Here is a 142617-nt window from a genome sequence, read left to right on the forward strand (position 1 = left end):
GCCAGCACGGAAATGGGGACTTCGGAGCTACAGTCACAGGGAACTGAAGTCTACCAACAACCTGAATGCTCAGGAAAATAGATTTTCCCTTGAGCCTCCAGAAAGGAGAGCAGCCTTGCTGACACCTTGATTTTAGCCCAGTGAGATCCATGCCCATGTCCCAACACATTTAAAATAATACATTTGTGTTGTTTTAAGCCATTAAGTTTGTGGTTATTTGTTATAGCAGCAAGAAGAAACTCACACAGTAGTCATCAGTGGTGATCACCTTGAACTTGCTGCTTTCAGACACCTACAAGGAGACAATAGTGGGATCCATGTTCCTACTTAATCTTTAGTTTATTCATGACCCAGTTGTGTTTGAAGAGTCTCTTTACAGAGCAGTGGACCACCCACAAGTTCTCTTGCTGACTCCACTCCATCTGAAATCAGGCAGCCAGGAGAAATTGACATGCCTCAATCTGTCTAACAATTTGGTTACTGATGTGAGTTCTTTTGGCCTTGGGTTTAGTTTTAGTGGTGATCTTCACACTTTTATTGTGATAAAAAGCAACACCGTTCTTTTGAACTTGTATTTCTGCTATTATATTTTTAATTTTCAAGAGCTCTTTCTTTCTTGTTCTCCAAAGGTTTTTTAATAGCATACTCATCTTGTTTCATGAATACAAAACCCTATCTCATCTCTTGATGATATGCACTACAGTTTTCTTTTCTTCTGGCATTGTCTCTGGTTTCCTTCAATGTTCTCTTGTTTCCTTCAATGTTCCTGTTTTAAACAGTTTTGGTTCTTGCCTCTCATGGTAAAACCTCTCCTGAGGTGTCTGGTGGCATCCTCTGTCTGCTAGAAGTGAGGCGCTAAAAATCAGATAGAACCTGGCATCTGATGGACTCTACCATACACGATGGTGGGCTGTCTTGCCCCATTGTTTCCTCAGGAAATCCTCACATGTTCTTACCTCTACATCTTTCTCTTGTGTGGCACCCCCTTAGAAGGCAGGATTTCACTTATTCTCCCTCTTTTTAGTAGGGTGCCTCATCCCTATCTTTGCTTGCATCACTAAGTCCCAAGTTTAAACTCTCCTTCTCTGCAGAATAAACTGCAGAATAAACTCTCCTTCTCCCAGCTGTGTGTTATTGGAGGAGGAAGACTAGGGAGTGGAGAGGGACGCACCCAGTTGCTCAGTGGACACATTTCAGCCAGGTCCTGGGGGTCTCCGGCCCCCCTGGGGCCCTGCAGCAGTATCGCCTTGCCTCTTGTGTGCGTTCTTTCTGTCCTGTTGCTCAGTTACCAATCGCTGACCCACTCTCATCTGCCCAAACTTTGCTGATGCCCCCTGTCTTCCAGACTCAGCACTACTTCTTTCCTTGTCCTCATGGGTTTATCCCATTCACTCATTCACTCATTCACTGTCATTTTTTGGGGTTTGGAAGGGAGCATGGGTTCAAGCCTCTATGTGTAACTGGAAGTCTTAGAGAAGTTTGAGTCAAAAACATAGAACATTCAAGTGGAAGTGACCTAGTTCAATCCCTTCATTGGAAGGCACTGCAAATAAAAAAGAAAGACCTTCCCACCTTAACCTGCCCTTTTATTTTGGAGGCTGCTGAGAGTCAGTCCCCAGAGCAGATATGCTGAGATGTCCTTGTTTGGTGCTGGCCAGCTCTGAGTAGAGGAGAAAACGATGACAGGCCTACAATGCCTGTGCTGGTGAGAAGAAGGCTCACCCGCACACAGACAGTCAGAGGAGACCCTCATTGGCAGGTTATGATAGAAGAGGTGACGGGCTTCTCCCAAAGAGAAAGACACGGTCACTCAGCCCTGGAGAGGAAACAACCTCCTGGATGACCTGCCCTCTCCGATCTCCTTCCCCACACACGCGGACACTTCCAGCTGTGACAGCGCCCAAGTGCAGGGGTGGGAAGAGAGACAAAGGCCATTGCCACCTGCAGAGCAGACTCACAGCCAGGGTCCAGCTGGCTTTGAAACTGCGTTTCACGTCTCAGTTTTCTTCTTACGCATCGAAGTGTGGGACCTGCATGCCTTCTGCTTCTCCTCTGTATCATAGTGTCAGGAGGGCTCCCCGCCTTCCTCCCATCCACCGTGCTTCCACTGGCACATTCCCAACTGATGAGCCCACCAGTGAGGGGACCAGGGGAGGGAACATGCTGGACCCCCTCAGAGGATGGAGGGCCAGGCCCTCCTTCAAGAGAGTGGTCCTGCAAGGCCCAAATCACCCCTAGGGCAAGGGCCCAACACCCTTCCTTCATAGGAAGTAATGACATAATTTATGTGAATCCTCTCTCTCTCTCGGTGGGAAGTTATTTCCTTTTATTGACTTTTTAAATTTAATTTTTATTTTATATTGGAGTATAATTGATTTGTAGTGTTGTGTCAGTTTCAGGTGTCCAGCAAAGTGACTCAGTTATACATATATCCGTTCTTTTTAAAATTTTTTTCCCACATAGGTGCCTTTTATTGATTTTTTTTAATTGAAACGCAGCCTATTTACAAAAACGTACACAACCTGCAATGACCTAATTCAGAGTGAATAGAGTCACGTGACCAGGATCAGAAGCAGAGCATGACCTGCCCCCCAGGTGCCTCCTTCATGCCCCACCCCCATCACAACCCCAGTGATAACCACTCTGGTCTCCTAACACCACAGATTATTTTTGCCTCCTTTTATATAAGTAATCGTTATGTGAACAGAATCCTACAGGATAGAATTTCTGGATGTGGCTTCTTTCGCTCAACATAACATTTGTGAGACCCACCCACACTGTGTGTATCGTTGTCACTCTGAATGTTTTTAAACTGTAAAGCAATAGATGGACTTAGGTTTTAGCTGTACAATTCAAATGCCATTTAGTATAATCATTTCTTCTACTTATCTTAAAAGCTACCAGCAGGAGCAAAGCATTATTTGTATTTTAAACATATTCATATAATGGATCTAAAATCCTTTCTTTTATGAAAAAGAAATGCCAAGGGAACCACGATTTGCCTGTGTCATCAGAGCCTGTCAAGTTCTCCAGGTGCCCAGTGGTATTTGTCTGAGTGTCTTCTCACCTGTCCCATTCCCACAAGGCCCCAGGGGGCCCCCCTTCTGGAGGCAGACCCTCCCCACGAAGAAGCAGCCTTTGATTAACCAGAGAACAATGACAGCATCCGATTTTCGATGCTGCTTTGCAACCCATATTTAAGCAGTTATGTAAATCGTCAGGACCACACTGCCCATCTCGAGGGGAAATCCAGAAGATGAAACTGCATGAGGACAGTGTTACTATCTGCTCACACCAGAGTCTACCATCTGCTGTAATTATGAGATCACTAAAATTAATGAAACTTTTATGCAGCTAACGAAGTAGCCTGTGGTCAGATCAAATACCAATAAAATTCATTAACTTCTAATCGAGGAAGGAGGAAAGTCAAATTGAATTTTATATACTAATGTTTCCTGAAACAAAGAAAAATCAAACCAGGGCGAAAAGAAACAGGAGATTTGGAAACTTAACAGCAAGCGGCCAGCATCCTTTCTCTCCACCTGGGTATGACGCATCGTGCTGACTGCTGTACGCAGTCCTGCTCTCCGTTAGAGAAGGGACCCCACAGACACCGTAAAAATCTCTGTGAAGGAGTCAAGTGCCCAGGACAGCAATGAAATTATCAACTAAACAGCAGATCTTGAAATAAGCAGGCAGTTTTTCAGCAGAGCAGAGGCAGCCTGCTGAACACACTTTCCAGGCACCGCGAGGATGCAGCGGGAAGAAGGCTCAGGGCACCCCCCGCCCCCACCCCCAAGCCTGCTCACTGCACCCCAGCTCCACTCTCCTTTCATAGCAGCTGCTCTAGAAGTCGATGCACACTCATGGTAAAGACACCAACTCAATTACTTTCTTTCATGAGACAGAAGTCTCAATCAGTGGCAGCCTTCGAGGAAATGAGAACATAATGACCCTGATTAGAGAAGGGACAGTAGAAAACACAAGACACTCTCCCGAGGGCACGGCCAGAGCCAGTGTGGCCACCGGCCCACCAACCGTGACGGAGGCCGGCAGATGCAACAAGGCCATTTGTAAACACGAAATTGCACGAACTTGGCTCCCAGCCCAGAGGCTGATTCATCGGAGGCAGCAGTGACCCTGTGAGCCACTCAAAGACGCAGGTTACTTTGAGAGGAGCAGAAGTGGAAACAAGGGCTAGAGAGGGCTACAGAAAAATCAGATGACAAAGAGAGAAAAGAGCTCTCCTGGAGCAGTTTGGTACAAACAAGTCATCTCCGTGTGAGCCTCTGGGAAATGGCTTTTTCGCAAATGCCAAGAGCAGACAGTATAGAATACACACAAACATTTTGGAGCTAAAACAGACAACTTCCATCTCGCTTACACCTTTGAACTTCTTTTTATTGTTTTCTGTTCCAGAACGCTCCTGGTAATTTGAATGAAAGATGCGTAGCCTCTCTGCGATTACGGTTTCTGACGGAACGTCTGCCACCATCTTTTCTGGGCACTATCCTCAGACTCATCTCCCAGAACGACCTCCGCCCCACTCTCCTTCTGTGGTTCTCTCTACCCAGAAGGGCAAGCCCCGCACCACCGCCCTGCCACTGTACCCCACTCCCCGCAGCAGAGCCTGCCGGCACAACCCGCCCGGGCCGCCACCTGGTCCTGGGTGTGGTCACGTCTGCTCTCCCTCCCACTCGATTCTGTGGAATTCAGATGCCCTTTCACCCTGCAACCCAGATATCGTTACCTCTGCTCAGTGCACTGCTGGGGCAGGGCCGGCTCGGCAGGAACATTCTGCACAAGGAGAGAGTTTATGTTGTGGGAACCGGCTGGGAGCAAGGGAGGTGTCCATCCAGGGTGGGCAGGGAAAAACCCCAAATCCTTGCTACCCGGGAGCCCGGAGCCACAGGAGCCCTGGAAGTAGCACTAAGCTTCAGCTTCAAAGGGTAGAAGGAGGTAAATACCCCAGACACGCTGTGGGTTAGGTGTGGCCAGCAGACCAGCATCGGCCAATGAAATATGAGTGAAGCGACGATTCTGAACACTGTATTTCCCTTTGCTGTTTTGCTTTGTTTTACAGAACATGAGCAAATGCCACTTGACTTGATTTCCTCTCCCCCACTGACTGCAGCTGCAGATAAATTTATTTGGTATTTGGTCACTCCTGGACACAAGCCATTTACCAGGGAAATGCAGACTTTATTTATTTTCATAATCTTATAATGACATTGAGTGACAGGATCGGAGAGGCAGAGTCCAGTGTGAGCAGGTAGCTCTGAGTTCTTGGGCCAGTTTTGTGGTTGGAAATGGCATGTGCCTCTTTTTGTTTAATAGAAATAAAATTTTTACTTTAGAATACTTTTTTTTTTTTTTTTTTTTGCAGTACACGGGCCTCTCACTGTTGTGGCCTCTCCCATTGTGGAGCACAGGCTCAGCGGCCATGGCTCACGGGCCCAGCCGCTCTGCGGCATGTGGGATCTTCCCGGACAGGGGCATGAACCCGTGTCCCCTGCATCGGCAGGCGGACTCTCAACCACTGCGCCACCAGGGAAGCCCTAGAATATTTTTTGATTTATGGAAAAGGTGCAGAGATGATACACAGATTTTCCACATAAATCTGCCCTGCTTCCTTCTATCATTAACATCTCACATGAAGATACCACATCTGCCGTAACTAAGGAGCCAACCTTGTGCATTGCTATTAACTAAATCCACACATTCTTGGGATTTCACTAGTTTTCCCCTAATATCCTTTTTCTGTTCCAGGGTCCCATCCAAAATACCATATCACAGACTTTCCTGGTGGCGCAGTGGTTAAGAATCTGCCTGTCAATGCAGGAGACACAGGTTTGAGCCCTGGTCCAGGAAGATCCCACATGCCGAGGAGCAACTAAGCCCATGCGCCACAACTACTGAGCTGGCGTGCCTAGAACCTGTGCTGCGCAACAAGGGAAGTCACAGCAATGAGAAGCCCATACATCACAACAAAGAGTAGCCCCCGCTTGCCGCAACTAGAGAAAGCCCGCGTGGAGCCATGAAGACCCAACGCAGCCAAAAATTAATTAATGATCAATTAATTAATTAAAATTTAAAAAAATACCACATCACATCTGGTTGTCACGTCTCGTTTGCCTCTTCCGGGCTGTGACGGTTTCGCAGACTTTCCTTGTTTTGGCGACCTTGACAGTATTGAGGAGTCCAGTCAGGGATTTTGTAGAATGTGCTTCAATTTGGGTTTGTCTGGTGCTTTTCTCATGATTAGCCTGGAATTGTAGGTTTTCAGGAGGGAGACCCAGAGCCTAGTGCCTTCTCATGACATTGTATCAAGGCCATGGGCTACCAGTGTGACTTCTCCCTGATCATCTGGCCAGCGGGGTGTTTGCCAGGCCCCTCCACCGTCAAGTTACTTTTTCCCCCTATTCCGTGCCCTTGGGAAGGAGCACGGAGCCCAGCACACACTGGGGGCTGGGGAGGAGCATTTATGTACATTATTTGGAATTCTTCCCCAGGAGGCAAGAGGTTGGTCCCTTGTCCATTTGCAGCTGTCATGGAAGTTTTAGGAGCCGGTGCAGGTTTTGTCATGTTCTCTCTTCCCACTGCCATGAGGACTATTCAACGGTGGTTCCATCAGCCTGGACCCAGAGGGAGGACAGTGATGACACGGAGCCAGGAGCCCAGCTGACCTGCAGCAACATGTAATGTGAACAGGAGATGAGCCTTTATTGCTGTGAGGCGTTGAGGTTTGGGGGGGTGTGTTACGGCACCACCACCAAGCCGATCCTTCTTCAGGGAAGGGTAAAGCGAGGTCGTATTCAACAGGGCAGGAGTCAGGAAGCTTGGGCTGTGCAGAGGCTGCACCCTTAGCGGTGTAAGTCTGAGGTGCAAACAGGCCAGGACACTGGGGGTCGGCTCTGACATCATGTGGATGACGCTGCTTGGGGCAGATGGTGCTAAAACCCTGCTGGCCAGCAGGTGCAGCCTTCCCTTCCGGATCTCTCCTAATCCTGCAACGTAATCAAATCATTATCTGCCCCCAACCCATCACCGACTCCTCCTCCTGACTTGGTATTTCTGTGTGTGGTGTAGTCATCTTCCCTTCAAGACTTCCGTTTTGAAACCTTACTGTTGTTGAATGCAGCTTCTTCCACGGTCAATCATTTCTAGAGGTTATACCCCACAGTGTTACACTGACCCTCAGCCTTCTCTGACTCAGACCCTCATCACCTCCTCTCTGGACCACTGTGAAGGGCCCCCATTAATTGCCTGGTCTCTCTTTACTCCTCCCTCCTTCCGGTCCAGGTATGTCTCTACATCAAAGACCAGATCAATTATTTCTACCATGTGAACTGCTTCTTGGTCTCACCATCGGCAGTCACCTCATCTCTCCTTAGTTCTCCCCTACCAGCCTACACGTCCAACACGCCTGATGGATCCAATTTCCAAGGACTTATGTTTCTTTATAGATGTGTCACTCCGCCTGTTATGACTTACACTTTTGTTCCCTCTCCACGGGGCAAATTCTGGTGCCCTTTAAGTCTTGGCTCAAACGTCTTCTCTTCTACAAAATGTTTTCTGACTCTTCCTATTCCAGGCAGAACTAATCGTTTCCTCTTCCTTTTCCAATTTAGAAAAATCATACTCATCCTTTGATGTTTGATTCAAGAATCCCCTCTTGGGCTTCCCTGGTGGGACAGTGGTTGAGAGTCCACCTGCTGATGCAGGGAACATGGGTTCGTGCCCTGGTCCGGGAAGATCCCACATGCTGTGGAGCGGCTGGGCCCGTGAGCCATGGCCGCTGAGCCTGCGCATCCAGAGCCTGTGCTCCACAACGGGAGAGGCCACAGCAGTGAGAGGCCTGCGTACCGCAAAAAAAAAAAAAAAAAAGAATCCCCTCTTTTATTAACACTTCTCTCTCCTTTTCTAACTTCTTCCCTACTTTCCTCCATCCCTTCCTCACTTTTCTTTATATTTTTCTTTAAAAAAATAAGCTGAGCCCTGAACTTTTGGTAGGGATAGAGCAGAAAGAAGACATCCTCCTTGTCCTCCAGCAGTAGCTGGCCTACAAGAGGGGACAGACACACTACCCAGGAAGGAACTGCCAGCCTTGGGCACCCCATCGGGGTCCATCTACAGAACTACTCACAGTGTGCTAGCTTCCTGTCCCAGGAATAAATTGTGAGCTTCTTAAGGACACAGCACCTTCATCAACTCTGAATTTACAATGCCTGGAATAGTGTCTACAATATGATGATTGATCAAAAAACACTCACTGAATTGAGCTCAAATAACTTGATATTGTATGTCCCCTCTTGCAGAGGTTCTTGCTGCTGGTGACCTTTCATCAGACTTCAATAAGGAACAGTTTCCTTGTTAAAGTCAGCTCATGGGTGAGCAATTACATTTTATTTTGCTGTTAAACCAATAAAAATACAGATTCATATCTAAAAAGAGGCAATGTTTGTACAGTGTTGGAAGAAATGGCTGCTTCTGAGTTTTATTCTATTAAGACGTTTCATGGGTCTTCTCCATTGCAATGAGTTGTGTATTTAAAAATTCTAACTGCAAGGATGAATTAATACTAGTTACCTTTTTACGGGAACCAGAAATAAAACTAAGCCTCATACTCTGTGAAAATGGCAAGTTAACTAGAATCTTACGAAGACTTGAACTATTTTGAGGACATAAAAAGTGCAAAAGAGAAGGGTTCCATTTAATTATTGCATAATTAAGTTTAAATAGCTAATCTATAGCATGAACATCCAGGACTAGTTTCTGGTAATTGGTGACTATTTGTAACTGGCTGTTGGGCGAGTGCAAGCATAGACTACAATTGCAAAGAGTCACACTTTTTAATGTAGAAACTATGTTCATTTTCCCTCAGTCTCATTTCCATCTCCTGTCCTGGAGTCTATGGGAAGACAGTGTGTGACCACCCTGTGGCTGCTGGTGTTATATCATGGCCAGGGTGGTGGAGCCTGCTGGAAACCAGTGGGCGAGCCCAGTTTGTGAGAAGGAAGCAAGCCCAGGAGCACCTCCTGGGCTGCAGCCTGCACAGCAAGGCCCTGGTCTTCCTCTTCAACCCCTGTGGGGCATGTGCACAAGCAGAGACCCGGTGTAACTTCCCACGGGTGTGCAGGTGGCAGGGGGGCCAGCTGCGGGGAGGGGGTGGTTATGCAGGTGGGACATGAAGCAGCGCCCGCTGTTGGAGCAGAGTTCTGCAGGACCTGGAAGCACGGCGTGAAAAGACGTTGCCAAAGTCAAATATTAACGGTGATGTTGGTGGGCCCTCATCCAGCACTTACTATGAGCCCGGCAACGTTCTAACCGCTTAGCATGTATTAACACATGGTGAGGTTTTTTTTCTCTGATATCACACACTCCAAAATGCAAACGACTACTAACTCCTAATTATTTCTGGCAAGAATCCATTTTTCCTTAAGGCTCTTTAAAATTCAAAGCCAGGGCTGTTGTATACTACTGTTGACTGCACGCTACGGAATTAGGAGACAAAGTGTTGGTGTCTGTATGTCTGCAGAAGGGAGTGGAGAATAGAGAGAAGAAAGCCTGATAAACTGCAAATGGTCAAGTACCTGTAATAGACCAAAGGTACTGGAAAGGGCACTCTGGCAATGGATAATCATAGAATTCTACCAAACAGCCTGGATGAAACCAAGACACTAGGATGGTTGGAGATGCCAGTAACGGGCAGAGAAGAGCAAGACTGGTAGGTAAGATTGGCTGTGAGAGAAATGGTAAGAAAAGGGATGTTTTTATTCAACAACATTTACCAAGAGCCCACAAACCACTTAATCTGGTGGAGAAGTTCCTTAGAACAAAGGAGGGCCAGGTGTCATTGTGATGGTCTGGGACTACAGTGGGGTTAAACTGCAGACCTTGAAAAGGGACCAGAAAGAGAGACATGACATTAGCAAGGGATTTTGATGTTAAAGGGATGCACAGGGATATAGGAAAATAATAATGGATATTGGCTTGATTGTTTTTGTCTTCTGCATTCCTCAAAGCTCAACGAGAGATGTGGTCATATTGTCAACTGTATTCAAATCGTATCTGTATTACCGGCAAAAAAAAAAAAAAGAAAGAAAGAAAAAAAGAAAATTTAGCTCCTTGCATACAAGGAGAAAAAAAAGAAAGAGCAAGCCCTACGTTAAGAGAGGCTACCAGGCACGGCCTAGTAACCCTTTTTTTTTTTTAATCTGTTTATGTCATTGAACTCATGAGATTTTCTTTTAAGGGCCAAAATAGGTTACATGACCAAAAACCAAAGCCAAGTGAGTCTTACAAACTATAAAGAGCTAAACGGTACATTCTTTTTGGATCTTACACTGTTACAAAGTTTTCCCTCATACAGAAGTAAGATTTTCTTCCCTGGAACAACCTCCTTGGTTTTTTCTGATATGTCTTAGGGCAGCTCAAAATATGTTTAAGGAAAGGTAGCAGTCGTTTGCCCTGGGTGGTTTCCTTTCTTCCTTGTAAAATCTAATCAATTATGTAAGGGCTTCTTTAGATGAGACGTATATATGTATATTATATAAAATCTATGTTTACGGAAGTTTGTCACTGCGTAGTTTGGGATGGATATTCTGCCTGTGGCTGTCCAAGTACACGATACTGACATGGATGATATGTACATGACAAGTTCTTTTACAGTGGACCTTGGTTGGTCGGTACCAGGCAAACAACACACCAGCCTCCCTAGGCCCTCTGCACCCCCGGGGCATCATCAGCATGCCGGCCACTGTAGTATTACTTTCTCCCAGTGTATTCCTTCCCTTCAACGTTTTTGTCTTGGGTTCGCATTTTTTTCATCAGATGTTATGGACAACCTGAAAAGCAGTCATCTCAGGAGAGATTATGAAGCTTGTGTCAATCAGTGTCCCAGCAGGACAGAGATGACACCTTCAAAAGGTGGAGGAGACCTCAGTGGCAGGCTGTCTAGAAAAAGCAGAACAGGATGAAGGAGACCAACCAGCCACGGTAAAGCCCAGAGATCAGTGACCAGCAGAGCCCTAACCCAAATCCTAACCCCAACCCTGACCCTAGCACTAACACTCCCGGAGAGTCCAGCGGGGAGCCCTGGTCAGAACTCAGCATGTCTGTGGGGACGGTCTCCTGGGGAGGGAGCCAGGCAGGAAACCCTCAACCTCTCCCACTCCCACCCACCCAGTGCCCACCATCAGCCGAAGGTGAGGGGACGAAGAGATCCAGGTGACAATGGTCCAGATGTGTGGTCGGGAGAAAACTCAGCCCCTCGCGGAAGGCAGTAAGGGAAGCTAGGCCCCCGAGGGCAGGGACGCGCTCGCTCATCTTTTCAGACCGTGTCTCAGGTGGAGCTTGACACACCATCCTACTTACTGAATCCTTGAATAGGTTAGAAGTGAGGTGTTCCGGAAATGTTCTGGTTGTAACTCCCAGGAAAATACTCGCGATCTTGGTTTTTTTAAAAACAAGCAATGCATCACATATTAACGTTATTTCAAACTCTTAAAACAATGTCTTTCTTTTATTAATCAGTGAGTATTAAAGAGGATCGGATAAGCAATTTTCCCTCCACTAACCCGTCCCTAACCCACTCAGAGAAGAGTTGTCTTCAGGGGGGAGTTTCTGATGTCTTCAAGCACCTCTTTTTATAAATAAATGACAGAGCAAAGCTCTCTCAACAGAGTACCAAGGTGTGTAAGGCGTGGCCTCAGGAGACAGACTCCTTTGGTTCCAGTCCCAATGCCATCACTTGTTTCCCAGGGAAGGTCACCTGTACTCCAGGACCCTCGGTTTCCTCGGCTGTAACTCAAGGGCAATGATAGGACCTGCCCCTTAGACATGCCTTTGTAGCGACTGCCCTGGCTTCATCAAATACTGTGACCTCCCACTTGGCATTTTCCATCAGCCAATAACTTCTATTGATTCCAACAACTCACAAGCTCTTGCTTCGAGCTGCAACCTCTAATTGACCCCACTGCCCGGTTACCAGAATCCACCTTCCTGTCCATCCCTTTGGGCCGACACTTTGGGTCTGTTCCTCAGTTTCACAGATTGTGATTAGAGTTGGGCTGCCAGATAAAACACAGGACTTTAAAACACATAAATACAGATAATATTCAGATAAAATACCAAAAAAAAAAGTCAAAAATTTTGAATTTCAGGGAATTGCTTGGCCGTCCGGGGGTTAAGACTCCGAGCTTTCACTGCCGAGGGCGCAGATTCAATCCCTGGTCAGGAAACTAAGATCCTGCAAGCCATAAAGCATGACCAAAAAAAGAAAAACAATTGAATTTCAGACAGACAACAAAGAATTTTTAGTAGAAGTATGTCCCGACTATTGCATGGCAACCCTTGTTTGGAGGCCACGTCTCGAGTTAGCGTCACATCCAGGCCGGCCCATCTGCCACCACGGCCTCCCCTTCCCCGGTGCAGGCCCCGGACCTGAGCCCAGGTACAGCAGCTCTGCTCCCCCAGAAGGGATGTTTGGACAGATCCCCGCACTGGGAGTAAAGCAGCCATTTTGCCTTCACTAGAACCCTCAGCATAGGAATCCTGGTGTCTATCCTCAGTGTTGGACATGTGGGAAGAGGAGGGTGAGCTGTGTGAAACAGAGGGAAGGGATTCACATGCTCACGGCCCCCATTTGCTCTCTGAGGGTCCATCACAATTCCTCCTTGGATGTCAGGAGAGGGAGGCTTCCTCTCCCATTGCTTGTCAGCGGAATTTGGATGAAATTCAATGGGCTCCATTTGCTCTGTGAATGGATGAATGAAGCCAGTTCCTGGTTTGATAAGGACAGTCGGGCCTCGGAAAGGCCTCGTCCAGGTTAGTGAGATGGAATTCGGAAGATGCTCCCTGGAATGTTATCAGACTCAAAGTAGATGATAAATTTCTTATCGTTTTCTGAAAGCCCGAGTACAACGACACCTCAGAGGCAGAATGGGGCTTGTCCACCAGGACGGAGAACGGAGGCAGGTGTTCCGATGACCTGCGGGGACTCAGTGCTTCCCTCTTCGTCATCCGTGGAGATCTGCCCCAACAAACAGGGTAGAAGTCACTGAGTGTATCAGCAAATCCAAATTACATAAGGCACCTAGGGAAGCTAGTTTCTGCCACCCAATATTGTTCAAAGTTTGGGCTCTAATTCTGAGCAATGTATTTATCACTGTTGACTCTACAGGTGCAACTAATTTTGCCAGTTTTCTTTCTAAATGTGGTCCATTTTTCTAAAAGGCAATCCTCTACTCCCTCCCCCACCTCCTCCCAATTACATGCTGTTCCTCTGTGCTCACTTTCCGAATGCTGAGTTCCTGGGTTTTTCAGCCCAGTATTCTGGAGGCAGGAGGCAGTCCTTCTATGACCTGGACGAAATCCCTATACTCTCCAGATGAGCTGAAGGCACATCTTCTATATTTGTAAGAACATAAGCCAGGTTTCTACCCTGCACTGATAATATCATTTTTTGCACTCAGATCCCTTGGCTCTGGTATTTTCTAGCTATTGACCTTGGACAAGTTGCTTAAGCTTTCTGAGATCAATTCTCAACTTTCAAATGCAGAAAATACAAATGAACTCATGGTTGTTTTGAAGTTTACATACAATCATTTAAAACGCTGTCAAGCACGTACTAGAGGCCAACACGGTCACTGTCAGCACCACCAAGCTACGAGCACACGGACCGCTGAGGTCTGAGTCCACTCGGTCGGGGCGGCAGCCACAGGCCATGGCTCCTGTCCCCACCGGAAGGAGCCTGCAGCCCAGGAAGACCCAGGCAGCCCCAGCTGACCAAGCAGGGAGGGTCCCAGGGCCCGGCTACGCCTGCCCAAGGTGGGGCTACTGTGAAGGGCACCAGGGGCCCAGGGCTTCCCCTTGGATTGACTAACTGTCCCACCTACATCTCTGTCTGTGGGCACCCAGTCCAGCCTGCTTCCTCTCCTCCATCTGCCACAGACGTCACTCCCCCGATAAACTTCTCACACCCTCAACCCCATCTCATGGTCTGCTTCCCGGAGGACCTGAACGACACGCAGGAGCCTGCTCTTCGTTGAGGTGCACGGGCTTCTCATTGTGGTGGTTTCTCTTGCTGCGGAGCACGGGCTCTAGGTGCATGGGCTTCGGTAGTTGTGGCTCACGGGCTTAGTTGCTCCGCGGCATGTGGGATCTTCCTGGCCCAGGGCTCGAACCCGTGTCCCCCGCAGTGGCAGGCGGATTCTTAACCACTGCGCTACCAGGGAAGTCCAGAGGACATTTTTTCTTAACTGAAGAAACTAAGGCAGAGAAAGGTAGCACTTACAGTTCTGCAGTTACGGAGGGCAGAGCCCCGGACTTCAGAGCTGGTCTGTCCAACCTCTAAGCCCGCTACACTGTGGCTCTTCAGACGCTTAATCAAGTCTCAGAACAGTGGGAACAAGGCCTTCTCCTTCAGTTAAACCAAAACCAATTTTTGTTTGTTGTTTGTTTGTTTTTTAAATTGTTGTTTTATATCGGAGTATCGTTGAGTTACAATGTTGTGTTAGTTTCAGGTGTACAGCAAAGTGATTCAGTTTTATATATATATATATATATATATCTTTTCTTTTTCAGATTCTTTTCCCATACAGGTTATTACAGAGTATTGACTAGAGCTCCCCGTGCTGTACAGCAGGCCCTTGTTGCTTATCTATTTTATATATAGTCATGTGTGTATATTAATCCCAAACTCTTAATTTATCCCTCTCCCTACCACCTTCTCAAAACCAATTTGGAAGTGAGCAATTTCCGTACAAGACTATTGTACATTGATCGAGTCACAGACTTGAACCTGTCACTTCAAAGACTGCACGTCCCTAGCGGGGCCGCCATGGGCTGCGTCACGTGTGGCCTCTGTGGGCATCACACGGCCGTATCGCCTTCTGATCTTGTAAACCTGCAGAGACACCCACCTCCCGACTGGCACATCCCTCTTCAACGGATCTGCAGAAAAAGTTGGGCCCGAATCATCCCACGACTTGACAGACCAATGGAGATGCTCTTTGCCGATGTCTGTGCTGCCACCGCTGCCCGGCGGACTGTGGTGTGCCCGCCAGCTGTCCACCCTCAGCTGTTACAGGACGTTCTGCATCCAGCCATCCAGATCTCCAGGACTGGAGCACTGACTGCTGCTGCCCCCAGGCAGCCAGGCCCCGTGGCAGTCACAAAATTTTCTTGGTTCTTGGAAAATCTGTACTTCCTGAATATCCTGCCAGGTCCACACAGAATCAAGGCTGTGTTTTGTTCTCAGCAGGACCACATCTAAGAAGTCACAGAGCCTTGGGGGTGGGGCAGGGGAGGGTAACAACAGCTCTTCCCAAATGTGTGTTCTGTCTGCATCTGGGGGGGCCCTCTTGTCCTCTCTGTGACGGGCGCCCAGAGGAAGCTTAGCCTGGAGAGGAGTCTCCGGAAAGCCAGCCACCCTCGGGGCAATGTAGGCTCCCAGCTTCTGTGCTGAGCCAGCCTGGACGTGAACTTCCTTGTCATGGTGCCTGAGAATGGAGATAAAACATCGGATGCTTGCCAATGGTTTGTACAGTACGATCGACACCTGTCATGAACAAGGGAGCGGGGGTTCAGGCAGGTGTGGAGAACCCCTCCTATCAGGGGGCGCAGCTTAGGTGAGAAATCCCGGGGCCCCAGCACGGATGGGCTTGGCAGCCGCCAGGATGTTCACATACAGAGGAAACTGAGGGGGCTGTGTGTGTCCCTCGCCTGGATCAAACTAGTGTGAAAGATTAAAGAACATTCACAAGACAAAACTCAAAACTGACATTTCAGCAGAAGTGAGCCATCTGAGGCAGAGGCCCCGAGGAGTTTTCCCACCTCCTATCAATGTAGGAATGGAGTTTAAGCTGGTCGGTTCAAAGCCATAAGCGCAGGCCGACCGGCTGTCTCTGGTAAGACGGACAGAAACGCCTGATGATGCGTCGGGGACGAGGACACACAGTGAGGAGAAAGTGCAGTGCCTGAGAGAAAAGGCTGGAACGAAAGTGCCAAAATACTGGGGGGTGGAACTGTGACTGTGCTTCTCCTTTCTAGTTTTTCCAATATTCTTACAATAAGAATCTTTTTTAATTTTTTTTTATTTGAAGTATAGTTGATTTACTATGTTGTGTTAATTTCTGCTGTACAGCAAAAGTGACTCAGTTATGTGTATATATATATATATATATATATATATATATATATATTCTTTTTGCTATATTCTTTTCCATTATGGTTGGAGATTGCAAAGGGGCTGAGGTGGGGGAGGGATGGAGTGGGAGGTTAGGGTTGGCAGACGTAAGCTATTATACAGAGAATAGATAAACAACAAGGTCCTACTGTAGAGCACAGAGAATATTTTAATTTTATGATTCAAAAAGTATTAAAATAAACATTTGTTAACAGTAGTTTCCAAAGGTAAGTTCTCCCTCAGCACACAGTTCCCGTCACCTGTTCCCTACCCCCTGGGGCACAGTGGTCACAGCCACAGTGCAGGACGACTGACCGCCAGCCCTCGTTATGCATTAAATCCTGACACTCTTGGAGGCCTGGCAGACCTACGCTCAACGCGGCCTTTGGGGATAAAGGTCCACGATTAATAAGTCCTTAAGGACTTTCCCATCTTTGTCCGTTAAGGACATGATGATATTGTTTAAATTATAGCATATTTGTGGTTGAAAGCCATGGTTAACTGTTAAAAGTTAATTGTTATTGAGTCAATAAGAGATAACTCCGTCTTCCCAAAAGAGACTAATTAACTTGGGAAATCTCAGCGAGAACAGATCAAAGAGGGAGCATATTTCTCTCTACATGACTTTCCGAGTCCAGCAGAGTGAGTTCTTAAAGGGCAAGGATTTTGTGCACTCGACATCACGTGGGTGGCACAGACGGGTGCCTGAGAAATTCTTTTCTTGCTGGAGAGAACAACCAACAAACCCCCATGGCATAAGCTCACTTTAGTTAACTTCATCATTTTCTCTATTTTGTACTATTTGAATCTTCTCCCTTTTCCTCTTTTTTTTTTCCTTCTTTTCCTTTAACTTTTCACAAGTTTTGATTAGTGAAGATTAACTCACTGATCAGTTCATGCATCAGAAAGTGAGAGATTTTCTGTCTTCCTGGGAAAACTTGTATTTCCCCAGGACTCAGCCTGCTGTGCTCGTAAGAAGCACAGCTGCCTCTTCCCTCCAAGTCTCTGTGCAGAAGGCCTCTGCCCACCAGCACCTGGCCTGCTGACCCCAACAGTCTTAAGACATCATTTTCTGTACTTGGAGTTTGGTGACAATCAATGATTTCTTGACACTGATTTTGCTTAAGATGGCAACTCTTAAGCCTATGGAGATCAAGGCTGAAAAGGAGTGTGATTATCTTAAAATTATACAGAAAAGGGACAATGGAGATTCCGTAGCTTCAGTTCCCGGTGAAGTTGAAGAAATTAAAGCTCAGAGAAATTAAACATCAAGAGCTGGTCAGCAGCCAAGGCAGGACGAGGCCCCAGGAAGCCTGGTCACACTGGGCATTGCTCCAACCCCCGGCCCCGGCCCTGGCTCTGTGCCCTGCAGCCCCTCCGATGGCACTGCCACAGCCCCTCCCCCAGGGCTTTGCTCTCCTTTTAACCCCAAATGGGGGCATATTATGAACTGCTTACGAGGGAAAAGCAAACTAATGTCTCAGAAGTGTGGACAGGGCATGGCAGGAGAATAACAATAGACAGATCAGAGAGTCCCACACAGGACCACAGGCACGACCACCAATGACGGCACTGTGGGAAGGGAGGTAGCGGAGCAGCTCACCCAGAACCCGGCCCTGCTGCCCTGGGACAGGGGACAGGGTGGTCTCAGTTCTGTCTGGAATCTACTACTGTCAATCATGCTCATCATGGTGATAGGTTCTTCTTGTTGTTGTTATTGCCCGGGGTCTTAGTTGCGGCAGGCAGGCTCCTTAGTTGTGGCAGGTGAACTCTTACTTGCGGCGTGCATGTGGGATCTAGTTCCCTGACCAGGGATCGAACCTGGGTCCCCTGCATTGGGAGCGGAGAATCTTATCCACTGTGCCACCAGGGAAGTCCCCCCATGGAGATAGTCTTAATATAAGGTTTTTTAAAGGGCTTCATTTACCCTGTGCTCTACATTATTCTACTTGTCCCAATGCAGCTGAAATCTGTCACTTTGGCTGCAAAAGGGGGCAGATGGAAACAGTGGAAACATCCACACTTTCTCTCATCCAGCTGTCCACACACTGGGCCAGGGGCCAATTTTCACCCATTTTAAGCAGGTGTTCTCCCCTCAGAGGAAGAAGATTCAGTATAGAGTTAAGGCAACATACTGTGTCACCCATTTGAATTGACCCCAATGAAAACAACATGGGTGACAAGTACACCTTTTATCAGCAGAAGTCCTAGCTGCCGGACCAGCTGGATTCTCCACCACACTTCACCCAGGATAGACGTGAGCGATGGGCTGCACCAGGCCTGGCAGCCTCAGAGCCTCCTTTTCCCACATCAGTCCACTTGTTGGGCCCCAAGGAAACCCCCTCCCAGTGGTCCTGTACTTGTGCAACCCCTGCCCCTCCCACCCGCATTGCCTCTGGACTTGGCCTTGGGACTTGCTTGGACCCATGGACGTTAACAAGCACAGTGCAAACAGGCTTGATAAACCCTTGCACACTCATTTGTGGAAGTCAGTCTCCACACTGCAAAGTAACTCGGGATGGAAGATGGGAGGGCACAGAGAGACCGTCTCCCCGGGGGAGCTCACAACTGCACGTGACCCCAGCAGAACTGCCCAGCTGTGCCCAGTCAACCCACTGGATCCCAAGAACAAATAAGCAGCTATTGTTTGAAGCCCCTAAGCCAAGTGAGGGGGCAGCTTGTTATACAGAAATAGATCCTTGAATCAGTACATCCCTACGGGGGTTTTTAAAGGCCCCTCTGTATCTTCTATACAAGGGCAGAAAGGGAAAAAGGAAACTCAGGCTTAAAATACCCTTGCTGAGTAAGTGTTCTACCACTAACTCATGCAGTCCCTTCCTTAGAAAATTAGCCTTTTTGTTTCTTTCTCTAAAAATAGTAGCAACCAGAACACTCTACTGTTGGTGGGAGTATAAACTGGTGCAGCCACTATGGAGAACAGTATGGAGGTTCCTTAAAAAACTAAAAATAGAGCTCCCATATGATCCAGCAATCCCACTCCTGGGCATATATCCAGAGAAAACCATAATTTGAAAAAATACATGCACCCCAATGTTCATTGCAGCACTATTTACAATAATAGCCAGGACATGGACGCAACCTAAATGTCCATCAACAGAGGAATGGGTAAAGAAGATGTGGTGCATATATACAGTGGAATATTACTCAGCCATAAAAAAGAATGAAATAATGCCATTTGCAGCAACATGGATGGACCTAGAGATTGTCATACTGAGTGAAGTAAGTCAGACAGAGAAAGACAAATATTATGATGTCGCTTATATGTGGAATCTAAAAAAATGGTACAAATGAACCTATTTACAAAACAGAAATAGAGTCACAGATGTAGAAAACAAACTTATGGTTACCAAGGGAGAATGGGGGGAGGGATAAATTGGGAGATTGGGATTGACACATACACACTACTGTATATAAAATGGATAACAAATAAGGACCTACTGTACAGCATAGGGAACTCTACTCAATACCCTGTAATGACCTATATGGGAAAAGAACTTAAAAAAGAGTGGATACATATATATGTATAACTGAATCACTTTGCTGTACAGCAGAAACTAACACAACATTTTAAATCAACTATACTCCAATAATTTTTTTTTTTTTTTTTTGGTGGTACGCGGGCCTCTCACTGTTGTGGCCTCTCCCGTTGCGGAGCACAGGCTCCGGACGCGCAGGCCCAGTGGCCATGGCTCACGGGCCCAGCCGCTCTGCGGCATGTGGGATCTTCCCGGACCGGGGCACGAACCCGTGTCCCCTGCATCGGCAGGCGGACTCTCAACCACTGTGCCACCAGGGAAGCCCCAATAATTTTTTTTTAATAAAAAAATAAAATAATATAAAAATAATAGCAACCAATCTAATGCATGCCCATCATGGGTGGAGTGAAGTTAGGAGAGACATTGTATGTCTGTATTCATTTATATCATAGCTTGATCAAGAGAAGATTTAGACAGGTTACAGAAATAAGTAAAACATTCTTCATGCTCAGGAAATGAATGTGCTTCATAAATTTCAGATATTATGATCCGAAACATTTTCTCCTCTTATCAAACCTCTCTGTTCCCTGGTCTCCTCTACCTACATTTTACAAGAAAAAATTCAATTGTTTTACCTAAATGGTTGTTCAGCTAATCAATAATTGACCCCCTTCTACTCTTTCCATTTTGAAATAGACACACTTGACGTGTAGCAGCACTGATGAATTTGGGGGGCTAAGGTGAGGTGCTGCAGACGAGGGCCTGGCTCCTGCTGACATGGAGACTATCTAACCTGGGTGAGGACCGATCACGGGAGGTTGTCCCAAAGGCAGTCCCGCCTCACCCATCTTCTTCCCTCAGATCCTGAAATAAAGTGACAAAGGAGGTAAACTGTGTTGATCAAATAAATGCTTTGAAAACCCACTTATCAGTGGCCGGGTCTGGTTTCCATCACTAATGAGTAATACAAGCCCGTGTACAGCCCTCCTGCCTCTGTGGTCTGGCCTGAGATTTCGTCCAGAATGAAAAGCAGGAAACCAGGAAGACGGGGAGAGGGAAGGGATGGGGGGTGGAGAGAGGATCAGAGTGGAGGGGGCAGTCTGGGGGTTCTGAGTGATTGTGTGTGTGTGATTTTCACCAATTAAACCTTTGATGAATAAACGCAAGCCAAACTGTTTCCGTTGTCATTGCTATGGTTGGTGACGTTTTAGACAGCAGAGTTCTAAATTCCTAACAAGTGCCTCTCTGGATATTTGAGTCAACTCGAACTGGAACCCGGGCCCAGCCAGCAGAGGCTGGTGAAGTCTAAATCAAATAGCATCAGGCTTCCTGATTTCCGTGGTAGGACATCAGGTGTGACATTAGCTCCCAAAGCAGCACAGTCTCCTTCCGACAGCCAGGTACAATATTGGTTCTCGCCTTAAAGTTAAAACCTGAACCAGGGCTTCCCTGGTGGCGCAGTGGTTGAGAGTCCGCCTGCCGATGCAGGGGACACGGGTTCGTGCCCCGGTCCGGGAAGATCCCACATGCTGCAGAGCGGCTGGGCCCGTGAGCCAGCACAGGTATATGGAGCCTTGCATGCAGCATAACGTTGCACACATATGAACTGCTTTGCAATTACATATCGATGCTTTTGTGATTAACTTAGTATCAGCTGAAAGTATTACCAGACATAAAATCAAATGAAAATCATTTTTGAATTCACAAAGGCTTTGGAAAGTATAATGACATGGGCTTTTTATCATTTATCATTTTGGTAGAAATAGTAAAAGTACAACTATTATCATGTGCGGTCTGCAAAATTTGGAGGCATAATAAAATGTTTGGAGATCAGTGCTATAGGCAATGGAGAACCACCGAACATTTCTTAGAAGTGAAGCGCCATGAAAAGATTTGCTTATTTTAAAAAGGGGGAAAAAGGACTTCCCTGGTGGCACAGTGGTTAAGAATCTGCCTGCCAATGCAGGGGACACGGGTTTGAGCCCTGGTCTGGGAAGATCCCACATGCCACAGAGCAACTAAGCCCGTGCACCACAACTACTGAGCCTGTGCTCTAGAGCACGCGAGCCACAACTACTAAGCCTGTGTGCCACAACTACTGAAGCCCGTGCACCACAACTACTGAGCATGTGCTCTAGAACCTGCAAGCCACAACTACTGAGCCCATGTGCCACAGCTACTGAAGCCCACGGTGCCTCGAGCCCATGCTCCACAAGAGAAGCCACCGCAATGAGAAGCCCGTGCACCACAAGGAAGCGTAGCCCCCGCTCGCTGCAACTAGAGAAAGCTTTTGTCGCGTGCAGCAATGAAGACCCAACGCAGCCAAAAATAAAAATAAAATTAATTAATTAATTTTTTTAAAAAGGGAGGGGGGAATCCTGCTGGCCTGCGGGTGCCATGGAGAGAGGCCGGACAGGCCAGACTGGAGGAGGGGACAGAACCCTTGTGGCAGAAAGGGGAGGACGATGACGATGACACCCAACAGACAGGACCTGGTGGCCAATCAGATGTGGATGTGCAGGAAAGGGAGTCTGGGCTGATGACCGATTTCTAGTCTGGACAGTGGCATCCATGGCAGTAGATTGTGAGCACAGGGGCACACAAAGGAGGGTGTCAGGGAGCCGTGAGCCGACCTCCGGGAGATGAGTGTGGTCAGCAGAATGGCCGCCAGAGATGTCCACCCCCTTAGCCTTGGATCCTGTGAACACGTGGATTACACAGCAAAGGCGGATTAAGGATGCAGATGGAATTAGGATCTCCCACCCCCTGACCCTGAGATGAGATCACCCTGGACCCTCTGGGTCAGCCCGACACCAAAATAAGGGCCCTGAGATGTGGAAGAGGAGGTAGGAGGGTCAGTGTCAGCGGGATTCCACTTGAGGAAGACTTAATAGACCACCACTGCTCTGAAGGTGGAGGAAGCCCCCAAGCCATGGAGCGCCCAGAGCTGCGAGAGGCGAGAGGATGGGTCCCCAGGGCCTCCACAGAGGAACTCGGCCCTGGCCACACCTCAACTTCAGCCTGGGAGACCCGTTTCAGAATTCCACCTCCAGGACCGTAGTGAGAAATCTGTGTTGTCCTAAGGCACTAAGTTTACAGTCTTTCGCTATAGCAGTGACAGGAAGCTAACACAGCAAGTTAGCTCTGAAGTGCACGTGGGACATTAGGAGGGACTGAGCAGAGATGCTGCCCAGAAATGTGTCTCCTTTTAGGGATGAGCATCGACCCCACCCACAGGACTCTGTCATGTGCAGATCCTGGTTTTACTGTTAGGGGTGGGTGCTGCCTGGGGTGACAGGGGACATTGCAGTTGGTGACTCTGATAAACAGGGGCTCTAAAAATGGCTCCAGTTCACAAAAACGAGAGCAAGGCCTCCCCGTGTGAAGGGGGTGGAGGGAGGCCCAGCCCTGGCAGGAATGCAGGGCCCCGGGCCCCCCATTCACCTGCAGCCTCGCCCAACGCCCAACGCTCCAGGCCGCCTCAGGGCTCTGTCTCGGTCTTCCCATTTTCCAGCCGGGGGTGGAGAGTTGGCACGCGCACCCCTCACCCCCTCGGCCCGTGCCAGGCCTGGCATAATTGAAGGATTTCTCTCTTCTATAAAAACGAGTGGAAACTGAAAAATGAATGTGCTATTAGGCATAAAAGGCGTAAGCCTCATAAAATTTAACAAAGATGAAGAAGAAAGCCTTCAGGGGCCAGGTGTAAGTTGATCAACTGGGCGTCCTGCCAGGAAGACGTTACCAAAAAGTCCGGTCAGAGTGGACATTTCCTGAGGCTTACAGGGCACCAGCCCTTCATACTCATAACTCCATGGGCCCATTGGGGCAGGTGCCATGCTTATCCCCTTTACAGATTCCAAAGTTTAGGCACAGAGACATTAAGAGGTTACGCTGCTTAAGGAACCACAACCAGTAAGCGGCAGAGCCAGGATTCAAGCCCAAACAGCCTGCCTGCTGGGCCCAGCCCATTGCCTCTCCCTGATGTCATGGCTTCCTCCTAACCTCTCCCCCTCCCCCTCCCAACCTCTCCCCCTCCCCCTCCCCTCCCCTCTCCCCCTCCCCTCCCCTCTCCCCTCCCCTCCCCTCTCCCCCTCCCCTCCCCTCCCCTCCCCTCTCCCCCTCCCCTCCCCTCCCCTCTCCCCTCCCCTCTCCCCTCCCCTCCCCTCCCCTCTCCCCCTCCCCTCTCCCCTCCCCTCCCCTCTCCCCCTCCCCTCCCCTCTCCCCCTCCCCTCCCCTCTCTCCCCTCCCCCTCCCCCTCCCCCTCCCCTCCCTGCACTCCTTCTGTCCTGTCCACACCCACACTGGCCTCAAGAACATGCCAGACATTCCTCTGCCTCAGGGTCTTTGCACCTGCTGTTCCTTTTAGAAAACTTTTCTCCCCTCATCTCCTTTCAGGTCATGTGAACATCTCTGTGAAGATGCCCCGAACTCCTCTAAAGGGACTGGGAGCTCTGTCCTTGTACCCCGGGAAGGCCTGACCCAGATAAGGGAGGTCGGACTGGGGCCGGGTGAGGAGGAACTTCCAGGTGCCTCTGGGCAAGGGTCAGGCTGCTCTCGGAGGCCAGTGGAGGCCAGGAGGCTGGCTGGCTGGCTGGCTTTCGGCACTCCAGGACACATGTGGCACTCCAGGACACATGTGGCTGGCTGGCTGGCTTTCGGCACTCCAGGACACATGTGGGCAGTGGTTCTAGTGGCTCTCTGCCCAGTTTTCTAGTCCACTGTGGTTGACTGGTCAGTGGATACAAAAGAGTCGTAGCCTTGACATGGAAGGTGATGTGGGGAAGGAAGGAGACAGGCCTGTCCTTCACTAGAGGACCAGGAAGGCTGTCCACCCCCTGCAGATGGGGAACCCTGCTGGCCTTCACTGTGAAGCTGGTGGAGCCCAGGTTCCTCCCAGGGCCACTGCAGACGTTTACCCCATGTGCGCACCTGTGCTCTCACCCAGGACACCAACGGCCTGTGAGAAGGGCAGCCCTGTCCCCACAGGAGGAAGCCCAGGCGTATCTGTGACCTCAGCGTCACCCCATGCTCACTGCTGCTCTGGGCCTGGACTTGGGCTCCTAGAACAGACAGGGAGGTCAGCACACAGCCCATCACAGACACAGACCCACAGGGTGCTCATCTCAGATGGAACTCGGAATTCTCAAACCCCACCCTGAACAGACGCATTCCCACCACACCTCAGGGGCCTGCCTCTCCACACCCCTGAACTTCTCTTCACTCCCAAAGAAATTCTTTGGTAGAAAACACAGGTGCCGTTAGAGCCACAGGTCAGAATTTATCTCCTACCACCTCCTGGAGAGCATCTTCAAGGAGAGCGTTCTGCTCAACGTCATTTACGCTTAAAAACAGAAAAGTATGGGAACTTCACCAGTGGTCCAGTGGTTAAAACTCTGCGCTTCCACTGGAGGGGGTGTGGGTTTGATCCCTGGTTGGGGAACTAAGATCCCGCGTGCCACATGATGGAAAAACAGAAAAGTATGACTTGGTAAGGCACCAGGTAACCTGCCTCAGGGCCTTTGCACCTGCTGTTCCTTTTAGAAAACTGGGGAGAAGACCTGCCCTCCTCTGGGCTTGTGTAAGAGGTGGGTGGTTTCTCATAAGTGTGTCAAGCACAGAGATCAACATTACAAAAGGTTCATTTCTACACACATGGTGAAAAGAGATGACAGTTGTAGAGGACCCTGTATTGTTAAATTATGACGGGCCTACACCGCAGGACTTATGCTAGGGTATTTCCCAAAGCACAACTCTGATAAAACGTCCTCCTCGATACCAAGCTGTAAGTTTAACAACGTCTGAGCTCTGAAGTGAATCAAATTTATATTTAACTCGAGCACATACTTTTAAAAACTTTTCTGCCCAAATCTTTATTTTCCCCAAGAAGTAAAAATGGAGGAAAACCTCGAGTACAATTGTGCATTTACTCTTCTATAAATTTCTATAAATGCAACATATTAAAACCTGTTGCATCTCAGTGTCAACCTTCTGGGTTTTTCGCACTAATAGTACAGGCTGCATCAAGCGGGGCTGAAAATGAAACACGAGTGAAGCTCTGGAACTGGACCACAGAGGTGTTCCTCACCAACCGCTGGCCCTAAAGGCAGAGGGTGGCAAAGGTTCCCCCCTCCACCCGGGGACCAAGAAGAGCCCCATATGCTGTCACAGGCATAAAATTTCTTTCAAGTTTCGTGTTCAGTCTTAAAAATTAACTTGCATTTTACTCCATGACATTTGCTTTACTATAAAAATACTGTTTGAAATCACTTGCCAGTCAAATAACCCTTCCTCCCCCGCTCCACACCAGGGCAGGCAGAGCCCCGTCTGGGAAGCTCACGGGTAGGTGAGCCAGGCACCAAGCTTCGAACACATTTCATTAGGTCCATTTGGGGCATTTCCACAAATGAAGTAATTTTATTCACTCAGGATGTAAACTAAACGCTTCAGGAAGCAATGATATCAATTTCAATGTATTGAAAAATAAATAATAAACAGCATGTTTTCAGTTTTTAAACAAGGATATTAGTTAATTTTATTTACTAATAGAAATAAAAGAAGCCTCTAACCTATAGTCTGATCATTTACTTTCTGTAAAAAGAAACACAAATTGGATTTTTTTTTTAACATAAAAAGGACAAGACCCACAGAAAGATAAACTCCTCTACCTGCTGGCATTACAGAGATTTCCCCAGTTACTGACTGATTTTGGTAGATCTGCATCACCACTGCAAGCCTGACGTCACAATCTGAAGCATTCAGCTACTTCTCGGCATCTCAGAAGCAGCCCCATCCCAGAGTAAAACTGCTCTCTGGCACTTTGGGCACTTTTCCCCTCCAGAACATGAAGCCCTAAAAACCGCCACCTGGAAGAACACAAACATGTCACCAGTCTGTGGTTTTCTGACTGTTCCACAGTGAGGAGACAGCTGAGCAAGGGTGCTGCGGTCCCTGCCACCACCGATCCCACACGAGGCGCTGTCTCTATCACCAGCTCCCTGAAAGGCATGTGTGGATTTCACTGGCTGTTTTAATAGGTTTCAAGAGACATTCATATTAAAATAGGTTCTAAGAGACGCTCATGTTTTAACATGGGCTCCAAAATGTGTGAAGATACACCTAGAATCACATCTCAAGGCATCATCAAAAAGAGATCTGTTCCAGAAAGTGTTAAAAGAGGAAGCCAGGCTTCCCTCACAGCTGTTTCTGGGGCCACATTTTTTCCCATTAACTGTTTAAAAGTCTGAATCAGAAGCAAGAATGGCCACCTCTATATCCGTGTTTGCGTGCGTACACAAAGAAGTACCTTTACGCTGACTTCAGGAAAATAAGGACATTTTGTGTCCCCCAAACATCCGCCTGCTACAGGCCTTGCAAGAGGGTTCACGCCCCCTGAAGATGGGGCAAGGGAAGCCTAGAAGGTAAGAAACAACCCCGACAGGTCTCCTGAGCGCTGTCATACCAGAGGTTCAGGCAGTTTGGCTCATGTGTATGACAGCAAATACCATGCTGTGAGCTCAACGTGAATCACTCCCTAAAGAAAACAGAGCTATCACTTGCTACACTCCTCATGGCATTTTGGCTGTTGATACGGTCTCAGGATGAAAAACTCCCATCAACAACTTTTCCTTTTTGGTCTACACAGCACCATAGTTAGTGGCATGTTTTTTTGTTGGTTGCTTTTAAATCTTAAGCAACCAGGTATAAGAATACAACCAAAGTGACTGATTTGAGGTTTTATAGGCAAAGGTCTCTCTCTTTTTTTTTCTCAGATTTTTGCTCCTTAAAAAAAAGGGGGAAAAGTATGAGGTTTCAAAGCTAAGAGTTACTCTGACCATAGCTGGCCCTCAATCAAGGGACAGCTAACCATGCCATTTCCTCTTTGTTCTTCTGTGCATTATCTCGTGGCAAAATTTCACTCTGGACGCCCAGATCTGAGGTGCCTTTTCATATTAGATATAAATTAATCCAAAGGTCTAGAGCTCTAAATTCCCAGAGTCATGACAAACGCTTAACTTACTTCAAAAATCTCTTGCATAAGTATCTCATCCCTCGGCTCAAACAAACGAGAAGGTCAAAGGCAAGAAAGGATACATACATTGGAGCATCTCCTATAATCCATATACACGCGCATTCTCTATACAGGTTCTACATGGTCAAAGGAGTTGTTTCAGCTAATATAGCCTCTAGTGCGGAGTTCGTCGGAACACAGCCCGTCGGGGCCCCACCAGCATCATACGAAACAGCAGTACTTCTTCCACCAGGACTTGGACAGGGTCTTCATCTTGTCCGGAGTCCTGCTCTTGGACTTCCTGGGCTGCTGCTGAGAGTCCGAGTACTGGATTCCGGCGACGATGGCTGCATCAAAGACCTCTTTGAGGTTCTTCTGAGTCAAGGCCGAGCACTCGATGTAGGAGGCAGCTTTGATCTCCTCAGCACACAACCTGGCCGCCTCCTCGGGCACGGGTTTCTCTTTGCATTTGTCCAGCTCGATGAGGACTTTGACGTCTTCTCTGAGATCCGACTGCGTCCCCACGAGGATGATGGGGGCTTTGGGACAGTGGCAGCGAATCTCCGGCACCCATTTCTCACTGACGTTCTGGAAGGAGGAGGGGCCCACGACACTGAAGCACAGGAGGAAGATGTCGGCGCTGGTGTAGCACAGAGGCCGGAGCTTGTCGAACTCATCCTGCAAGCGAGCCAAGCACCCACACGTTATCTTTTACATCAGTTCTCATCAGCACAAAGACCGTTTTTCTGGAGAGGGTCTGGCAGGTAACAGAAAGCCCACGAGGGATGGAAGGAAGAGCGAGAGTCCTCAAAAGGCCCCTGTTGCCAAGTGGGGCAATGCTCCCAGCCCCTGGAAACCTGCCCGACGTGCTCAACGTTTTCCTTGATGCTCTAGACCTACTTGCAATTTACCATAGGAAAGGTCCTTAAATTAGATGGATTTTCAAAATAAAATTTACTTTCTCTAGGCTTCAGCACAGAGTAACTCAGACCCACTCCTTCAACTCTGGTACTTAGTCAGGCTCTTAAAACGAACACAGTACCCACGCTGATCCTCGGGGCTCCACCCTGACTCCAGGGAACCCCAGTCTGTGAACCCAGCGCCTCTGTAAGGACCCATCCCTGCCCATCCTCACAGCAGCGATGAGCCATGCCTGTTCCATCCCATCTGCGCTGGGCACACCCAGGGCACATTCAGGGCACACGCGGTGCAGAATCATGGGAATCAGACACAGGTCTGGAGTTGAGGACCCAGACTTGGCCACTCTCATTAGGGACCCAGAGAATGTGTGCCTCTCAATGTCACATACAACACTGGTGAATACAGTCTCACACTTGCTGGATATAACACTTCTCGATTTATCTTTTTCTCCCTCCCTCCTTTTCTTTTACTTTCCCTCCCTTCTTTTCTCTCCATGAATCCCAGAGGCCCCCACGCACGAAGCTTTGGGAGGATAAAGAACCAGAGAAAGGGTGTACCCACCCAACTTCTGAGGGATAGAGAACTGGATGGAACAAGTTAGAGCTGATTATATAAACCAACCACCCACCACGCTGCTGAAGGCCGTGCCGCACTCACTCACTAACAGAGATGCATGTGGGACTCCAGGCACCACGCATCAGACACCAGACTCCAGGGGATTTGGCTGGGGACAGACAGACATGGCCTCAGCCCTTGTAGGGACATCTGTCTCCAAATCAGTGTTTCTTTATATCAAACACCCTAGAGTTCCCTGCAGCACCATATTTAGCTAACTGAAAGCTTTCACTCATCTCTCTTCTAGGAAAACATTTACATCATCTCATTTCTATTTGAAATTTCTATATGTGGGTGCCAACCATCCTCCGGCATAAGGTGACAAACAGATTCCCAGCAGCAAGGAAAAGGTAAACGTCACCCAGGTTTCTGCCGCTCAGTTGACACATATGATTATTTACGAGCTATTATTTACGTGCATGTTATGCTGCATCTGTGGCCTTTTTCTAGGGATAAGGGAAGCCTGGATCTTTTTATTTGAGTTCACTTTCCTCATCTGAGGCTCCGTATTTCAGTTTGTGGGGCAACACCCAAGTAACAATATTAAAGTCAACCAGTATTAAAGTCCTTCCTCAGGAAGGAATACGGCCTCTCTCCGTGTCACTGCCACTTCTCCGACTTCTACATGCAAAAGTTAAAGAGAAAGAAAGAAGAAAAAAAGCCTTGGATTTCTTAGTGCCAACTCTGTGCTGAAAGAAGAAACACAGAAACCCATCCAGGTGGCCCACGGCCCAGCCACGAGGATCTTTTAATGAAACATTCCCTCTGTTCTCGGAGGCCTGCAAGGAAGAAGCACAGGACGGAGGCGTCGCCCGCGCTGCTGGCAGTCACTGCACCTGCTGGGCCCTGGATCTGGGGTTGCGTTACCAATAAAAAGAAAGGTGAGCACAGGCCCAGGCCTCGTGACCGGGCTTTGGCAATCTGGCTCCCAGACCTCTGAGGTTCTGGCTGAGGGACTCGGGAAGCAAGGCAGAAATTAAATCCTGCTGACCAGAAATCTTAGCTATCTGCTGAAATAAATGCAGCACACATACGTGTGATAAGGCCAACTGTAATGGACCCTCAAGGAAACATGTTCTGAGGCCCAGAGATGTGCCTGGGATTCAGGGCAGGGCAGGGCCGGGTGGGATTGACAGGCTGCTGGACAGCAGTGCTAGTCAAGCTGCAGTCGGATTTCTTCTTTTTTTTAAGTATAAAGATTTCCCCAAGTGCCTCATGGTTCAGAAGGCTGAAGAGTTTTCACCTGCTATTGGTCACGCTCTTTCAGTCTGATCAATTTCACGTGGTGTGAAATTGATCACAGTGAAATTTCCACAGCATTAAAAACTCCTTTTAACATCTTACATGCTCACTGAGCCCCCAACAAGAAAACTCCAAGGCACAAGAAGCGATTTCTAGTTATTTACCCAGCTCTCAGCTGCTATGTGAAACCTGCGTTTGGTCCCTAGGCGACGGCCACCGGTGCTCACATTCTCTGGGACTTTGCAAAGGAGGTCGCTGGAGTCGCTGTGTCCTCAGGAAGCTACCATGACAACTGCCTGTGGGGGTGGGCGCAGTGCCACGGGCTGGGACAACACGAAGGGAATATGGCACGTGTCAAATCAAGTCCCTTAAAAGGTAGTTTATCAGATCTGGAGTAGGGAGGGTAGGAAAGGACTACCACCTTACCCAGCTTTGCTTATGGTCAAAGCAAATACTGATACTTGGGGAGAGGGAAAAAACTGACTTTATCTCACCAGCTGTGTATTTTTCACAAATAGTTTTTGAAGCTGGTTTTCTACAAATCTGTAGACGGTTGGCCTCATTCCTTACACAATTAGACATACTTACTAATCAGGTAAGAAATACTGTGAATCTCAACCAAAAAAACTGCTGGGAGGGCTTCCCTGGTGGCACAGTGGTTAAGAATCCGCCTGCCAATGCAGGGGTCCCAGGTTCGAGCCCTGGTCCGGGAAGATCCAGCTATGCCACGGAGCAACTAGGCCCGTGCGCCACAGCTACTGAGCCTGCGCTCTAGAGCCCACGAGCCACAACTACTGAGCCCGTGAACCACAACTACTGAGCCTGCGCTCTAGAGCCCGTGAGCCACAACTACTGAGCTCATGTGCCACAGCTACTGAAGCCCACGTGCCTAGAGCCCGTGCTCCGCAACAAGAGAAGCCACTGCCATGAGAAGCTCGCGCAGCGCAACGGAGAGCAGCCCCCGCTGGCCGCAATTGGAGAAAGCCTGCGCCCAGCAATGAAGACCCGACGCAGCCAAAAATAAGTAAATAAATAAAACAATGGATCTATTCAAAAAACAAACAAACAAACAAGAATAACTGCTGGGAGAGCAGAAGGATAATTTCCAAATAAACCAAAGCTTACCAACTTGCACCAAAACCTTTTCATTTCCCGAATTATGAACCTTTTCCATGAACATACGTCTAGAATGATTCTCTTGATGCCCTGACTTTGAAACAGACCCTATTAAGGAAAAAATTAAATTCTTTCTTGATAATTCAGGATCATTTCTACATAGTGTTCCTGGTAAAAGACCTATTCCTCTTTCAAAATTGCTCAGAGATTTTCCTCCTGGGTCTACCCATCCTGCCCCTTGAGCTGACTTTGCTGTCCTCCTCCTGTAACCTCACTGGTTTCTTTCACAAGTTCTACTAACAGGTAGACTGTAAGTCTGTTGAGCAGCAAGCCCATGACTTAAAGTTTGCCTCCCCCAGGACCCAGCACTCCATTTATTGATTGATCCACTCTACAAACCGTGAAGAAGCCCCACTCTGTACCAGGCACCGAGAAGGCATGAGGCAGGGAACCCCAGCCCGGGAAGCCATGTCTGCCAGCAGAACCAACACCTGACAGGCGAGCCAGTGGTGGGCAGCTGCCTGCACCGGGCTGCCTGCTCCTCCCTAAAGGGTCCCAGATAAGCACACCCTTTGGTGTCTTGAGTTCTCCCGCCTTCTGTCTTATTCTCGGGCTGTTCAGCCGCCACATCTTGCTACAAAAGGGAGGCCTCTGTTTACGGAGGCACTACTCGACCCTCATTTTATTTTATTTTTTGGCTGTGCTGTACGGCATGCGGGATCCTAGTTCCCCGACCAGGGATCGGACCCACGCTCCCCACGTTGGAAGCCCAGAGTCTCAACCACTGGACCTCCAGGGAAGTCCCGGCCTTCATTTTAAACATCAGAAAATCTGACCCAAGGTAGGAAAAACATCTTTATACAAAGCAATTAAGCTTTCATTATAAATAGCAGCAGGGCGTCCAGAAAGATTAAATATTAGAAGAGCCTGTGTTCTTTGATTTTTCTTTTCCACAGGCAAGAAAATGCAGACCGGTTGGTTTTTTCTGCTCCCCATAAAGGGGGAACTGGGAAGCCCCAGTGGAAGTGTAAGGACAGAGCAGAAGAGGTTTGGCTATGACGTGTGCCACCGTGGCCACCGCCAAACCAGCGTTCTGCTGGGGATCAAGGCTGCCCAGTCTTTGTGTCACATCGAGGTTTGAAAAACAAAGCCCTGACTGGATTTGCTGTCCCAAGTGGGTGAGTAACTGAGAAGCCCTGGTGTGGAGGAGGTTCTTGGGGACACTGGAAAGCCAGCTTCTTCTTCAATGTATATGGTCGTGTGACACCTCAGAAGTGAAGTGGGCACTTTTACCTGCCGACAAAGTACCCCAGCACTTTCTCAAGTGCTGGGGAGACTACATGCTTAGTAACTTGTCACTTTGGCTAACTCAAGAGACGGCACCCTGGGCCCTCACAGAGCACGGTGAGAACTCAGTGACGTGAACACCATTCGGGGGGACCGGGGTCCCTGGAGCTCTTCAGGGACACCCCAAAGGGGACCTCACACCGGGTCTTCCCACCAGCTCCCTGGCTGTCTTGTCTAAGTGCCTGGCCAAGACAGGAATAAATGTTCGCGATTCGGAAGGATCAGGTCCCGGCTCATTCATTCCTCCAGCTCAGGACAGCCTGGGCCGCTGTATCTCTGCTTCAAGGGATGGGAGCAACCCCAGCAAGTCCAACCATGCTCAGGAAGGGAAACATTAACACTTACTGACGTGAACTCCATCTTCTTCTTGAGTAAGTTTATTAAGTATTTGGCTTGCTGACCTTTAATAAAATGATCGTAAGCTACGGCCAACTTACTTTGAGAAATGAGCACAAAGCAACATTGATAATTTTTAATAAAAACCAGAAAGTAAATAAGAGCCAAAATTCCCAGAAGATAAGAACGTCTCTTGACCCTGTTTCCCCTGTCCTGCCCACACAGAGCCGGGCCAAACCCTGTTTTATTGGCACGGAGCTCTGTGTCCCCACCACCACCCTCTGTGAGGGGCCATACGTGGGGGTGGGGCTCTAGAATGGCCCAGCTGGGGCGGGGGTGAAGGGCTTTAAAAGGCCCTGTCCTCGCCCAGCACTGAGCAGCGATGTGATACTGACCTGTCCTGCAGTGTCACAGAGCTGGAGTCTCACGGGCCGCCCATCCACGGAAACCACAGCTTAAAAATAAGACCAAAAGGACTGTCAGGGGGGTCTCTTTTAACCTTTTCCAGAAGAATGATAGTTTTAATTTGTATGACCATTCTCACTCCAAACCCTTCAGCTCCTATTCTGGGTCCCCAGTGAATTCAAGACTTGCCTAAAACAAAGAGGCCTGTGAGGCATTTCTGCACCCAAACCTGCAGGGTGGGCAATTCGCTCCATGCCCCAGAGAAGGCAGGAGGCCAGAAGCTTTGACGGCACCCAGAAGGGCCTGCGCTCTTCTCCCAGCCCCAGAAGGTTTATTTTCCTGTCACACTTGTTTCAAAAAACCCAAAAACAACACTGGGGGGTAAGTGGGAACCAACCTTGCAGCTTTAAGTCAGTGGAAAAATCTCACAAATAATTCTGCTTTCCCTTGGGAAACGTTCGGTGACTTTGGGGTTTATCATAAAAGTGTGGCTTGTTTTGAGAACACGTGCAAACACAGGCTGCCCGCATTGTCCTGCTTATAAAAGAGGGCACAGCTTATCTCTCCATGTCAGCTCAAAGAGCGGATTAAAAGAGAAAAGGAAAGGAAAGAAAACCATTCCCACCTTTCCACTGGGAAGGGGTATCTGGGGAGGGGCCTGCATCAGGGCGCTGCTCTGAGGTTTCTATTTGCATGAAGTACTCCGTTTTGTCTCAATACAACTTTCTAAATTGTTTATACATGTTTACACTACTCAGTTGGGAGGAGGTAAAAAAAGGAAAAAAACAATATCGTTTAGGTGGGAAACCCAGTAGCACAGCACTGTTTTACCTAGGGTGCCTTCCAGGTGGAAGAAAGCAAGTCCTTGCCACCATGACTTTCCAAAAGATCGAGAAGCTTGTGTGTGTGTGTGTGTGTGTGTGTGTGTGTGTGTGTGCTTTAAAAAAAAAAACAGAGAAAGTGTTTCACCCTAGCTTCCATGGATTTTAACTTTTTCTTAAATTTCAAAAAGACTTGAAAAATCAAGAATAAGGACTCCTTTATCTTGATAGCTACCAAACCAAATGATATAGCACTGTACACATCAGAGCTTTCAGCAGCTTAAAGAGACACTGAAAAGATACTAAGACTCAGAAACAGAGCCCATGGGGGCGGTGGAAGCGGGGGCAGGGGAAGCGTTGGTGCTCGGAGGGAAGAAGCTGTGTTTACTCTCCAGGTTTAATCCAAACCTCGGTCCTCCCTAGTGCTTCTAGTGCCATTTCCACTAAATCCACTCTCTTCCCCCGTCTCCGCGGCTCTTTAAAAGTGGAGACGCCCTCGGGAGGGGAGCCACCAACAGGAAAGGACGGACCCTCGGGCCACAGGTAATGGCACCTGCCCGTCACCTTCCGATCGAAACCCGGCAGCAGCGCCAGCAACGTCGACCTGACGCAACTTCTCTACCCAGGAAACTGACCAGGCCACCTGGGCGCGACCTGTTAGACCCCACCGTCTGCCCCTGAATGGCGAGGCGACCGCCGCTCCCCGCGCCAGGGTTAAGGCTCCCGGTCCCCGCGGCCCCACGCCCCCCGCAGGCCCCCGGCCCCGGCCCCGCTCACCTGAGAAGTTGTCGAAGGCGGTGGGGATGTACTCGGTGGGGTAGCCGTTGGTGGTGTAGCTCACCACCAGGCTGGTCTTGCCCACCGCGCCGTCGCCGACCAGCACGCACTTGACGCCGCGCCCCTCCGCGCCGCCCGCGCGCCCCCGGCCCCCCGGCGCCCCGGGCCCGCGCCCCCCACGCTCCCGGCGGGGCGGCACGGGCGGCGCCTCGCAGCGGCCCGGGAACGCGGGGTCCCCCTGCTGCGGGGGCATCGGCCCGCGCCCGCCGCGGGGGGAGCTGTCCCCGACCCAGGCGCGAGGTGCAGACAAAGGCGGCCGGGCGGCTCGGGCTGGACTCGGGCTCGCGCGGCGCCGGCTCCGTTCCGCGGCCGAGGACTGCGGGCCGAGCGGCGCGGAGCCCCGCGCTGTCTCCTCCCGCTTCCCGGCGGCCAGGCGCGCTGGGGGCGGGCGCGGGGAGGAGGCGGGGCGGCCGTTCGTTCACCGCGCCGGGCCCACAGCGCCCCCGCCTGCGCGCCGCGCTCTGCGCTCGAGCCGGAGCCGGAGCCGGGCGCGCGGGGGGCGGGACCGCGGCCGCGGGCGGGGGACCCAGACAGCCGCCGGGGGGCCGCCGGACGCCCGATTGGGGCGGCGCCGAGGAGCCGGGCCGGCAGAGGGCAGCTCCTCCCGGCGCCGACACTGACGCCACCGCCTAGAGGCCCGCGGTCCCGCCGCCTGCGTCCACGCGGCCGGCGGCCAGGCTCCTCCGGGCCCTGCGCCCCTCGCCCCCTTCTCCACGCGGTCCCGGCCTCCTCGGCCACAGCGCTGCACCCGAGGGGGGCAGTGAAATGCCTGGGGGACAGTCGTCGGAAGGAGGCTGAATTAACAGCCAACTTTTCGTTTAATGTCTAGCCGCTGCCCGTCGTGTGATTTTTCTTCTTCCAAAGTAATGTATTCTGTCGTTTGAGAGCAAAAGAACGTCAGGTCCTTTGTTAATGCTCGTGTGACTTTCTCTTTGGCGTGCCCTGAACCAGCAAATGTCTTTATAGCCCCAATTCCTACATTTGCTTAAATGTAATGTGGTGACGTTAGTATTATGGTGGTGGTGGGGAATCCGTTTATCTGTGACTCCTTCCTCTACATCTAGTCAGCAGTCCATCCGGAAAGACAGGGAAGCCTTTCTGGGCCTAGTCCGGACACAAAGGCTCCTCGGGGTTTGCACTGTGGTGTGAGAAGAGGCACATACTGTGAACACGAATGGTGATACTAATAATAAAAGTTACAGTAGCTAATAAACATCGATCCTTTCTTACGTGCCAGACACTGGTAAGCACTCAGCATGAGCTAGTTCCTGTCATCTTATCATTACTTATACCCATCTTATGGGTATAGGATGAGAAAATCCGAGGCACAGAGATATTAGATGAAATGCTGAGGTCCCACAAGCGAGGAATTGGCAGTGCCAGGATTCAAGTAGTCTGGCTCCAGAGCCTGAGTTCTTACCCAGTGTCCTTGAAAGCAAAAATAAGACAGTGATAAACTCAGCCTTGGAAGTGTGGCTGTAGTTGGAATGCAGAGGTGGATTTACCAAGAGGCTGGAGCCTTGAATCCATGGCCCCTCATTTGCAGAGAACCTCTCCAAGGCCCTGGGGCCCCTAGCAGTGTGAACACATGGTTATGTTTTTGTAAATTTTTCAAAATCATATATTTTAACCACCACCAATTAATCCCACTATCTCTTTCAACTCTAACTTCTCATACGGAGAAGCTGTGATGTGGCAGTGGACATTCTGAGGATCAAGCCAAAGTAAAGTAAAGTTGGGGAGACATTTCGTTTGCGTTTAATGGATACAGAGCCAGGACCAAGGTGAGGGAAGGAAGGAGACAAGGGAGCAAAGTTTAAGGGGCCAAACTTGCACTTGCCTGACCCAAAGAATGAGCCTTGACCCTGATGGGATGTATCTGTGTGGTTTTCAGTTCCCACATATAGTTACCTTATTTCTAGCCACCCAGGTGTAGGAATGGCCGCCAGTCACGTGCCTACTCTGCAGTATACTGCTGGTATCCATCTGAACTTTCCCACTCTCCCCAGCACCGGAAGGTTCCAGTAGCAAAGCAGTCACAGAGTTTAGATATAGCTTCCTGAAGCCAGACGGTAGTTCGTGGCTATTCTTTCCATCATAAAACACATAGTATTGTTAGATGGGGGTCGGCTCTCTCACCTACACCTGGTCAAAATGGAAGTTCTCTCCCCTCAGGAATATACTCTAACTGCAGCATATACGATTATAAATGCACTATACATTTTTACGGGAAATAGAATTGATGTGAATTCTTGCGTTTTTGAGGACACAAACCTGTCGCAGTACCACAAACAGCAAGTTCACCTGTATGTGAAGTACATTTCCATTCTTCTCTAGAAAACACGTTACAAAATTGAAAAAGTAGTCAAAGGGCATGCAGCTAGGGGTATGGGGGAGGTTGTGTTCAAGAGACACAAAGTTTCAGTTATGCAAGATAAATACATTCTGGAGAGCTAATGCACACCCACGTGACTAGAGTTAACAACATTGTATGCTTGTATCTGCTAAGCTGGATCTTGAGTGTTCGCAAAACACACACACACACACACACTTGAATATTTCACAATATATCCATATATCAAATCATCAAGTTGTACACCTTAAATATGCACAATTTTTCATTGTCAACTAGACCTCAGTAGAGCTGGGGGGAGGGTATGCAGCGAAAAAATGTGGGGAGAATAGTATGATTGAGGTGTGTCAGGTGGTTTATTAAATGTTTTCTTGTGGCTATTTTTGAAGTTTATGGTGTTTGTCGGCCTTTTAAATTGCATAGCTTATTGTGATGCATGTCTCATTTTAAATCAATATTTTTGTACCTAATTTCCTATCCTTAAATTTTTATCCTTTCTCTTACAGAAGGCCTCCAAATGTGATCAGCTTCAGGCCCTACAAAATGTGGGTCTCCCCCGACCTCTAGCCATATAGTAGTTTTTGTATCCTGGAGCCCCCGGCTTTGCTTTGCTCCCTTTTTTATGTCGAATATTGTCCCACTCCACTCGTTTTGGCCCATCTTTCTAGATCCAATTTAATCAACCCCCTGCAGCCTTATTTAAAAGCCACAGAACTAACTGCCCACTACGAGAAGACTTTTCTACAGCCCGTGATACACAAGTCCAGAGGCAGGGAGATGGCCTGGAACTCAGTGCTGACCAAGGCCGGGGCTGTGGACGCCCCTCCAACTGTAAGGTCAATCGGTAAATCTTACAATAGATCAGTAAATCATATGATGCGTTCTCTTGTTTGTTTGCTGTCTGTCTCCCCGTTCAAGCCCCATGAGGTCAGGGACTTTATTTTGTTCATTCTCATACCCGACACTTTACATCATGTGGGGAAAGTAGTAGGTTGCTGTTTTCTGTTTTCTGCTTTTATAAAGTATTTTTAGAGCACATGAGTCCTGCAGCAATTAACAAGAAAGACCATTCCTTTGTTCTCTGAGAATGCCTTACCCCTCCTGTACTCCCCATCTATATCCACCAGGATGGCATAGTTGGTGCAATGTCTCCTTTGTGTCTTGGGTTTGGTAAATTTGGGAAATGCTGGCATTTACGTGGGCAAAAAGCAATCTTCCACTCTTAAGTTCTGGTGCCTCCGTGGCTCTCCAGCCCAGCTGTGAACATTCCCCCACCGGACCCGAGACCTTACACTGATGGACGTATGCCTAATCACTATCATAGCACTTTGTTAAAATAACCTACTGACACTTGCTCTTAATCTCCTAAAAAAAAGCATGACCCTTGCTTCACCAAACTCTCTATCCCCAGCACGTTTTCTATTATATTTTTTCCGTAAAGCTCTTTTACCTGTTCTACTAGCAAAGAGTATCTAATTTTCAAATGCACTAATTATCATGAATTTATACTTTGGAACTAATATAGTAAAAACCATGACAATAGACTTTATACTGTGTACCTTTCACTTTTCTATCTTTTGACATATTCAAGAAAGACGCTAAAATAATTTTCTGATTAATACATTCTTTGCCAGGGTGTAATTTCCATCATCAAATTCAATACAAAGCTTTTTTTTTTCTTTTTTACTATTTATAACATTTCACTATTTACCCATCTTCCATAAATAAGTAACAGCAGGGAACCAAATCAGAAGTGGTTGGTTTCTGGATCTTTCGTGTTAACGGGTCGTGTAGCTATGAGTGTTTGTTCTTTCTTCAAGCCATCACCCTTTATCTTGGACACATTCATCTCTGAAGGAAACTTCTTTTCTTTAGCGGTGCCTTGGTTTTTAAATGTCCTGTGAGAGACCACCAGTTAGAAAATTACTTCTCAGGAATTCCCTGGTGGTCCAGTGGTTGAGACTATTCACTTTCACTGCCAAGGGCCTGGGTTCGATCCCTGGTCGGGGAACTAGGATCTGAGGCTGGGCTGCTGTTCCCCAAAGCATCCTTCTCTGTGTGTTCCAGGTTATGGCTGTCCACTGAGAGGAGCTCCCTGGGGATTGGGAAGTAGAGGACTGTCATATGGCTACACGTGATGGCGGACAGACTCACAGGGCCCGACACACCTTTACTCTCCTCCTGCTCTGTGCCCACCTCATCGTCTTCACAGCAGCCTGAGTTCACTGGACCCACAGAGGCTGCAGCCCCCCACAAAGCACACCTTGCGCTCCCTTTCATGGCCTGGCTGGTGGCCATGTCCGCAGGGCTACTGGGTTTTCTCAAAAGCTTCAACTGGAGCCCTGTACCAGATTCAGCTGGACAGGCTTAGTGACTGTGTCCCTCTTCCCTGCAACTCCCAACCTCGTGAAAGCTTCCCTTCCTTGCCCCTGTGCCTTGGAGAGGCTGTTTTCCTAACTGAGCCCTGACCATACCCTTCCTTTGTCCTTTTTTACCACCAGGGATGCCAGCCTAGGAAAAAAAAAAATTGACAAGGAAAATAATGTCGGCATTTTTCACTAGAGAAGATGGGAGGATCATATAAATGTCACCAGACCACCAGCTGGCCCACCAGTGGGTCCTTGTCAGTAATTGCAGACCCCAGACTCTCCCATCAGTTAGCATTATGGTGAGGGGTCATATGGACATTATCCAACATGTTGAAATTGGGGCCCTGTCTATAGATGTCCTTTTGTCTCTTGCCTGTTGGTAACTAGAATGAATATTTTTTTTTTTTTTACTCAAAAAGAGCTCCCATTGACATGATGAAACTTTCAGATGTGAAAAATCAATCATTAATATTGATTGTAAAAAATACTTCTGAAAAGAAAATGTTTATATTGTTTTTACTGGTCAGATTAGGCTAGGCTGCACTACAGTGATAAATAAACTCAAAATCTTAATGTCTAGAAACATAGGAGTGATTCTTTGGTCATGCAAAATCCACTGCAGGTCAAATGACTGTCTGAGGCAGCGCCCTTCCAAGTGGTGACTCGGGGATCCAGGCTGCTTGCATCTGGTAACCATGCAGCCCAGGACACATGGTTTCCAGGAAAGAGAGTGTGGAGGGTCATCCACCAACTATGAAATGCTTCATCTTTGAAATGACTTCTGCTCACAGCTCTGTATACATGCCATGCATTTCTGTATGTGTGCCCACGTGCTTCTGTGCACGCATCATGCGTGCAAGAGCAGTCTTATAAGAGCTCAAAACTGGAAACAGTCTAAACGTCAAAAACAGTAAAATGCATGAGTAAATTTGGGAATTTATGTTATACTATTTAGTAAAGAAAATTAGTGAGCTACAGATAAATACCACGACAGTAATGAATCTCATGAACAGAATGAGGAGTGAAAGAAGCCAGACACAAAAAAAGGTGTAAACTATCAAATTTGACGTATATATAGTGAAAGCATTTCTAAAGAAATGGACAGAACTAAACAGTGTTAGATGCCAAAGTAATTGAGGATAATTTATACATTGGAAAGGAGAGGGGCCATACAGGGCTTCTCATGTTGAGATGTTCTGTTTCTTGATCTGAATGGTGGTTACATAGGCGTTTGTTTTGTACTAATTCATTTTACCATGTATTTGTTTTATTCATTTTTATGAATTGCATTATATTTCAAAATTATAATGATTAAAAACTGTCAAACCTATAAGTTGTATCACATGGGACTCGTGGTTATTTGCATCTTAAAGAGCTATTTGCTAAAACATAGCACGGTGCTGATGACCTGGGTGCACCTTTCAAGTTAAGTAACAAACTTTAGAGTAAAACTTAAATGTGACTTTATTGGCCCAAATCCTATTTCTACAGAACTTTCTCAGGAATACATGTCATGAAGTATGACTGCATTTTTTACATCTCTAATATTTATTTTTAATAAGGGTATCATCGTGCCCAAGTGTTATTGATAGGTATTTTAATATTTTTAACAAGCTGAACTGATCCTGCAAGATTATTACAATAGAGGTGAATGATGATTTACATACATAAGTTCCTGGAGAAAAATGAAAGCCCCCGGGAGGGCTGTTGGAAGGATGGCAGGTAAATTTGCACTGGGAGCTCGCCGGGGCAGAAAGGTTGGAACCACTGCAAATGCCGAGGGCAGGTACCACGCAAGGCTGAGCGACACTGCAGGCCCCTTTCTGCCCTCAGTCTTTGTTTATTTTCCCCCTGAACCACCCCCCTCCCACCCTGCTCTGGTCTTCCCAGCTGTTGCTGATCTCCCCTGCAGGGAAATGCCCCCATTTCCATTCCCTTAAACCTGCTGCAGCCTCTGAATTGCCCTCCCAGCTGTTCTGACCCTTCCCATAAAAAAGCTTCTTCCCCGGACCCTTGCGGCAAATGATATGTTTCCAAATTCCCTCCCCGAACACACATCACAGAAACTCCCCAGGCCAGACATTTCCCAGCTGCCCGAATCCTCGCAGATGATAAGAACTCTTCAGAAACCCCTCTTAGCTATTGCAAAACCTTGATGTCCTCTAATTTTTCAGCCACCATTGAAGATAAGGACTCGCCATGCAATCATTTCCCAACAACTGTAATCACTTGGGCTGGTGATTCTGAAGTGGTAGAATTATCTTCCTCACTTCCAGAAACCGCAACCATCTGTCTTTTCTAGATCTTCCCGGTTGAGGGCAAGGAAACTCCCACAATCCTACAACAGGGAAGAGAAAGGAATTTTCATACATTCAAATAGGGCTCACAATCCACTTCTGGGTTTGCAACGGCTGTGTAATGCTTTGTGTTTTGTTTGTTTGTTTGCGGTACGCGGGCCTCTCTCTGTTGTGGCCTCTCCCGTTGTGGAGCACAGGCTCTGGACATGCAGGCTCAGCGGCCATGGCTCACGGGCCCAGCCACCCTGCGGCATGTGGGATCTTCCTGGACCGGGGCACGAACCCGTGTCGCCTGCATCGGCAGGCGTACTCTCAACCACTGCGCCACCAGGGAAGCCCCTGTGTAATGCTTTGAATGAATGTGTGCGCATCCAAACACCCTACAAAGCTGCCCAAGTCTGTCTTTGAGAAGAGAGACTGTAGCAGGCAGTCCGCTTTCTCTGTCATGCGCATCGAGAATGTATTAGAAGGCGGATACTGCCTCTGCACACGGGATTGTGCCATTGGTTTGATTTTCGGAGGGAAAGGGGTACGGTTGTTAGCTACGTCATTGCATGGAGGGATTCCACTCGTGAACTTAGTATGACCAAAGAGAACAGTGGCAGTCTGTACAGATGCGCTTAGAGCGTCTGGACCTCAAGGAGTTTACAATCCCAGTAAGAGAGAAAATATCTGTGAAATAACTAGAGTGCAAGGTGGGGTGTAGTGGGGGTAATGGGATGTGCAAAGTGCAACAGAAAGTCAGGGGTGCCTGAGGACGAGCTTCTGGATGGGGAAATGCAAACACCCGTCCTCTGAGACCAGAGAGACTCTCCCCATTCCCCCATCACAAAGCTTCAACCAATTACAGCCACACCGGTGAGGCTCATGATGTCCTAAGCATTTTGTATGCATTGTCATATTTAATACACACAAAATCGAAACATGTACCATTATTGCCCCCCAACTTTATAGATTAGGAAACAGCAGCTCAGAGGGACCCAAGGTCACCCCACTGGTGACTCTCAAGAGGGAGAGGTTTTCACTGTAGCCTACAACCTCACCATCAAAAGATGACAAAGCAATGGGGTTATTTTAATAACAATGCTTTCTTTTTTAGAAAAACAAAAAAGAAGCAAACCTTTAGCAGCATGTCACAGAACAGAGCGATGGGGCAACTCCCTTGATCCCTGATTCCGTCTGAGGTACACAGACTACCCAGGCCCTGATCATGCAGGAAAGACAGGAGAAACAGGCCTCGACGTCTTGTGGTATCAAGGGGAGAAGAATACAGATGTGCATAAATAATAAAACCTGAGAATTTAGGAAGAAAAAAAGAGAGAGACAATTCACAACAATCTGGCAGGTTTTTTTAAAGGCTGAGGTAAAATTATCCTCTTAGTAGCTATTTTTTATGTTTATTAAGATATTAAGAGGATTGTAGAGAGAAGGCTTATGTAGTTAGAAACAGAATCCATATATGTCCCACTGAAATATCATCCTCATTCCTACACATCACGAATCTAAAATCAGTTTATCTGTTCATTAAATCAATTCCATAAACTGACTGAGTCCCTTTGTCAACATAAGGACTCGTTTATGATCCAATCTTTATGTTTAAAATTTTTGTCTATAATTCTAAAAGTTCATTAATCAGCAAAAATTGGAAAGTTTTAAGTTGCATTAGAAAACATTTCATAGTGCAATCACTGTCTGGAGAGTCCTTTCCATCGCCTTTACCAAACTAAATCACAAGGGTCTTTGTTGGTCCAGCTAAAGGTACTGCCATCACTTGCCCTCTGTGCTCTCCACCCTGGGAGGAGTCCTGCCTGCGCTGCTCAGACCCTTGGACACTGCCCCTCCTCCCAGCTCCCCTGGGCTCTGCTGGGGTGAAGAGAGATGCACAGTTTCTAGGCAGACCTCTTAGCAATGACCCCCAGGTTACTACAACCACTCAGGTCCGGGACTGACCCTTGGGCTCTGGACTTCCCAAACATGGCAGGGAACCAGATGTCTGAACTACGGGCTGAGTTCTTCTGGACTATTCCTCTCCAACAATATAAACTGAGCCTAGTAGCCATTGGGATCTAGTTTCCGTAAATTTTGAGCTCTGCCCTTTGGGACTTGAGTGTGTAGAACGCAGTCCTGCCGCGTACGCCAAAGGAACTCCTTCAAATTCATTAATCTGAAATAACCCAACGTTGTAGAAGGTGAAAACGGGCAGCAGGAAGGGTTTTGTGATGCTAACAATATTAGTTTTCTTTTCTTTTAATCCCTGTAACAGGAGTCCGGAGTTTTTTTTTTAATAGAATAAAAGAAAAGGCAGAGAAAAAAGACTGTCCAACAAGAAAGGACTCAAGGACAACCTAGCAGCATGGGCGACTCTGCTCTGTTCCAGGAAAGGAGTTGAAGCTGCCCGGTTTGAGCTGACACGCAGCAGCCCTTAACTGTTGAACGCCTCTGTGCATCAAGGCGGGTATTTAATGACCAGGGTGAGATGGACATAATGAGAGAGGAAGGACCCTGCGTCACACAGAATTAATGTAAGTTAAAACAGCCCTTGCCATGGGGGAGAACTCCAAAAACAATATCCACCAGGTTTGGAGTAATTCAAAGGTAACCGGCTCGAGCCACCATGCGTTTGCCCTTCCTCCTCAGACAGTGGGACTATTCCATCTAAACAGAGGCAGTTGTGTAGGAGAAATGCCATTAATTCACTCACTCAGCAAATACTTATTAAGCATCCACTGCATCGAGCCCTGTAGTTCATCGACAGTTGGGCTCTGTCGCTGAACACAAGGGGTGGAAAGCACTCCTTGTGGAGCAAACGTTCCAGGGGCAGAGACAGACTGTAACCAGAATAAGTGAATGTGGACCTTGTCAGAGGATGCCAAGCTCCACAGAGGAGGTAAAGCAGGGAGGGGAACGGGCCAGGGTATGCTTTAATCGGTGGTCAGGGAGGGCCTCTCGCGGGTTACGCTGGAGCAAAGACTTTGAAGGCGGGAGGGGCCTGAGTGCTGTGGGTGTCAGGAGGGAGTCTTCCAGGCAAGCGGACAGCAAGACAGAAGCCCTGATGGCAGGGACTGTGTCTGAAGGTCAGACAAGCAGCAAGGAGCCTCGTGGGGCTTGGGAAAAGTTAGCAAGAGGGGCATGAGGTCATAGAAGAAATGAAGAAAAGAACATGAGTGTAGGCAGCCGTGGAGAAGGCATCCATTCTAGGTGAGCCGGGAGCTGCTGGGATTGGGTTGGGTGGTAGGTAGCATCGTCTGACTCTGCTCCCAGGATCCCTTGGGCTGCAGAGGAAAAGCACCTGTCAGGGGTCAGGGGTCCTGGAGGCCAGTTAAAGAGGAAGTTCTGGGCCAGAGAGGGTGGGGACTTGACCAGGAGTGGCAGAGGTGGGGATGAGTGGAGGCTGGCTTTGGACATGCCTTGAGGGTGGAGCTAGCACCAGCCACCTGGCACATCGGGTCCCGGGTTTGAGGGTCCACGGAAGGCAGGAAACGTCCAGGGATCACAGCCTGACAAACCAAAGGTGTCATTGACTGAGAGGAGGAAAATTCCAGCAAGTGGAAGTTCTGGGGGAAAGGTTAGGAATTCAGTCTATACATGTGAAGTCTGAGCTGCCTCTGAGCAGTCTAAGAGGAAACATTGAGTAGACGGTTGAATGTATGTCCGGAGTTCAGACAGAGGTGCTGGCCGGAGATGGAGGTGGCATTTCCTCGGCACATGAAGGGTGAAGGGTAACAGGGCGTCAGCTCACCCAGGAAGAGGAGAGTCCAAGGGCTGAACTCCAGGACTCCAGTGACAAATAAAAGGACAGACATTAAAAAGCTGGAAATATTACAGGGAACTATATTCAATATCCTGTGATAGACCATAATGGAAAGGAATATGAAAAAGAATGTATGTATGTATAACTGAATCACTTTGCTGTAGAGCAGAAACTAACACAACCTTGTAAATCAACTATACTTGAATAAAATAATTTTTTTTAAAAGCTAGAAATATTAAGTAAGGTCAAATATCAGAAGCTGGGAAGGGAGCAGTGACTATGTGCCTGCCCAGGGCAGCGCCTGAGTGAGAGCTTGTCTGCACAGCCGCCAGCTGCCCGGCTGCACACTCAGCCACCGGGCCCCTTTGGAACTGGAAACAGTCCTCTGCTCCTCTGTTTACAAGATGGCCAATAATCAACCCGACGTGGCGCTGTGGCCGCCCTGTGTGCAAACGGGTTGCTTCATTAGTTTCTGGTGCCGGGCTGAATTTCAGTGAAGGAGGGGGTGACGGAGGTTGCAGCAAAAGAAATCAGGGGAGGCTGGAGGTGTGTCCTCGGCACAGCCCTGAACCCAACAGGCTGGTTTTCTTTGTGCAGCGCACCCGCTGGGTCTGGACGTTGAGCCTGTCAGGTCAGTAAACAGACCTGCCTGAAGCTGGTTTTGCCAGATAAAGCCCAAGTGTGTTCCAAGCTCACCAGGCCTGAAGGCCGGCCACAGGTGTCCTCAGGCTCTGCTGTGACTAATAAGGAAGCTCCAGCCGTCAATTTCCTCTTTAAAGTAGTAAAATATCTTGTTTATGACAAGCACGTCTTAGGAAGAAAAATGTTCTCTCTGATCCTCTGAATTATTTGAGAAGCTCTTATAGTTACTGTTTTGAAAGTCAAGGTGACAGTTGAATTCTCAAGGTTCATGGTGGGAGTCCAGCCAGAAGAGACACACACGGAGGCCCCGGTGGTCTGCTCTGCAAACCTGAAAAGGACTGTGAAAAGGGCTGGGGAGAGGGCCCAGGGAGCCGTGTAAAAGTGACTTCATTCGAGGAAAACGCTGACTAGTATTTATTACTTCCCTGGAGCGTGCTCTCTTGGGGGTGGGGTCCAGGACATGGCTTCTGAGCGGGGTAGGCCCCTGTGTGCGCCTGAGAGGGCCTCTTACCTGTGCATCATTTCACTTCTTGACCCCCTCGAATCCCCTTATCTGTAAAATGTGTGTATTAGTTTGCTGAGGCTGCTATAACAAAAGAGCAGAGTGGGCAGCTTAAACAACAGACATTTATTTCTCACAGTTCTGGAGGCTGGAAGTCCAAGGTCAAGGTGTCAGCAGAGTGGTTCCTCCGAGTTCTCTGTCCTTGGCTTGTCGATGGCCACCTTCTCCCTGTGTCTTCACGTGATCCTCCCACGACCTTCCCTCTGTGCTTGTCTGTACCCTAATCTCCTCTTAGACGGACACTAGTCTTTTGGATGTGGGCGCACCCTAATACCTCATTTCAACTTCTTTAAGGGTCCCATCTCCAAATACTCTCACCCATTCTGAGGTATGAGGGTCAGAGCTTCAGTACATGAATTTAGGGGACAGAATTCAGCCCATAATAATGTGGATAATACTACTTGTAGAGAGTATTATATTATGCTTATGTTATATATTGAGTATTACGTATACAAAATAATACATATTATCTGTTAATCAAAGTTCTGTTTCTAAATGTTTATTTCTGTACACAAAAAAATTTTGCTTGGTTTCCCATAATCTAATAGGAATTGTTATGATTATAAGGTGAGACCAATATAGATGTTTCCAAAAGGGTACTTACGTCTAACATTTTTTAAGGTATGGAGATATTGTCATGTAATTTTCTTTGGAGTTATCAGGTATGCTTGGGAGAAAGGAGTCTTCTCAAAAGAAGCAACAACCAATGAGGGTCAGGAGAGAGAGATCCTGAGCCAGGAAAAAATAAATCATTTTAGGTGATGTGATCCAAAAGGGTATAGACAGACTGGCTAACCTGAATCTAGTTTCAGTTTTGCCATTTGTTAATTGTGTGACTTTCACCCTCAACAAATATGATTAGTGTGGTAACATGCTCCAGAGACAATACTGTGGTCATGATCTGGGGAAAACACAATTTTATGAATTGAAAATTCAACAATTGTGTTTTTCTCTAGCAAATCAAAGCACAAAGTAAATGACCAATAAACATGGGATGGATGGATGGATGGATGGACGGACGGACGGATGGACGGATGGATGGGAAAGCAAAATGATACAGGAACGTATGAGGACATATTTTTGAGTCTCACTTGGTCTAAGCTCCAGCCAAATATTGACTTGGCTGGTAAAGCTGACAGGAAATCTCACTCCTACTCGTATGCTGGCTACTCCCTCAAGGTAGGTGTTGTGGCGTAGCTGCTATTAAATATTATAGTTCTGGGAATTCCTGGGCGCTGCAGTTGTTAAGACTCTGAGGTTTCATTGCAGAGGGTGTGGGCTCCATTCCTGGTCTGGGAACTAAGATCCCACAAGCTGAGTGGGGCACCCAAATATATAGATAGATAGATAGATTATAGATTATTATAATCTAAATATAGATTATATTTCTGCTTTAAAGCCATGCTGCCTCTTGCTCCATCAAGCATGTAGCCGAGGCTGTTTGGTTTGGCGCTGCCAGCAGGACTGGTGGGATCTTCCCTGGCTCTCAAAATCCCCCCACAGTCAGCATCCCAGGCCACCTGCAGAGCGGAAGTTCCCCAGGTCATGTCCTGGGTACAGATGTCCACATCACTCCATCACCATCCCAATCTTCTCAGTTCACACCTTAGTCCCCAGGTTTCTAGATGAGAAAGACAGTTTTCTAGCGTCTTTCCAAGCAGTCTACATCTGAGCTCGAAACCACCTTGTAACTACTTTGCATATTCTTCCTTTCCCTCCTTTCCCAAAGCTCCCTGAGATTCTGGGCCCCTGCTTGCTCAGTACTTGTCCCAATCCATTTCTTTAACCAGTTGATGAGGCAGTTCTTACCTTTAATGAATTACAAGTTTTCGGCATCCTTTCAGGCTGGCATCAGGCATGATCTCGTGTGGTGGCTGTCCCCCAGTGACCCCACCTCCAGGCATCTGCACCCTCATACTGAGTAGGGGTGACGCATATCACCCACCCATAGGATATTGCAGAAATGACCGAGTGTGACTTCTCTCTCTTACAAAGCCAGCCACTGTGTCACGAGAACACTCAAGCAGACCTCTGGAGCAGCCCACCTGGCACAGAACTGAGTCCTCCCAACAAAAGCCCTGTAAGCACGCCTTCTTGAAGTCAAGCCCTCAGAAGACTGCAGTCCAGCCAATACCTTGATCGCAACCTCATAAGCCAGAACCACCCAGCTAAGCTGCTCCCTAATTCCTGCCCACATAAACTGGAAGATAACCAATGTTGTTTTAGGCCACTACGTCCTGTGTTCATCTGCTAGGTGGCCATAGATAGCTAATAAACCTCGTAAGCACCCAGAACCTTGAGAGTGGATTTCTCTGTCCTTGAAGCTTATTTGCATCATCCTAACACCTTTCCCTCATGTCTAGAAGCAACTCCTGCCTTTCCTGTTTAAAAGACCTCTTCCCTCTCAGCACATCCACTAGGAACCAATGGGTAGAGAAGTGGTTTTTGTGGAGGGTGAAGGGATACAGGTGTCATCCTTCCCCAGATCCTCCCGATGATTTCTCATTTCAGTGTCCCCCGAGAAAAGGTCTTCTGGAATCCTACTTCTTAATCTCAAATTATCTTTACTATAGTATAGAGTCTATGTTCTATGTTCTATATACAGAATAAGAACAGACATACTTTTCCCAAATGAAGAAACCATCTGTATGTGTGTCCTGTACTATATATAGACATGACACATCTTGTGAGTCACATGTGCTAATGAGGGGAATGGAGTCACCCAGATCCTTTCACTTGTATCTTCTTCTGATCCTGAATAAACTTCTAAATGGCTGGCTAGATTCAAGGGGGCTGGGTTTGGTCCAAGAACACAGAATTGGATGTATTGAGAAGGACAAGAACACCACTCTCACTAACCAATCACGTGTCATCTCTGACAAGATCATTTCACTAAAGCTAGTCCTCAACTTTTTCCGCACCAAGATGCCATTGTGCATGCATCCACCCAGCTCTGCAGCAGCCACTCGCCCCAGCAGCGGTTTCCACACTGATGGTCCCGGGTGGTGGGTGATAGCTCTGTCTGCTCCCCGTCTCACCCACCCTCCACGGTAGAACTAAATACATTCTAAGGGGGTTTGCAGTTCACAGTGACTTGGGTATCCTCCCTGACATCTGAGAATCCCTGCTCTAAAGTGATACAAACATATCATGGGAGGGAGGTCACTCCAGTTCTGGGAACACTGTTGTTCAAGAATTGTTTGTGTCCCGAGCCTTGCTGGCTGTCTACTATATGGTGCTCTGTGCTTCTGGCAGCCACACAGCGTCATCACAGACCAGGTATCCTTTCAATGTAGACCTGTCCAAAAGGCATCATTTTGGTTTTATAGATCTGAAACTTTTTGTTCTTCTAAAACCCTCCTGTGAAAGACAACGCTTTGGTTTTGGTGGCTTGAAAGGCTGACTCCTGGCTTCAGTTTCTTCCAGCTCTGTTACCCACCAGAACAGCACATCCTCCTCGTGGACCACAGCCCATCCATTCTGGGAGGCCCACAGGAGGGCCAGCTCGTTCCAGGCGTCTAGTCCTTGCTTAATAAAATTTAAATGAACTCATTTATTCAAAGGCAAAAGTGAGAGGAATGTCTGCTGAATAGAAAATGAAGCCCAGACTGTCCCTCAGTGACATTTCTTCATGAGAGGTTTCAACTACATACGGGTAAGAAAAATTTATAGTTGAACTGAAAAAAAAAAAGAAGTATGTCTGTGTAATTGTGACTAGTTTCTCCTAGCCTGGAATACAAAATATGTAAAATATAAAAATAAACATAGATCTATAGATTCATCTAATATATACTTACCACTGTACCTACCTGGTGTATCAACAGTGAACAAGACAAACGCAGTCTTTTTCTCATGACGCTTACAGACAGTAACAGACAGGCAGTGTTAAACTATGAATTGTATTGAATGTTAGGAAAATAAATAAATAAATGGTGTCTGTGAGCTGCCTGAGGGCAGTTCTTTGCTTCCTTGTTCACAACTCCTTCCCCAATACCTAGAATCCTGCCTGGCACGTAGGAGGAAGCTAACATGTATAGAATGATTTGATGAATTTATAGACTTATCATGAGATATTATAACAAAGAGACAAAGTGTGGGAAGTCAGGGAAAGGCAGGACATATAAACACCGAGAGGAAAGATGCGCAGGAATCATTCACATGAAGTGGGTGGGATGCAGAAAAGCATTCCAGGAAAAAAGTAAAATGGGCTTTTAAAAAGAGTGGGAATTATTAAAGGAATTCAAGATGGGGTCACTATTAAGAAATTCATTAATATAATAAAACCTAGTAATAGATCTATGAGAAAAATCATATGACTGCCTGCATCGATGCTGCAAAACCTTTTATAAAATGCAACATTCATTCCTGGTAAAAACAAATTAAAATAGGAATTAATTGACACCTTCTTAATCATAGATAGATACTTAAAACTATATATACCTTAGTCCTAAAGCCCTAAAGCCAGCATCCTGCTAATGGGAAAGCACCAGTGCACAAACAGCACTTCTGCTAGGATTAGGAACAAGGCAAGTGTGTCCATTATCACCACCACTTGCCACACTGTATGGGAGGTATTAAGCAATGCAATTAGGCAAGAGAAAGCAATGACAGATTGGACAGGTAAGAACTGAAAAGAAACAAAACCATTTCTATTTGCAGAGGATCTGATCACATAACTGTAAAACTCAAGATAATCAATGATAAAACTAAAACAAAAGAATTCAGTAAAGTAACAAGTTATAACACTAACATGCAGAAATCATTAGCTTTCCTAAAAAGTTAGCTGATGAAATGAAAGGAAAAATCTCATCTACAATAGCAACAACGAAGGTAAAATATCCTAGGAATGAATTAATCCAATAAATGTACAAAATCTATATGGGAAAGACTTTTTAAACTTCTTAAAAACACAAAAGTTGACTTGAACAAATAAAAAGACATTACTTGTTCTTCAGTAAGATGATTCCACTTCATAAACTTCTTCCCAAGTCTCTTAATTTTCCCCCCTTTGGTCACGCTGTGTGGCTTTGCTGTATCTTACTTTCCCCACCAGGGACTGAACCCGGGCCCAGGCAGTGAGAAGGCTGAGTCCTCACCACTGGACCACCAGGGAATTCCCTCAAGTCTCTCTATTGATAAAGAGAAAATATTTTTGTAAAGCAATGTTTTGGTAAGGCAATACCAATAAAAATACTAACAAGGTACAATATGGATGGACTCAGAGGGTATTATGCTTAGTGAAATAAGGCAGATGGAGAAAGACAAATACTGTATGATATCACTTATACATGGAATCTAAAAAAGAAAAACTAGGGAATGTAACAAAAAAGAAACAGACTCACAGATACAGAGAACAAACCATTGGTTGCCAGTGGGGAGAGGAGGAAGGGAGGGGCAAGATGGGGTAGGGGTTTTAGAGGTACAAACTACTATGTATAAAATAAATAAGTGACAAGGATATATTGTACAGCACCGGGAATATAAGCAATGTTTTATAATAACCATAAATGGAGTATAACCTTTAAATTTGTGAATCACTATGTTGTACACCTGAAACTGATATAATATAGTAAATCAACTATGCCTCAATGAAAAAAAAATACTAACAAGTTTTTTTTTTTTTTTGGCGGTACGTGGGCCTCTCACTGTTGTGGCCTCTCCCGCTGCGGAGCACAGGCTCCGGATGCGCAGGCTCAGCAGCCATGGCTCACGGGCCCAGCTGCTCCACGGCATGTGGGATCTTCCCGGACTGGGGCACGAACCCATGTCCCCTGCATCGGCAGGTGGACTCTCAACCACTGCACCACCAGGGAAGTCCCCGTGCTAAGATTTGATAGTCATTTGGAAAAAGATAAAATTAGGTTCATATCTTATACCATACACAAGAATAAATTCCTGATCTTGCAGGACGGCGGGGAAGATGGTGGAAGAGTAAGATGCGGAGATCACCTTCCTCCCCACAGATACATCAGAAATACATCTACACGTGGAACAACTCCTACAGAACACCTACTGAACGCTGGAAGAAGACCTCAGACCTCCCAAAAGGCAAGAAACTCCCCACGTACCTGGGTAGGGCAAAAGAAAAAAGAATAAACAGAGACAAAAGGATAGGGACGGGACCTGCACCAGTGGGAGGGAGCCGTGAAGGAGGAAAGGTTTCCACACACTAGAAGCCCCTTCGCGGGCGGAGACTGCGGGTGGTGGAGGGGGACAGCTTCGGAGACGCGGAAGAGAGCGCAGCAACAGGGGTGCGGGGGGCAAAGCGGAGAGATTCCCGCACAGAGGATCAGGGCCGACCGGCACTCACCAGCCCGAGAGGCTTCTCTGCTCACCCGCCGGAGCGGGCGGGGCTGGGAGTTGAGGCTTGGGCTTAGGTCGGAGCGCAGGGAGAGGACTGGGGTTGGCGGCGTGAACACAGCCTTCAGGGGGTTAGTGCGCCATGGCTGGCCGGGAGGGAGTCCGGGGAAAAGTCTGGACCTGCCGAAGAGGCAAGAGACTTTTTCTTCCCTCTTTGTTTCCTGGGGCACGAGGAGAGGGGATTAAGAGTGCTGCTTAAAGGAGCTCCAGAGACGGGCGCGAGCCGCGGCTAACAGCGCGGACCCCAGAGACAGGCATGAGACTCTAAGGCTGCTGCTGCCGCCACCAAGAAGCCTGTGTGCGAGCACGGGTCACTATCCACACCCCACTTCCGGGGAGCCTGTGCAGCCCGCCACTGCCAGGGTCCCGGGATCCAGGGACAAATTCCCCGGGAGAACGCACGGCGTGCCCCAGTCTGGTGCAACATCATGCTGGCCTCTGCCGCCGCAGGCCCGCCCCGCATCGTGCCCCTCCCTCCCCCCTGGCCTGAGTGAGCCAGAGCCCCCGAATCAGCGGCTCCTTTAACCCCGTCCTGTCTGAGCGAAGAACAGACGCCCTCAGGCGACCTACACGCAGAGGTGGGGCCAAATCCAAAGCTGAACCCCGGGAGCTGTGCGAACAAAGAAGAGAAAGGGAAATCTCTCCCAGCAGCCTCAGGAGCAGCGGATTAAAGCTCCACAATCAACTTGATGTTCCCTGCATCTGTGGAATACATGAATAGACAACGAATCATCCCAAATTGAGGAGGTGGACTTTGAGAGCAAGATTTATGATTTTTTCCTATTTTTTGTGAGTGTGTATGTGTATGCTTCTGTGTGAGATTTTGTCTGTATAGTTTTGCTTTCACCATTTGTTCTAGGGTTCTATCCGTCCGTTATTATTATTATTTTTACTTTTTAAAAAATTTTTTCTTAATAATTATTTTTTATTTTAATAACTTGATTTTATTTTATCTTACTTTATCTTATTTTCTTTTATCCTCTTTCTTTCTTTCTACTTTTTCTCCCTTTTATTCTGAGCTGTGTGAATGAAAGGCTCTTGGTGCTGCAGCCAGGAGTCAGTGCTGTGCCTCTGAGGTGGGAGAGCCAACTTCAGGACACTGGTCCACAAGAGACCTCCCAGCTCCACATAATATCAAACGGTGAAAATCTCCCAGGGATCTCCATCTCAACACAAACACCCAGCTTCACTCAACGACCAGCAAGCTACAGTGCTGGACACCCTATGCCAAACAACTAGCAAGACAGGAACACAGCCCCACCCATTAGCAGAGAGGCTGCCTAAAATCATAATAAGTGCACAGACACCCCAAAACACACCACCAGACGTGGATCTGCCCACCAGAAAGGCAAGATCCAGCCTCATCCACCAGAACACAGGCACTAGTCCCCTCCACCAGGAAGCCAACACAACACACTGAACCAACCTTAGCCACTGGGGACAGACACCAGAAACAACGGGAACTACGAACCTGCAGCCTGCAAAAAGGAGACCCTGAACACAGTAAGATAAGCAAAATGAGAAGAAAGAAAAACACACAGCAGATGAAGGAGCAAGATAAAAACCCACCAGACCTAACAAATGAAGAGCAAATAGGCAGTCTACCTGAAAAAGAATTCAGAATAATGATAGTAAGGATGATCCCAAATCTTGGAAATAGAATAGAGAAAATGCAAGAAACATTTAACAAGGACCTAGAAGAACTAAAGATGAAACAAACAACGATGAACAATACAATAAATGAAATTAAAAATACTCTAGATGGAATGAATAGCAGAATAACTGAAGCAGAAGAACGATAAGTGACCTGGAAGATAAAATAGTGGAAATAACTACTGCAGAGCAGAATAAAGAAAAAAGAATGAAAAGAACTGAGGACAGTCTCAGAGACATCTGGGACAACATTAAATGCACCAACAATCGAATCATAGGGGTTCCAGAAGAAGAAGAGAAAAAGAAAGGGACTGAGAAAATATTTGAAGAGATTATAGTTGAAAACTTCCCTAATATGGGAAAGGAAATAGTTAATCAAGTCCAGGAAGCACAGAGAGTCCCATACAGGGTAAATCAAAGGAGAAACACGCCAAGACACATATTAATCAAAATGTCAAAAATTAAATACAAAGAAAACATATTAAAAGCAGCAAGGGAAAAACAACAAATAACACACAAGGGAATCCCCATAAGGTTAACAGCTGATCTTTCAGCAGAAACTCTGCAAGCCAGAAGGGAGTGGCAGGACATATATAAAGTGATGAAGGAGAAAAACCTACAACCAAGATTACTCTACCCAGCAAGGATCTCATTCAGATTTGATGGAGAAATTAAAACCTTTACAGACAAGCAAAAGCTAAGAGAATTCAGCACCGCCAAACCAGCTTTACAACAAATGCTAAAGGACCTTCTCTAGGCAAGAAACACAAGAGAAGGAAAAGACCTACAATAACAAACCCAAAACAATTAAGAAAATGGGAATAGGAACATACATATCGATAATTACCATAAATGTAAATGGATTAAATGCTCCCACCAAAAGACACAGACTGGCTGAATGGATACAAAAACAAGACCCATATATATGCTGTCTACAAGAGACCCACTTCAGACCTAGAGACACATACAGACTGAAAGTGAGGGGATGGAAAAAGATATTCCATGCAAAGGGAAACCAAAATAAAGCTGGAGTAGCAATTCTCATATCAGACAAAATAAACTTTAAAATAAAGACTATTAGAAGAGAAAAAGAATGACACTACATAATGATCAAGGGGTCAATCCAAGAAGAAGATATAACAATTGTAAATATTTATGCACCCAACATAGGAGCACCTCAATACATAAGGCAAATACTGACAGCCATAAAAGGGGAAATCGACAGTAACACATTCATAGTAGGGGACTTTAACATCCCACTTTCACCAATGGACAGATCATCCAAAATGAAAATAAATAAGGAAACACAAGCTTTAAATGATACATTAAACAAGATGGACTTAATTGATATTTATAGGACATTCCATCCAAAAACAACAGAATACACATTTTTCTCAAGTGCTCACGGAACATTCTCCACGATAGATCATATCTTGGGTCACAAATCAAGCTTGGTAAATTTAAGAAAATTGAAATGGTATCAAGTATCTTTCCAACCACAATGCTGTGAGACTAGATATCAATTACAGGAAAAGATCTGTAAAAAATACAAACACATGTAGGCTAAACAATACACTACTTAATAACGAAGTGATCGCTGAAGAAATCAAAGAGGAAATCAAAACAATACCTAGAAATAAATGACAATGGAGACACGACAACCCAAAACCTATGTGATGCAGCAAAAGCAGTTCTAAAAGGGAAGTTTATAGCAATACAGTCCTACCTTAAGAAACAGGAAACATCTCGAAAAAACAACCTAACCTTGCACCTAAAGCAATTAGAGAAGGAAGAACAAAAAGCCCCAAAGTTAGCAGAAGGAAAGAAATCATAAAGATCAGTTCAGAAATAAGTGAAAAAGAAATGAAGGAAATGATAGCAAAGATCAATAAAACTAAAAGCTGGTTATTTGAGAAGATAAACAAAATTGATAAACCATTAGCCAGACTCACCAAGAAAAAAAGGGAGAAGACTCAAATCAATAGAATTAGAAATGAAAAAGGAGAAGTAACAACTGACACTGCAGAAATACAAAAGATCATGAGAGATTACTACAAGCAACTCTATGCCAATAAAATGGACAACCTGGAAAAAATGGACAAATTCTTAGAAATGCACAACCTGCCAAGACTGAATCAGGAAGAAATAGAAAATATGAACAGACCAATCACAAGCACTGAAATTGAAACTGTGATTAAAAATCTTCCAACAAACAAAAGTTCAGGACCAGATGGCTTCACAGGCGAATTCTATCAAACATTTAGAGAAGAGCTAACACCTATCCTTCTCAAACTCTTCCAAAATATAGCAGAGGGAGGTACTCATTCTACAAGGCCACCATCACTCTGATACCAAAACCAGACAAGGATGTCACAAAGAAAGAAAACTACAGGCCAATATCACTGATGAACATAGATGCAAAAATCCTCAACAAAATACTAGCAAACAGAATCCAACAGCACATTAAGAGGATCATACACCACGATCAGCTGGGGTTTATTCCAGGAATGCAAGGATTCTTCAATATACGCAAATCAATCAATGTGATACACCATATTAACAAATTGAAGGAGAAAAAACATATGGTCATCTCAATAAATGCAGAGAAAGTTTTCAGTAAAATTCAACACCCTTTTATGATGAAAACACTCCAGAAAGTAGGCATAGAGGGAACTTTCCTCAACATAATAAAGGCCATATATGACAAACCCACAGCCAACATCGTCCTCAATGGTGAAAAACTGAAACCATTTCCACTAAGATCAGGAACAAGACAAGGTTCCCATTCTCACCACTCTTACACAACATAGTTTTGGAAGTTTTAGCCACAGCAGTCAGAGAAGAAAAGGAAATAAAAGGAATCCAAATCGGAAAAGAAGAAATAAAGCTGTCACTGTTTGCAGATGACATCATAGTATATATAGAGAATCCTAAAGATGCTACCAGAAAACTACTAGAGCTAATCAATGAATTTCGTAAAGTAGCAGGATACAAAATTAATGCACAAAAATCTCTGGCATTCCTATACACTAATGATGAAATATCTGAAAGTGAAATCAAAAAAACACTCCCATTTACCATTGCAACAAAACAAATAAAATATATAGGAATAAGCCTACCTAAGGAGACAAAAGACCTGTATGCAGAAAATTATAAGACACTGATGAAAGAAATTAAAGATGATACAAATAGATGGAGAGATATACCATGTTCCTGGATAGGAAGAATCAACATTGTGAAAATGACTCTACTACCCAAAGCAATCTACAGATTCAGTGCAATCCCTATCAAACCACCACTGGCATTTTTCACAGAACTAGAACAAAAAAATTCACAATTTGTATGGAAACACAAAAGACCCCGAATAGCCAAAGCAATCTTGAGAACGAAAAACAGAGCTGGAGGAATCAGGCTCCCTGACTTCAGACCATACTACAAAACTACAGTAATCAAGACAGTATGGTACTGGCACAAAAACAGAAATATACATCAATGGAACAGGATAGAAAGCCCAGAGATAAACCCACGCACATATGGTCACCTTATCTTTGATAAAGGAGGCAGAAATGTACAGTGGAGAAAGGACAGCCTCTTCAATAAGTGGTGCTGGGAAAACTGGACAGCTACATGTAAAAGTATGAGATTAGAACACTCCCTAACACCACACACAAAAATAAGCTCAAAATGGATTAAAGACCTAAATGTAAGGCCAGAAACTATCAAACTCTTAGAGGAAAACATAGGCAGAACACTCTATGACATAAATCACAGCAAGATCCTTTCTGACCCACCTCCTAGAGAAATGGAAATAAAAACAAAAATAAGCAAATGGGACCTAATGAAACTTCAAAGCTTTTGCACAGCAAAGGAATCCATAAACAAGACCAAAAGACAACCCTCAGAACAGGAGAAAATATTTGCCAATGAAGCAACTGACAAAGGATTCATCTCCAAAATTTACAAGCAGCTCATGCAGCTCAATAACAAAAAAACAAACAACCCAATCCAAAAATGGGCAGAAGACCTAAATAGACATTTCTCCAAAGAAGATATACAGAGTGCCAACAAACACGTGAAAGAATTCTCAACATCATTAATCATTAGAGAAATGCAAATCAAAACGACAATGAGATATCATCTCACACCAGTCAGAATGGCCATCATCAAAAAATCTAGAAACAATAAATGCTGGAGAGGGTGTGGAGAAAAGGGAACACTCTTGCACTGCTGGTGGGAATGTGAATTGATACAGCCACTATGGAGAGCAGTATGGAGGTTCCTTAAAAAACTACAAATAGAACTACCATATGACCCAGCAATCCCACTACTGGGCATATACCCTGAGAAAACCATAATTCAAAAAGAGTCATGTACCAAAATGTTCATTGCAGCTCTATTTACAATAGCCAGAAGATGGAAACAACCTAAGTGTCCATCATCAGATGAATGGATAAAGAAGATGTGGCACATATATACAATGGAATATTACTCAGCCATAAAAAGCAATGAAATTGAGTTATTTGTAGTGAGGTGGATGGACCTAGAGTCTGTCATACAGAGTGAAGTAAGTCAGAAAGAGAAAGAGAAAGACAAATACCGTATGCTAACACATATATATGGAATCTAAGAAAAAAAAAACATGTCATGAAGAACCTAGGGGTAAGACAGGAATAAAGACACAGACCTACTAGAGAATGGACTTGAGGATATGGGGAAGGGGGAGGGTAAGCTGGGACAAAGTGAGAGAGTGGCATGGACATATATACACTACCAAATGTAAAATAGATAGCTAGTGGGAAGCAGCCACATAGCACAGGGAGATCAACTCGGTGCTTTGTGACCACCTAGAGGGGTGGGATAGGGACGGTGGGAGGGAGGGAGATGCAAAAGGGAACAGATATGGGAACATATGTATATGTATAACTGATTCACTTTGTTATAAAGCAGAAACTAACACACCATTGTAAAGCAATTTTACTCCAATAAAGATGTAAAAAAAAAAGAATAAATTCCTACTGAATCATAGATTTTGGAAACCATACAAATACTAGAAGAAAACATGGTCCTTTTTAATCTGGATATATATATATATATATATATATATATATATATATATATATATATATATATATATATATAAAAGAGGAGAGTATTAACCCAAGTAACTTTTGAACACAATATTTGGAATATATGTCCTTAAGCTAATGTAAAAAGGCTTTCTAACTATGATTCAAAACCCAGATGCAATAACAAAACAAGAATGACAAATGTAACTATATAAAATAAATAAATAAAAATCTTAACGTGGAAATGAAACCCCCAAAGCATAAACAAAGTTAAAATACAACTAGCAAACTGGGAGAAAATATTTGTAATATATATCACAGCTAAAGAGCGAATCTTCCTCATATGCAAAACACTGTTTAAAAATGGAAAGAACAAAAGATGAAAAACCTGAAAAAAATAGACAAACAACATGAGTTCAGCAATGCACACGAAGATGTAAATACAGTCCTTAAATATACAAAAAGATGTTTAACCTCACCAATCACAAGAGAAATGCAAACTGAAAACTATACTGAGAGACACATAAAAGGGTGGAAAAAGGTATATCATGTAAACATTCATCAAACCACTAATCAAAAGAAAGCCAGAGCAGCTAAATTAACATCAAAGTCGACTTCAGAACAAGGAAAATTACCATGGATAAAAAGGAACAGTACATAATGATAAAAGTATTGTCTCACCAAGAAGATACATTAATGCACCTAATTAAAGCATTCCAAAATACTAATAGAAAGAAAAAGAGGAAAAAACTAATAAAACTGAAAGGAAAACATGGACAGTTCCACAATTGTACTTGATATTATACAATATATTGATTATACACTTGATATCAATTATAATTGATATTTCAATTCTTTTCTCTCAGTAATTGATAGAACAAGTAGACAGAAAATCAGCAAAGATGTAGAAAAAAATGAATGACACCCATCAACCAACTGGATCTAATTGACATTTATGGAATATTCCACTCAACACCAGCAGAATACATTCTTTTCAAGTGAACATAAAATATTCAACAGGATAGGCCATATTCTGGGCCATAAAATAAACTCTACCAAATTTAAAAGAATTGAAATCACAATTCAGTGTGTTCGTTCTCTGACCATAATGAATTAAATTAGAAGTCAATAATAGAAAGATCTAGAAAATACCCCAATTATTTGAAAATTAAACAGCTCACTTCTTAGTAATCCATGAGTCCAAGTCTCATGAAAAATTAGAAAATATTTTGAACTAAACAAAAATGAAAACACCATATCAAAATCTGTAGGATGCATAAAAAGCAACACTTTGAGAGAAATTTATAGCTTTTTTTTGTTTGTTTGTTTTTGTTTTTGGCCACACAGCTTGCAGAAACCTTAGTTTTCCGACCAGGGATCGAAATCAGGCCCCTGCAGTGAAAGCACCAAGTCCTAACCACTGGACCGCCAGGGAGTTCCCTATAGCATTTTTATAGAGAAATTTAAACACCTATGGTAGAAAACTAACATATCTAAGCTTCCACTTTAAGAAACTAGAAAATGAAGAGCCTGATTATGACTCAGAGACCTTGTTCAGCTTTTCGTCTCCTAGGATCCTTCATATAATAGGGGTAATGCCACCCTCTCCTGGCATAGGTAGGATTGAGCTCACAATTTGGTTTTTCAAAACTAAACCATTTATTACTGAGGGCTCATACATGAATGGTAAAGCATTATGAAAAAACAAGCAAATTATTAGTACAGGATCAGGATGCAGTTACCCCTTGGGGGGGGGGTAAGGGAGACCCTTAACAGGAGCATGTAAGGAACTTCTGAGATGCTTGTGCTCTTAATCTGAATCCTTAGATACAGATGCTCAGTTTATTATGCTCTTTAAACTACTCATTTACCTTTATAGATCCTTGTATACATATGACATTTTCTCATTTAAAGTTTGAAAAACATGAAATGTATTAAACAGATTCTCTCTGCCCCCCTGTTTACTCATCTCAGAAACAAATTTTCATGTGACCACAAAAACTACCCCCAAGAACTAGCTGAACTTCACAGTTCTTACTTGTAAGATAATATTTCTAATCAGACTATTTTTTTCCTATTATTTAAACAAAATAAGGAGGAAATGATTCTTCCACATATACGTGGTCTACCATCTGGCTTTGGGGTCCCAAGTAGTTTACACATCCGGCCTGTACCTTGCAGTGCGGGAGCCAGAGGAAAGAACAAATGCAGAAAACAGCTCTCTCTCTTCTTAATGGGTTACGCCCAGACTCCAGGTCTGTAGAAAATTTGCGTCGGGTGAGATTTGCTCTTTACCTGAACCATGGGGACATAACCTTGGTGCACCTGGCTCTCAGTGACCTTAATACCGTCTCCCCTTGCTCAGCCCCAGCCTGGGAGGGAGGCCAGACTACACTAGGTATCACCCAGACTGCAAAGGTAGTGGGGTCAGAGATAGGACTGCTGTGCTGGAGTTTCAAGTTCTCAAAAAGCCAGGGCTGAATTGGAGGAAATATCTCTGTCTGCTTGTCTATGGGAGCTGTTAGCAGCACGACCTTGCCTACCAACTTCACCCGGGACGTTTATTCCTCGTGACCACAATCCTGTTTCCGTGCCTTCCTTGTGGCACGGAATGCTTGTTCTCTTTGTGGGGAGTGTGCATGCTTGTTCCTACACCTGCATGCTTGTTCTCTTTGTGGGGAGTGTCTGTAGGGACAAGGTGAGCCAGGGAGTGTCAAAGAAAGGAGAGAAACCTTAGAGCGAGAACTTGCCATACATGGTGCTGGGGCTCGTGCTCACCGACAGCCTCCTGGACCAGTCACGGAAAACTTCCAGAAATAGAATTTGTCAAGTTCCCATCCCATTCTCTCTATTATCTCATTCCATAAAACATCTTTAAAAATTCCAGATATAGGGATTACCTGGTGGTGCAGTGGTTGAGAGTCCGCCTGCCAATGCAGGGGACACGGGTTCGTTCCCCGGTCCGGGAAGATCCCACATGCCGCGGAGCGGCTGGGCCCGTGAGCCATGGCCGCTGAGCCTGCGCGTCTGCAGCCTGTGCTCCACAATGGGAGAGGCCCGCGTACTGCAAAAAAAAAAGAAAGAAAAAAAATATATATAAATTGAAAAGACAGTCTTTAACCTTTAGAAGAAAAGAAGGTTTATGAGCTCACAAGTGTGGACGTATTTCTTAAGATACAGAAAGCATAAATCAGAACGGACAGAACTGAGAGTTTCGACAGCATCAAATTTTAAAGCTTTGCATTTAAAAAAAGTGACACCACAAACAATGTAAAAAGCCAAATCACAGACAGCAAGAAAATATTTGCAAAGTTTATTAAAAAAAATAGTGTCCAGAATATATTAAGAACTTGATCGAATTGATAAGAAAAAGATCAACAACAAGTTAGAAAAACTGGCAAAGGAATGAATTATTGAGGAGTAAAAATCACAGTGGCCTGTAACAATGAACATGTTATTGGCCTCACCCATGATCAGGGAAAGGAGTTAAATGAGATCACTTTGGCACTCAGCAGGTTGGCAAGCTTTAAAATTCAAACAGCAAGAGATGAGGGTGTGAAGAAGTGAGGATGCTTACAAACTTCTATCTGCTCAGCCATCAGGGTGTGATAGGCTCCGGCCGGGTGGCAGGCACCCTTTGGGGCTCTGGGGGTCCAGGGTGATAACACAGATGGCCTTTGATGACACAAGTTACCCTCAAAGGGAGAAGAGTTGAGGGAGAGCATGACGTCAGCCACAGACTTGGGTATCCAGGGTACCATTCAGACCTCTAAGTTCAAGTGCTAAATAGGTTGCATCTGCAGGTCTGAATCTCAAAGAAGCCAGGAGTGGATATACCTCTGGGAATCATATTAGTCAAGTTCTTACAGCCAAGCAACAGAAAGAAAATCTAGCTAATTTAAGCAGAAAGGAATTCTTTTCAAGGATTTGGGGTATCACCAGGAGCTCAAGAGGGCTCAGGAAGGAGCCACACACCCTGAAACAGCAGAGATGGCCAGGAGGACACCACCACCCCCACAAGCTCCCCAGGGCCTGGAGGTGGCCTTTCTCCCCTGCCCTCCCGAGCCCGGCGGTGCTGCTGGGGTCACGGGTCCTGCCGCTGCTGGAACTGCATGTGACAAAGACCAGTTCTCTGACTAGAAGGTTTAGGACTAAGCCTTAGGAAACCCCAATATATAGCCGCTACAGGGAGAATTGATGTGTAGAGGAAAATAAGGAGGGGCCTCCGGGGGAGGGTGCGTCCCTGGCAGGAGCTACTGCTGTGAAGACAAGAGGACTGCCCCGTGGGGGGCAGAAGTCCCTCAAGTCTCATGCTTTAGCTTAAAAGTCTCGTCACAGTCCCCCGAATACTCAACTGTAGCTACAGTACTTTCCCCTTCCCCCTCATCGGGCCCCCTGAGCACCATGCCACCTCTGCAAAGGACCAGGTGACATTCTGTGGGAGGTCAAGGCGACCCGTTTCTCTAGTACATATAGAATGGATAAACAACAAGGTCCTACTGTACAGCACAGGGAACTATATTCAGTATCCTGTGACAAACCATCATGGAAAAGAATATGAAAAAGTATATATATATGTATAATATATAACTGACTCATTTTGCCCTACAGCAGAAGTTAACACAACATTGTAAATCAATTATACTTCAATTTGAAATTAAAAAAAAGACCAGTTTCTCTGCAAGGCTGTGCACAGAGCTGAAGAGATGACGTGGGCCGGCTCTTTGCAAACTGCCACGGACAAAAAGCACTTTCTAGATAGTAGTTGAATCCCAGGTGCCAGGAGCTGCCTTCAGTTGCCCCAGTAAAGATGCCACAATTAATACAATGGCCACTGCAACTGGAACCACAGCCCGGTTATCATGAATCCACAGTGATTCCTCTGAGGCCCAGTCACTTTCACAGGTTAAACAGGCGAAGTTGTTTAGGGGATGTGGGGGCATGTGATCAGGATCCCCTCTCATCTTCCAAGTCCTTCTTCCCTTCAGGGTGGGAAGGGGCTTTGGGTTTACCCAGCCATAGTGGAGCAGTTTGCTGGGGGTGTCTTTTCAGTCACACATTTAGGAACAGGGCAGGACCACGGTGTGTCTGCAGACCCGCTGGGCCCCCTGTGAGAACTCAGGTCACAACGGTCACAACCCCTTTAGCCCTGTGACCCCCAGAAGCCCACACTTTAGCTGCAGATACAAGGCCACTTTGAAGACCCAGGTGTGTGTTAACTCAGAATCCAGCATCTAGCCAGCCCTGAAAGGAGAATAGCTTCCTTTCTCCAGAGCACAGCCTCCTTAGCAGATGGTCCTTGTTGCTTTAGGGGAGACTTGGAAGGAGACGGCAGTTTACACGTGAGGCATTACAGGGACCTCCTCTGGGGACCCTGGGCCCCTCTTTCAGGGACACCTCAGGGCTTTGACTGCCTTTGACTGACTGAGAGGCCACCGCTCCCCTGTGGTCAGCCAGGTCTGGCAGGCTGACAATGGCCTCACACCTTTGGACATTCCTCCACCTTGGAGGGAGGCTCCATGATACATGGTAATCCATGTTACCGCCCTTTGAAACCGGCCCGACTGCTAAGTGCTTGACTAAAGAACACGGAGGAGGGGACCACATGTCAGAATCCAGGCCCAGAGTTCAGACACTGGCAGCTTCCACTTCCTGTTTCTGGGACACTTTCTGGGGAAGCCAGAGGCCATCATGCTATGAGAGAGCCCAAACCAGCCATGCGGAGGAGCTGCTTGCAGGGAACTCTGCTCACTGCCCCAGCTGTGGCCCCTACCTCAACCTTGTAGCAGACACGTGAGGGAGCCGCCGATGACCCCTGGCCCTGGTCCCCATCTGACTGCAGCTCCCTGAGAGACCCCAAGCAAGAACCACCACATTCACACCCATCAGGACGGCTACCATCAAAGAAAATAAAAACAGTGAACAATAGTTTCGGTAGAATGTGGAGGAATTGGAACCCTTGTGCATTGCTGATGGGAAGGTAGAATGGTGCAGCTACTGTGGAAAACAGTATGGTGAGTTCTCAAAATATTGAACACAGAACTACCATATGCTCCAGTAAATCCACTCCTGGGTATTTATTACCCAAAGGAATTGGAAGCAGCAAGGACTCCAATAGATATTTGTACACCAGCGCGCACCGCACAATTATTCACAATAGTCAGAAGATGGAAACAACCCAAATGCCTATCAATAGACAAATCGATGCACAAAATGTGGCCCATCTATAAATGGAATATTATTTAGCCTCAAAGGGGAAGGAAATTCTGACACTGGCTAGAGCGTGGATGAATCTTGAAGGCATTATACTAGCAGAAATAATCCAGTCACAAAAGAATAAATGCTGTAGGATTCCACTTAGATGAGGTACCCAGAGTTGTCGGGTGCACAGAGACACAAAGTAGACAGTGGTCGTCAGGGGCTGAGGGAGGGGGGTGGGGAGTCAGTGCTTAATGGGGACAGAGTTTCTATTTGGGAAGGTAAAGTGTTCCGTGGATGGTGGCGACGGTTACACAACAATGCGATTGTACTTAATGCCACTGAACTGTACAATTAAAAATGGTTAAAATGGTAAATTTCATGTTATATATATTTTACCACAATAAAAAAGAATCATGCGCAGAATTACGAAAGATAATGATGAATGATTGTTTTAAAGTACTATGATTTGAGATGATTTGTAAGAAGACCTAGAATTGCACTTCAGGGGACTTCCCTGGTGGCTCAGTGGTTAAGAATCCACCTGCCAATGCAGGGGACATAAGTTCGAGCCCTGGTCTGGGAAGATCCCACATGCCGTGGAGCAGCTAAGCCCGTGTGTCACAACTACTGAAGCCCGTGGGCCCTAGGGCTGGTGTGCCGCAACCACTGAGCCTGCGTGCTGCAACTACTGAAGCCCGTGTGCCTAGAGCCCGTGTTCCACAACAAGAGAAGCCACGGCAATGAGAAGTTCACACACCACAACGGAGAGTAGCCCCTGCTTGCCGAAAGCCCACATACTGCAACCAAAACCCAACACAGCCAAAAAAAAATTTTTTTAAAGAAAAAGAAAAGAAGAATTGCGCATCGGGGCAGAACATCAGGAGCTCAGGATCGAGATGAGCTGCACGGAGATGGGCAGATGGGGCGGCCGCTTCTTCCAGGTGCCAGGGGACAGATAAGGTTGGACTTGTATTCCAAGCCATCTCTCCATCTCCAACAGGCCCAGGCCTGCAAGACCGGGTTTGAATCTGGACGGGGTTTGCCTGTCCCTGGAGGGCAGGCTTCCGGGTGGAGGCGGATCCCAGGCTTGGTGTCCTGGAGCTCGAAGCTGTCAGGTGCTTTTCTGCAGGCCTTTGTTCTGGTTTCTTCAACCCTATGCAAAACATACACACATCTACAGAGATAAGCCTGCTGGTCCATACAATGGTCCAGCCCCCTGATTCACCCAGTCCCGCTTAGCCACAATCCCCACTCCACCCTCAGCCCAGGCTACAACTAATCTACTTTTTGTCTCTAAGGATTTGTCTATTCTCCACGTTTCATAAAAAGGGGATATTACACACACAAAAAAGACAAACAAAACTAGAATTGTTGCTGTTATATAGATCAAGTATAGATTGCCCACCTATTTCATTCCTAAGGATACTGTGACCCATTAGCATCCCTCAAATATCTTACAGTTCAAGATACTGATGACTACTTAGTCCCAACCACCCATAAAAGTCACTGGTCCAACCGGTCTTGTGCTGGTTTCATAGTGCTTCTGGGATCCTGCCTCCTTCCTGCAAACCTGTCCTCCTCCCTGGGATCCTGCCTCCTCCCTGGAATCCTGTCCTCCTCCCTGGATCTTGCCTCCTCCTCCTTGGGATCCTGCCTCCTCCCTGGAATCATGTCCTACTCCCTGGGATCCTGTCCTCCTCCCTGGATCCTGCCTCCTCCTCCTTGGGATCCTGCCTCCTTCCGGGGATCCTGTCCTCCTCCCGGGGATCCTGTCCTCCTCCCTGGGATCCTGCCTCCTCCCTGGGATCCTGTCCTCCTCCCTGGGATCCTGCCTCCTCCCTGGGATCCTGCCTCCTCCCTGGGATCCTGTCCTCCTCCCTGGGATCCTGCCTCCTCCCTGGGATCCTATCCTCCTCCCTGGGATCCTGTCCTCCTCCCTGGGATCCTGCCTCCTCTCTGGGATCCTGTCCTCCTCCCTGGGATCCTGCCTCCTCCCTGGGATCCTGTCCTTCTCCCTGGGATCCTGTTCTTCTCCCTGGGATCCTATCCTCCTCCCTGGGATCCTATCCTCCTCCCTGGAATCTGTCCTCTTCCCTGGGATCCTGCCTCCTCCCTGGGATCCTGTCCTCCTCCCTGGGATCCTGTCCTCCTCCCTAGGACCTGTCCTCCTCCCTGGGATCCTGCCTCCTCTCTGAAATCAGGGAGCACAGCTCAATGGCAGCATCTCCCACCAACCCTGGCCCCAGAGGACAGCAACCACAGAGCTCTTCTCTGCCTCCCAACAAACTGTTGACAAATTTCCCAATGTGTCAGTGAAGGTCTGCCCTCTGGCTCTCCAAGGAGGTGTGGTAAGGAGGGCGGAGATCTCCATGATAAACCTATTTCAGCACATCTATCTCCCTGGCCTTCTGGTTCCTTCCTGGGAAGTCATGGCATCTTAGCCTTGCTGACTGTTGGTCACCCAAGCAAACAGCTGCTAAACCTCCCCCTGATAATCCAAACTACATGTCCCCTCCACCCGCCCCCACTTCTCCCTGGGCTGGCTCCAGAGGCCTGGCTGACCGGCAGGCCAAGCCTTCGCCTGAGTCTCCATGCCTGTCTCTCTGCAGAAAAAGAGTCAAAGGGAAAGGACACTGAGGGGGTTTGTGCCTTACGCAAGATAAAATTTCATAATAGGATGTGCAGCTTGCTTTTCCTGGGGGAGGATTGAGTCCTACGATAAACATGAAGGTGCTGACACATCTCTGTGTTTTCCACAGGCTTGATCACAGCTGCTCTGCTTTTTGAAAGACAAGGACATAGAGTGCTCAGCAGGCAGGAGACAGGTGAAATGCTTATCTTTTTTTAACACTTTTTTTTTTTTGGCTCTGCATCTTGTGGGATCTTAGTTCCCCGACCAGGGATCGAACCCAGGCCCCTGGCAGTGAGAGCACCAAGTGCTAACCACTTTTATTTTTACTGCATCTGTCTGGGCTGTGTTTTCAGTGATGCCCATGGGTTCAGGCCTGGCAGTGTGGTCCTGAGGCAGCTCGGGTCATTACACTATCAGTCAGATTTGGCAAGAATATGTAGAACACAGAATTAAAACTTCAAGGGCATTTATGACCCCTCCTTATTTCCTAAGAGTTATTATTTCTTGGTGGGAAGGTAAATTGGTGCAGCCACTATGGAGAACAGTATGGAGTTTCCTTAAAAAACTAAAAATAGAGTTACCATATGATCTTGCAATCCCATTCCTGGGCATATATCCCAAGAAAACCACAATTTGAAAAGATACATGCACCCCAATGTTCATAGCAGCACTATTTACAATAGCCAGGTCATGGAAACAACCTAAGTGTCCATTGGCAGATGAATGGATAAAGAAGATGTGATATATATATATATAGATAGATAGATATAGATATAGATATAATGGAATATTACTCAGCCATAAAAAAGAATGAAATAATGTCATTTGCAGCTACATGGATGGACCTAGAGATTATCATACTAAGTGAAATAAGTCATAAAGAGAAAGACAAATATCATATGATATCATTTACATGTGGAATCTAAAATATGACACAAATGAACTTTAAGAAACATAAACAGACTCACAGACATAGAGGACAGACTTGTGGTTGCCAAAGAGGAGGGAGGTGGGGGAGGGGTGGATTGGGAGGTTTGGGTTAGCAGATGCAAACCATTGTATATAGGATGGGAAAACAACAAGGTCCGACTATATACAGAACTATATTCAATATTCTGTGATAAATCATAATGGAAAAGAATATGGAAAAGAATATATATATGTATAACTGAATCACTTTGCTGTACACCTAAAGCTAACACAACATTGTAAATCAACTATGCTTCAACTAAAATAAATAAATAAACTTTATAAAAAAGTGTTATTATTTCTTTTTTGCCAACTTCCCCTATTTATTAACCTCATCAATAATGTCAGTCATTACTTTCAGCATGAGAATGATAAAAGATAAAATCTAAAAACCTGTATGTGTGTCAGACAGTAAACTTTTAAGAAAAGAAAGACAGGAAGTAAAGAAAAGAAAGGAAGGGAAAGAAATAGAAGAAAAGACAAGCCAAGTTAAAGTGAATTTTCAGATATAAAAAAATAATGAATCACAAAACACCTTTCTTCCAAGAGGAGAGAAAAAACACGTAATAGAAATTTTCTTTTCAGTTTAATTCTTCTGCTAATGAATAAGAAATAGAAAAAAAGACACAGGATCTAATAATTGGAACTCTCTGCTGAGCACAAGTTAATTTCCCTAGGTGAGAAGCAGCCTCAGAGTAAATGTTCCTAAGGGACAGTGTTTTTAAAAACATGTTTTATAGTTTTCATATAAAATACATGAAATAATGCAGAAATTTTGAAAAATAAAGAAAAGCAGGGAAAAAAATTAACCTACATTGCAACTTCTAACAAAACTACTGTAAGCTTTTTCAAAACAGGCTTTTTGATTACTCTCTATTTTCCTAAATTCCAAATGTCTGCTCTTGCCACATTCCTTTGCTTTAATTTATTACAACTTCTATTACTCCTTTTGCTTCTATTCATATCTTGAGAAACTGAGGTGCAGAATAATTTTTATAAGGCTGCACTAAGGAAGTAAGACAAAAAACAGGCCACTCTCCTAGTCATAAAACAGATCAGTAATAAAATGGTCTCTTGTATCCACATGTAGGTCCAGAAACCTTGGCCTGGTTACTGAAGCTGGTGGTAACAATATCTACTCAGTTGCTGAAATCAGCTTGTGGGAAGAGATCCAGCACGGCTGAGGAGAGGGCATCCTCCCAGCTGACACCAGAGCTGAGCAAACAGTTTCTGGAAGGAAACATCCATCCTGGGCAATCTGAAATGGGTGTGGAGCGATGGAAAAAACACGGAATTGCAAATTCTGAGATATGGTCTGGCACTGAGTAGATTTATGGTCTAGCCTAAACTGATTTGTGAAACACAGACAATATATGGGAGAAACCTTTGAACTTTCATGTAGAAAAATTGTTTCCTTCAGCTCTAAAATCCTATTATTCTAATGCTTTCATTGCATTTGTCACCAATCCTTGGAGGAAAAAAGAATATTACCTTGGTAATAGGTAATGTTAACTTTAAAAATCATCTTTGGTAAACAACAAGAACTTACTGTATAGCACAGGGAACTATACTCAATACCTTGTAATAAACTATAATGGAAAAGAACCTGAAAAAGAATACACACACACACACACACACACACACAAAACTGAATCACTTTGCTGTACACTCAAAATTAACACATTGTAAATTAACTATACTTCAATTTAAAAAAATAAAAGAAAATAAATTAAAAAGTCTTATTTTATGATCTCACTTATGTGTGGAATATTTTTAAAACAAAAAAGTGAGCTCGTAGATGCACAGAACAGATTGGTGACTGCTAGAAGTGGAGATGGTGGGGGTGAATAAAATGTGGGAATGTTGTCCAAAGATACTAAATACATTTTTTTTTTTTGGCCACGACCAGACTTGCAGGATCTTAATTCCCCTTCCAGGGATCGAACCCCGGTCCTTGGGCAGTGAAAGCACCCATCCTAACTGCCAGGGAATTCCTAACTGCTAGCTATAAAGTAAATAAGTCCTGGGGGTGTGATGTACAGCATGATGACTACAGTTAATTATACTGTTTTGCATATTTGAAAGTTGCTGAGAGAATAGCTCTTTAAAGTTCTCATCAGGAGCAAAAAATTTTGTAACTATGTATGGTGAAGGATATTAACTACACTTACTGTGGTGGTCATTTCTCAATGTATACAAATATCAAATCCTTATGCTGTACATCTGAAACTAATACAGTGCCATATGTCAATTACATCTCAATAAAAAATAAATATTTAAAAAATCAGCTTTGTTTAGCTACACAGTTGTCAATTAGCCTCAAATTAATTATTAACTTGATGATGTGACTTCTACAGCTGAGCTGAATATAAATGTCCTTTTCCTTGAATATCTTTTAATATTTTCCTTTAACACACTTCAAGCCAATTAAATCTTATCTGGGGATCAGATCAAATTTAAATTCTTAAGTGCTTGAAGTTTACCAGCCTGGAAACCTACTGTTGATGGCAGATGGATGGGCTAAGACCAGTTCACGATGAGTGAGCACCACCAAGCCACGTAACCCAGGTCAGGTATGAATACAAATTGTATTGTAAACAAAAACACCTTCACTTAAACCTATTTTCATAATGATTGTTGTTATTGAAAAGCTTTGATTTATTGTTTTTATTAACACATGGACTAATAACTCATAGGGTTAATTATTACTGAAGGGAATGATGGTTTATCTTATTCAACTTTCTCTATTTAAAAAAGCCTGGACCCTCCTTACTGGACGCTGAGTGAAACTTACATGAGTAGTCAGGGGCACTGCTAGACGTGGGCTATGGGTGCTCCTGAAAAGTTATACACAAATCCAAGTTTTGCAAATTCAGTTATATATTATGTGTTCGGAGAGCTTGATAACTTAAAGGAGCTGTTCAGTGAAAACTTTAACAACACTCTTCTCTTATACTCTTCCCCTAATTATTTTTCTTTTGAAGGTCTGATTTTTACAGATATCTGATTTTCTTACATCCACAAATGTTGTAAAAACTGATTTCAGAATCACTAGGGGAAAAAAAACAAAATAAAACAACAGAGGACAAAAGAACAAGAAACAAAAGACTCTAATCAAGAAACAAAGATCTGGACTTCCCTGGTGGTACAGTGGTTAAGAATCCGCCTGCCAATGCGGGAGACAAGGGTTTGAGCCCTGGTTCAGGAAGATACCACATGCCGCAGAGCAACTAACCCCGTACGCCACAACTGCTGAGCCTGTGCTCTAGAGCCCGCGAGCCACAACTACTGAGCCCTCATGCCACAACTACTGAAGCCCACGCACCTAAGAGCCCATGCTCCACAACAAGAGAAGCCACCACAATGAGTCCACACATCACAGCGAAGAGAAGCCCCCTGCTCGCCGTAAAGCCCACGCACAGCAAGGAAGACCCAATGCAGCCAAAAATAAATTAATTTAAAAAATAAATGAAATAAAATAGGACTCCTGTTTAAAAAAAGAAAAAAAAATCTCTATTCTCTGTGCCTAGGCAGAGTCTTCCTTACATACTGGGGAGGGGAGGGGAGGGGAGGGTGTAGGTGGCAGGTGGCAGGTGAAAGGCAGGGTCTTCTGTGATTTTTGAGCTGGGGTAGAGGTGGAGACAGGGCATGGTAGCATATAAGAATAACGTGGATAATTAGAAAATAAAAGATTTCATAAAGCCCTTGAGTAGTTTAAAATTTTTTAACCTTTAATAATGGATCACTGTGACAGAGGGGTCAGCATCACGGCTGCATGAGAAGCTCCCTTTGTCTCTCTCCTTCACCCTACAACTAGTAAAACATCCACAACTCGGCAAATGCGCCTCTTCCCGGCACACTGGGACTCTGGAGAGCTCCACACATCTGTGCACCTGAAGGCGGGTGGACGGGACACACAGAGAGGGCAGAACCGCGGGAACAACGGAGGTGGTGCCCACCACGCCTGCCGCCAGCCACAGCGGCACCCATGGCCACAGGGAACTGGGCAGTGGTGGTGGCAGAGCCCACAACCCCAGTCCCTCCAGCTTCAGCAGCACCCGCCAACCCAGTCCCCCACCCAAGGAGAAGTCACCTGCAACCCCAGTTCCCCCTTTCACTCCCCATGCGGTGGTGGTTGTGCCTGCCCCCAGCCACCCCACACGTCGCAGAGGCACCCGCCACCGCAGTGCCCCCAGCAGCGACACCAGTGACAGCAGTGACACCCGCAGCAGCAGGGCACCAGCGACCCTGGAGGCATCAGCAGCAACAAGGGCACCTGCAACCCCTGTGGCAGAGGCCAGGGAGGCTGAAAAGTGCCAATTCTCAAATATTACCAGAGGCAGAGCAGGTAGTGAAACCAAAATCTTGTGCTCCAGCGCCACCTACTGGGAAACCAAAAAAGACTCGAATTAAGAACCTGTTAAATCGTGAGAATGAACATTAAAAAAGATTTACTTAAATAGGAAAGGTGTTGGCTACTTCAAATGCACTCGCGAAGGAACAACTCATCCAGCACCATGAAAAACCATGGTAACACGATATCACAAAAAGAAAATGACAATTATCCCGAAACCAAACAGAGTCACAGGAGTTTGTGATCTCACTGATAGAGAATGCAAAATAGCTGTCATGAAGAAACTTAACAAGCTACAAGAAAACTCAGGCAGTTCATGGAGCTCAGGAGTGAAATTAATGAATAGAAGGAATACTTTACCGAAGAGACTGAAACTCTAAAAAGAACCAAATATACATTCTGGAGCTAAAGAACTCAATAAAGGAGATGAGGAATGCATAAGAAAGTACTGGAAATAGAGCAGACCACGTGGAAGAGAGAATTCATGAGCTCGAAGATAGAAATCTAGAAATGATTCAGGTAGAAGAGGAGAGAGAATGAAGATTTCTCTTTTTTTTAACTTATTTATTTATTTTTGGCTGTGTTCTGTCTTCATTGCTGCACGTGGGCTTTCTATAGTTGTGGTAAGCAGGGGCTACTCTTCATTGCAGTGCGCAGGCTTCTCATTGCGGTGGCTTCTCTTGTTGCGGAGCACAGGCTCTAGGCGCGTGGACTTCAGTAGTTGTGGCTCATGGGCTCTAGAGCGCAGGCTCAGTAGTTGTGACGCACGGGCTTAGTTGCTCCACAGCCCGTGGGATCTTCCCAGACCAGGGATCGAACCTGTGTCCCCTACATTGGCAGGCGGCTTCTTAAGCACTGCACCACAAGGGAAGTCCTGAAGATATATATTTTTTTTTAATGAAGAAATTCTACAAGAACTATTTGACTCCATCGGAAAAGGCAACATAAAGATAATGGGTATCCCAGAATGAGGAGAGAGGGAGAAGCAGAGAGATTATTTAAAGAATTAATAGCTGAGAACTTCCCAAACTGGGGAAGGAACTGGATACACAAGTCCATGAAGCTAAGAGAACTCCTAGTTACCTCAATGCAAAAAGACCTTTTCCAAGACATGTTATATTAAAACTGTCAAAAGTCACAATTTAGGGGACTTGGGGACTTCCCTGGTGACGAAGTGGTTAAGAATCTGCCTGCCAATGCAGCGGACAAGAGAAGCCACTTGTGCTCCATGACAAGAGAAACCACCACAATGAGAAGCCCACACACTGAAACAAAGAGTAGCCCCCGCTCACTGCACCTGGAGAAAGCCCACACACAGCAACAAAGACCCACCGCAGCCATAAATAAATAAATATATATTTTTAAAATTCACAATTTAAAAAAGAATTTTAAAGGCAGCCAGGAAAAAAGAAAGTAACCTAGAAACGAACCACTATTAGGCTGTCAGCAGATTTCTGAGCAGAAACTCTACAAGAGAGTGGAATGACATACTCAAATATTAAAAAATAAAAACTGTCAGCCAAGAATACTCTATCCAGCAAAGTTATCCTTCAGATACGAAGGAGAAATAACGGCTCTCCCAGACAAACAAAAGCTGAGGGAGTTCAAAAGCTGAGGGGTGGCAATAAGCAAAGCCACTGCGTGAGAAGCCCGCGCACCGCAATGAAGTGTGGCCCCCGCTCGCCGCAACTAGAGAAAGCCCACGCAGCAACGAAGACCCAACGCAGCCAAAAATAAATAAATTTATTAAAAAATAGATTTCTTCTTAAAAAACAGAAAAGAAACTGAGGAAAACATCATAGAAAACCACAAAATTAATTCAAAATGGGTTAAAGACTTGGATGTAAGACCTGAAACCACAAAACTTCTACAAGAAAACATAAGCAGTACATTCTTTGACACTGGTCTTAGCAATATCTTTCTAGATATGTCTCCTCAGGCAAGGGAAACAAAGGCCAAAATAAACAAATGGGACTACATCAAACTAAAAAGCTTCCGCATGGCAAAGGAAACCATCAAGAAAATGAAAAGACAACCAACCAAATGGGGGAAGATATTTGCCAATTGTATATCTGACAAGGGGCTAATACCTAAAATATATAAACAGCTCATACAACTCAACAACAGAAAAACCCCAAACAACCTGATATTTATAAGGGCAGAGGATCTGAACAGACAGTTTTCCAAAGAAGACATTCAGATGGGCAACAGATACATGAAAAGATGCTCAACATCACTGATCATCAGGGAAATGCAAACTGAACCACAATGAGATACCACCTCACATCCGTTAGAATGACCATCATCAAAAAGACAACAAATAAGTGTTGGTGAGGATGTGAAGAAAAGGGAACCCTCATGTGCTGTTAGTGGGAATGTAAATTGATGCAGTCACTGTGGAAAACACTATGGCGATTCCTCAAAAAATTAAGAATAGAACTGCCTATGACCTAGCCATTCCAGTTCTGGGTATTTACCCCAAAATACGAAAACACTAATTTGAAAGGATATACACACCCCTATGTTCATCACAGTATTGTTCACAATAGCAAGATGTGGAAGCAACCTGTGTCCATCAATGGATGAATGGATAAAGAAGATGTGATATAGATAGATAGATAGATAGATAGATAGATAGATAGATAGATAGAATGGAATATTACTCAACCATAAAAAATGAAATATTGCCATTTGCAACAGCATGGATGGACCTTGAGAGTATTATGCTAAGTGAAATAAGTCAGATGGAGAAAGACAAATACTGCACAATTTCACTCATATGTGGAATGTTTTTAAAAATAATAATAATAAATGAACAGACAAAACAAAACAAAAACAAACACATAGATATAGAGAACAGATTGGTGGTTACCAGAGGAGAATGGGTGGGGTTGAGGGAAAATGGGTAAAGGGGGTCAACTGTATGGTGCCAGATGGAAACTAAACTTTTGGTGGTGAGCATGCTGTAGGGTATACAGTACAGAAGTCGAAATACAATGTTGTACATGTGAAACATATGATGTTATAAACCAATATTACCTCAATAAAAAAAGAATCCCAAAACCTGGAAGAAAAATAAAAAATTCTTAAACACTTCATAATTCTCTAAAAATAACAAAATAATAACCATTGTAGGGTGTTTTTGTAAAGAATTTATATATTTCATTGAAACACATGTTGGATTTTCTTCTCTGGCAATCTGTGGGCTTCAGTTCTATTCACCTACTAATGTCAAGCCTTCAGGGCTCACTTGTCTCCAGGATCTGAATTAAGTACATATTGGGCACCACACGGCCCAGCTGTCATAATCTTTATAAAGTGCTGTGTGAGCCATTTACACATTGCTCCTCCATAATTACAATCTACACTTTTTATGGTCAAAAGCAACCATGGCATGTTTGAAGGTCTCATGAAATCAGGAGGAAGTTTGTAATTGCTTTTAATCTGTAGTGACTGCATACTCGTGGTCTAATCATCCCAAGTACAATACACTCTGGGTAATATGATTAAATACTTCCGCCATGGTTCTTTCAACATTTGTATTGACTTTGCTAGCATCTGGGATGGTTGCCTTGGTAAGGAGGCATAGCAGGAACTAGATTGATAGCTGCACTGCTTGGGTCCAATTTTACAGCCTCTGTTCTCAGATATGGAGGACTAAAGATAAAAGATTATAGCCTAGAAAATGTACTTCCACACAAAAACCTGCACGTGGATGTTTACAGCAGCTTTATTCATAATTGCCAACATTTGGAAGCAGCCAAGATGTCTTTCAGTAGGTGAATGGATAAAGTGGTCAATCCAGACAATGGGCTATTATTCAACGCTAAAAAGAAATGAACTATTGAGCCATAAGAAGACATCAAGGAACCTAAATGCATGTGATCAGATTAAAAAAGTCAATCTGAAAAGGCTACACACTCTATGATTCCAACTATATCTCATTCTGGAAAAGGCAAAACTATGGAGACAGTAAAAAGAGCAGTCGTTGCCAGGGGTTAAGGGGAGGAAGGGGTGAAAAGGCAGAGCGCAAGATGTTAGGGCAATGATATAGTGTGTGTGATACGATCACGGTGGATATATGTCATCCACTCAGCAACCCCGTAGAGTGCCCAACACCAAGAATGAACGTAATGTAAACTCTGGACTCTGGGTGATGATGCTGTGTCAGTGTCGGTTCATCCACGGTAACAGATGTCCCACCTGGTGGGAGATATTGATAGTGAGGGAGGCCATGCATGTGTGGGGACGGGGGGCATAAAACATTAATTTGTTTTTATACTTTACTATATTTTTCTGTTCTTTGCTGTTGTTGTTGTTGTTTTTAAATCAGTAAGTAATCTAGGACTAGTGTTACGTTTGCTAGACCTGGCATTTTCTTGGTACCTAAGGTTCAAAGTTTCCTTTCCTTTTAAAATTTATTTTATATTTTGCAATTTTTTTCCATAATATTTAAGTTTTTCAATGTTTAGGTATTTTTCTTCGGTGAAGCACGAGTTTCTTTTCATGGTCCCTGATCATTTTAAAGAGTTGGAACCCCAGTGGAACTGTTAACTGCTTTCTGGGCAGCCTCTTTTGCTTGGTGGGCTTGTAGTACAGCTACAGCTTCATCAACTTTAGAATGGAGAGACTCTGGAGACTCAAGCATATGAAGAAATTCTGAATTTTCAATCTCCAACAACATGCCAGTGATTTTACCAGCAAGAGTAGGGTGCCTGGGTTGAATTAGGTGGAAGAGCCATTCACCCAACATTTGCTTCTGCTCTTGAGGAGGGGCAGATGCCAACATGGAAGCAGTCAAAAGCTCCTGACCTTGTACATGAACAGCAGGCTGCTGCATGGCAACTTGTGGCTGTGCATTAAGTAACCTGGAGGAGGGGCTGGCTGGTAGGGGTTGGGCACAGCTCTTACACTTGCCATTCTCTGCATTTACTGGTTAGTGAGGTGAGCCTGTTACTTTCTGCTCAGTTTTGCTGAGAACCTGAAACTGCTCTTAAAAATCGTCTTTTTTTTTTTAAAATTATAGCCTGAATCCTCACAGTAAGTTTAGCTTCCTTCACAACCAGACTTTTACAAGTGACTGACGTAAATCATGTCCTCTTTCACCTCTCGGGTCCATGGAGCCAGAGAGCGTGAAGATCCCCCTCGGATTTCCCCCCTCCTGGGCTTCCCTGCTTCCTGATGAGCAAACAATGGCTCACTTAAATAACAGAAATGGAGTTACGTGCACTCTCTTTTACTAGTCAGCTCACTATCATTTCTTAAATTCATCTTTTTAAAAATTCTAATGATCAAGGCATAAAAAATTGGGAACTTGGGATTTTTAAAAGAAGATCCTGCTGCCAAATGCCCGCTTTGATAATGCAGACGTGGTTGCAATGCCACATGCTCGCCATTAGAGGGCGCCATTCTCACAGGTCCCGGGCTACAGACTTCACAGCACCGCTGGCTGAAAATGAACACACGCTCAGCGTGGCTTGGGTTACTAAACATTACAGCTGTCACATAATGTAGGAGTAAAGCTTCCACTGCAGCTCTGAAATGGAACTTCAGAAACATATTGCTAAATATATTATAAACCGCAAATACATAATTGTTGTTTTTTGTTTTTATTTTGGTAAACGTGTGTGTGTATGTGTGTGTGTACATATATATATATATATACACACACACATATATATAAAACATAAAAGTTACCATTTTAGTCATTTTAAGTACATTAAGTACATTTTAAGGCATTAAGTACATTCATAATGTTGTGCAACTATCACCACTATTTCCAAATTTTTTCATTATCCCAAACAGAAACTTTGTATTGTAATATTAACTAGTAAAATTCATTCAAGTAACTACAAAGTGCTAAGAGTATATAGATGTTGTCTCATTTAAACTTCACAGGAACCCCATGAGGTAGGTATTTTTATTTTTATTTTATTGATTAAAAACTCGAGGATAAGGGAGATTTAACTAATTCCTCTAAATCTAATAAGTCATAGAATCATAATTAAAACTTCGGTACATCTACGCAACACTGTAAACGAGAGATTTTGAGGTCAATGGACTCATACAGAAGTTTGATCGTTAATTTATATTGTGTGTTCTCATAATAATTAAATTTTATCTTTATACAATAAGACACCAAAATGTAAAAGCTCTGATCTTAAAAACTCTGATCAGCATGAAATGATTAAACTTCTTGGCTTTTCAAATGTTTCCACTCAAAGATTCTTTTAATAATAGCTCTGGGGAGTAATTGAGGCTTATACTAGATTAATTCTCGAAGAGAAAGGAGTAGATACAGAGACAGCCCCTACGTGTCAAATGCTGGTAGTTAAGAACTTCACAAAAGAAGAACAAAGTGGCTTTTTGAATTAGAATATATGTCAAGAAGATTATATTTGATTTAAAAAATTGTTTAATTTTACTTGGAATTCCCACACTCGTGTCATGAGTCTCTGAATAGTTATCTTCTAAAACTCTTAAATTCCTCTGTAGACTCTCAGAACAGTATCCCATTGCTCCTCAACTGGAAACCTTCAATGGATTTCCATTTTAATGGTTGACAGAAATAAGGGGATCCTCCTTAGAATGACATTCAGTTTGCTTCCACCTTTGCATTTCCAGCCTGCTTTGCCCTCATCTCTTCTTTTGTCTTTTCTCTTTGCAGCATTTGCTCCTCCTAGACAATGTCTTACTCAGAGTGTTACAGAACCAGGTCCTTTTTAAAAATCTTTTGTTTGCTTGCTTGCTTTCCTTTATAGAACGTGGTTCGCTTTGCCTGAAGCACAGCACGTCAAAACGCTGAGATGCCCAGGTTTGCGGCAAAGAGAGGGTTTATTCACAAGGCAGCCAAGCGAGGAGACTGGAGAGCAAGTCTCAAATCTTCCTCCCCACAGGGCAGGGGTCTTTATGGGATAAAGAATAAAGAAGCAGGAAGGTGTGAGGTGTGCGGAGTGTGGGGAAAGGTCATTGGGAAAAGGTGTGGTCACCCTGATTCTGGGCAAGTGTCACTAAGCTACAGGCCTCTGCACTTTGAAAAGGTCGCTTAGCAGACACTCGCACAGGCCCAAGTGAAGGGTCAATGGTCCCATCCAGTCTTAACCAGCTTAGCTCAAACTAGATGCAGCTGACTCCAAGTTCCTGGAAAACAACTCAAGCAAACATCTTATTGTTTAGGCTCCATGCGGCTTGAAGGACCTGCAGGTCTTAAATTGACCTTCATTGCTGAAAGCAGATGAAGTGGATTTAACCCATGCTTTCAATAGTGCTGAAACCGAGTCTGCCTAAAACTGAGTTAATCTGCCAAGTATATGATTAACCTCTCTATCCAAAACATTATTCCTTTTCTTGTTCAACACCTGTCCCCTCAAGATTGAAGAGAATCAAAGAAAAGGAGTGATTGAAACCGATCAGGAACCTGTAGGGCCCATCCCGGGTACAAAATCCTTTGTGTCCCTGTTTCTTTTTTGTGAGAAAAAAGTTTCAGCCTCCTAGACTTTCCCTGAGTTCCAAAGGGCAGATTCAAACAGTTACTAATTAGAAGAGTGAAGGAATGCAGAAACAAAGGATACGTAGCAACCTGACACAGATCTCTGAGCTGTTCTACAGGAACTGGGACCCCCGCCCGGTGGAGGATGGTGACTTCAGGCTGAGTACAAGCACAGGGGCTCCAGACTGGTTGGAACCACAAGGCTGATGATGGAGATTCCTGGAGCCCCACCTGGTTATCTCCCCACCAAACAATCAGAGGAGGGTCACACACCTGCCAGCCCTCCCCCCAAATTTTGCCTATAGAAATTCTTCCCCCCAAACCATCGGAAAGTTCAGGTATTTGGAGCACAAGCTGCACATTCTCCTTGCTTAGCCCTTCAGTAAATCTTTCTCTGCTCCAGACTCTGATGATTCAGTTTGCTTGGCCTCACAGTGCATCGGGCATATGAACTTGGGTTCAGAAACAGTTTCAGTTACCAACTATTCATCAATAACTCGTTCACAAATTTCTCTCCCCAGCCAGATTGCTAGTCTGAGCTCCAGATCTGTATATGTTCTGTCTGATCCTGTGACATCTCCCCAGCTGTCCCTAACCCAGGGTTCACAGTGGCTCAGCAATGGGACCACCTTCCATCCTGGTCTGCAAGCCAGAAAGAGTCATCCTGGCACATCATCTCCCTGACCCCACAGCTACCCTCTCACCACACCTGGCTTGTCATTCCTGCCACATACGGGGCAGGAACACAGTCTAGCCTCCAAATGAGAACACTTTTTAAGAGTATAAAGGGTAATATTAATAATTATGCCAGCACCACAGGCTTGCATGGGGATTGTATGATTTCCTACTGCATAAGTCCTTGTTTTTGTCTGTGCCCACGGCTACCACCAACGTCAAGTCTCCATCAGGTCTCGCCTCAGTCATTCCCACGCCTCCTAAGTTGCTGGTCCTTGTGGATGGATGCCAACACTTACCCTCCACTCCACACTGCACAGGCAGCCAGAAACGCTCATCTTTTAAAATGTCAGTCTGGTGAGACCCATCTCTCCCACCCCACCTCCTACTTACAGTTCTTCTATGGATCTCCACAGCTCTTATATAAAATCCAACATCCTTAAGGCAGCCAAGATGCTCAGAAGGGCTGGCCCCTCTATGCCTCCCCAACTACATGCCTCAAGACTTCCTGTCCTAGCAAAGGAGCTTCACATAAGCTTTCCTCTTCCCCTAAGTAAGGGTTACTTGACCTTCAGAGTTCAGCTCAATCGTCACATCCTTCAAAAGCCACCCTTGAAATCTCCAATCGAGTTGTGGTAGCCCATCTCCAACAAAAGCCCTAACTTCTCCCCTGCTTGTGGGAGCAGACCCTTCCTCCCCCTGCCCCCCATCAAGAGTGATAGCTTGCTCTCCTGCCCCACGATCTGAGCTGGCTCAGTCTGTCTTTGCCTAACTGAATGCAGCAGTGGTGAGAATTCTCTAGTTTTAAAGGATTCAAAGTGGTATACTTTTTTTTTTTTTTTGGCTGCGCTGGGTCTTCATTGCTGCACACGGGCTTTCTCTAGTTGCAGCGAGCAGAGGCTACTCTTTGTTGTGGTGCCTGGTCCTCTCATTGTGGTGGCTTCTCCCTTGTTGAGGATCAGGGCCCTAAGCCAGCAGGCTTCAGTAGTTGCAGCACGCTGGCTCAGTAGCTACTGCACGTGGGCCCCAGAGCATGGGGGTTTCAGTAGTTGTGGCTCACAGGCTCAGTAGTTGTGGCGCATGGGCTCAGTTGGTCACTGGCATGTGGGATCTTCCCAGACCAGGAATCGAACCCATGTCCCCTGCATTGGCAGGCGTATTCTTAACCACTGGACCACCAGGAAGTCCCTGGTATACCATTTTTAAATTTGTATTTCCCTGATTATATTAAGTATGAAAAGTAGTCAAAGGAAACCTCAACTAAAATTGGAGTCGAGAAGGCCTGTAGAGGGAGCTTTCATGCCTTCAAGAGGAAGGAAGATTTTCTTCCTGCCCAGCAACTAGCTCAGCTAATGAAAATGCCACAACTCAGCCAATGAGAAACCTGAACTCTCACTTTCCTCCAATGATCATTCACTTTTCTCTTGCTGGTGACTTCCTTGTCCCACCCTCCTTTGTATAACAGCCTTCCAGTTTTTATAACCCCTTGGAGTATCTCTCTGCTTCGAGATGATATGCTGCCCAATTCATGAATTGTTTGATAGACCCAATTAGATCTGCAAATGTACTCATTTGAATTTTGTTTTTTAACTTAAGTCAGGTCAGATAGCTTTTCATGTTTATTAGCTATATGTATTTCTTCTTTTGTAAATTTCTTGTTCTTATCCTTTACCCTTTTTTAAAACTAGGTTACTTGTCTTTTTCTTGTTGATTTCTAGGAAAGTCTTATATATTCTAAATATCACTCTTTGTTACATATGCTGAAAATATTTTCACCTATCTATTGCTAGATTACAGTTTGTTAAGAGTGTCTTTGCTATAGGAAAGTTTTTAAACCTTGCTGTTGTCAAATTTATCAACCTTTCCTTTATGGGTTCTGCTTTTTTTCCTTCTTATTTAAGTAGGCATTCATTAAACGAAGAATTCAAAAACACTTTTCTGTTATCATACCAGTATATTTGGTTCTAACTTTAATCTTCCAAAATGAAAAATTAGGAGCACTGAGAGTCCATCAGCCCCAGCACTGGAAGGGGTGGGTTGTAATTTTCAGCTGAGGGTCAGGGAGAAGAGGCAGGAAGTTGAGGAGTCCGGTTCTCAGAAAAGGTTTCAGTCACTGGCTGCCGTGTTGGGAGTTAGGGTGTCATGTTTGATCAACGACTGAGTGTTTATAGCGATATCTGCTGCTTCTGAAAGCAACAGAAAATGACCAAGTCTCAGGGGTTTGTGTCATTCAAAGATGTGACTGTGGACTTCACTCAGGAGAAGTGGCAGCAGCTGGACTCTGCTCAAAGGAACCTGTAAAGGGATGTGATGCTGGAGAACTATAGCAACCTTGTTTCAGTGGTGACCTTGGATGAAAAGAAAATGGGTACTGCATCCTGCTCATTCTTTGGTGGCTGAAGACAATGGGCTGCACCCAAGTTCTTGATTTTTATAAATTAATTGTGATATAATGTATATAATAAAGTGTTCAAATATTTTTAAAAATGGAAAATTAGTCATTCCAACATCATTGATTGGATCATTTATTCCACCTGTGTCTTATGCACAATATCTACCTGACCCTGCCTCCTGATTCAGTTCCTTGATCTATTTGGATATTCCTACAATAAGGCAACCCACTATACCTTTATCTCCTTCTCCCTCTCCAGAACACAAACAGGATGATAGAGGTGAAGCCCCTGCCTTGTCCAGAAGATAAAGGTCATAAGGAAAGATAAGAGGAAGGAAGCCTCTGCTGATACTGGGGAGTGCCTCCCCTTGACTCAGATCCAAGTTCAAATTTTAACTGATACAATGTGCTTCTGGTGGAGCTGACTCCATCCTAGACTCCAAGGACCAGAATGGGACTCAAACCATCTCCTCTTGGGCAACTAACCCAACAAGGCCCAAGAAGATGCAGTGATTCTTTTGCTGGACTTATGGGTCAAGAGACAGTCACACCCTCTCCGACTGAACATAAACTTCCAGAAGATGTACAATACAGGGCTTCTGGAGCTGCCTTCTGTCCTTGAGAGAAGAAATAGCACCATGCGGTGACTTTTGTCTACCATCTCCCACATCTCCATGGCTTTGATTCAACCTCTGTGTGTATCAGCTGGGATTTTGGTTTCAGATTTTTATGATATCCAACCCCTTCCCCACACTCCTTTTAGCATTATAAATAAGTTTTACTTATATGGTAATAGTGATAAGTTTGGTTTTCTGTTTATATATTATGGGTTTTTTTTTTCTTGTGATTCACCATTGCTTCTTTTATCCCATCTTTTTCTCTTGGGTCCACTTTTTTTTTTTAATTTTTTGGCCATGCTGTGCAGCATGTGGGATCTTACTTCCCCAACCAGGGATCTAACCTTCGCCCCCTGCGTTGGAAGTCCAGAGTCTTAACCAATGAACCGCCAGGGAGGTCCCTTGAGTCCATTTTTCTTCCTAGAGTATGTCATCTAGAAATAATTTGATGGTGGGGGGGGAGGGTTGTGGGTATTATACTTTCTGTGTCCTTGCAAGCTTGGAAATGTCTTTTTTTTTTTAACTCTCTCACTTAAATGATAGTTTGGTTATATATTTAGAAAATTCTAGAATTCTAAGTCTAAATTACTTCCAACCGGAATTTTGACATTTTTGATCCTGTTTTCTGGTACCTAATGTTGCTGGTGAGAAGTCTAATTTCCATCTTATTTTTATGCCTTTATAGTTAGTATGCTTTTTCTCTCCACAAGATTTTAAAGTGTTCCCCTTGCTTGGGGTGTTCTGAAATTTCCCCATTCTATGTGGAAGTGTCAGTACTACACAGTGATCCAGAGGGTTAATCATTGATGTTGTTCACCTTTCAGACACATGGGATCTCTCAGCCCACTGCCCATCCATAGAGAGATATGGAGGCCTAAGGATTCATTTTGAGTATCTTTATTCATCCCTTTGGGTGTGCAGCTCTCTCAAAAACTTAGCTTTTATCAGTTTGAGTTCAGCCAGTGATTTGTGGCAACAATCACACTCTGATAGTCAGCCTTCTACAATGGCTCCAGGGCTCCCCATCTCCTGGAATCCACACTTGCATTTGTTTGCTTGGGCTGCCACTGCAAAATGCCATAGACTGGCTTAAACAACTGGAGTTTGTTTTCTCACAGTGCTGGCAGGTGGAAGTCTGAGATCGAGGTGTCAGCAGGGTTGGTTTCTTCTGAGGCCCCTCTCCTTACCTTGTTGATGGGCTTCCATCTGTGCACATGTGCATCTCGTATCTCTTTGTGTGTCCAATTTTCTCTTCTTATAAGGACACCAGTCAGATTGGATTAGAGCCCATCCTAACAGCCTAATTTTAATGTAATTGTCTCTTTAAAGGCTTTATCTCCAACTAAAGGCATCTTCTGGGGGTGTTGGTGGTTAGAGCTGTAACGTATGAATTCTAGGGGGACAGAATTCAGCCCATAACAACTTTGTGTAATGACTTTGCAGGATTCCCTCCCATTGAGTGTGGGCTGGGCCAAGTGATTGATTTCTGACCAATGGTATATGGCAAAGGTGATGGGATATTACCTCCAAGATTAGTTTGCAGACATTTGTGTTGCTAGCAGAGTCCATTGCCTTCTCAGCTCGGACACATTAATTAATGAAGCTGTCATTTGGAGAGGTCCATGTGACAAGGCAGCCTCAAGCCAACTGCCAGTGAGTAACTGAGGTCCTCAGTCCCGCAGCTCGTAAGGAAGTAAGTCCTATCAACAAGCACTGAGTGAGCCTGGGGGTGGAGTCTTCCCCAGTCCAGCTGACATGTTGATTGCAGCCTTGATGGAGACCCTAAGGAGGAAAACCCAGCTAAGCAGTGGCCAGATTCTGTGAAATAACAAAGAACCACTAAGCTTTGTGGTAACGCATTCCACCACAACAGGTAACTGATACACACACCCACAGTTTTTCTGCACATACCTCTCAGATTTGCAAAATTGTCTTGCTTTCTCATCCATGTGTCTCCCTCCTCCCCTCTTTCTCAACTTAATTATAGGTAACTTCGGCCTATGGGCTTTCTTTCAGGTGCCATAACTTTAGTCTCCCTTCACTGGGTCGTTGTTTTCTTTCTTTCTTCCTTAAATTAATTTTTATTGGACTATAGTTGACTTACAGTGTCGTGTTAGTGGCACGTTGTTTTCTTTTCTTTCTTTCTTTTTTTATTTTTGGCTGTGTTGCGTCTTCGTTGCTGTGCACGGGCTTCTTATTGTCGTGGCTTCGCTTGTTGTGGAGCGCAGGCTCTAGGCGTGCAGGCTTCAGTAGTTGCGGCATGTGGGCTCAGTAGTTGTGTCTTGTGGGCTCTAGACCTCAGGCTCAGTAGTTGTGGCACACAGCCTTAGTTGCTCCGCAGCATGTGGGATCTTCCTGGTCCAGGGCTCGAACTTGAGTCCCTTGCATTGGCAGGCAGATTCTTAACACACTGCACCACCGGGGAAGACCCATTGTCTTCTAATGAAATGATTTTCTAGGGTTTAGGTTCTTAGTTGGACCCTAATCTGAAATATCTTAATGCATTCCAAGGTTGAACAGTAGGTATGATGGCCATACCCTTGATTTGGCCCTGCAGAAAGGCAGGTTTTAATATCTTCTCTTGCTCAAAAGCCTGCTCTGTTTTGGTGGGGTGGAGGCACAGTTAGGAAGAGAATGGGATTAAAAGTGATTGTTTCTTCTAACCCTGCAAGAGCCTGGATTCAGGGGCCCTCTATTCCCTTTTCTTGCACTTGTAAGTAAGTCATCATTTATGAGCTATTTAAAACCAAAATCAACATATACTACAAATGTTCTGTATTTCAGCCTCTCCTCTAGAACTACCATTTCTTCAGGTACATAGTCCCTCCTCACAGTAATATTTGGCAATATTATAAAATATTTCATCACTAAATAGCATGGATGACTACTTTTCTAGGCTCTAATAGCAGTGTTCTCATTGCTCACTATCTGACCCCTAAGATAAAGACACATAATTTAGATTTTGTTACAGCAGCTCCAAACTTCTGGTACCAGGTTCTGTCAGGACAGCTTGGGCTCTACTGTGGTAACTAACAATCCTAGAATCTCATTGGCTTAATACAGTGAAAACATGTTTCTTCATCATGTTACATGTCCTACCTGGGGGACCTGCTCAATTTAGTCAGTCAGAGACCTGGGGGGACAGAGTCTCCATCTCAACACATGCTCCCACAAGCACGTATCATGGCAAAGAGAACATGAAGAATTGTGCACTGGGTCTTAAAGCCTCCTACAAACATAACACTGAATGAAAGAAGCCAGACTGCAAAAAACACATGCTGGATTATTCTGTCTGTATACAAAACAGAAATGTTACCAATCCAAGCTCGTACTGCTTGCTGCATGGCAGGATGATAAATCAAGAGACAGCGTGCTGGGGCAAGTAATAGTGACTTAATTTGGAAAGTCAGCAAATCGAGAAGTTGGTTGACTAATACCCCAAAGAACCATCTTACCTGAGTTAGAATTCAGGCTTCTTTTACACTAAAGCGGGAGAGGTGTGGTTGGTTGTTGCAGACTTCTTGGTGCAGTATAAAAAATAAAATAAAAAAAAAACTTAAAAAAACCCCTTCAAATACCTAAAAATAAATTTAAGAAAAATGTAAAAGACCTCCAACCAAAAAAATATAAAACAGTATCAAGAGGAATTAAAGAAAACTTAATAAATGGGATGAGAGGTAATGAACTATGTCCAAGATTTGAAAGAGTCAATATGGTACAGACCAAATTTATTTATAGATTCAAAGCAATCTCAATTAAAATCCCAATAGTTTGTGTGTGTGTGTAAATTTAAAAGCCAATTCTAAAACTTATGGAAATGTAAAAAACAACGACAGCTATGAAAACATAGTTGGAGAACTAGCACGAACAAAATAGAGATTTAGTATAAAGACACAGCAAGTATGACACTGTGGTATCAGTATAAGCAAGGGTAGACAAACTGTTGGAAAAGACTAGAGATTCCAGAGCCAGACTCATGGTCTCTTAGACATTTGATCTATGATTGGAGGCACTGCAGAACATCAAGAAAGGACAATTTTTTTTTTGTATTAAGCAGCACTGGTTCAATTATGTAGTAATCTGGGGACAAATGGAACATGATCCCTACTTAAATCATATGGAAGCCTCATTCCTGGTGAATTACAGAATTAAATGTGAAAAGTAAAACAGTAAGGGTTTTTAGAATATAATATAGGAAACTATCTTCATGACTTTGGGACAGGAAATCATCTCTTAAAGGATACAAAAGGCACTAACCACTAAGGGAAAGGTTTATAAATTGGACTAAATTAGAATTAGGAATATCTGAACATAAAAACACAGCATTAAAAGAATTGAAACAAGAAAGAATTATAAAAATTGCATATTTAACAAAGGAAGACTCAATGAGAAAAGACAAAGTAATAGAAAAATGGGCAAAATACATCACTTCACAAAAGATATTCAAATGGCCAAGTGTCTGAAAAGGTGTTCATTCTCAATTGTTACTGAAAAAGGCAAGTTAAAGGCATCATACTTCCAAAAGCGAGTGTTGGCAAGCATGTGGAAAAATTAAAATTCTCATATGCTTCTGGCAGGGGTGTGAACTGGTACAACCACTTTGGACAAATGATTTGGAAGGATGAATGAAGGTAGAACATTCAGATTCCCTCAGGTGCAGGATCGGAGCCTCAGACACGCACAAAAGAGATGTTTGTGCATATGCCCCGAGACCTGCAGGATGTCTGGGCAGTAGCGTGTGAAACAGCACAACGCTGGAAACACCCCTATGTCCATCAACAGTGGGATGGATACATTAACTGAGATGTAGTCCTATAGAAATGAAAGTGAACTGACGTGTGAAAATAAAGGAAACTCATTCTAAAACGGAGTTGGAAGCCCTGAAGGGGGCGCTCTCACCCACGTATCACTCACCGCAGTTTACAGACAGAGGAAGAAAGATTTCCTTCTGACCCAGCCCAATTTCCTCCTTAAACCTAATAAACGCTGACATTCTCTTTGTCTCCTCGGACTTGCCTATGGTTTGCCACGGGTTGCATGTCCCAAACTGCAATTCCTCTTCTATTCCTGAATACACTCATTTTGTTGGCAAAATAACTGGCTGTTATTTTTTCCTAAGGTCAACACTTACCACTACAAAACATGAATGAACCTCACCAATATAATGTTGAGCTAAAGAAAGCAGTCGCAAAGGGGCCCGTGCTGTGTGATTCCATTTACGCAACGTTCAAGACAAGACAAAACTAATCTAAGGTTTCAGAAGACAGATTCGTGGTTTCCCGTGGGCAGGTACTCAGGAGGGGGCGTTCTGTTTGTCCATCTGGGTGGTGGGTACAGGGCATGGCATCGTGCCAATTTGACATCTCTACACTTAGAATTTTTGTGTATTTCGATACAAATTTTTTTTATCAGGTGAAAATAAAATTGGAAGCTGAGGGCGTCCCTGGTGGCGCAGTGGTTGAGAGTCCGCCTGCCGATGCAGGGGACACGGGTTCTGTGCCCCGGTCCGCGAAGATCCCACATGCCGCGGAGCGGCTGTGCCCGTGAGCCATGGCCGCTGAGGCTGCGCGCCCGGAGCCTGTGCTCCGCAACGGGAGAGGCCACAGCAGTGAGAGGCCCGCGTACCGCATAAAAAAAAAAAAAAAATTGGAAGCTGAGACTGCCCCGGCCATTTGGAATTCTCTGTGTCACTAAAACAAGCAGAGACTAAGCCATGGTGAATGATCCTGGTGACCAGGTGGAAATCAGGCTGCTGCTCCCCCGGGAGTGAAGGACAGTCCATTTGCTGGGGTCCTTAGTACCCAGAGTGCTGGTCGGAGGGAAACTGTAGCAACCCTGTGAAGACGGACCACTGAGAAAGGCTTGGATAGTGTGAGAATGAAAAATCTGGGTCATATTACCGGGTAAAAATTCCAGCCTCCTGAGGTGTTGGCAGGGGTTATTTATGAAAGCAGTGTATCCGGGTGGTTTATATTAATTTCTTTTCTTCCCACGTGCACTGTAAACCCTGGGTACATGCACCATCTTCCTGCAGGGAACACATCTTGTTCTCATGTTTTTATTGGTAGCTTTTGATTTACCTACAGAGGTCAGTCTGACACAATCTCAATCTAGTCCTAATGTTTGTTATAAGGTTAAATTTGTGCTAATAAAATTTATTCTTTAAATGAAAAGTGACTACGGGAATTCCCTCGCGGTCCAGTGGTTAGGACACCGCGCTTTCACTGCCGAGGGCGGGTTCGGATCCCTGGTCGGGGAACTAAGATCCTACAAGCCACGCAGCACGGCCAAAGAAGGCCCTAGAGTTCTGCATTTGTTTTCTAGAAGAGCATTGAGTGCGAGTATGTGAGCAAGCTTCGCCCTTGCCGCTGGCTTGAGTTTAAGGACCTCCTTCCATGTGTGTGCACACACATGTGTTTACTTATGTTGACTGACTCCCTCATGGTGGTGGTTTAGCCTTTGGCGTACATTCACTGCAAAGAACTGACAAGGAAAGAGCTCAGTTATATAATTAAACAAATTCATATTTAATCACAAAATCTATATTCTTTGGAAAAGTTGAAACACAGATATGTAAAGTCACTCGGAGATGAACAGTTTCCTAGTGTCCACTGGTTAGTAATCACTGTGCCAAAGTTGAAAATAGGGAGTTTCAAGTGCCTTTTTCTGTCTATCCTTCTCTCTTGGTTGTCATATTTTTAAATTCACGTTCCACGTTGAAAAATAACAATAAAACTTACCACCTCTTCGTTTCTTAAGAGAAAGACGTCTATGCTGGGGATGGAGAAGGATCCCGTGCGATTAAGTCATCATAGACTGTTCCAGAAGGATGTGGAGCTGGCCCATGAGGAGCAGGCCCTCTTGTCCTGTGAGCCAGTTTTTGCATCAGCTTTTTCCTAAAGTGGAGCCCATCCTAAAGGAGACACCCTAGGAGGTAAGAGTTCATGTTCTCTCTTGGGTTCTCCTTTCTAATTCCTCTGAAACAATGACTTTCTTGAGAGTCTTATTAAAGGGGTTAATGTTTAGGCAAAATAGATCTCTCCTTTCCTGTAAACAGCCTTGTGCGCCCACTTTCAAGCTGCTGGGAGAGACAATATTGACTGTGTTAAGTCCTGCACAGAGATGGCTCTGCCCTGACCAGCAGTTTCTATTTCCACTGGGAAGTTCTCTCAACTTTGTCAGAAGGACCCATTTATACTTTGCTGAATTCCTCCAGTGATGTTTCATTCCTCTTATTCACCAGTGGTCTGGACAACTCCCCAGCTGGGGAAGAGACCCCCCTCTTCATCCAGCTTTGCTGAGGATACAGCGTGGTGTTACTTGTTGCCAGTTGGGTCAAATTTTTGATAAGGATCTTTATTCAGGTTTTAACTTAAGCACCAGGTCTTCAGAGAGGGTGCCACGTCCTTCTCCCACATTCTTCAATTCCAACTCTGTCGCCCCAGTCTTGCGACATTGTCTACTTACTGACCTGCTGACATCCTCAGAAGCAGAGACTTTGTTTACCCCCATTGCCAAGAGGGTGCTGGGCCCCAGGAGGGGCTCATATCTGACCAGATGCCTGCTGTGCACTGACGGGAGGTTTTTGAAAGCACATACATTCATAAACCTCATGCTAACACTCTGGAGACATTATTTAATCAAACGCCTCAGTACCCTTTTGATTTTCAGTTTTAAGGACACAAGAGTGGATCACATCTTTTAGGCATCAGCATGACTCTGAGAGAATTCTGGGTAGAAATACATTTCATAATTAAGTGGCTGAAATGTCTTTAACGTTTAGGACCTTATACCCTTCCCCCCACTGCACAGTCATGCCATATTATCAGCTTCAGGAAAAATATCTGTAAGGTAGACATGACAAAATATAAGTCTAACAACTGAAGGAGTCAATCTAAGTTAAAATCTTACTCAAACAAGGTAAGGCCTTTTAGTTCTACTGTAGCAATAACTTTTCACAAGTTCCAAAGTTCTGAACCAGAGACATGGCCCAACGAAAGCTGGTGGACAGCCTCTGTCTCTCTGCACAGCCTGCAGGAAGAATGCTCAGAGGTTCAATTGTGCTGGCTCTCAGAAAGAAAATTAGGTGAGAGCTTTTGTTTTCCAAGTTAAACATTCTGTCTTTAAAAAGCACAGAGGCTTTTAATGAAAGAAACACAGACCACAAAGACTTTCTGGGCTGAGATGCTCACGCTGGCCCTTCCCTGTGTCACTGAGGACAGCACCTAAGAGGCCAGGACAAGAAGAGGGAGGAAGCCACTGGTCCTACTCTGGTCCTGAACCGCCCATGTAGCATCCATAACAGCTACACCTGCAAGTGTTGAAGCAGCCGTGGGTCCTGCTGTGTGGGAACAGCCAGGGGTGGGGGCCAGGGTGCCTGCAGTTATGATCTCTGAGGTTCAAGTCCATTGTAGGAGAAACATAGTTTCCTGAGGTTCCCTGACCTTGTCATGTTTGAGAATAGGACAGAAAGGCAGAAGAGGAAACAGGTGATCCTGTGCTGGTGGCTTCCAGGCTTAGGCAGAGGCTGGGAGAGAAATCAGGGAGGTCAAGCTTAGTCAGAGCAGGAATGAGCAACCCACAGATCCAGAGAGCAAACTAGTGTTAACCAGTGGGGAGAGGGTAGGGGGAGGGGCAAGATAAGGGTAGAAGATTCATAGGTACAAACCACTATGTATGTATAAAATAGATAAGCTACAAGGATCCATTATACAACCCAGGTAATAAAGCCAGTGTTTTATACTAACTTTTAAAAAAATTTATTGGAGTATATTTGATTTACAATTTGTGTTAATTTCAGGTCTACAGCAAAATGAATCAGTTGTACATATACATATAACCACCTTTTTTTTTTCCAGATTCTTTTCCCATATAGGTCATTAGAGAGTACTGAGTGGAGTTCCCTGTGCTATACAGCAGGTTCTTATTAGTTATCTATTCTATATATAGCAGTGTGTGTATATGTCAGTCCCAATTTCCCAATTTATCCCTCCCCCAACCCTGATCCACTGGTAACCATAAGTTAGTCTTCTGCATGCGTGCCTCCGCTTCTCTTTTGTAAATAAGTTCATTTGTACCTTCCTTTTTTTTAGCTACCACATATAAGTGACATCATATGACAGTTGTCTTTCTCTGTCTGACTTACTTCACTCAGTATGGCAATCTCCAGGTCCATGCATGTTGCTGCACATGGCATTATTTCATTCTTTCTTTTATTTCTGAGTAATATTCCATTGTATACATATAGCACATCTTCTTTATCCATTCCTATGTTGATGGTCATTTAGGTTGCTTCCATGTCCAGGCTATTGTAAATAGTGCTGCAATGAACACTGAGGTGTATAATAACTTCAAATGGAGTATAATCTATTAAAATTTTGAATCATTATTGTACACTTGAAACATATAATATTGTAAATCAACTATACCTAAATTTAAGAAAGAAAGAAAAGAAATAAGCAACCCAGATGCTGGGCAAATATGGAGGTGCAGCCACTGAGATGTGATGCATTTCATGGATTCTAAGACAAATCTGTTTTTATAATTTAGTATCTCTGAAATCGGGATGTGTCTCATAATAATGATCTTTGAGTACTCTGTTATCATTTAATCGGAACTATTTTTAAGTGACAAAACAAAGTCACGTGGGTAAATGGTTCCATGACACTTGTTTTACTAAAAATAGTACTGATAAGGGGAATATAATATGTGATCAGTGAAAACACAGGTCAACTTCAGAGAAATAAGTCAAACTTGGAGGGAAGAGGCAAGGCCCAGGCCAGAGCAGAGGCCTGGAGCAAGCACTGCACGTGAGTCAAAAGCCAGAAGACCCAAGACGGGCTCACAAGGCCAGGACAAAGGCCTCGTGTGGAGGCTAGCGACCACAGCCCCTGAATGCTTCTGCCTGGATGTAAATGTTTCCAAGACTCAATGCCACTTTGGAAAGAAGGCCTTTTCTTCCTCCAGCCTATTTATTCACCTTTCAAACTCTTTCATCAATGTTAAATCCTTGCAAACTTCCTGACACCCCAGGTAGTTACTAATCCCTTGCTCTGGGCTTCCAGGATTCTTTAATGATGTATGAGACTTTTTGCAATTATTTACTCTTACATCACACTTCAATGAACACCTGTTCCCAGAATGTGGTCAGAGCTTCAATACTGGCATCTGAAACTGTGTCAAATGAACAGTAACATTTGAAGCAATTACACATATGAATCGATTACAACCTCCTGTCAAAAGTTTATTTCACTGTGACTGCAAAGAAACTACCTGCAACACGGACAGTTCAAACATTTCCTACTGCCGGAGAGCATTTCAGAACTGCAAAATGAACAAAGAAAAATCTCAAGTTACTAAAGACACAAGAGTGGACCTCTGGTCATGAGAAACGGAATCTCAAGATGGATGGTGTGCTGGGTGGGTGACAGATCACAGGAGTGTGGGTGAGTCTCATTCAAACGAGAGCTGCTAGTTTCAAAGGCTTCCAACACCTCATTCATCCATCACTTTACAGACACCACGAAAGGAGCAACAAATATTGATCCACACCCAATGGCAGAGAACCACTACGATCTGAGAAGCAATCAGTATGTATGGTAAAGTGTCAAGCATGGAACCACCTGGAAAATCCCTCAAGTCCTAGGATGCAAAAGCGACGAAAAGTAGGAAACACGAGTGCCTCAGCCCTCTAAACGATACCTTGTTTGGGGCAGCTTCGTAACTGGATGGGAGACCGCCTGGGAATACCAGGTGCTGTAGGCTTTTTGCCTCCTGCTCCGCCTTCTCCTTTACTCGCCCGCGGCGGTGGCCGCCGGCTCCGCCGCGCCGGGCCCCGCTGCAGGCCCCACCTCCTCAGGCCCCTCCCACCACAGCGCGCGACGGAGAGGGCGCTCCCCGCCGGCCCGGCCGGCCTGGCGGCCAGAAGGCGGCCAGAAGGCGGCCCTGGAAGGCAGCCGCACCCCCAGACGCTCCCGGGGCGGCTGGCCCGGACCCAGACTCCGCTGCGGGCCCGGTTGCCGTCCATGCGGCCCGCGAGCCCCTCGACCTGCACCTGGCCGCCCCCCACTGGCGCCCAGCCCCGGCGCCGCCACCTGTGTACCGGTGTGTCCCTCCACAGCTCCCTCCGGCACAAGCACCCCCCTCCGCCGTGTCGCCGCGGCCGGCGGCAGGAGCGGGATCGAGGGCAGGGGCCGCTTCCCCGGGCCTGCCGGCCACCAGGGGCGGGGTCCTGAGCTCGGCGTGTGGCGTGCGGGCAACGGTGGCCTTGCTGGCGCTAAGGGGCCGTGGCGACTCAAAGGTGGCTGCCAGTGGCTTCGGGCCAGCTGCTGTCGGGCAGGAGGGCCGGCCCGGTCTGCGGCTGGGCTGCGCCTAGCGCCTCGTGGGCGGGCAGGTGGGATGCCCAAGGGACCGCGGGCGCCGGGCCCTGAAGCCTCCGGGGCCACGTCCGTCCCTGTGAGCGACGTGCGGGATCTGGGGCGGGGCGCCAAGCGCCGAATGGGTTTGCTGGGTCACGCCCGCCCTGGGCTGGGAGGTCGCCAAGCTCTCCGCCACCGCCCGATTCCCGAGATCTCCGTTCCCCCTGCATGGTCGGGCGACGGGGCCCTGCCAGGGCGGGCGGGCCCGCTGGACTGGCGGTAAGGTCCAAGCGCCTGCTAAGCTGCGCCTCAAGAGGCAGACCGCGACCCCACCAACGTCTATTGCCAAACCAGCCTAGACGGGCCCGATCTCGTCTCGATCTCGGAAGCTTAAGCAGGGTCGGGCCTGTTTAGTACTTGGATGGGAGACCGCCTGGGAAGACCGGGTGCTGTAGGCTTTTTGCCTCCCGCTCCGTCTTCTCCTTTACTCGCCCGCGGCGGTGGCCGCCGGCTCCGCCCGCGCCGGGCCCCGCTGCAGGCCCCACCTCCTCAGGCCCCTCCCACCACAGCGCGCGACGGAGGGGGCGCTCCCCGCCGGCCCGGCCGGCCTGGCGGCCAGAAGGCGGCCCTGGAAGGCAGCCGCACCCCCAGACGCTCCGGGGCGGCTGGCCCGGACCCAGACTCCGCTGCGGGCCCGGTTGCCGTCCGTGCGGCCCGCGAGCCCCTCGACCTGCACCTGGCCGCCCCCACTGCAGCCCAGCCCCGGCGCCGCCACCTGTCTGCCGGGGGGTGTCTCTCCACAGCTCCATCCGGGAAAAGCCCCCCCCCCTCTGCCGTTTCGCCGCGGCCGGGGGCGGGAGCGGGATCGAGGGCCCAGGCCGCTTCCCCAGGCCTGCTGGCCACCTGGGGCGGGGTCTTGAGCTCCGACAGTGGCGTGGGGGCAAGGGTGGCGTTGCTGGGTCTTAGGGGCCGTGCCAACTCAATGGTGGCTCCCAGTGGCTTCGGGCCAGCTGCTGTCAGGCAGGAGGGCCGGTCCGGTCTGCGTCTGGGCTGCGCCTAGCGCAGTGTGGGCGGGCAGGTGGGATGCCCAAGGGACCGCGGGCCCCGGGCCCTGAAGCCTCCGGCGCCACGTCCCTGTGAGCGACGTGCGGGATCTGCGGCGGGGCGCCAAGCGCCGAAAAGTTTGCTGGGTCCCGCCCGCCCTGGGCTGGGTGGTCGCCAACACCTCCACCAGCCCCCGGTACCCGAGACCTCCGTTCCCCTGCCTAGGCGGGCGGCGGGGCCCTGCCAGGGCGGGCGGGCCGCTGGGCTGGCGGTAAGGCCCAAGGGCCTGCTAAGCTGCGCCTCAAGAGGCAGCTCGCGACTCCACTGATGCGTACGGCCAAACCGCCCTAGACGGGTCCTATTTCGTTTCGATCTAGAAGGCTAAGCACGGTCGGGCCTGTTTAGTACATGGATGGGAGACTTCCTGGATGGGAGACCTCCTGGGAATACCGGGTGCTGTAGGCTTTTTGCCTCCCGCTCCGCTTTCTCCTTTAGTCGTTCGCGGCGGCGGCCGCAGGCTGCAACCCAGCCGGGAACCGCTCCAGGCGCCACCTCCTCAGGCCCCTCCCACCACAATACGCGTCGGAGGAGGCGCTCCCAGCCTACCTGGCCAGCCGGGTCTGTCACATCACTGTCTCCAGGCCAAAAGTCTCTTAATGTTCCTCAAACACCAGGCACTTACGTTCTCCCCGATGAGAACCTCTTCCCTGCTTGCCTTCAGGCTTGGCGCCCAGCACACACTCAGCCTGGCTGACTCATGCGGAGCTGGCTCAGGACTCAACCCCCCCCCCACCGCCCCTGCTGGGTCAGGTGCTTCCACACACCCCAGGCTCTCCTCCCTGTAAGCGGCTTTCCCACTGCATACAATGACCCTGTCCTGCTCTGGAGAATGACTCTCTAGCAGACAGGGTCTATAGTTTGTGAACCTTTTTTTTACATTGTGGTTAAAATACACATATCAAAATTTACCATTTTGACCTTTTTAAGTGTATAGTTCAGCGGTGTTAAGTACACTGATAATGTGGTACAACCGTCTCCACTGTCCATTTCTAAGACTTATTCATCAATCCAAATTGACATCCTGTACCCATTACACGGTAACACCCCATCTCCCCTCCCCCAGCCCCCATAACCTCTCTTCTGCATTCTCTATCTAGGAACTGGCCTGTTCTAAGTGGGATCATACATTATTTGTCCTGTTGTCTCTGGCCTATTTCATGTAGCATAATGTTTTCAAGGTTCTTCCTTATTGTAGCCTGTGTCAGAATTTCCTTCCTGTTTAAGGAGTAATGCATTCCATTGCATGGATCATATAGCTTGTGAATCTTTACACTCCCAGGCTTGACCCAGCCCTTGGCAAGTTTTTCTTGGATGAACAAATAAATGGGTGGTCCATCCCTGAGAGGCGGACATATGCCCGAGTTAGTTGAAGACATTCAAGTGATTGCCCAGGAAAAGACACCAGTTACCAATGGAAACTTTCAATGCAAACATAAATATAAGTAAAACATCAATATAAATAAAAATAAAAATTTTAATTTTCACAGAAGAGAATAATCAACATTTTCCCCCTGAGTGTCATCAGGAGCTTAAAAGAACACCTGTTATTGAAATCCAATCTCAAAATGAAGTCTCTGAGATTTTTCTTTCAATGCCTGGGCTCAAGTCCACCCTGCAGAGGAGAACTCAGCAGGAGATGATCCCTCCTCCACCCGCAGCATCTACCCTAGTCTCCCCTTTCCCATCCCGCATGCTCCCTCCCCTTGTACAGCCTTGTCCATCCCAGCCCTCAGAGCTGGCAAGGCTGCCACTGGCACGCCCCCAATCACTTCACAAGCTCTTCTTCTTACAGTCCTCCTTTTCTCTCATGGTTGGATAGTATTCTATTGTATAAATATACCACAATTTCTTTGTTAATTTATTTGTTGATAGTCATTTAATTTATTTCCATATCATGGCTGTTGTGAGTAATGCTGCCATCAACATGGGAGTGCAAGTGTCTCTTCAGTAACCAGTTTCCATTTCCTGTGGGTTTATACCCAGGAGCGGGACTGCTGCATCACATGGTGGTTCTACTTTTCATTTTTGAGGAACTTCCATACTGTTCTCCACAGTGCGGCACCAGTTGACAATCCCACAAACAGTTCACAAAGTTTCCCTTTTCTCCATATTCTCATTAACGTTTGTTATTTTTGTCTTCTTGATGATCAACGTTCTAATAGATGTGAGGTGAGACCACATCATGGTTTCAATTTGCATTTCCCTGATGATTAGTGATGTTGAGCACCTGTTCATGTCCCTGTTGGTAACTTGTATGTCTTCTTTGAAAAACTGTCTGTTTAGTTCCTCTGCTCATTTTTAAATCAGATTGTTTTATGAGTCTTATGAGTTCTTTATATGTTTTATATATTAACCCCTATTCTGATATATAGTTTGCAAAATGTTTCTCCCATCCTGTAGGTTGCCTTTTCACTTTGTTGATTGTTTCTTTTACTGTGCAGAAGCTTTTAAGTTTGATGTAGTCCCATCTGTTGATTAGGTTGTTGCTGTTTGTACTTTTGATGTCACATCCAAAATATCATTGACAAGGCCAATATTGAGGACAGTCTTCCCTACGTTTTCTTCTAGGAGTTTTATGGTTTCAGATCTTAGGTTTAACTGTTTGATCCATTTTGAGTTAATTTTCTGAGTTGTGTAAGATAGTAGTCCAATTTCATTTTTCTGTATGTGGTTCTCCAGTTTTCCCAAAACCATTGTTGAAGAGACTGTCCTGTCCCCACTGGAAGTTTCTGCCTTCATTATTAGATTTTAGCTGTATGTATATGCAGGTTTTTAATTCTGGGCTTTCCACTCTGTTCCATTAGTCTATGGGTCTATTTTTATGCCAGTATTATTACCTAATTAATTACTATAGCTTTGTAGTATAGTTTGAAATTAGAAACCATCATGCTTACGGTGTTGCTTTTCTTTCTCTATTACTTTGGCCATGTGGGATTTTTTTTTTTGTCATTTCATCCAAATTTTAGGATTGTTTTTTCTATTTCTATAAAAATGCCCCTGGATCACCCATACCGGGAGCATGTGGCAGGTGCAGCAGCCAGTGACACGTCCCTCTTCTGCTGGGAAGTGGCCTGGGAGTCCTGTGCACCCTGTCTCCACCCCTGTTGCACTGTGTGAACCCAAAGGTAAACTAAACTCTCAAACCCCTCCAAAACAAATTGCCACTGGAATTTTCATAAGGTTTGATTTGATGTTTTCACAAAATTAACTCTTTCAAATAATGAACACAGGATGTCTTTCCATTTATTTGTGTCTTCTTTGATTTCTTTCCATAAAGTCTTGTAGTTTGGGTCGTACAGATCTTTCACTTTCATGGTTAAATTTATTCCTAGGTATTCTGTTGTGTTTGATGCTATTGTGAATCTTTCTGTGAGTTTTCTTTAATTCTTTTTCAGATGTTTCATTGTTAGTTTATAGAAAAGCAATTAATTTCTGTGCATTGATTTTATATCCTGCAAATTTACGGAATTCATTGATTACATCCAACAGATTTTTAGTTGAGTTAGAATTTTTAATATATAAGATCATACCATCAGCCAAATAGCAAAAATTTACTTGTTCTTTTCCAATTTATATGTCTTTTATTTCTTTGTCTTGGCTGATTTCTGTAGTTAGGACTTCCAGAATTATGCTGAATAAGAGTAGAGAGAGTCAGCACTCTTATCTTGTTCCTGATCTTAGAGGAAAAGCTTTCAATTTTTCTCCACCGAGTATGATGTTAGCTCTGTGTTTGTTGTATATGTCCTTAATATGTTGAGGTGTGTTCTTTCTATCCCCAGTCGGTTGAGGGTTTTTATCATGAAGCGACGTTGTATTTTATTAAAAGCTTTTACTGCGTCTATTGAAATGATCATATAATCTTTATCTTTCACTTTTTTTTTTTTTTTTTTTTTTGCAGTACACGGGCCTCTCACTGTTGTGGCCTCTCCCGTTGCGGAGCAAAGGCTCCCGACGCGCAGTCTCAGCGGCCATGGCTCACGGGCCTAGCCGCTCCACGGCGTGTGGGATCTTCCCAGACTGGGGCACGAACCCATGTCCCCTGCATCGGGAGGAGGAGTCTCAACCACTGCGCCACCAGGTAAGCCCATGTCTTTCACTTTATTAATGTGGGGTATCACATTTTGCATACATCAAACACTCCTTGCATCCCAGGGATAAATCCCACTTGGTTATGGTGTATGATCCTTTTCATGTGTTCTTGGATTTGGTTTGCGAGTATTTTGTTGAGAGTTTTTGTATCTACGTTTATCAGGGATATTGGTCTATAGTTGTTTTCTTTTAAATTAATTAATTAATTTGGTTGTGCCAGGTCTTAGCTGTGGCTTGCTGGCTACTTAGTTGTGGCATGTGAACTCTTTAGTTGTGGCATGCAAACTCTTTAGTTGCGGCATGCATGTGGGATCTAGTTCCCTGACCAGGGATCCCGAACCTGGGCCCCCTGCATTGGGATTGTAGAGTCTTAACCACTGTGCCACAAGGGAAGTCCCTATAGTTTTCTTTTCTCGTGCTGTCCTTATCTGGCTTTGGTATCAGAGCAATGTTTGCATCATAGAAAAAGTTTGGACATGTTTCCTCCTCTTCAAATTCTGGAAGACTTTAAGAAGGATTGGTGTTAATTTTTCCTTAGACATTTGATAGAATTCACCAGTGAAGCCATCTGGTCCTGAGGTTTTCTGTGTTGAGAGGTTTTAGATTACTGATTCAATCACCTTCCTCATTATTTGTCTGTCAGACTTGCTATTTTTTTTTTCCTGGTTCAGTCAGTCTTGGTAGGTTGTATGATTCTAGGTAATTACCCATTTCTTGTAGGTCATTTTTTGTTGGCATAAAGATTTTCATAGTAGTTTCTCATGATCTTATGTATTTCTGGATTAACAGTTTAATGTCTCCTCTTTCATTTCTAACTTTGTCTTTTCTCTTTCTTCTTAATGTAGCTAAAGCTTTCTCAATTTTGTTTATTTTTTATAAAAGATCCCTCCTATTGTTTTCTGCTCTCTATTTTCATTATTTCCACTCTGGGCTTTATTTCCTTTCTTCTGCTAAATTTGGGTTTACTTTGTTCTACTTTTTCTAGTTCCTTGAGGTGTAAAGTTAGGTTGTGTATTTTCTTTTATTTATTTATTTTTAATAAATTTATTTTATTTATTTATTTATTTTTGGCTGCATTGGGTATTCATTGCTGCGTTCAGGCTTTCTGTAGTGGCGGCGAGTGGGGGGCTACTCTTCGTTGCGATGTGCGGGCTTCTCATTGCGGTGGCTTCTCTTGTTGCAGAGCACGGGCTCTAGGCATGTGGACTTCAGTAGTTGTGGCACATGAGCTCAGTAGCTGTGGCTCGCAGGCTCTAGAGTGGAGCGCAGGCTCAGTAGTTGTGGCACACGGGCTTAGTTTCTCCGCAGCATGTGGGAATCTTCCCAGACCAGGGATCGAACCAGTGTTCCCTGCATTGGCAGGCAGATTCTTAACCACTGTGCCACCAGGGAAGCCCCAGGTTGTGTACTTTAGGCTTTTCTAATGTTAATCTATGAATATTTCTCTATAAACCTCCCTCTGTGGACGGCTAGGGGTGTTGGTAAGTTGTGTTCCTCTTTTCATTTGTTTTGAGACTTTCTTTGATTTCTTCTTTGACCCATTGATTTTTTTCATGAATGTTTTGTTTAGTTTCCTTTATTTGTGGATTTTCCAGCTTTCCTCCTTGTTGTTGATTCTAGTTTAAATTATTGTGGTTCGAAAGGATACCTGGTATGATTTCAATCTTCCTAAACTTGCTAAGAGTTGTTTTATGTCCTATCGTATAATCAATCCTTAGAAATGTGCAGTGTGCACTTAAAAAGAATGTATATTCTGCTGCTGTTGGATGGAATGTCCTATAGGTGCCTGGTAGATCCACTTGGTCTAATGTACGGTTTAAGTTCATCATTTCTTGCTGATTTTTGGTCTGGATGATCTATCAATTGTTGAAAGTGGGATGCTGAAATACCCTACTATTAATCTTTCTATGTCTCCCTTCATATCTGTTAGTATTTACTTAATGTATTTAGGTGTTCCAGTGTTGGGTGTGTATGTGTTTATTATTATATCTTTTTGATGGATTGAGTACTTTATCATTTTACTTTTTTAAATAAATTTATTTATTTTTGGCTTCATTAGGTCTTAGTTGCTGTGCTCAGGCTTTCTTTTCAGTTGCAGTGAGCAGGGGCTACTCTTCGTTACGGTGCGCAGGCCTCTCATTAAGGTGGCTTCTCTTGTTGCGGATCACAGGCTCTAGATGTGCGGGCTTCAGTAGTTGTGGCACATGGGCTCAGTAGTTGTGCCTCGTGGGCTCTAGAGTGAAGGCTCAGTAGTTGTGGCACACGGGCTTAGTTGACCCACTGCATGTGGGATCTTCCCAGACCAGGGCTCGAACCCACGTCCCCTGCATTGGCAGGTGGATTCTGAACCACTGGGCCACCAGGGAAGCCCACTTTATCATTTTATAATCGCCTTCTTTGTCGCTTGTTAGTATTTTTGGCTTAAAGTCTATTTTGTCAGATATAAGTGTAGTTTTTCCCACTTTGTATTGGTATTCAGGTGCATGGAATATAATTTTCTGTCCTTTGACTTTGATTCTATGTTTGTCCTTAAATCTGAAATGGGTCTTTCTTACAGTTGGGTGTCATTATTTTAAATTCATTCAGCCACTCTGGGACTTTTAATGGTGAAATCAATCCAGTTACATTTAGAGTAATTATTGATATGTAGGGATTTACTAATGCCAATTTATGAGTTGCTGTCTTGTTGTTTTGTATTTGCATAGTTTCTTTCCCTGTCTTTCTCAGCCTACTTCATAAATTGCTTAATTTCCCTGGTGGTACGCTCTGTTTCCCCTTTCTTTGCCTTTTGTGGATCTACTCTAGTTTTTTGCTTTGTGGATATTTTGTGAATTATATAAAACATCTAATAGATAAAATAGTCCATTTTAACCGAGAATTGCCAAAGCAATCCTAAGGAAAAAGAACAAAGCTGGAGGCATAAACTGCCCAGACTTCAGACTATACTACAAAGCTACATTAATCAAAATGGCATGGCATTGGCACAAAAACAGACATATAGCTCAATGGAACAGAATAGAGAGCCCAGAAATAAATCCACACTCCTACAGTCAATTAATCTATGACAAAGGAGACAAGAATGTAAAATGGAGAAAAGACAATATCTTCAGCAAGTGGAGTTGGGAAAGCTGGACAGCCACATGCAAATCAATGAAGTTAGAACACTCCCTCACACCATACACATAAATAAACTCAAAATGGCTTAAAGACTTAAGTATAAGTCATGATACCATAAAACTCTTAGAAGGGAACATAGGCAAAACATTCTCTGATATAAATTGTAGCAATGTTTTCTTAGGGCAGCCTACCAAGGCAATAGAAATAAAAGCAAAAATAAACAAATGGGCAATCAAACTTAAAAGCTTTTTCACACCAAAGGAAACCATTAACAAAAAGAAAGACAATATACGGACTGGGAGAAAACGTTTGCAAATGATGCAACCGACAAGGGATTAATTTCCAAAATATACAAATAGCTCCTACAGTTCAATAACAAAAAACAAATAACCCAATTGAAACATGGGCAGAAGACATAACTAGACAATTCTCCAAAGGAGACGTACATATGGCCAATAGGCACACGAAAATATGCTCAACATAGAATAACTTATAATGGAAAAGAATCTGAAAAAGAGAATCTATTTATAGGTTTGTAATGTTTTCAGCTACTTTTTTTGGCCATGCCATGTGGCTTGTGGAATCTTAGTTCCTTGACTAAGGATGAAACCCGGGACCACGGCAGTGAAAGCACCGAGTCCTAACCACTGGACTGCCAGGGAATTCCCTCAGCTACTATTTCTTTAAAGAAACTATCTGCCCCCTTCTTCCTCTCTTCTTCTGGAATCCCAGTTAGTTGGATATTCGCCTTTCTGAAGGAAACCAATGGCTCTCTCAGGCTGTCTTCACTCTTAGGAAACCTTAGTTCTATTCCTCTTCTAACTGTATTCTTCCTACGGTTGTATCCTCCAGGTCACCCATTCTTCCACCTGGTCTGCCTTGCCGCACATGCTGTCCATTGCATTCTTCATCTCATTCATTCATTGAGTCTTTCAGTCCACAATATTTTTATAATTTCAAAATCTTTGTTAAGGAAATCCTTCTTTTCCTTACATTTATATTTATTACCGGGTTTACTGAATTGCCTTTTTGAGTTTTCTGGTAGCTTGTTGAATTTCTTCGTAATAGGTATTTTGAATTCTTTATCAGTTAGATCATAATATTCCATGCCTTTGTGTTCAGTTGCTGGAGAATTTTCTCTTTGCGATAACATATTTCCCTGGGTTTTCGTAGTGTTTAAATATATGCAACTGTGCATTCACATTTGAAGTAGCAGACACCTTTGTTAGGTAAGGATTTATGTTTACTTTGGTCCTTACAATGGACCAAGTGGCTATTAGAAACATTTATTTTGTATTCCAGAAGGCGGCACTGTAAGTCAAGTTTGTGGTTTCTCCCTTGCCCACTGATTGCAGCCTGTTTTCTGAGCAAGCTCCCCGTCTCCTGGATGCGTCTCTACGGAGGCACTAGGGGTGCACACACAAGCTGCCATCAGAGTCGGGGGAGGCGTGGGGTTAGCAGTGAGGCTTTGGGGACATCTGCAGCCCGGGTGGCAGACTCTGGTGTGGGGTAATCCAAGCCTAGTGGGCAGATCCTATACTGACTTCTGAAGCAGACAACAGGAACCTGCTCCTAAAATGTTCTAACATCCCTATCTGCTTCCTTTCCTTGCTCTTTCCACCGCCCAGTCATGGAGGTCCCTCCTCGAAGACCCAGGTGATGCACCCGGGTGCTGTAGGATTTTTACGTCCCGATCCACCTTCTCCTTTAGTCACCTGCATCGGTGGCCGCAGGCTCCGCCAAGAAAAGGCACCGCTGCAGACCCCACCTCCTCAGTCCCCTCACACCACAGCGTGCTGCAGTGGGCGCTCCCCACCGGCCTGGCCGGCCAGGCGGCCAGAAGGCGGCCCTAGAAGGCAGTGGCACACAAGACGCTCCGGGGGTGGCCTGCCGGGACCCAGACATGGCCGCGGACCCGGGTGCCTTCCGAGAGGCTCGTGAGCCCCTCAACCTGCAACTGGCCGCCACCACTGGAGCCCAGCCCTGGCGCCGCCACCTGTCTGCCGGGGGGTGTCTCTCCACAGCTCCATCCGGAAAAAGCACCCCCTCAACCGTTTCTCCGCCGCCAGGAGCCGGAGAGGGATAGAGGGCCCAGGCCGTTTCCGTGGGCCTGCAGGCCACCTGGGGCGGGGTCCTGAGCTCGGACGGTGTTGTAGGCGCAAGCGTGGCGTTGCGGGTCTAAGGGGCCGTGCCAAATCAATGGTGGCTCCCAGTGGCTTCGGGCCATTTGCTGTGGGGCAGGAGGGCCAGGCCGGTCTGCGTCTGCGCTGCGCCTAGCACAGCGTGGGCAGGCAGGTGGGATGCCCAAGGGACCGCGGGCGCCGGGCCCTGAAGCCTCCAGGGCTACATCCCTAAGAGCGGCCTGTGGGATCTGGGGCGGGGCACGAAGCGCCGAAAAGCTTGCTGTGTCCCACCCGCCCTGGGCTGGGAGGTCGCCAACTCCTCCGCCACCCACCGGTCCCCGAGACCTCCGTTCCCCTGCCTAGGCGGGCGGCGGGGCCCTGCCGGTGGGGGGGGGGGGGGGCGGGTCGCTGGGCCGGCGGTAAGGCCCAAGCGCCTGCAAAGCTGCACCTCAAGTGGAAGACCGCGACCCCCCCAGTGTCTACCGCCAAACCACCCTAGACGGGCCTGATCTCGACTCTTTCTCGGAAGCTAAGCAGGGTTGGGCCCGCTTAGTAGTTGGATGGGAGACCTCCCAGACGGGAGAGCTCCTGGGAACGCCGGGTGCTGTAGGCTTTTTGCCTCCCGCTACACACCTTCTCATTTTGTCGACCGCGGCGGTCGTGGCGGTGGCGGCGGTGGCGGCGGCGGCGGCGGCGGTGGTGGCGGCGGCCGTCTCCGCCCCCGCCGGGTACCGCTGCAGGCCCCACCTCCTCAGGACCCTCCCACCACAGCAAGCGTCTGATGGGGCGCTCCCCGCCTGCCTGAGCGGCCAGGCGGCCAGAAGGCGTCCCTGGAAGGCAGCGGCACACCAGCTGCTCCGGGTGGCGGCCTGACGTCACCCAGACATGGCCGCGGACCCGGGTGCCGTCCGTTCGGCCCGCGAGCCCCTCGACCTGCACCTGGCGGTCCCCACTGGAGCCCAGCCCCGGCGCCGCCACCTGTCTGCCGGTGGGTGTCTCTCCACAGCTCCATCCGGAAAAAGCCCCCCCTCCATCGTTTCGCCGCGGCCGTGTGCCGGAGAGGGATAGAGGGCCCAGGCCGCTTCCCCGGGCCTGCCGGCCACCTGGGGCGGGGTCCTGAGCTCGGACGGTGGTGTGGGGGCAAGGGGGGCGTTGCTGGGTAAGGGGCTTTGCTAACGCAAAGGTGGCTCCCACTGGCTTCGGGCCAGCTGCTATCGGGCAGGAAGGCTGGCCGGGTCTGCGACAGGGCAGCGCCTAGCGCAGCGTGGGCGGGCAGGTGGGATGCCCAAGGGACCGCAGTCCCCGGGCCCTGAAGCCTCCGGGGCCACATCCTTGTGAGCGACCTGCGGGATCTGGGGTGGGAGGCCAAGCGACGAAACGTTTCCTGGGTCCCGCCCGCCCTGGGCTGGGTGGTCGCCAACACCTCGCGCCAGCAACCGGTCCCCGAGACCTCCATTCCTCTGCCTAGACGGGCGGCGGGGCCCTGCCAGGGCGGGCGGGCCGCTGGGCTTGCGGTAAGGCGCAAGGGCCTGCTAAGCTGCGCCTCAAGAGGCAGCCCGCGACCCACTGACACCTACTGCCAAAGCAGCCTAGACGGGCCCAATCAAGTCTGGATCTCGGAAGCTAAGCAGGGTCGGGCCTGGTTAGAACTTGGATGGGAGACCTCCTGGATGGGAGAGCTCCTGGGAATGCCGGGTGCTGTACGCTTTTTGCCTCCCGCTCCGCTTTCTCCTTTTGTCGCCCGCGGTGTCAGTGGCGGCCGCCGTCTCCACGCCTGCTGGGTACCAGGTACCACTGCAGGCCCCACCTCCTCTGGCCCCTCCCACCACAGCAAGCGTCTGATGGGGCACTCCCCACCTGCCTGACTGGCCAGGCGGCCAGAAGGCGTCCCTGGAAGGCAGCGGCACACCAGACGCTCCAGGGGCGGCCTGACGTCACCCAGACATGGCCGCGGACCCGGGTGCCGTCCGTTCGGTCCGTGAGCCCCGCGAGCTACACCTGGCCGCAGCCACAGGAGCCCAGGCCCGGCTCCACCACCTGTCTTCCAGGGTGTCTCTCCACAGCTCCATCCGGAAAAAGCACCCCCTCCGCCGCTTCGCCTCGGCCGTGGGCGGGAGCAGGATCGAGGGCCCAGGCCGCTTCCCCGGGCCTGCCGGCCCCCTGGGCCGGGGTACAGAGCTCGGACGGTGGTGTGGGGGCAAGGGTGGCGTTGCTGGGTCTAAGGGGCTTTGCCAACTCAATGGTGGCTCCCACTGGCTTCGGGCCAGCTGCTGTCGGGCAGGAGGGCCGGCCCGGTCTGCGGCTGGGCTGCGCCTAGCGCAGCGTGGGCGGTCAGGTGGGATGCACAAGGGACCGCAGGCCCCGGGCCCTGAAGCCTCCGGGGCCACATCCCTGTGAGCGACCTGCGGACTCTGCGGTGGGAGGCCAAGCGCCGAAACGTTTCCTGGGTCCCTCCCGCCCTGGGCTGGGTGGTCGCCAACTCCTCTGCCACCGCCTGGTCCCCGAGACCTCCGTTCCCCTGCCTAGGCGGGCGGCGGGGCCCTGCCGGGGCGGGCGGGCCACTGGGCCGGCGGTAAGTCCCAAGCGCCTGCTAAGCTGCGCCTCAAGTGGAAGCCCGCGACCCCCCCAGTGTCTACGGCCAAACCACCCTAGACGGGCCCGATCTCGACTCGATCTCGGAAGCTAAGCAGGGTTGGGCCTGGTTAGTAGTCGGATGGGAGACCTCCCGGACGGGAGAGCTCCTGGGAACGCCAGGTGCTGTAGGCTTTTTGCCTCCCGCTACACACCTTCTCCTTTTGTCGACCGTGGCGGTCGTGGCGGTGGCGGCGGTGGCGGCGGTGGTGGCGGCGGCCGTCTCCGCGCCCGCCGGGTACCGCTGCAGGCCCCACCTCCTCAGGACCCTCCCACCACAGCAAGCGTCTGATGGGGCGCTCCCCGCCTGCCTGAGCGGCCAGGCGGCCAGAAGTCGTCCCTGGAAGGCAGCGGCACACCAGACGCTCCGTTGGTCCCCTGACTCGAAGCAGACATGGCCGCGGACCTGGGTGCCGTCCATGCGGCCCGCGAGCCCCTCGACCTGCACCTGGCGGCCCCCACTGGAGCCCAGCCCCGGCGCCGCCACCTGTCTGCCGGTGGGTGTCTCTCCAAAGCTCCATCCGGAAAAAGCCCCCCCTCCACCGTTTCGCCGCGGCCGGGTGCCGGAGAGGGATAGAGGGCCCAGGCCACATCCGCGGGACTGCCGGCCACCAGGGGCGGGGTCCTGAGGTCGGACGGTGTTGTGGGGGCAAGGGTGGAGTTGCTGGGTCTAAGGGGCTTTGCCAACTCAATGGTGGCTCCCACTGGCTTCGGGCCAGCTGCTGTCGGGCAGGAGGGCCGGCCCGGTCTGCGACAGGGCTGCGCCTAGCGCAGCGTGGGCGGTCAGGTGGGATGCACAAGGGACCGCAGGCCCCGGGCCCTGAAGCCTCTGGGGCCACAACCCTGTGAGCGACCTGCGGGATCTGCGGTGGGAGGCCAAGCGCCGAAATGTTTCCTGGGTCCCTCCCACCCTGGGCTGGGTGGTCGCCAACTCCTCTGCCACCGCCTGGTCCCCGAGACCTCCGTTCCCCTGCCTAGGCGGGCGGCGGGGCCCTGCCGGGGCAGGCGGGCCACTGGGCCGGCGGTAAGGCCCAAGAGCCTGCTAAGCTGCACCTCAAGTGGAAGCCCGCGACCCCCCCAGTGTGTACGGCCAAACCACCCTAGACGGGCCCGATCTCGACTCGATCTCGGAAGCTAAGCATGGTTGGGCCTGGTTAGTAGTTGGATGGCAGACCTCCCGGACGGGAGAGCTCCTGGGAACGCCAGGTGCTGTAGGCTTTTTGCCTCCCGCTACACACCTTCTCATTTTGTCGACCGCGGCGGTCGTGGCGTTGGCGGCGGTGGCGGCGGCGGTGGCGGCGGCGGCCGTCTCCGCCCCCGCCGGGTACCGCTGCAGGCCCCACCTCCTCAGGACCCTCCCACCACAGCAAGCGTCTGATGGGGCGCTCCCCGCCTGCCTGAGCGGCCAGGCGGCCAGAAGGCGTCCCTGGAAGGCAGCGGCAAACCATATGCTCCGTTCGTCCCCTGACTCGAAGCAGACATGGCCGCGGACCCGGGTGCCGTCCATGCGGCCCGCGAGCCCCTCGACCTGCACCTGGCGGTCCCCACTGGAGCCCAGCCCCGGCGCCGCCACCTGTCTGCCGGTGGGTGTCTCTCCACAGCTCCATCCGGAAAAAGCCCCCCCTCCACCGTTTCGCCGCGGCCGTGTGCCGGAGAGGGATAGAGGGCCCAGGCCGCTTCCGCGGGCCTGCCGGCCACCTGGGGCGGGGTCCTGAGCTCGGACGGTGGTGTGGGGGCAAGGGGGGCGTTGCTGGGTAAGGGGCTTTGCTAACGCAAAGGTGGCTCCCACTGGCTTCGGGCCAGCTGCTATCGAGCAGGAAGGCTGGCCCGGTCTGCGACAGGGCAGCGCCTAGCGCAGCGTGGGCGGGCAGGTGGGATGCCCAAGGGACCGCAGTCCCCGGGCCCTGAAGCCTCCGGGGCCACATCCTTGTGAGCGACCTGCGGGATCTGGGGTGGGAGGCCAAGCGCCGCAACGTTTGCTGGGTCCCGCCCGCCCTGGGCTGGGTGGTCGCCAACACCTCCGCCACCACCCGATCACCGAGACCTCCGTTCCTCTGCCTAGGTGGCCGGCGGGGCCCTGCCAGGGTGGGCGGGCCGCTAGGCTGGCAGTAAGGCCCAAGGGCCTGCTAAGCTGCGCCTCAAGAGGCAGCCCGCGACCCACCGACACCTACTACCAAAGCAGCCTAGACGGGCCCGATCAAGTCTGGATCTCGGAAGCTAAGCAGGGTCGGGCCTGTTTCGAACTTGGATGGGAGACGTCCTGGCTGGGAGAGCTCCTGGGAATACCGGGTGCTGTAGGCTTTTTGCCTCTCGCTCCGCTTTCTCCTTTTGTCGCCCGCGGTGGCGGCGATGGTGGCGGCGGTGGTGGAGGCAGCCGTCTCCGCCCCTGTCAGGTACCGCTGCAGGCCCCACCTCCTCAGGCCCCTGCCACCACAGCAAGCGTCTGATGGGGCACTCCCCACCTGCCTGACCGGCCAGGCGGCCAGAAGGCGTCCCTGGAAGGCAGCGGCACACCAGCTGCTCCGGGTGGCGGCCTGACGTCACCCAGACATGGCCGCGGACCCGGGTGCCGTCCGTTCGGCCCCCGAGCCCCACGAGCTGCAGCTGGCCGCAGCCACTGGAGCCCAGCCCCGGCGCCGCCACCTGTCTTCCGGGGTGTCTCTCCACAGCTCCATCCGGAAAAAGCCCCCCTCCACCGTTTCGCCGCGGCCGTGTGCCGGAGAGGGATAGAGGGCCCAGGCCGCTTCCGCAGGCCTGCCGGCCACCTGGGCCGGGGTACAGAGCTCGGACGGTGGTGTGGGGGCAAGGGTGGCGTTGCTGGGTCTAAGGGGCTTTGCCAACTCAACGGTGGCTCCCACTGGCTTCAGGCCAGCTGCTGTCGGGCAGGAAGGCCGGCCCAGTCTGCGACAGGGCAGCGCCTAGCGCAGCGAGGGCAGGCAGGTGAGATGCCCAAAGGACCGCAGGCCCCGGGCCCTGAAGCCTCCGGGGCCACATCCTTGTGAGCGACCTGCGGGATCTGGGGTGGGAGGCCAAGCGACGAAACGTTTCCTGGGTCCCGCCCGCCCTGGGCTGGGTGGTCGCCAACACCTCGCGCCAGCAACCGGTCCCCGAGACCTCCGTTCCTCTGCCTAGACGGGCGGCGGGGCCCTGCCAGGGCGGGCGGGCCGCTGGGCTTGCGGTAAGGCGCAAGGGCCTGCTAAGCTGCGCCTCAAGAGGCAGCCCGCGACCCACTGACACCTACTGCCAAAGCAGCCTAGACGGGCCCAATCAAGTCTGGATCTCGGAAGCTAAGCAGGGTCGGGCCTGGTTAGAATTTGGATGGGAGACCTCCTGGATGGGAGAGCTCCTGGGAATGCCGGGTGCTGTACGCTTTTTGCCTCCCGCTCCGCTTTCTCCTTTTGTCGCCCGCGGTGTCAGTGGCGGCGGCCGTCTCCACGCCTGCTGGGTACCAGGTACCACTGCAGGCCCCACCTCCTCTGGCCCCTCCCACCACAGCAAGCGTCTGATGGGGCACTCCCCACCTGCCTGACTGGCCAGGCGGCCAGAAGGCGTCCCTGGAAGGCAGCGGCACACCAGACGCTCCAGGGGCGGCCTGACGTCACCCAGACATGGCCGCGGACCCGGGTGCCGTCCGTTCGGTCCGTGAGCCCCGCGAGCTACACCTGGCCGCAGCCACAGGAGCCCAGGCCCGGCTCCACCACCTGTCTTCCAGGGTGTCTCTCCACAGCTCCATCCGGAAAAAGCACCCCCTCCGCCGCTTCGCCTCGGCCGTGGGCGGGAGCAGGATCGAGGGCCCAGGCCGCTTCCCCGGGCCTGCCGGCCCCCTGGGCCGGGGTACAGAGCTCGGACGGTGGTGTGGGGGCAAGGGTGGCGTTGCTGGGTCTAAGGGGCTTTGCCAACTCAATGGTGGCTCCCACTGGCTTCGGGCCAGCTGCTGTCGGGCAGGAGGGCCGGCCCGGTCTGCGGCTGGGCTGCGCCTAGCGCAGCGTGGGCGGTCAGGTGGGATGCACAAGGGACCGCAGGCCCCGGGCCCTGAAGCCTCCGGGGCCACATCCCTGTGAGCGACCTGCGGACTCTGCGGTGGGAGGCCAAGCGCCGAAACGTTTCCTGGGTCCCTCCCGCCCTGGGCTGGGTGGTCGCCAACTCCTCTGCCACCGCCTGGTCCCCGAGACCTCCGTTCCCCTGCCTAGGCGGGCGGCGGGGCCCTGCCGGGGCGGGCGGGCCACTGGGCCGGCGGTAAGTCCCAAGCGCCTGCTAAGCTGCGCCTCAAGTGGAAGCCCGCGACCCCCCCAGTGTCTACGGCCAAACCACCCTAGACGGGCCCGATCTCGACTCGATCTCGGAAGCTAAGCAGGGTTGGGCCTGGTTAGTAGTCGGATGGGAGACCTCCCGGACGGGAGAGCTCCTGGGAACGCCAGGTGCTGTAGGCTTTTTGCCTCCCGCTACACACCTTCTCCTTTTGTCGACCGTGGCGGTCGTGGCGGTGGCGGCGGTGGCGGCGGCGGTGGCGGCGGCCGTCTCCGCCCCCGCCGGGTACCGCTGCAGGCCCCACCTCCTCAGGACCCTCCCACCACAGCAAGCGTCTGATGGGGCGCTCCCCGCCTGCCTGAGCGGCCAGGCGGCCAGAAGTCGTCCCTGGAAGGCAGCGGCACACCAGACGCTCCGTTGGTCCCCTGACTCGAAGCAGACATGGCCGCGGACCTGGGTGCCGTCCATGCGGCCCGCGAGCCCCTCGACCTGCACCTGGCGGCCCCCACTGGAGCCCAGCCCCGGCGCCGCCACCTGTCTGCCGGTGGGTGTCTCTCCAAAGCTCCATCCGGAAAAAGCCCCCCCTCCACCGTTTCGCCGCGGCCGGGTGCCGGAGAGGGATAGAGGGCCCAGGCCACATCCGCGGGACTGCCGGCCACCAGGGGCGGGGTCCTGAGGTCGGACGGTGTTGTGGGGGCAAGGGTGGAGTTGCTGGGTCTAAGGGGCTTTGCCAACTCAATGGTGGCTCCCACTGGCTTCGGGCCAGCTGCTGTCGGGCAGGAGGGCCGGCCCGGTCTGCGACAGGGCTGCGCCTAGCGCAGCGTGGGCGGTCAGGTGGGATGCACAAGGGACCGCAGGCCCCGGGCCCTGAAGCCTCTGGGGCCACAACCCTGTGAGCGACCTGCGGGATCTGCGGTGGGAGGCCAAGCGCCGAAATGTTTCCTGGGTCCCTCCCACCCTGGGCTGGGTGGTCGCCAACTCCTCTGCCACCGCCTGGTCCCCGAGACCTCCGTTCCCCTGCCTAGGCGGGCGGCGGGGCCCTGCCGGGGCAGGCGGGCCACTGGGCCGGCGGTAAGGCCCAAGAGCCTGCTAAGCTGCACCTCAAGTGGAAGCCCGCGACCCCCCCAGTGTGTACGGCCAAACCACCCTAGACGGGCCCGATCTCGACTCGATCTCGGAAGCTAAGCATGGTTGGGCCTGGTTAGTAGTTGGATGGCAGACCTCCCGGACGGGAGAGCTCCTGGGAACGCCAGGTGCTGTAGGCTTTTTGCCTCCCGCTACACACCTTCTCATTTTGTCGACCGCGGCGGTCGTGGCGTTGGCGGCGGTGGCGGCGGCGGTGGCGGCGGCGGCCGTCTCCGCCCCCGCCGGGTACCGCTGCAGGCCCCACCTCCTCAGGACCCTCCCACCACAGCAAGCGTCTGATGGGGCGCTCCCCGCCTGCCTGAGCGGCCAGGCGGCCAGAAGGCGTCCCTGGAAGGCAGCGGCAAACCATATGCTCCGTTCGTCCCCTGACTCGAAGCAGACATGGCCGCGGACCCGGGTGCCGTCCATGCGGCCCGCGAGCCCCTCGACCTGCACCTGGCGGTCCCCACTGGAGCCCAGCCCCGGCGCCGCCACCTGTCTGCCGGTGGGTGTCTCTCCACAGCTCCATCCGGAAAAAGCCCCCCCTCCACCGTTTCGCCGCGGCCGTGTGCCGGAGAGGGATAGAGGGCCCAGGCCGCTTCCGCGGGCCTGCCGGCCACCTGGGGCGGGGTCCTGAGCTCGGACGGTGGTGTGGGGGCAAGGGGGGCGTTGCTGGGTAAGGGGCTTTGCTAACGCAAAGGTGGCTCCCACTGGCTTCGGGCCAGCTGCTATCGAGCAGGAAGGCTGGCCCGGTCTGCGACAGGGCAGCGCCTAGCGCAGCGTGGGCGGGCAGGTGGGATGCCCAAGGGACCGCAGTCCCCGGGCCCTGAAGCCTCCGGGGCCACATCCTTGTGAGCGACCTGCGGGATCTGGGGTGGGAGGCCAAGCGCCGCAACGTTTGCTGGGTCCCGCCCGCCCTGGGCTGGGTGGTCGCCAACACCTCCGCCACCACCCGATCACCGAGACCTCCGTTCCTCTGCCTAGGTGGCCGGCGGGGCCCTGCCAGGGTGGGCGGGCCGCTAGGCTGGCAGTAAGGCCCAAGGGCCTGCTAAGCTGCGCCTCAAGAGGCAGCCCGCGACCCACCGACACCTACTACCAAAGCAGCCTAGACGGGCCCGATCAAGTCTGGATCTCGGAAGCTAAGCAGGGTCGGGCCTGTTTCGAACTTGGATGGGAGACGTCCTGGCTGGGAGAGCTCCTGGGAATACCGGGTGCTGTAGGCTTTTTGCCTCTCGCTCCGCTTTCTCCTTTTGTCGCCCGCGGTGGCGGCGATGGTGGCGGCGGTGGTGGAGGCAGCCGTCTCCGCCCCTGTCAGGTACCGCTGCAGGCCCCACCTCCTCAGGCCCCTGCCACCACAGCAAGCGTCTGATGGGGCACTCCCCACCTGCCTGACCGGCCAGGCGGCCAGAAGGCGTCCCTGGAAGGCAGCGGCACACCAGCTGCTCCGGGTGGCGGCCTGACGTCACCCAGACATGGCCGCGGACCCGGGTGCCGTCCGTTCGGCCCCCGAGCCCCACGAGCTGCAGCTGGCCGCAGCCACTGGAGCCCAGCCCCGGCGCCGCCACCTGTCTTCCGGGGTGTCTCTCCACAGCTCCATCCGGAAAAAGCCCCCCTCCACCGTTTCGCCGCGGCCGTGTGCCGGAGAGGGATAGAGGGCCCAGGCCGCTTCCGCAGGCCTGCCGGCCACCTGGGCCGGGGTACAGAGCTCGGACGGTGGTGTGGGGGCAAGGGTGGCGTTGCTGGGTCTAAGGGGCTTTGCCAACTCAACGGTGGCTCCCACTGGCTTCAGGCCAGCTGCTGTCGGGCAGGAAGGCCGGCCCGGTCTGCGACAGGGCTGCGCCTAGCGCAGCGAGGGCAGGCAGGTGAGATGCCCAAAGGACCGCAGGCCCCGGGCCCTGAAGCCTCCGGGGCCACATCCTTGTGAGCGACCTGCGGGATCTGGGGTGGGAGGCCAAGCGACGAAACGTTTCCTGGGTCCCGCCCGCCCTGGGCTGGGTGGTCGCCAACACCTCGCGCCAGCAACCGGTCCCCGAGACCTCCGTTCCTCTGCCTAGACGGGCGGCGGGGCCCTGCCAGGGCGGGCGGGCCGCTGGGCTTGCGGTAAGGCGCAAGGGCCTGCTAAGCTGCGCCTCAAGAGGCAGCCCGCGACCCACTGACACCTACTGCCAAAGCAGCCTAGACGGGCCCAATCAAGTCTGGATCTCGGAAGCTAAGCAGGGTCGGGCCTGGTTAGAACTTGGATGGGAGACCTCCTGGATGGGAGAGCTCCTGGGAATGCCGGGTGCTGTACGCTTTTTGCCTCCCGCTCCGCTTTCTCCTTTTGTCGCCCGCGGTGTCAGTGGCGGCGGCCGTCTCCACGCCTGCTGGGTACCAGGTACCACTGCAGGCCCCACCTCCTCTGGCCCCTCCCACCACAGCAAGCGTCTGATGGGGCACTCCCCACCTGCCTGACTGGCCAGGCGGCCAGAAGGCGTCCCTGGAAGGCAGCGGCACACCAGACGCTCCAGGGGCGGCCTGACGTCACCCAGACATGGCCGCGGACCCGGGTGCCGTCCGTTCGGTCCATGAGCCCCGCGAGCTACACCTGGCCGCAGCCACAGGAGCCCAGGCCCGGCTCCACCACCTGTCTTCCAGGGTGTCTCTCCACAGCTCCATCCGGAAAAAGCACCCCCTCCGCCGCTTCGCCTCGGCCGTGGGCGGGAGCAGGATCGAGGGCCCAGGCCGCTTCCCCGGGCCTGCCGGCCCCCTGGGCCGGGGTACAGAGCTCGGACGGTGGTGTGGGGGCAAGGGTGGCGTTGCTGGGTCTAAGGGGCTTTGCCAACTCAATGGTGGCTCCCACTGGCTTCGGGCCAGCTGCTGTCGGGCAGGAGGGCCGGCCCGGTCTGCGGCTGGGCTGCGCCTAGCGCAGCGTGGGCGGTCAGGTGGGATGCACAAGGGACCGCAGGCCCCGGGCCCTGAAGCCTCCGGGGCCACATCCCTGTGAGCGACCTGCGGACTCTGCGGTGGGAGGCCAAGCGCCGAAACGTTTCCTGGGTCCCTCCCGCCCTGGGCTGGGTGGTCGCCAACTCCTCTGCCACCGCCTGGTCCCCGAGACCTCCGTTCCCCTGCCTAGGCGGGCGGCGGGGCCCTGCCGGGGCGGGCGGGCCACTGGGCCGGCGGTAAGGCCCAAGCGCCTGCTAAGCTGCGCCTCAAGTGGAAGCCCGCGACCCCCCCAGTGTCTACGGCCAAACCACCCTAGACGGGCCCGATCTCGACTCGATCTCGGAAGCTAAGCAGGGTTGGGCCTGGTTAGTAGTCGGATGGGAGACCTCCCGGACGGGAGAGCTCCTGGGAACGCCAGGTGCTGTAGGCTTTTTGCCTCCCGCTACACACCTTCTCCTTTTGTCGACCGTGGCGGTCGTGGCGGTGGCGGCGGTGGCGGCGGTGGTGGCGGCGGCCGTCTCCGCCCCCGCCGGGTACCGCTGCAGGCCCCACCTCCTCAGGACCCTCCCACCACAGCAAGCGTCTGATGGGGCGCTCCCCGCCTGCCTGAGCGGCCAGGCGGCCAGAAGTCGTCCCTGGAAGGCAGCGGCACACCAGACGCTCCGTTGGTCCCCTGACTCGAAGCAGACATGGCCGCGGACCTGGGTGCCGTCCATGCGGCCCGCGAGCCCCTCGACCTGCACCTGGCGGCCCCCACTGGAGCCCAGCCCCGGCGCCGCCACCTGTCTGCCGGTGGGTGTCTCTCCAAAGCTCCATCCGGAAAAAGCCCCCCCTCCACCGTTTCGCCGCGGCCGGGTGCCGGAGAGGGATAGAGGGCCCAGGCCACATCCGCGGGACTGCCGGCCACCAGGGGCGGGGTCCTGAGGTCGGACGGTGTTGTGGGGGCAAGGGTGGAGTTGCTGGGTCTAAGGGGCTTTGCCAACTCAATGGTGGCTCCCACTGGCTTCGGGCCAGCTGCTGTCGGGCAGGAGGGCCGGCCCGGTCTGCGACAGGGCTGCGCCTAGCGCAGCGTGGGCGGTCAGGTGGGATGCACAAGGGACCGCAGGCCCCGGGCCCTGAAGCCTCTGGGGCCACAACCCTGTGAGCGACCTGCGGGATCTGCGGTGGGAGGCCAAGCGCCGAAATGTTTCCTGGGTCCCTCCCACCCTGGGCTGGGTGGTCGCCAACTCCTCTGCCACCGCCTGGTCCCCGAGACCTCCGTTCCCCTGCCTAGGCGGGCGGCGGGGCCCTGCCGGGGCAGGCGGGCCACTGGGCCGGCGGTAAGGCCCAAGAGCCTGCTAAGCTGCACCTCAAGTGGAAGCCCGCGACCCCCCCAGTGTGTACGGCCAAACCACCCTAGACGGGCCCGATCTCGACTCGATCTCGGAAGCTAAGCATGGTTGGGCCTGGTTAGTAGTTGGATGGCAGACCTCCCGGACGGGAGAGCTCCTGGGAACGCCAGGTGCTGTAGGCTTTTTGCCTCCCGCTACACACCTTCTCATTTTGTCGACCGCGGCGGTCGTGGCGTTGGCGGCGGTGGCGGCGGCGGTGGCGGCGGCGGCCGTCTCCGCCCCCGCCGGGTACCGCTGCAGGCCCCACCTCCTCAGGACCCTCCCACCACAGCAAGCGTCTGATGGGGCGCTCCCCGCCTGCCTGAGCGGCCAGGCGGCCAGAAGGCGTCCCTGGAAGGCAGCGGCAAACCATATGCTCCGTTCGTCCCCTGACTCGAAGCAGACATGGCCGCGGACCCGGGTGCCGTCCATGCGGCCCGCGAGCCCCTCGACCTGCACCTGGCGGTCCCCACTGGAGCCCAGCCCCGGCGCCGCCACCTGTCTGCCGGTGGGTGTCTCTCCACAGCTCCATCCGGAAAAAGCCCCCCCTCCACCGTTTCGCCGCGGCCGTGTGCCGGAGAGGGATAGAGGGCCCAGGCCGCTTCCGCGGGCCTGCCGGCCACCTGGGGCGGGGTCCTGAGCTCGGACGGTGGTGTGGGGGCAAGGGGGGCGTTGCTGGGTAAGGGGCTTTGCTAACGCAAAGGTGGCTCCCACTGGCTTCGGGCCAGCTGCTATCGAGCAGGAAGGCTGGCCCGGTCTGCGACAGGGCAGCGCCTAGCGCAGCGTGGGCGGGCAGGTGGGATGCCCAAGGGACCGCAGTCCCCGGGCCCTGAAGCCTCCGGGGCCACATCCTTGTGAGCGACCTGCGGGATCTGGGGTGGGAGGCCAAGCGCCGCAACGTTTGCTGGGTCCCGCCCGCCCTGGGCTGGGTGGTCGCCAACACCTCCGCCACCACCCGATCACCGAGACCTCCGTTCCTCTGCCTAGGTGGCCGGCGGGGCCCTGCCAGGGTGGGCGGGCCGCTAGGCTGGCAGTAAGGCCCAAGGGCCTGCTAAGCTGCGCCTCAAGAGGCAGCCCGCGACCCACCGACACCTACTACCAAAGCAGCCTAGACGGGCCCGATCAAGTCTGGATCTCGGAAGCTAAGCAGGGTCGGGCCTGTTTCGAACTTGGATGGGAGACGTCCTGGCTGGGAGAGCTCCTGGGAATACCGGGTGCTGTAGGCTTTTTGCCTCTCGCTCCGCTTTCTCCTTTTGTCGCCCGCGGTGGCGGCGATGGTGGCGGCGGTGGTGGAGGCAGCCGTCTCCGCCCCTGTCAGGTACCGCTGCAGGCCCCACCTCCTCAGGCCCCTGCCACCACAGCAAGCGTCTGATGGGGCACTCCCCACCTGCCTGACCGGCCAGGCGGCCAGAAGGCGTCCCTGGAAGGCAGCGGCACACCAGCTGCTCCGGGTGGCGGCCTGACGTCACCCAGACATGGCCGCGGACCCGGGTGCCGTCCGTTCGGCCCCCGAGCCCCACGAGCTGCAGCTGGCCGCAGCCACTGGAGCCCAGCCCCGGCGCCGCCACCTGTCTTCCGGGGTGTCTCTCCACAGCTCCATCCGGAAAAAGCCCCCCTCCACCGTTTCGCCGCGGCCGTGTGCCGGAGAGGGATAGAGGGCCCAGGCCGCTTCCGCAGGCCTGCCGGCCACCTGGGCCGGGGTACAGAGCTCGGACGGTGGTGTGGGGGCAAGGGTGGCGTTGCTGGGTCTAAGGGGCTTTGCCAACTCAACGGTGGCTCCCACTGGCTTCAGGCCAGCTGCTGTCGGGCAGGAAGGCCGGCCCGGTCTGCGACAGGGCAGCGCCTAGCGCAGCGAGGGCAGGCAGGTGAGATGCCCAAAGGACCGCAGGCCCCGGGCCCTGAAGCCTCCGGGGCCACATCCTTGTGAGCGACCTGCGGGATCTGGGGTGGGAGGCCAAGCGACGAAACGTTTCCTGGGTCCCGCCCGCCCTGGGCTGGGTGGTCGCCAACACCTCGCGCCAGCAACCGGTCCCCGAGACCTCCGTTCCTCTGCCTAGACGGGTGGCGGGGCCCTGCCAGGGCGGGCGGGCCGCTGGGCTTGCGGTAAGGCGCAAGGGCCTGCTAAGCTGCGCCTCAAGAGGCAGCCCGCGACCCACTGACACCTACTGCCAAAGCAGCCTAGACGGGCCCAATCAAGTCTGGATCTCGGAAGCTAAGCAGGGTCGGGCCTGGTTAGAATTTGGATGGGAGACCTCCTGGATGGGAGAGCTCCTGGGAATGCCGGGTGCTGTACGCTTTTTGCCTCCCGCTCCGCTTTCTCCTTTTGTCGCCCGCGGTGTCAGTGGCGGCGGCCGTCTCCACGCCTGCTGGGTACCAGGTACCACTGCAGGCCCCACCTCCTCTGGCCCCTCCCACCACAGCAAGCGTCTGATGGGGCACTCCCCACCTGCCTGACTGGCCAGGCGGCCAGAAGGCGTCCCTGGAAGGCAGCGGCACACCAGACGCTCCAGGGGCGGCCTGACATCACCCAGACATGGCCGCGGACCCGGGTGCCGTCCGTTCGGTCCGTGAGCCCCGCGAGCTACACCTGGCCGCAGCCACAGGAGCCCAGGCCCGGCTCCACCACCTGTCTTCCAGGGTGTCTCTCCACAGCTCCAACCGGAAAAAGCACCCCCTCCGCCGCTTCGCCTCGGCCGTGGGCGGGAGCAGGATCGAGGGCCCAGGCCGCTTCCCCGGGCCTGCCGGCCCCCTGGGCCGGGGTACAGAGCTCGGACGGTGGTGTGGGGGCAAGGGTGGCGTTGCTGGGTCTAAGGGGCTTTGCCAACTCAATGGTGGCTCCCACTGGCTTCGGGCCAGCTGCTGTCGGGCAGGAGGGCCGGCCCGGTCTGCGGCTGGGCTGCGCCTAGCGCAGCGTGGGCGGTCAGGTGGGATGCACAAGGGACCGCAGGCCCCGGGCCCTGAAGCCTCCGGGGCCACATCCCTGTGAGCGACCTGCGGACTCTGCGGTGGGAGGCCAAGCGCCGAAACGTTTCCTGGGTCCCTCCCGCCCTGGGCTGGGTGGTCGCCAACTCCTCTGCCACCGCCTGGTCCCCGAGACCTCCGTTCCCCTGCCTAGGCGGGCGGCGGGGCCCTGCCGGGGCGGGCGGGCCACTGGGCCGGCGGTAAGGCCCAAGCGCCTGCTAAGCTGCGCCTCAAGTGGAAGCCCGCGACCCCCCCAGTGTCTACGGCCAAACCACCCTAGACGGGCCCGATCTCGACTCGATCTCGGAAGCTAAGCAGGGTTGGGCCTGGTTAGTAGTCGGATGGGAGACCTCCCGGACGGGAGAGCTCCTGGGAACGCCAGGTGCTGTAGGCTTTTTGCCTCCCGCTACACACCTTCTCCTTTTGTCGACCGTGGCGGTCGTGGCGGTGGCGGCGGTGGCGGCGGTGGTGGCGGCGGCCGTCTCCGCCCCCGCCGGGTACCGCTGCAGGCCCCACCTCCTCAGGACCCTCCCACCACAGCAAGCGTCTGATGGGGCGCTCCCCGCCTGCCTGAGCGGCCAGGCGGCCAGAAGTCGTCCCTGGAAGGCAGCGGCACACCAGACGCTCCGTTGGTCCCCTGACTCGAAGCAGACATGGCCGCGGACCCGGGTGCCGTCCATGCGGCCCGCGAGCCCCTCGACCTGCACCTGGCGGTCCCCACTGGAGCCCAGCCCCGGCGCCGCCACCTGTCTGCCGGTGGGTGTCTCTCCAAAGCTCCATCCGGAAAAAGCCCCCCCTCCACCGTTTCGCCGCGGCCGTGTGCCGGAGAGGGATAGAGGGCCCAGGCCGCTTCCGCGGGCCTGCCGGCCACCTGGGGCGGGGTCCTGAGCTCGGACGGTGGTGTGGGGGCAAGGGGGGCGTTGCTGGGTAAGGGGCTTTGCTAACGCAAAGGTGGCTCCCACTGGCTTCGGGCCAGCTGCTATCGGGCAGGAAGGCTGGCCCGGTCTGCGACAGGGCAGCGCCTAGCGCAGCGTGGGCGGGCAGGTGGGATGCCCAAGGGACCGCAGTCCCCGGGCCCTGAAGCCTCCGGGGCCACATCCTTGTGAGCGACCTGCGGGATCTGGGGTGGGAGGCCAAGCGCCGAAACGTTTGCTGGGTCCCACCCGCCCTGGGCTGGGTGGTCGCCAACACCTCCGCCACCACCCGATCACCGAGACCTCCGTTCCTCTGCCTAGGTGGCCGGCGGGGCCCTGCCAGGGCGGGCGGGCCGCTAGGCTGGCAGTAAGGCCCAAGGGCCTGCTAAGCTGCGCCTCAAGAGGCAGCCCGCGACCCACCGACACCTACTACCAAAGCAGCCTAGACGGGCCCGATCAAGTCTGGATCTTGGAAGCTAAGCAGGGTCGGGCCTGTTTCGAACTTGGATGGGAGACGTCCTGGCTGGGAGAGCTCCTGGGAATACCGGGTGCTGTAGGCTTTTTGCCTCTCGCTCCGCTTTCTCCTTTTGTCGCCCGCGGTGGCGGCGATGGTGGCGGCGGTGGTGGAGGCAGCCGTCTCCGCCCCTGTCAGGTACCGCTGCAGGCCCCACCTCCTCAGGCCCCTGCCACCACAGCAAGCGTCTGATGGGGCACTCCCCACCTGCCTGACCGGCCAGGCGGCCAGAAGGCGTCCCTGGAAGGCAGCGGCACACCAGCTGCTCCGGGTGGCGGCCTGACGTCACCCAGACATGGCCGCGGACCCGGGTGCCGTCCGTTCGGCCCCCGAGCCCCACGAGCTGCAGCTGGCCGCAGCCACTGGAGCCCAGCCCCGGCGCCGCCACCTGTCTTCCGGGGTGTCTCTCCACAGCTCCATCCGGAAAAAGCCCCCCTCCACCGTTTCGCCGCGGCCGTGTGCCGGAGAGGGATAGAGGGCCCAGGCCGCTTCCGCGGGCCTGCCGGGCACCTGGGCCGGGGTACAGAGCTCGGACGGTGGTGTGGGGGCAAGGGTGGCGTTGCTGGGTCTAAGGGGCTTTGCCAACTCAACGGTGGCTCCCACTGGCTTCAGACCAGCTGCTGTCGGGCAGGAAGGCCGGCCCAGTCTGCGACAGGGCTGCGCCTAGCGCAGCGAGGGCAGGCAGGTGAGATGCCCAAAGGACCGCAGGCCCCGGGCCCTGAAGCCTCCGGGGCCACATCCTTGTGAGCGACCTGCGGGATCTGGGGTGGGAGGCCAAGCGACGAAACGTTTCCTGGGTCCCGCCCGCCCTGGGCTGGGTGGTCGCCAACACCTCGCGCCAGCAACCGGTCCCCGAGACCTCCGTTCCTCTGCCTAGACGGGCAGCGGGGCCCTGCCAGGGCGGGCGGGCCGCTGGGCTTGCGGTAAGGCGCAAGGGCCTGCTAAGCTGCGCCTCAAGAGGCAGCCCGCGACCCACTGACACCTACTGCCAAAGCAGCCTAGACGGGCCCAATCAAGTCTGGATCTCGGAAGCTAAGCAGGGTCGGGCCTGGTTAGAACTTGGATGGGAGACCTCCTGGATGGGAGAGCTCCTGGGAATGCCGGGTGCTGTACGCTTTTTGCCTCCCGCTCCGCTTTCTCCTTTTGTCGCCCGCGGTGTCAGTGGCGGCGGCCGTCTCCACGCCTGCTGGGTACCAGGTACCACTGCAGGCCCCACCTCCTCTGGCCCCTCCCACCACAGCAAGCGTCTGATGGGGCACTCCCCACCTGCCTGACTGGCCAGGCGGCCAGAAGGCGTCCCTGGAAGGTAGCGGCACACCAGACGCTCCAGGGGCGGCCTGACGTCACCCAGACATGGCCGCGGACCCGGGTGCCGTCCGTTCGGTCCGTGAGCCCCGCGAGCTACACCTGGCCGCAGCCACAGGAGCCCAGGCCCGGCTCCACCACCTGTCTTCCAGGGTGTCTCTCCACAGCTCCATCCGGAAAAAGCACCCCCTCCGCCGCTTCGCCTCGGCCGTGGGCGGGAGCAGGATCGAGGGCCCAGGCCGCTTCCCCGGGCCTGCCGGCCCCCTGGGCCGGGGTACAGAGCTCGGACGGTGGTGTGGAGGCAAGGGTGGCGTTGCTGGGTCTAAGGGGCTTTGCCAACTCAACGGTGGCTCCCACTTCCTTCGGGCCAGCTGCTGTCGGGCAGGAAGGCCGGCCCGGTCTGCGACAGGGCTGCGCCTAGCGCAGCGTGGGCAGTCAGGTGGGATGCCCAAAGGACCGCAGGCCCCGGGCCCTGAAGCCTCCGGGGCCACATCCCTGTGAGCCACCTGCGGGATCCGGGGTGGGAGGCCAAGCGCCGAAACGTTTCCTGGGTCCCTCCCGCCCTGGGCTGGGTGGTCGCCAAAACCTCCGACACCACCTGGTCCCCGAGACCTCCGTTCCTCTGCCTAGGCGGGCGGGCCGCTGGGCTGGCGGTAAGTCCCATGGGCCTGCTAAGCTGCGCCTCAAGAGGCAGCCTGCGACCCACTGACGCCTACTGTCAAACCAGCCTAGACGGGCCCGATCAAGTCTGGATCTCGGAAGCTAAGCAGGGTCGGGCCTGATTAGAACTTGGATGGGAGACCTCCTGGATGGGAGAGCTCCTGGGAATGCCGGGTGCTGTACGCTTTTTGCCTCCCGCTCCGCTTTCTCCTTTTGTCGCCCGCGGTGTCAGTGGCGGCGGCCGTCTCCACGCCTGCTGGGTACCAGGTACCACTGCAGGCCCCACCTGCTCTGGCCCCTCCCACCACAGCAAGCGTCTGATGGGGCACTCCCCACCTGCCTGACCGGCCAGGCGGCCAGAAGGCGTCCTTGGAAGGCAGCGACACACCAGCCGCTCCAGGGGGCGGCCTGATGTCACCCAGACATGGCCGCGGACCCGGGTGCGCTCCGTTCGGCCCGCGCGCCCCGCGAGCAGCACCTGGCCGCAGCCACTGGATTCCAGCCCCGGCACCGCCACCTGTCTTCCGGGGTGTCTCTCCACAGCTCCATCTGGAAAAAGCACCCCCTCCGCCGCTTTGCCGCGGCCATGGCCGGGAGCAGGATCGAGGGCCCAGGCCGCTTCCCCGGGCCGGCCGGCCACCTGGGGCGGGGTCGTGAGCTCAGACGGTGGCGTCGGGGCAAGGGTGGCCTTGCTGTGTCTAAGGGGCCGTGCCAACTCAATGGTGGCTGCCAGTGGCTTCGGGCCAGCTGCTGTCGGACAAGAGGGTCGGACCAGTCTGCCTCTGGGCTACGCCTACCACAGCGTGGGCGGGCAGGTGGGATGCCCGAGGGACCGCCGACCCCGGGCCCTGAAGCCTCCGGGGCTACGTCCCTGTGAGCGGCCTGTGGGATCTGGGGCGGGGCACGAAGCGCCGAAAAGCTTTCTGTGTCCCACCCGCCCTGGGCTGGGAGGTCGCCAACTCCTCTGCCACCCCCCGGTCGCCGAAACATCCGTTCCCCCGCCTAGGCGGGTGGTGGGGCCCTGCGGGGGCGGGCGGGCCAATGGGCCGGCGGTAAGGCCCAAACGCCTGATAAACTGCGCCTCAAGAGACAGCCCGCGACCCCCCCAGTGCCTACGACCAAACCACCCTAGACGGGCACGATCTCGACTCGATCTCGGAAGCTAAGCAGGGTTGGGCCTGGTTAGTAGTTGGATGGGAGACCTCCCGGACGGGAGAGCTCCTGGGAACGCCAGGTGCTGTAGGCTTTTTGCCTCCCGCTACACACCTTCTCCTTTTGTCGACCGCGGCGGTCGTGGCGGTGGCGGCGGCTGTGGTGGCGGTGGTGGCGGCGGCCGTCTCTGCCCCCGCCGGGTACCGCTGCAGGCCCCACCTCCTCAGGACCCTCCCACCACAGCAAGCGTCTGATGGGGCGCTCCCCGCCTGCCTGAGCGGCCAGGCGGCCAGAAGGCGTCCCTGGAAGGCAGGGGCACCCCAGACGCTCCGTTGGTCCCATGACGTTATGCAGACATGGCCGCGGACCCGGGTGCCATCCATTCGGCCCACGAGCCCCTCGACCTGCACCTGGCGGCCCCCACTAGACCCCAGCCCCCGCGCCGCCACCTGTCTGCTAGGGGGTGTCTCTCCACAGCTCCATCCGGAAAAAGCCCCCCCTCCACCGTTTCACCGCGGCCGGGTTCCGGAGAGGGATAGAGGGCCCAGGCCGCTTCCGCGGGACTGCCGGCCACCTGGGGCGGGATCCTGAGGTCGGACGGTGGTGTGGGGGCAAGGGTGGCGTTGCTGGGTGTAAGGGGCTTTGCCAACTCAATGGTGGCTCCCACTGGCTTCGGGCCAGCTGCTGTCGGGCAGGAGGGCCGGCCCGGTCTGCGGCTGGGCTGCGCCTAGCGCAGCGTGGGCGGTCAGGTGGGATGCACAAGGGACCGCAGGCCCCGGGCCCTGAAGCCTCCGGGGCCACATCCTTGTGAGCGACCTGCGGGATCTGGGGTGGGAGGCCAAGCGCCGAAACGTTTGTTGGGTCCGCCCGCCCTGGGCTGGGTGGTCGCCAACACCTCCGCCACCACCCGATCACCGAGACCTCCGTTCCCCTGCCTAGGCGGGCGGCGGGGCCCTGCCGGGGCGGGCGGGCCACTGGGCCGGCGGTAAGTCCCAAGCGCCTGCTAAGCTGCGCCTCAAGTGGAAGCCCGCGACCCCCCCAGTGTCTACGGCCAAACCACCCTAGACGGGCCCGATCTCGACTCGATCTCGGAAGCTAAGCAGGGTTGGGCCTGGTTAGTAGTTGGATGGGAGACCTCCCGGACGGGAGAGCTCCTGGGAACGCCAGGTGCTGTAGGCTTTTTGCCTCCCGCTACACACCTTCTCCTTTTGTCGACCGTGGCGGTCGTGGCGGTGGCGGCGGTGGCGGCGGTGGTGGCGGCGGCCGTCTCCGCCCCCGCCGGGTACCGCTGCAGGCCCCACCTCCTCAGGACCCTCCCACCACAGCAAGCGTCTGATGGGGCGCTCCCCACCTGCCTGAGCGGCCAGGCGGCCAGAAGTCGTCCCTGGAAGGCAGCGGCACACCAGACGCTCCGTTGGTCCCCTGACTCGAAGCAGACATGGCCGCGGACCTGGGTGCCGTCCATGCGGCCCGCGAGCCCCTCGACCTGCACCTGGCGGCCCCCACTGGAGCCCAGCCCCGGCGCCGCCACCTGTCTGCCGGGGGGTGTCTCTCCACAGCTCCATCCGGAAAAAGCCCCCCCTCCACCGTTTCGCCATGGCCTGGTGCCGGAGAGGGATAGAGGGCGCAGGCCGCTTCCGCGGGCCTGCCGTCCACCTGGGCCGGTGTCCTGAGCTCGGACGGTGGTGTGGAGGCAAGGGTGGCCTTGCTGGGTCTAAGGGGCTTTGCCAACTCAACGGTGGCTCCCACTTCCTTCGGGCCAGCTGCTGTCGGGCAGGAAGGCCGGCCCGGTCTGCGACAGGGCTGCGCCTAGCGCAGCGTGGGCAGTCAGGTGCGATGCCCAAAGGACCGCAGGCCCCGGGCCCTGAAGCCTCCGGGGCCACATCCCTGTGAGCGACCTGCGGGATCCGGGGTGGGAGGCCAAGCGCCGAAACGTTTCCTGGGTCCCTCCCGCCCTGGGCTGGGTGGTCGCCAAAACCTCCGACACCACCTGGTCCCCGAGACCTCCGTTCCTCTGCCTAGGCGGGCGGGCCGCTGGGCTGGCGGTAAGTCCCATGGGCCTGCTAAGCTGCGCCTCAAGAGGCAGCCTGCGACCCACTGACACCTACTGTCAAACCAGCCTAGACGGGCCTGATCAAGTCTGGATCTCGGAAGCTAAGCAGGGTCGGGCCTGGTTCGAACTTGGATGGGAGACCTCCTGGATGGGAGAGCTCCTGGGAATACCGGGTGCTGTAGGATTTTTGCCTTCCGCTCCGCTTTCTCCTTTTGTTGCCCGCGGTGGCGGCGGCGGCGGCCGTCTCCGCCCCCGCCGGGTACCAGGTACCGCTGCAGGCCCCACCTCCTCAGGCCCCTCCCACCACAGCAAGCGTCTGATGGGGCACTCCCCACCTGCCTGACCGGCCAGGCGGCCAGAAGGCGTCCTTGGAAGGCAGCGACACACCAGCCGCTCCAGGGGGCGGCCTGACGTCACCCAGACATGGCCGCGGACCCGGGTGCGCTCCGTTCGGCCCGCGCGCCCCGCGAGCAGCACCTGGCCGCAGCCACTGGATTCCAGCCCCGGCACCGCCACCTGTCTTCCGGGGTGTCTCTCCACAGCTCCATCTGGAAAAAGCACCCCCTCTGCCGCTTTGCCGCGGCCATGGCCGGGAGCAGGATCGAGGGCCCAGGCCGCTTCCCCGGGCCGGCCGGCCACCTGGGGCGGGGTCGTGAGCTCAGACGGTGGCGTCGGGGCAAGGGTGGCCTTGCTGTGTCTAAGGGGCCGTGCCAACTCAATGGTGGCTGCCAGTGGCTTCGGGCCAGCTGCTGTCGGACAAGAGGGTCGGACCAGTCTGCCTCTGGGCTACGCCTACCACAGCGTGGGCGGGCAGGTGGGATGCCCAAGGGACCGCCGACCCCGGGCCCTGAAGCCTCCGGGGCTACGTCCCTGTGAGCGGCCTGTGGGATCTGGGGCAGGGCACGAAGCGCCGAAAAGCTTTCTGTGTCCCACCCGCCCTGGGCTGGGAGGTCGCCAACTCCTCTGCCACCCCCCGGTCGCCGAAACATCCGTTCCCCCGCCTAGGCGGGTGGTGGGGCCCTGCGGGGGCGGGCGGGCCAATGGGCCAGCGGTAAGGCCCAAACGCCTGATAAACTGCGCCTCAAGAGACAGCCCGCGACCCCCCCAGTGCCTACGACCAAACCACCCTAGACGGGCACGATCTCGACTCGATCTCGGAAGCTAAGCAGGGTTGGGCCTGGTTAGTAGTTGGATGGGAGACCTCCCGGACGGGAGAGCTCCTGGGAACGCCAGGTGCTGTAGGCTTTTTGCCTCCCGCTACACACCTTCTCCTTTTGTCGACCGCGGCGGTCGTGGCGGTGGCGGCGGCTGTGGTGGCGGTGGTGGCGGCGGCCGTCTCTGCCCCCGCCGGGTACCGCTGCAGGCCCCACCTCCTCAGGACCCTCCCACCACAGCAAGCGTCTGATGGGGCGCTCCCCGCCTGCCTGAGCGGCCAGGCGGCCAGAAGGCGTCCCTGGAAGGCAGGGGCACCCCAGACGCTCCGTTGGTCCCATGACGTTATGCAGACATGGCCGCGGACCCGGGTGCCATCCATTCGGCCCACGAGCCCCTCGACCTGCACCTGGCGGCCCCCACTAGACCCCAGCCCCCGCGCCGCCACCTGTCTGCTGGGGGTGTCTCTCCACAGCTCCATCCGGAAAAAGCCCCCCCTCCACCGTTTCACCGCGGCCGGGTTCCGGAGAGGGATAGAGGGCCCAGGCCGCTTCCGCGGGACTGCCGGCCACCTGGGGCGGGATCCTGAGGTCGGACGGTGGTGTGGGGGCAAGGGTGGCGTTGCTGGGTGTAAGGGGCTTTGCCAACTCAATGGTGGCTCCCACTGGCTTCGGGCCAGCTGCTGTCGGGCAGGAGGGCCGGCCCGGTCTGCGGCTGGGCTGCGCCTAGCGCAGCGTGGGCGGTCAGGTGGGATGCACAAGGGACCGCAGGCCCCGGGCCCTGAAGCCTCCGGGGCCACATCCTTGTGAGCGACCTGCGGGATCTGGGGTGGGAGGCCAAGCGCCAAAACGTTTGTTGGGTCCGCCCGCCCTGGGCTGGGTGGTCGCCAACACCTCCGCCACCACCCGATCACCGAGACCTCCGTTCCTCTGCCTAGGTGGCCGGCGGGGCCCTGCCAGGGCGGGCGGGCCGCTAGGCTGGCGGTAAGGCCCAAGGGCCTGCTAAGCTGCGCCTCAAGAGGCAGCCCGCGACCCACCGACACCTACTACCAAAGCAGCCTAGACGGGCCCGATCAAGTCTGGATCTCGGAAGCTAAGCAGGGTCGGGCCTGTTTCGAACTTGGGTGGGAGACCTCCTGGATGGGAGAGCTCCTGGGAATACCGGGTGCTGTAGGCTTTTTGCCTCCCGCTCCGCTTTCTCCTTTTTTCACCTGCGGTGGCGGCGTCGGCGGCCGTCTCCGCCCCCGCCGGGTACCAGGTACTGCTGCAGGCCCCTCCCACCACAGCAAGCGTCTGATGGGGCACTCCCCACCTGCCTGACCGGCCAGGCGGCCAGAAGGCGTCCCTGGAAGGCAGCGACACATCAGACGCTCCGGGGGCAGCCTGTTGTCACCCAGACATGGCCGCGGACCTGGGTGCCGTCCGTTCGGCCCGCGAGCCCCGCGAGCTGCACCTGGCCGCAGCCACTGGAGCCCAGCCCCGGCGCCGCCACCTGTCTTCCGGGGTATCTCTCCAAAGCTCCATCCGGAAAAAGCACCCCCTCCGCCGTTTCGCCGCGGCCGTGGGCCGGAGCAGGATCGAGGGCCCAGGCTGCTTCCCGGGCCTGCCGGCCACCTGGGGCGGGGTCCTGAGTTCGGACGGTGGTGTAGGGGCTAGGGTGGCGTTGCTGGGTTAATGGGCTTTGCCAACTCAATGGTGGCTCCCACTGGCTTCGGGCCAGCTGCTGTCGGGCAGGAGGGCCGGCCCGGTCTGTGGCCGGGCTGCGCCTAGCGCAGCGTGGGCGGGCAGGTGGGATGCCCAAGGGACCGCAGGCCCCGGGCCCTGAAGCCTCCGGGGCCACATCCCTGTGAGCGATATGCGGGATCTGGGGTGGGAGGCCAAGCACCGAAAAGTTTGCTGGGTCCCGCCCGCCCTGGCCTGGGTGGTCGCCAACACCTTCGCCACCACCCGGTCCCCAAGACCTCCGTTCCTCTGTCCAGGCTGGTGGCGGGGCCCTGCCAGGGTGGGCCGGACGCTGGGCTTGCGGTAAGGCGCAAGGGCCTGCTAAGCTGCGCCTCAAGAGGCAGCCCGCGACCCATCGACACCTACTGCCAAAACAGCCTAGATGGGCCCGATCAAGTCTGGATCTCGGAAGCTAAGCAGGGTCGGGCCTGGTTAGAACTTGGATGGAGACCTCCTGGATTGGAGAGCTCCTGGGAATACCGAGTGCTGTAGGCTTTTTGCCTCCCGCTCCGCTTTCTCCTGTTGTCACCCACGGCAGCTGCGGTGGCGCCGTCTCCGCCCCGCCGAGTACCAGGTACCACTGCAGGCCCCACCTCCTCAGGCCCCTCCCACCACAGCAAGCATCTGATGGGGCACTCCCCACCTACCTGACCGGCCAGGCGGCCAGAAGTCTTCCCTGTAAGGTAGCGGCACACCAGACGCTTCGGGGGCGACCTGACGCCACCCAGACATGGCCGCGGACCCAGGTGCCGTCCGTTCGGCCCGCGAGCCCCGCGAGCTGCACCTGGTCGCAGCCACTGGAGCCCAGCCCCGGCGCCGCCACCTGTCTTCTGGGGCATCTCTCCACAGCTCCATCCGGCAAAAGCACCCCCTCCGCCGTTTCGCCGCGGCCGTGGGCGGGAGCCGGATCGAGCGCCCAGGCCGCTTCCCCGGGCCTGCCGGCCACCTGGGGCCGGGTCCTGAGCTTGGACGGTGGCGTGGGGGCGAGGTTGGCGTTGCTGGGTCTTAGGGGCCGTGCCAACTCAATGGTGGCTCCCAGTGGCTTCGGGCCACCTGCTGTCGGACAGGAGAGTTGGGCCGGTCTGCCTCTGGGCTACGCCTACCACAGCGTAGGCAGGCAGGTGGGATGCCCGAGGGACCGCGGGCCCCGGGCCATGAAGCCTCCAGGGCTACGTCCCTGTGAGCGGCCTCTGGGATCTGGGGCGGGGCGCGAAGCGCCGAATATCTGCTGGCTCCCGCCCGCCCTGGGCTGGGTGGTCGCCCACTCCTCCGCCACCCCCCGGTACCCGAGACCTCCGTTCCCCTGCCTAGGCGGGCGGCGCGGCCTTGTCGGGTCGGGTGGGCCACTGGTCTGGCGGTAAGGCCCAAGGGCCTGCTAAGCTGCGCCTCAAGAGGCAGCCTGCGACCCACCAATATCTACTGCCAAACCAGCCTAGACGGGCCCGATCTCATTTGAATCTTGGTAGTTAAGCAGGGTCGGGCCTTGTTAGTACTTGGATGGGTAGACCTCCTGGATGGGAGACCTCCTCAGAATACCGTGTGCTGTAGGCTTTTTGTCTCCCGCTCCGCCTTCTCCTTTTGTCGCCCCCAGCGGTGGCGGCTGTCTCCGCCCCCGCTGGGTACTGCTGCCGTCCCCATCCAATAAATGGATGTCTTTCCATTTATTTGTGTCTTCTTTGATTCCAGAAATTCTTGTAGTTTGGGTTGTACAGATCTTTCACTTTCATGGTTAAATTTATTCCTAGGTATTCTGTTGTCTTTGATGCTATTGTGAATCTTTTTGTGAGTTTTCTTTAATTCTTTTTCAGATGCTTCATTGTTAGTTCATAGAAAAGCAAGTGATTTCTGTGCATTGATTTTATATCCTGCAAATTTATTGAATTCATTGATTACATCCAACAGATTTTTAGTTGTGTTGGAATATTTAATATATAGGGTCAAAGCATCAGCCAAATAGCAAAAATTTACTTGTTCTTTTCCAATTTATATGTCTTTTATTTCTTTGTCTTGGCTGATTTCTGTAGTTAGGACTTCCAGAATTATGTTGAATAAGAGTAGAGAGAGTCAGCACTCTTATCTTATTCCTGATCTTAGAGGAAAAGCTTTCAATTTTTCTCCACCAAGTATGATGTTAGCTCTGTGTTTGTTGTATATGTCCTTAATATGTTGAGGTGTGTTCTTTCTATCCCCAGTCTGTTGAGGGTTTTTATCATGAAGCGATGTTGTATTTTATTAAAAGCTTTTACTGCGTCTATTGAAATGATCGTATAATCTTTATTTTTCCTTTTTTTTTTTTTTTTTTTTTGCAGTACGTGGACCTCTCACTGTTGTGGGCTCTCCCGTTGCGGAGCACAGGCTCCCGACGCGCAGTCTCAGCGGCCATGGCTCATGGGCCTAGCCGCTCCACGGCATGTGGGATCTTCCCAGACTGGGGCACGAACCCATGTCCCCTGCATCAGCATGTGGACTCTCAACCACTGCGCCCCCAGGTAATCCCATGTCTTTCACTTTATTAATGTGGGGTATCACATTTTGCATACATCAAACACTCCTTGCATCCCAGGGATAAATCCCACTTGGTTATGGTGTATGATCCTTTTCATGTGTTCTTGGATTTGGTTTGCGAGTATTTTGTTGAGAGTTTTTGTATCTACGTTTATCAGGGATATTGGTCTATAGTTGTTTTCTTTTAAATTAATTAATTAATTTGGTTGTGCCAGGTCTTAGCTGTGGCTTGCTGGCTACTTAGTTGTGGCATGTGAACTCTTTAGTTGTGGCATGCAAACTCTTTAGTTGCGGCATGCATGTGGGATCTAGTTCCCTGACCAGGGATCCCGAACCTGGGCCCCCTGCATTGGGATTGTAGAGTCTTAACCACTGTGCCACAAGGGAAGTCCCTATAGTTTTCTTTTCTCGTGCTGTCCTTATCTGGCTTTGGTATCAGAGCAATGTTTGCATCATAGAAAAAGTTTGGACATGTTTCCTCCTCTTCAAATTCTGGAAGACTTTAAGAAGGATTGGTGTTAATTTTTCCTTAGACATTTGATAGAATTCACCAGTGAAGCCATCTGGTCCTGAGGTTTTCTGTGTTGAGAGGTTTTAGATTACTGATTCAATCACCTTCCTCATTATTTGTCTGTCAGACTTGCTATTTTTTTTTTCCTGGTTCAGTCAGTCTTGGTAGGTTGTATGATTCTAGGTAATTACCCATTTCTTGTAGGTCATTTTTTGTTGGCATAAAGATTTTCATAGTAGTTTCTCATGATCTTATGTATTTCTGGATTAACAGTTTAATGTCTCCTCTTTCATTTCTAACTTTGTCTTTTCTCTTTCTTCTTAATGTAGCTAAAGCTTTCTCAATTTTGTTTATTTTTTATAAAAGATCCCTCCTATTGTTTTCTGCTCTCTATTTTCATTATTTCCACTCTGGGCTTTATTTCCTTTCTTCTGCTAAATTTGGGTTTACTTTGTTCTACTTTTTCTAGTTCCTTGAGGTGTAAAGTTAGGTTGTGTATTTTCTTTTATTTATTTATTTTTAATAAATTTATTTTATTTATTTATTTATTTTTGGCTGCATTGGGTATTCATTGCTGCGTTCAGGCTTTCTGTAGTGGCGGCGAGTGGGGGGCTACTCTTCGTTGCGATGTGCGGGCTTCTCATTGCGGTGGCTTCTCTTGTTGCAGAGCACGGGCTCTAGGCATGTGGACTTCAGTAGTTGTGGCACATGAGCTCAGTAGCTGTGGCTCGCAGGCTCTAGAGTGGAGCGCAGGCTCAGTAGTTGTGGCACACGGGCTTAGTTTCTCCGCAGCATGTGGGAATCTTCCCAGACCAGGGATCGAACCAGTGTTCCCTGCATTGGCAGGCAGATTCTTAACCACTGTGCCACCAGGGAAGCCCCAGGTTGTGTACTTTAGGCTTTTCTAATGTTAATCTATGAATATTTCTCTATAAACCTCCCTCTGTGGACGGCTAGGGGTGTTGGTAAGTTGTGTTCCTCTTTTCATTTGTTTTGAGACTTTCTTTGATTTCTTCTTTGACCCATTGATTTTTTTCATGAATGTTTTGTTTAGTTTCCTTTATTTGTGGATTTTCCAGCTTTCCTCCTTGTTGTTGATTCTAGTTTAAATTATTGTGGTTCGAAAGGATACCTGGTATGATTTCAATCTTCCTAAACTTGCTAAGAGTTGTTTTATGTCCTATCGTATAATCAATCCTTAGAAATGTGCAGTGTGCACTTAAAAAGAATGTATATTCTGCTGCTGTTGGATGGAATGTCCTATAGGTGCCTGGTAGATCCACTTGGTCTAATGTACGGTTTAAGTTCATCATTTCTTGCTGATTTTTGGTCTGGATGATCTATCAATTGTTGAAAGTGGGATGCTGAAATACCCTACTATTAATCTTTCTATGTCTCCCTTCATATCTGTTAGTATTTACTTAATGTATTTAGGTGTTCCAGTGTTGGGTGTGTATGTGTTTATTATTATATCTTTTTGATGGATTGAGTACTTTATCATTTTACTTTTTTAAATAAATTTATTTATTTTTGGCTTCATTAGGTCTTAGTTGCTGTGCTCAGGCTTTCTTTTCAGTTGCAGTGAGCAGGGGCTACTCTTCGTTACGGTGCGCAGGCCTCTCATTAAGGTGGCTTCTCTTGTTGCGGATCACAGGCTCTAGATGTGCAGGCTTCAGTAGTTGTGGCACATGGGCTCAGTAGTTGTGCCTCGTGGGCTCTAGAGTGAAGGCTCAGTAGTTGTGGCACACGGGCTTAGTTGACCCACTGCATGTGGGATCTTCCCAGACCAGGGCTCGAACCCACGTCCCCTGCATTGGCAGGTGGATTCTGAACCACTGGGCCACCAGGGAAGCCCACTTTATCATTTTATAATCGCCTTCTTTGTCGCTTGTTAGTATTTTTGGCTTAAAGTCTATTTTGTCAGATATAAGTGTAGTTTTTCCCACTTTGTATTGGTATTCAGGTGCATGGAATATAATTTTCTGTCCTTTGACTTTGATTCTATGTTTGTCCTTAAATCTGAAATGGGTCTTTCTTACAGTTGGGTGTCATTATTTTAAATTCATTCAGCCACTCTGGGACTTTTAATGGTGAAATCAATCCAGTTACATTTAGAGTAATTATTGATATGTAGGGATTTACTAATGCCAATTTATGAGTTGCTGTCTTGTTGTTTTGTATTTGCATAGTTTCTTTCCCTGTCTTTCTCAGCCTACTTCATAAATTGCTTAATTTCCCTGGTGGTACGCTCTGTTTCCCCTTTCTTTGCCTTTTGTGGATCTACTCTAGTTTTTTGCTTTGTGGATATTTTGTGAATTATATAAAACATCTAATAGATAAAATAGTCCATTTTAACCGAGAATTGCCAAAGCAATCCTAAGGAAAAAGAACAAAGCTGGAGGCATAAACTGCCCAGACTTCAGACTATACTACAAAGCTACATTAATCAAAATGGCATGGCATTGGCACAAAAACAGACATATAGCTCAATGGAACAGAATAGAGAGCCCAGAAATAAATCCACACTCCTACAGTCAATTAATCTATGACAAAGGAGACAAGAATGTAAAATGGAGAAAAGACAATATCTTCAGCAAGTGGAGTTGGGAAAGCTGGACAGCCACATGCAAATCAATGAAGTTAGAACACTCCCTCACACCATACACATAAATAAACTCAAAATGGCTTAAAGACTTAAGTATAAGTCATGATACCATAAAACTCTTAGAAGGGAACATAGGCAAAACATTCTCTGATATAAATTGTAGCAATGTTTTCTTAGGGCAGCCTACCAAGGCAATAGAAATAAAAGCAAAAATAAACAAATGGGCAATCAAACTTAAAAGCTTTTTCACACCAAAGGAAACCATTAACAAAAAGAAAGACAATATACGGACTGGGAGAAAACGTTTGCAAATGATGCAACCGACAAGGGATTAATTTCCAAAATATACAAATAGCTCCTACAGTTCAATAACAAAAAACAAATAACCCAATTGAAACATGGGCAGAAGACATAACTAGACAATTCTCCAAAGGAGACGTACATATGGCCAATAGGCACACGAAAATATGCTCAACATAGAATAACTTATAATGGAAAAGAATCTGAAAAAGAGAATCTATTTATAGGTTTGTAATGTTTTCAGCTACTTTTTTTGGCCATGCCATGTGGCTTGTGGAATCTTAGCTCCTTGACTAAGGATGAAACCTGGGACCACGGCAGTGAAAGCACCGAGTCCTAACCACTTGACTGCCAGGGAATTCCCTCAGCTACTATTTCTTTAAAGAAACTATCTGCCCCCTTCTTCCTCTCTTCTTCTGGAATCCCAGTTAGTTGGATATTTGCCTTTCTGAAGGAAACCAATGGCTCTCTCAGGCTGTCTTCACTCTTAGGAAACCTTAGTTCTATTCCTCTTCTAACTGTATTCTTCCTACGGTTGTATCCTCCAGGTCACCCATTCTTCCACCTGGTCTGCCTTGCCGCACATGCTGTCCATTGCATTCTTCATCTCATTCATTCATTGAGTCTTTCAGTCCACAATATTTTTATAATTTCAAAATCTTTGTTAAGGAAATCCTTCTTTTCCTTACATTTATATTTATTACCGGGTTTACTGAATTGCCTTTTTGAGTTTTCTTGTAGCTTGTTGAATTTCTTCGTAATAGGTATTTTGAATTCTTTATCAGTTAGATCATAATATTCCATGCCTTTGTGTTCAGTTGCTGGAGAATTTTCTCTTTGCGATAACATATTTCCCTGGGTTTTCGTAGTGTTTAAATATATGCAACTGTGCATTCACATTTGAAGTAGCAGACACCTTTGTTAGGTAAGGATTTATGTTTACTTTGGTCCTTACAATGGACCAAGTGGCTATTAGAAACATTTATTTTGTATTCCAGAAGGCGGCACTGTAAGTCAAGTTTGTGGTTTCTCCCTTGCCCACTGATTGCAGCCTGTTTTCTGAGCAAGCTCCCCGTCTCCTGGATGCGTCTCTACGGAGGCACTAGGGGTGCACACACAAGCTGCCATCAGAGTCGGGGGAGGCGTGGGGTTAGCAGTGAGGCTTTGGGGACATCTGCAGCCCGGGTGGCAGACTCTGGTGTGGGGTAATCCAAGCCTAGTGGGCAGATCCTATACTGACTTCTGAAGCAGACAACAGGAACCTGCTCCTAAAATGTTCTAACATCCCTATCTGCTTCCTTTCCTTGCTCTTTCCACCGCCCAGTCATGGAGGTCCCTCCTCGAAGACCCAGGTGATGCACCCGGGTGCTGTAGGATTTTTACGTCCCGATCCACCTTCTCCTTTAGTCACCTGCATCGGTGGCCGCAGGCTCCGCCAAGAAAAGGCACCGCTGCAGACCCCACCTCCTCAGTCCCCTCACACCACAGCGTGCTGCAGTGGGCGCTCCCCACCGGCCTGGCCGGCCAGGCGGCCAGAAGGCGGCCCTAGAAGGCAGTGGCACACAAGACGCTCCGGGGGTGGCCTGCCGGGACCCAGACATGGCCGCGGACCCGGGTGCCTTCCGAGAGGCTCGTGAGCCCCTCAACCTGCAACTGGCCGCCACCACTGGAGCCCAGCCCTGGCGCCGCCACCTGTCTGCCGGGGGGTGTCTCTCCACAGCTCCATCCGGAAAAAGCACCCCCTCAACCATTTCTCCGCCGCCAGGAGCCGGAGAGGGATAGAGGGCCCAGGCCGTTTCCGTGGGCCTGCAGGCCACCTGGGGCGGGGTCCTGAGCTCGGACGGTGTTGTAGGGGCAAGCGTGGCGTTGCGGGTCTAAGGGGCCGTGCCAAATCAATGGTGGCTCCCAGTGGCTTCGGGCCATTTGCTGTGGGGCAGGACGGCCAGGCCGGTCTGCGTCTGCGCTGCGCCTAGCACAGCGTGGGCAGGCAGGTGGGATGCCCAAGGGACCGCGGGCGCCGGGCCCTGAAGCCTCCAGGGCTACATCCCTAAGAGCGGCCTGTGGGATCTGGGGCGGGGCACGAAGCGCCGAAAAGCTTGCTGTGTCCCACCCGCCCTGGGCTGGGAGGTCACCAACTCCTCCGCCACCCACCGGTCCCCGAGACCTCCGTTCCCCTGCCTAGGCGGGCGGCGGGGCCCTGCCGGGGGGGGGGGGGCGGGTCGCTGGGCCGGCGGTAAGGCCCAAGCGCCTGCAAAGCTGCACCTCAAGTGGAAGACCGCGACCCCCCCAGTGTCTACCGCCAAACCACCCTAGACGGGCCTGATCTCGACTCTTTCTCGGAAGCTAAGCAGGGTTGGGCCCGCTTAGTAGTTGGATGGGAGACCTCCCAGACGGGAGAGCTCCTGGGAACGCCGGGTGCTGTAGGCTTTTTGCCTCCCGCTACACACCTTCTCATTTTGTCGACCGCGGCGGTCGTGGCGGTGGCGGCGGTGGCGGCGGCGGGGGCGGCGGTGGTGGCGGCGGCCGTCTCCGCCCCCGCCGGGTACCGCTGCAGGCCCCACCTCCTCAGGACCCTCCCACCACAGCAAGCGTCTGATGGGGCGCTCCCCGCCTGCCTGAGCGGCCAGGCGGCCAGAAGGCGTCCCTGGAAGACAGCGGCAAACCATATGCTCCGTTGGTCCCCTGACTCGAAGCAGACATGGCCGCGGACCCGGGTGCCGTCCATGCGGCCCGCGAGCCCCTCGACCTGCACCTGGCGGTCCCCACTGGAGCCCAGCCCCGGCGCCGCCACCTGTCTGCCGGTGGGTGTCTCTCCACAGCTCCATCCGGAAAAAGCCCCCCCTCCACCGTTTCGCCGCGGCCGTGTGCCGGAGAGGGATAGAGGGCCCAGGCCGCTTCCGCGGGCCTGCCGGCCACCTGGGGCGGGGTCCTGAGCTCGGACGGTGGTGTGGGGGCAAGGGGGGCGTTGCTGGGTAAGGGGCTTTGCTAACGCAAAGGTGGCTCCCACTGGCTTCGGGCCAGCTGCTATCGGGCAGGAAGGCTGGCCCGGTCTGCGACAGGGCAGCGCCTAGCGCAGCGTGGGCGGGCAGGTGGGATGCCCAAGGGACCGCAGTCCCCGGGCCCTGAAGCCTCCGGGGCCACATCCTTGTGAGCGACCTGCGGGATCTGGGGTGGGAGGCCAAGCGCCGAAACGTTTGCTGGGTCCCGCCCGCCCTGGGCTGGGTGGTCGCCAACACCTCCGCCACCACCCGATCACCGAGACCTCCGTTCCTCTGCCTAGGTGGCCGGCGGGGCCCTGCCAGGGCGGGCGGGCCGCTAGGCTGGCAGTAAGGCCCAAGGGCCTGCTAAGCTGCGCCTCAAGAGGCAGCCCGCGACCCACCGACACCTACTACCAAAGCAGCCTAGACGGGCCCGATCAAGTCTGGATCTCGGAAGCTAAGCAGGGTCGGGCCTGTTTCGAACTTGGATGGGAGACGTCCTGGCTGGGAGAGCTCCTGGGAATACCGGGTGCTGTAGGCTTTTTGCCTCTCGCTCCGCTTTCTCCTTTTGTCGCCCGCGGTGGCGGCGATGGTGGCGGCGGTGGTGGAGGCAGCCGTCTCCGCCCCTGTCAGGTACCGCTGCAGGCCCCACCTCCTCAGGCCCCTGCCACCACAGCAAGCGTCTGATGGGGCACTCCCCACCTGCCTGACCGGCCAGGCGGCCAGAAGGCGTCCCTGGAAGGCAGCGGCACACCAGCTGCTCCGGGTGGCGGCCTGACGTCACCCAGACACGGCCGCGGACCCGGGTGCCGTCCGTTCGGCCCCCGAGCCCCACGAGCTGCAGCTGGCTGCAGCCACTGGAGCCCAGCCCCGGCGCCGCCACCTGTCTTCCGGGGTGTCTCTCCACAGCTCCATCCGGAAAAAGCCCCCCTCCACCGTTTCGCCGCGGCCGTGTGCCGGAGAGGGATAGAGGGCCCAGGCCGCTTCCGCAGGCCTGCCGGCCACCTGGGCCGGGGTACAGAGCTCGGACGGTGGTGTGGGGGCAAGGGTGGCGTTGCTGGGTCTAAGGGGCTTTGCCAACTCAACGGCGGCTCCCACTGGCTTCAGGCCAGCTGCTGTCGGGCAGGAAGGCCGGCCCGGTCTGCGACAGGGCTGCGCCTAGCGCAGCAAGGGCAGGCAGGTGAGATGCCCAAAGGACCGCAGGCCCCGGGCCCTGAAGCCTCCGGGGCCACATCCTTGTGAGCGACCTGCGGGATCTGGGGTGGGAGGCCAAGCGACGAAACGTTTCCTGGGTCCCGCCCGCCCTGGGCTGGGTGGTCGCCAACACCTCGCGCCAGCAACCGGTCCCCGAGACCTCCGTTCCTCTGCCTAGATGGGCGGCGGGGCCCTGCCAGGGCGGGCGGGCCGCTGGGCTTGCGGTAAGGCGCAAGGGCCTGCTAAGCTGCGCCTCAAGAGGCAGCCCGCGACCCACTGACACCTACTGC

The 142617-nt window shown here is 50.4% G+C and overlaps 1 protein-coding gene, 2 long non-coding RNA genes and 6 pseudogenes across 5 annotated transcripts; 7 read left to right on the forward strand and 2 right to left on the reverse strand.

Moving 5' to 3' along the window:
• Positions 1-26185: 26185 nt before the first annotated feature.
• On the reverse strand, positions 26186-35719 carry RHOU (ras homolog family member U). Its single transcript, XM_067711165.1, has 3 exons — positions 35275-35719; positions 33667-33725; positions 26186-28372 (listed from the first exon to the last, which is right to left on the reverse strand). The coding sequence occupies exons 1-3, from the start codon at positions 35525-35527 to the stop codon at positions 27917-27919; spliced, it is 768 nt and encodes a 255-aa protein (XP_067567266.1). The 5' UTR covers positions 35528-35719; the 3' UTR covers positions 26186-27916.
• On the forward strand, positions 34916-41381 carry LOC137209461 (uncharacterized). The gene is made up of 3 exons (XR_010936071.1): positions 34916-35040; positions 38194-38531; positions 39755-41381. It is a non-coding gene; the product is annotated as an uncharacterized lncRNA (long non-coding RNA).
• LOC137209460 (uncharacterized) lies at positions 38454-98848 on the reverse strand. 3 transcript variants are annotated; one of them, XR_010936068.1, is made up of 6 exons: positions 98724-98848; positions 63288-63451; positions 47913-48037; positions 43474-43597; positions 42286-42394; positions 38454-39585 (listed from the first exon to the last, which is right to left on the reverse strand). It is a non-coding gene; the product is annotated as an uncharacterized lncRNA (long non-coding RNA). The 3 variants fall into 3 exon arrangements; XR_010936069.1 differs by lacking the exons at positions 63288-63451; positions 98724-98848 and adding an exon at positions 48829-51466; XR_010936070.1 differs by lacking the exons at positions 47913-48037; positions 63288-63451; positions 98724-98848 and adding an exon at positions 45055-46243.
• On the forward strand, positions 97411-97531 carry LOC137209506 (5S ribosomal RNA; annotated as a pseudogene).
• An 11288-nt stretch (positions 98849-110136) lies between the features above and the next one.
• Positions 110137-110272, forward strand: LOC137209579 (5S ribosomal RNA; annotated as a pseudogene).
• A 4159-nt stretch (positions 110273-114431) lies between these two features.
• LOC137209580 (5S ribosomal RNA) lies at positions 114432-114567 on the forward strand (annotated as a pseudogene).
• Positions 114568-118726: 4159 nt separating this feature from the next.
• On the forward strand, positions 118727-118862 carry LOC137209581 (5S ribosomal RNA; annotated as a pseudogene).
• A 4159-nt stretch (positions 118863-123021) lies between these two features.
• On the forward strand, positions 123022-123157 carry LOC137209582 (5S ribosomal RNA; annotated as a pseudogene).
• A 5194-nt stretch (positions 123158-128351) lies between these two features.
• LOC137209760 (5S ribosomal RNA) lies at positions 128352-128487 on the forward strand (annotated as a pseudogene).
• Positions 128488-142617: the final 14130 nt, after the last annotated feature.

This window comes from Pseudorca crassidens, chromosome 16, assembly GCF_039906515.1.
Source record: "Pseudorca crassidens isolate mPseCra1 chromosome 16, mPseCra1.hap1, whole genome shotgun sequence".
In the NCBI taxonomy this organism is placed as follows: Eukaryota; Metazoa; Chordata; class Mammalia; order Artiodactyla; family Delphinidae; genus Pseudorca; species Pseudorca crassidens.

What these genes read in the sequence shown, in the direction of transcription:
- RHOU (XM_067711165.1), bottom strand. Translation starts at nt 35,527, where the DNA reads ATGCCCCCGCAGCAGGGGGACCCCGCGTTCCCGGGCCGCTGCGAGGCG. An exon ending in CGCCTTCGACAACTTCTCAG is followed by an intron (nt 33,726 to 35,274) that starts GTGAGCGGGGCC and finishes CTTATTTTTAAG; the next exon opens with CTGTGGTTTCCGTGGATGGG. An exon ending in TCTGTGACACTGCAGGACAG is followed by an intron (nt 28,373 to 33,666) that starts GTCAGTATCACA and finishes GCTCGCTTGCAG; the next exon opens with GATGAGTTCGACAAGCTCCG.